The sequence below is a fragment of the Harpia harpyja genome, chromosome Z, assembly GCF_026419915.1.
Source record: "Harpia harpyja isolate bHarHar1 chromosome Z, bHarHar1 primary haplotype, whole genome shotgun sequence".
NCBI lineage: Eukaryota > Metazoa > Chordata > Aves > Accipitriformes > Accipitridae > Harpia > Harpia harpyja.
In genome coordinates this window covers 116,647,005-116,791,183 of record NC_068969.1, presented here as the reverse complement: position 1 = coordinate 116,791,183, position 144,179 = coordinate 116,647,005, and the positions used below count along the sequence as shown (strand labels likewise).

The 144,179-nt window shown below is 41.1% G+C and overlaps 4 protein-coding genes across 23 annotated transcripts in view; 2 read left to right on the top strand and 2 right to left on the bottom strand.

Moving 5' to 3' along the window:
- Window positions 1–22,183, bottom strand: part of ZNF532 (zinc finger protein 532) — a 51,555-nt gene extending 29,372 nt beyond the window's left edge. Inside the window, exons 1-4 of one of the 14 annotated variants that reach the window (XM_052778900.1) lie at window positions 21,243–21,683; window positions 20,008–20,212; window positions 19,455–19,565; window positions 4,858–7,217 (exon numbers count right to left, since the gene is read on the bottom strand). In XM_052778900.1, coding sequence (XP_052634860.1) covers window positions 4,858–7,197 — 2,340 coding nt within the window. In that variant the 5' untranslated portion in view covers window positions 7,198–7,217; window positions 19,455–19,565; window positions 20,008–20,212; window positions 21,243–21,683. Of the gene's footprint in view, window positions 1–4,857; window positions 7,218–8,567; window positions 8,846–11,662; window positions 12,120–13,395; window positions 13,524–19,454; window positions 19,566–20,007; window positions 20,213–20,374; window positions 21,684–21,773 lie in introns of those variants that run through there. The other 13 variants (XM_052778901.1, XM_052778899.1, XM_052778902.1 and 10 more) reach the window with 13 other exon arrangements.
- A 119-nt stretch (window positions 22,184–22,302) lies between these two features.
- On the top strand, window positions 22,303–25,706 carry LOC128137751 (collagen alpha-1(III) chain-like). Its single transcript, XM_052778926.1, has 2 exons — window positions 22,303–23,156; window positions 25,103–25,706. The coding sequence occupies exons 1-2, from the start codon at window positions 22,303–22,305 to the stop codon at window positions 25,122–25,124; spliced, it is 876 nt and encodes a 291-aa protein (XP_052634886.1). The 3' UTR covers window positions 25,125–25,706.
- A 24,201-nt stretch (window positions 25,707–49,907) lies between these two features.
- MALT1 (MALT1 paracaspase) lies at window positions 49,908–89,828 on the bottom strand. 7 transcript variants are annotated; one of them, XM_052778912.1, is made up of 17 exons: window positions 89,622–89,828; window positions 87,573–87,739; window positions 82,019–82,140; window positions 80,743–80,893; window positions 76,500–76,678; window positions 74,584–74,680; window positions 73,819–73,851; window positions 72,029–72,055; window positions 70,847–70,882; window positions 68,790–68,993; window positions 62,979–63,156; window positions 61,532–61,606; window positions 60,406–60,533; window positions 56,612–56,761; window positions 55,005–55,162; window positions 53,975–54,100; window positions 49,908–53,201 (listed from the first exon to the last, which is right to left on the bottom strand). In XM_052778912.1, exons 1-17 carry the CDS (start codon window positions 89,780–89,782, stop codon window positions 52,737–52,739), a joined length of 2,457 nt encoding a protein of 818 aa, XP_052634872.1. In that variant the 5' UTR covers window positions 89,783–89,828; the 3' UTR covers window positions 49,908–52,736. The 7 variants fall into 7 exon arrangements, with proteins under 7 accessions (XP_052634872.1, XP_052634873.1, XP_052634874.1 ...); XM_052778913.1 differs by having other exon boundaries at window positions 70,847–70,879; XM_052778914.1 differs by lacking the exon at window positions 73,819–73,851.
- A 2,259-nt stretch (window positions 89,829–92,087) lies between these two features.
- Window positions 92,088–143,950, top strand: ALPK2 (alpha kinase 2). The gene is made up of 11 exons (XM_052778715.1): window positions 92,088–92,155; window positions 102,965–104,678; window positions 116,103–118,938; window positions 121,560–121,707; window positions 125,228–125,355; window positions 125,457–125,492; window positions 127,662–127,936; window positions 128,060–128,148; window positions 132,555–132,772; window positions 134,651–134,699; window positions 141,860–143,950. The coding sequence occupies exons 2-11, from the start codon at window positions 103,191–103,193 to the stop codon at window positions 142,092–142,094; spliced, it is 5,502 nt and encodes a 1,833-aa protein (XP_052634675.1). The 5' UTR covers window positions 92,088–92,155; window positions 102,965–103,190; the 3' UTR covers window positions 142,095–143,950.
- Window positions 143,951–144,179: the final 229 nt, after the last annotated feature.

Below are 144,179 nucleotides of genomic sequence, written 5' to 3'. Positions count from 1 at the left end.
CCTTTAAAACTCTTTTATAAAACAGTAAGATCCAGATCATATAATAGCAGAATCAAAGCTACCATTGTAGAAGAAATAGTACAGTTATACAAATAGCTTTCATAGGAGTCTGACTTACTAGTATGAGCATCTATACCAGTAAAAAACCCCACCCTGTTCCCATTTAATCAACAGGAGACAGACACTAACTCCAAAGATGGAAGGCAAAAGCCTTTATAGTCACTGCAAAAAAGGATTACCTTTTTTTTCTAATAGAACACAGTTTAATATCAAGGTCTAAAGTAACTTAATTGCTTTAGCATTTTTACAATACTACTAATACTCTAAGAACAAGTATATTTTTGTATTACAATCTGTACACTCTATGTTTATTCTTTTTTCCAAAATAGCTTATTCTAAATGCTTTTTTTGAGGGTGCATGCAAATACTTCGATTCTTTTTTAAAAAACAGTAATTTGAAGTAGAAATGTTAGCATGAGACATCTTGTGGTCACACATACAGAAGGAAGAAGTGTATTTTCATATGGTTCACTTTTAATGTTTACTTTGTGAGCATAGTGGCCTGATATGTTTGAAAACAGTGTCCATCCAAACATAGTTCTCAAATGTCCTGACAACAGCAAGATGGCAAAATGCAAAACATTAAAATAGAGGAAGTAAAGAAAATCTACCATTACTCAAATTCAGGTTCAATATTAACACTACTACCAGCCTAAAAGATTAGTAAGTAGCATGGATACATTTACTACCCTTGCAGAAGGCTTTGCCTGAGGTTAACTACCTGCGGGGATTTTGAACTATCACCCTGATTAGAGTAAGTCTGAAATTGTGTTCAGACATACATAAATATTCACCCTGAAATGCCAAATATTTGTCCTCAACTGACCAAACAGCTATGGCCGGAACCACCGACTCATGCCCTCAAAACCGAACAGAACTGGTTTGGGATGCTAACTTTGTCTTCAGCTCAGGCTTAAAGGCAAAATCTTGACTAACCATAACTCTTATTTAAAATGTGCTTGCCACATTTACTTGGCTTCAGTACCATTCCTAGTCTATCTTTTACCATTTATGTATTAATAAGCAGCAGTGTAATACTGAAGACTCTGGAGTATTTGATTATGTACGAAAACAGCAAAACACAACTTCTTACTCGAATAATAGAAACATATGCGGTTTTCATAATCCTTCCAAAGCCTTTCATCTGCAGCACTACAAAAGGAAACCAGGATGCTACGCCACAAAAGAGCCATACAACATAAGCGTATCTCCCCGATATTGCAACAAGCAGCCTGCAAGATTCACCTGTAATGCTAGTAACTCAGACTGACACAAAATGCTAATAATGCTATTTGTCAAGGCCACTGGTTTGCTATTTTGATGAGTACAGTAAAATGTTTAATTGTAACTGATTACAGTAGAACAAAAAGAATCTACTGTGAAATTCTGAAATTCAGCATGTTTGCTTACCATTTTATTTTGGGCTTAAGGTGGCATTAACTTCCAGTTCTCTCATTCCAACCCATACCAAAATAAAACACAGTTTGTGAAAATCATCACCTGCCTGCATTTAAAGTCAAAGTTTCAGAAAAAAAAGGGTTAGAAGAAAAAATGGTGGAGGTGGAAAATAAAGATACACAAGAACTATGAGTATGAAGGGAAATGAGCTATGTAGTTTCCATGGGAGCTACACACTTATATCTGTAAATAAGATGAACATTAACATTAATTAGCCCAGGTTTGCTACTTTTTTTTTTTCTTTCCCAGTAAGTAGACGAGGGTTTCATTCAGCCAGGAAACCTGTCAGTGAGTGGTCCCATTCCCTTTAACAGGAATATTAATGGAAGTAAAATATTACAGAAAGGTAACAACTTTATAGGGTACATCTTTTAATTGCTAGGGCTGGTTTACTATTGTTTATTTCAAAAGAAATGATCTACCTTCATAACAGGAGTTTAATAACAAGAAGTAACAGCTACTTACTGCTTAGACTCATTGAAAACATAGAACAATATAAAATTTCCATTTCAAGAGCAATTAGGTGGGCACTAGAAAAAATAGTAAGCTGCAAATAATAACTTTTTTCCCACTATTTGTTTGCAAAATCCAAATGTTTGGTTTTTTCTTTCTTCCTTCCTTCCTTCCAAAGTGAAAATATCAATTTAATCTAACTTTCCTGTATTCTTCCCACCCCATAATAATGGTAGTTTTACAACAAAAAGCCAGTGCCAAGCACTAAGAAGGAAAACAGAAGTCAGAGTATTTCTCATCCAAGCTTTTCAAGGGGTAACATATAATGAAAAAGTACCAAAATGTTTATTAATAAATGCCTATACAGAGTCTTTCTTCAGCAAACACTACCCTTGCAGCAATGCTTGGGACAAAAACTGCACAAAAAGATAACTTATCAAGAAAGCAGGATGTATTGCTCTCACTGAAGCAACTGTTCAGTTAAACAGTTTCTACACTGGGCATTTCAGCATAGCTACAACACTACATTATGTAATAAAACGCATCATTAAAAAAACCAGCACAGAACTGAAAACTGCTGCTTGATAAATGAAAAGGACTAAGAAAAATATGATATTAACTTTTAAAAGGATATTTCAACATAGAACATTTAAAACTACATTTATTAAGAGTGTTCTTTTAAAATGGAACAACATGAAAATAGCTTCTTCTCCCCCAGTGCTTTGCACCAACAAGGCTTTGTTGTTTTTTTTTTTAAAAAAAAACCTGGAAATCCATGGCCTAGTAAGGAGATATTAAGGCCTTGTCCATACATCAGCTCTTAAAAGAGAGCAAGTTTCCAACAGAAGACACAAACACATTGATAGGTAGTAGGCAACACCGATTGCTTTCTGTACCTTCATGAGCTTTCCTCCCTGAACAGCATTATCTGTGTACCCATACTTATCCTTCCACCTAACTGCAGTTATATTTTGACATTCTATGAAGATCTCAGTTGCTTTCCTGTAGTAAATCACCAGGGTAAACAGTATCTAACAGGACATGCATAGAGAGCAAACTCGGCAGCAACAGGGCAAAAGCACCAGACAGAGGTAGCAGAAAAGGGCAAAAGGTGTTTCTACAAATCTGTTTAGTTTACCTGTCCATACAGAAAGTGAGTACATCACTTCTTTATCTTTGTTCTTCTCTATTTTTTTTCATTTTATCCTTACCTCATCCTCCCAACCTATTCTCAGTTTATTTGTCTGTCTCTCATCCACTTGCTTTATCTTGGCGCCTTCTTAATTGCTTGATTTTATAGTACCAAGAACAACAGGGTTTTCACAAGGACTACTGGATCTTATCACACCAAATGATACCTAATGGACCTATTATGGAAAAAAAGATAAATCTAACACCAATAAGCACCAGCAAAGCAGTTAGTTAAAGAACAACTACCAAGTATTAACTCGAGCTGGTGCTGAATATACTCATGGTCAGCCATCAGAGACTGTTCGAAACTGCAGAAAGATCTAAGGACGGAATACATACTGCTAACTTCTTTCTGATAAAAAGCTTAAACACACTCGCTTTACATAGGCATATCTGTAGTATCTTACAAATAGAAATTCATCCACATGGCATTTCACCGTGAATCCAGGCAATTTCAGCCCAAGTCCGCTAGCCAGTTAGTAAAGTAGGAGCTGAGGCGGAGCCACATAATCCATATAGTCAAGATTATTTCCACATTCAAATCTCTTGACATTACTACCTGTAGTGGTGGGTGCAGTTTAACTGCTTCATGGCCACAGAACAGGTCTTAAGTTTAGTAAACAGATTCTGACAGGAACCTGTCTGCACTTCTATGACTAATGGATTTTTTCCTAACTGCAGGACTTAAAAACCTTTATCCTGTACACTGCTGTGTAATTCCCAGGAATATTCCTGGGGTGCTTCTTCTTACCAGTCTGAGCATGTTTGCAGGTTTTCAGCTTCCCACATAGCAAGAATCTGCAACACCAAGCTCTACTGAATGCTTTGAAACACACCAGAATCCCTTTTAATTGGCACGCCCCAACAGAAATCCAACTGTATCATTTAATTAACAATCTTAACTCTTATAGGATTATAAAATACATCGCACACTGATTAATATTAACTTTTATTGAATGACGTGTTTCTTTCAGATTCGGCCACATACATTAGTAAAGAATTTTAAAATGGTTTCTAAGTTTAACTCACAAGCAATTGTAAGAGGAAAGGAAAGCCAACACAAGTAAACAAATGGTCACACAGCAAGAAATGCATGCCAGTGAACACCACTTTTCACTTCTGTTTAAACAAGACTTGAAGAAAACAGCATGCATATCCTTTTAGTAGAATCAGTGTGCCATTTATTCATTGCCTAGAGTGCCTGTAGATAAGAGGAATGCCTAGCTCACTTATGGTGCTGTAAGAAAATAATAAAAACTGACAACAAATCAGGAATGAGTCACTTAAAACTATCATTCAGATTGAATAGGTGGGCTGTTAATGAGGGTGCCAATTAAGTGGATTCCACAGGATACTCAAATTCCAAAGCACAGAAAGAATCATTAATAATTCTTAGTAAAGACCATTATTAATTTCAGTATTATACTGTTCAGCTGTAAGAAAGCTAATGCTAAATTTTAGCAAAAATATACAGTGTAAATTTCAGACTTCAGGGCCTAAAGAAATTCTAAGAAAACTCTTATTTAAAAAATGTTGACATTCACTATGTAAGTGCTTGCACGATTTTTGTGGTTTTCATTTATACTTTTAATCATGGAGGTTCAGATAATTAACAGCTAAATGAAAGTAAAAACATATCCAAAGTCTCCTAGGCTTATAGATGAAACATTGGAATTTAAACATATGATACTCTACTTGTCCACTTGTGTCTGCAGCCTGCTGGAAATGAGTTGCAAGAGATGTCTCATCTTGGAAAACTTCATTACACTCCAAACACTTTAGACTATGTCTACAGAGTTTCGATGGATCTTCATCTAGTGGCATAGCTGGAATGACAGGTGTACTTGCTGGGGCTGATATTACTGTCCCAGTTATGCCAGACTGTATCTTTGTTACAGCATGCGTGCCAACTCCCACAGGGCTTTGAAGCATAGATGTAGCAGTATTGCTTGAAGGAGATGCTATCATTTGATCTGCTGGGACTGGTTTTAAAATCAGGTGTGAACACTGCATTACAACTCCTTTTTCCTTGTGTCCACGAGCATGGGAAAGAAGACTGCATTTATTGTAGAAAACTAAATTCTTTGTACAATGATTACATGTCACTTCAATTCGCACGCTCCTCCTGTCGTAATGCTGGGTCAGGCTCTTCTCAAGAGCAAATGAGTCGCCACACTCCAAACACTTGTAACCTCGTGTTGGTAACGTTATTCCAGCATTGGCAGGGGGACTAAGGTTTGGGATGTAAACTGGTACGGGATTGACACTACTCAGCACCTTATTGAATGCTTCCACTACAGAACTTTGTAGAGATGACACCACCTGGACTCGAGACACTTTTTTAGAAGGCTGTGAGGCTGCTGCAGAAATTATTGCCTGCTTTATTTGTTGCTGAGGTTTCGTTAGCACTTGGCGGAGTTCAGAGGTGGTTTGAGCACCTTGAGGCAGAAGATTAAGGTTGGCAAGATGGACTGTCTTTGGCACAAGTTTAGCACTGGCAAGGCTTGATGCTGGCACCACAACAGTCTGCTGTTGTATAGCATTGGCAGCTTTTATAATGGCGCTACTGGCACTCTGCACTGAAGCAGCAGATATTACAGTGGCTTTCACTGTAGTATTGTTAGCAAGCTTCAAATTAATAACTTGTGAACCTGCTGTTTTAACTGCTGAAACAGGGAGAAAGGCAGTAGCCACAGGTTTGATAGTGACCTGTTTTGGTGCAAGTTCTGCAGATGCAACTGCATTGGTGACAACTGTGGACTGGAGAGGAGCTCTAGGAGGAGAGGAAAGAACAGCAGCAGAAGTTGGCGAGGACAGGAGAGATGTCATGGAAGTTACCATAGAAGCAGTCTGCTCTGGCTTTTTACCAGAGTCCAAATCAACTTCTGGCAACACTCTAGTAACAGTTCTCTTGATCTCCCCAGAAGAAGTCTTGATGGTTTTTATGCGAACTTTAGGAATTGCTGGTGTTGACCCTGCAGGAGAAGATGGAGACCCTTTGCTACTGTTTTCACTTGATATACTTCTGGGACTATCAGGTGGTTTGATAGATGGCTTTTTAGCACCATCAATGAGACTCTGAGATTCAGGTGATTTTTCAATAGCCTGGGGACTTTCACTCATGTCTTTTGGTAATGGAGAAGATTCTCCTGAATTAGACTGTAAATCTTTACCGGTATCTGTAGCTGCCTTTTTAGCACTCAGTGCTGCAATTGCAGCAATGCATGAAGAAAGCTTTGCTGATGACTTTGCTTTCAACTGTGAAATGCTGGCAAGATTTGTTTCACTTTTTTCAGTACTCAGTTTTCCATCAAGTACCCTGTTTTCAAGAAGCTTTTCAGAATTGTCTTTTAGCAATTTGTCCTCTGTTTTTCGAGCTTTAAAAGGCTCATAGACACTTAAATTCATGGAGTTTGTCTCTGTCTCTCGTTTAGCAACTTTATTTTTATCTATACTACTTGAAACTGGGATTCCAGATTTAATCAAGTTCTCCCCTCCAAGTGCCTTTAGTTTGTCATATTCCTGCTGAGATACAGATCCTGCCAAGACATTTGCTCTGAAATTTGCACGCATCTCCTCCTTATCTGGGGGGTCATCCACTTCAATTTTTTCATCATCATCAAATTCTTCAGCACTTGATATTGGGCTAAACTGGTTGAAAGCTGAATCCTTCAGTGTAGTCTCAGAAGCTGACCCATCATCTTTAAGTGACTTCCCTTCATCTTTACTGTAACTATCAAGAGCTGATGACGTTAGAAAGCCATTATGCAAGCCATTGCCTGTGGAATGGTGGCCATCCTTGTCCACTCCTTCGGAAGAATCAATAGTACGCACATTTTTCACAATGACACTCACACCAACATCAGATGATGATGGGGCATGAGAATCTTCATCTGTGTGAGCATTTTGTTTTATGTGGCTTTCATGGTCATCATGTCCAGATTCAATAGCTGCTTTTGGATCGACCATGTCTGGTATGTCAAAGGCTGCAAGAAGGTCATCGAAATCTGGGGTCTTCATATCCCCCATGGTCATGTATTTGATTGTAAGCAAATCTGTAAAATAAGCAGAAAGGCATCATCTCAGTATTTTAAGCTCTAATAGCACAGTCTTACACAAAATAAGCTATGTTCACATATGCCATGCAAAAAGGTGCTACTTCACTTCTGAAGTAATATTTTCAGAAATTACACATTCCAGAACAGTCTTCCAGTGCAAGTGTACAGACGAATTATTACACCAAGAGCTATAGTAATCCATCAACTTCACAGTCTGTGACCTAGTCATTTCATTCTAGGCATAAAATTCTCTTCAGTGACTTTCTTCCTGTCCCCTCCCCTACACGCCTCCTACCCTCTCCCACATACACTATGATTATAGCAAGATACCTTAGACTTTCACAAAAGTAACGTGAGGCACTTGCAATTCCTTCTAAGTCTAGATTTTCCTTGACATTTGCATTATCAACCTGATGAGTCATCTTGAAGATGGTAACAAATGTGTTTCTACTAACAGTTTAAGACTGTTGCACTGTTTCCTATAAATTAAATTGCTTTATAAGAATTAGGGAATAAGTGTCTCCCAGTGTTCACAACGCTTTTTTTTCAGCAACTCTAATGAAGGATCTGCTGTATCTACACTACTCCTGGCAGGCGTCTCACCTACTTTAAAGACCACCCATAACAGAGATTCTACAACCTCCAATGTAATTTGTTCCAGTCATTCACAATTTTCACTGTTACATGTTTCCTACTACATAATCTGAATCTTTCTCGATGCAATCTGAATGAACTACATGTGGTTCTATTCACCTATCCTCTTTGTAACAGCACTTTACTCCCTTCAAACTTTTCCTTTTTAGGCTAACCAACACCAGTTCTTTAGGGTTTTCTTTCCCCTCACGGATAACATTTTCCAGATCCTGTTCTTTTTGTTCACCACTGGCCTCTGTTGTTGGGGTTTTTTTTCCTTCCAATTCCCAAACCAAACAGGTAACTCAAAACTGAAACTTTACAAATGTTCTGTAAAAAGAAAAAATAACTTTGAGTATACTTTTAGATTTAAATCCCACTATGACATTTGCCTTTTTCCACCAACGTTTCAATAATATGCAGAGGTGTGCAGGGGATCACTTGTAGAGATCTACAAAAATCAGTTACAGAAGCACAGACAGACATTTTCTTCATTCTCTTTCATAACCATGCACAGGTATGATTTGTACTGTTGTGACAGAGCTGGTTTTAACATACTTTCATTGTTCAGTAATTATCAGGCCAAAGTTAGCATTCACCATGAAAAGGTACTTAACCAAGTAAGTGTTATTGTTAGAAAGTGCCCATTTAGGAAGCATCCTGTCTGTCCTCCTACCTTTGTATCAGCACTAAAGGGCTGGAAAACATTCTTACCATATAGCTCAATGTTCTGTCTCCAGTATCAATTAACATAGGCCATCAGAGAACCATGGTGTGACTAACTGCAACAGTGCTCTCCCAGCTCCTCATATGAGCTCAGATAAGCAAGAAGCTACATGCCCCATTGCAGAAGGTCTGTTGGAAGCCGCTTGCCAATGGAGATGCATCCTACAACTTCAGTAGCTCACTTCCTCCTCCTCTTAGCTCATTAGCTGGAGCTCTGGAGAGAAACTACTCGCTGACTGTTGAATTCATCTGTAACAATGCTAAGATAAACTAATCAAAATGCATATATATGTTTAAATATATATTTTTATGCGCATCATTATCAACACAGGCAGCATTCTAACTGTTCCTCAGAAAGATGCAGTTTATTAAAAGAGCATAACCCCTTTGCTTGACAAAAATCTCTAAGACTTATGTATTCATCAACACTGGCTACCAGGAAGTCATTATGGACTCTAAAAAAGGCAACTGAGGAAAATTCCTCAAGGATAGTGGAATACACACAGATATTTCATGTAATACCTTCAAAGAAATATATAATGGCTTTGACAATTGTTTACATGGTCCACTTTTTTTTTTTTTGCTTTGTCTACTTTATTAGCTCCTTTTCATTGCACTAAGTCCTTCTGCAGAGCTGAACTCAGCATGTGATTCTTTATAAAATATGAGTATACCATTGCAAATGATGAATTTACTCTCTTAATTAACTCATAATTCCTTTACTTAATGGACAATATATAGTAGCCTATCATGGTAAATGCTCATCAAGACTCCACTACTTTTGTAAAGCATATGGTTATAATCCATACTTATCACACATAAGATTGTTTCACAATGCTGGTAATTCTGGTTTTATTGTGTATTTGTTTAATTATAAAATTTTTAAAATCCATTTATTCAAAAGCAGGTTTCTAGCCTTCATGCACTTAAAACTAGTAATTGGGATAAAATGAACATAAAGATTTAAGAAAAGAGACTAGACAAGTAACCAGTACAGCTCAACTCTCTTGCAGTATAATCAGAAGTTAACTCATCATGTTCAGCACATGTGGCAGTAGACGCCTTCCTATACCAAAGCAAGATGACTACCACACTTACGCACATTGCTGCAGACCTGGACTTTAGTCTACCCTCTGCCTGAAAGATTTCAAGATCCTGTGAAACAGCCACAATTACAAAGGCAGTTATCTAATAAATACAAAAAGTACATACACACATAATATCAAAATTACGAAGAAAGTTCTTATAAGAATTAAATGGAAAAGATTCCAGAGATCAAAACATATCAAATCCATGTAAAACCACACAAACAAAGCCTTAACTGACACAGTTTTTCAGGACTCAAAATACTAATTATTTGCACTCTGATTACACATCTGTCCATAGGTGTCTTTTTACAGTTATTATATACACTCAAAACAGAAACAGAAAGTCTTCCTAGTCTAAAACTTCCTCTAATTACATATACTGGAGTTTAATTAACACTTAGCAATAGCAATGAATTAAGCAAAGGCCCACTTACACAGTATTTCATCCAAGTATGTTTAAGAGCAAAACTGTGTAGCAGAGGAGATACATTTGTCCTTTACTGAGAAACTCGGTTAGGCTAATTCCAAAATAAGAAAGTATCTCCAAAGAATTCAGGGATCTGCAGAGCTAAGATCATAAATTTATCCATAGACAGCACACTGCATAAAGTTGCAACTGTCTTTCAAGTGTATGCAGAAGTAACAACTCCCATGCTCTAGCAGAGCATGCGAATGGAATGGTTTCTTCCGCGTGGGGGACCCAGAATTACTGCTGCCCTTATGAAGAAACCCTCCCGTTCTTCAAACTTTTAAAGCAATCTTAAGTTAAACAAAAAGGGACAAAAGACATAGCCAGTCTTCATAAACAAGCAAGCAAAGTTGTAACATGGATGTTTTATTCATCTTTTCCTCACTATTCTAGTACACCATTTGAAGATTCAATATATAAACCATGTTTCCACCACAACTGCCAGGACTCTGAAGCCACATTCCTCCCTTTTTTTTTCTCCCAAAACCTTGCAGTAACTCCTTCCCTTAAGGATAAAACTCTGCCTTTTATCCAAGATCAAAATCAACTGACAATGTTGGCTGCCCGACAAGCTGTTAGTCTATTCCTTCTCTGGGCCAACATGATGCCTGTAAATACTTCAGAATGGGAAACGAGGCAAGTTCCTGGTTCCCTAGGAAATTGTTATTTTCCAGGAACTGGAATTTCTCTGAGAACTGCTTTTAAAGTGCTCAGAGCAAAGTTCAGTGTCTCCAAAGAGACATGCAAAGCTGTAAAAACCCAGCATCAGAGGGCTGCCATTAAGATGATCTTCAGAACTGATCTGAGAAACAGTCCACAAGGTGTGTAATCAAGGACGCATTCCTCAGACTAAACAAACAAAAACATATTTAAAGAAACAAAATGCAAGACTCCCACCTTCTCAAACATCTTTGTCTGAAATAGAATTTCTTTCCATTTTTAGTTTCTGAATAGTAGAAACAAAATTCACTTCAAGACAGGGGAATGCCAACTTGAAGTATGTATTATGAAGAACAATGGATAGATGATACAATAAACTAAACACCCTAATTTTGTGTGTACTCATATAAAGAGTCAGTTCTTAAGATTTATTGACTCTGTCCAAAGTACTATTTAATTTTCAGATGAGAGTCTCCCTTTGTAACATCCCTTTTCCTTCCCATGGACTAGTTCCATTTCCTGCCTCTCCACCTGGCTGGCTGCTGCTGTTTACCAGGAGAATGCCAGGAAAAGCCTATCACTTTTGTCATAAGATTTGCAACCTTTAGGGTGCTTGAATTACTTGAGAAAAGTTATTAAACAAAATCAGTTTCTTTAAAAGTTCAACCATTACTTTGCTTACTGACTATTCAATGATAAAAATAAGTAAAAAGGAAAAAATTCCGGATATGGCCAATAGGAATTACACGGAGCAGTGAGGTGCAATGCTTCTGGATTCTCCTTTTTTGATGGTGGATGATAGGACTTCAGGGAAGATACCACTGAGTCTTAAAAACTTAATGACGGCAGAGTCTGAATATACTTACTTCATGATTTCCATTAATCTCTTTGGTGACAAGATCCATCCCTATGTGTGCATTGATGTCTTACTGAAATGTAAGGTGTGAATTAAATTCTCAAGGATAAACCAAGATTGTTTTGTTTGTGTTCATGCTTTGTTCAAAGCATGTATGCATGACCTCCTGCATTCTTCATTCTTTGGAAATGCATCTCCTGACATAAGTGCTTCCTATGAACAGCATGAAGAAAATGGCACAGGTTTTAGCCAAAGGAAGATACTCCTTGACTGTTCCACTGTCTTACTTTTCCCAGTTAGCCTTTTTACTCCAGTTCATTTGATAACACAGTCCAGTGAAGCACTCACTTGGGTAATTATGTCAAAACAAGAACCAGTTCATGACAACTCTCTACTGACAGTGGAAGAAGCAAGCAGGACAAGAATTTGATGCTACACCCCTGAGAAATAGTTAAATTCTTGTAAACCTTTTGAGGCCTTTGGATCCTGGCTGTTAAGATGGAAAGTCGAAGGACGTATTCAAAGATTTTAAAAGGCTGATGTCCAGAAAAAAGGGGAAACCAACTGCAAGATGTACTGCATCCAGGAGCTTCCGCCCTATTGTCAGGGATTCCAGAGACCATTTTGAAACACTGCTTTCTTACAGCAACTATTTGTGTAGATGTGAGGAAGGCTCAAATATGCAATGACATAAATATCAACCAAAGAAATATCAGGGCTTAGAAGTAAATAGCTACATCTGAAGGATTAATAAAGGCAGTTTTGTTTTACTACATGGAATTTTTGTCACTCCTCCTCAAGCCCTGTATCTATACACGTTCCAAGTGGAGGGACTCTAGCCATATGAGAAAAAACAAACAAACCTACTCTTTCATGTATTCTGCCAAGGGCTGGGGGGGGGGGGTGGGGTGTGTGATGACAGGGCAGAGCAGAGAAACACACAGAAGAAAACATTTTTTTCTCACTTTCTAAATATGATTTATATTGTAGCTTGGGCTTTAGGACAGCTGCAGATGGGGCACAGTATTCTCTACAAGAAAGACCAAGCTGCCTATAAATTGCTGCTAAAATTAAAAGGTACTTTTTGGTGTAAAGCTAAGCAATTGTAAACACTCAAACCAGGCTCATTTTGGCGAAGTTCAACAGCCTAATGAAGACAAGGGAACAGAATCATCTGGCAGCTCCCAGACAGGTCATATCTCCAAACCGCCCAAAACTCTGATTTTTGTCTGTCAAGTACAAGAACAACTTCAAGCTTCACAGGCCTAGCAAAGTCAAATAATCCTCCTCCCTTTCCAATACTTTTCCAATTAATATTCTCTATGCGTGAAGGTTCTAACTATCATTTCTGGATCACAAGCATGGTCTTGCATGCTCAATTTTTATTCTTTTATTTCATCATTAACCTTTAAAGAACTGACCAACTTTTCCTCCTTGACACTCACCCTCCTGCTCATCCAAATCTTCATTGCTCAACACAAGTCTAGTGACTCTATGTAATTGCTTTAACTGTCTGTACTAGCCCCGTCTTTGCTACCATATTAAATTCCTACCCTTTGCCTTCAAATCCCACATAATTGTCTATACTTACAACATGTAACTCCATGCTTTTGTTCAACCAACTACTCAACTCAAGCTTCCCTCAGCAGCAAGTCTGTTTATTATTTAAGGAAATAGGAAAACCCCCAACTTTCATTTTCATCTACCTATGGAATTCATGTTCTTGTGACTACGTTCCTTTACCTTTCCTAAACTCTTCCTGAAGTTTTTACCTCCATCTGTACCATGTACAGCTGTAGACTGTTCACTCTTTAGGGCAGAGACCTTTTCTTTTGTATGTTCTTCAAAGAAAATCAGCGTTCTTTTCAGTACTGTGAAAACAAGAGCATTGAGACACCACTTTTCAGTGTCTAGCACATGGTAATGTCTTGATTCTGGAAGAATACTTCTGGTATAACCATATCTAACAATTACTCTGTTATAGTTAGACTGGTATAAATTCCCAGTTAGACACACTTTTCCAGGACAAAATTCTGATGATCTGGTATAATTACTCCACTTCCAAACACAACTGATGATACCTTAATAACATCATACTCATTCTGGAACAAAATCCCTACACAGGGAGTAATACCAGCCTAACCAGCATAAAAGCATTTTTTTTTTAATTTTTTTTTTTTAGTTTCTGTATTGTTATGCCAAGAAATTTCATCAGGTAGAGAAGACTTAAGTGATTCAATCAGCATTACAGTAATATATATCCTAACATTAGGCAAACATCAGCCTAATACACAGATTACGAGCAGTTTATTAGTTATTCACCATATATTAGTAATCATGATTGACTAACACTTCTGATCATTTACTTTGAAAGCTAAGTACCTGAAAGAAAGACAAAAGCAATATGCTAATTTAACCACCAAAGCTTCTTCAGGAAATGAGAACCACAACTCAAATCACAACTTGGTGTGGTTTGAAATACTCAGCAGGCAAGTAGGATATGCAAGAGCCCACTTTAACCACAATCAGCAACGTCTATCATATTCACATAAAACAGGTTCCTTTTCGCTTCAAAGTGTCCTTCAAAGGTCCCGTGACTTGTTACTATTGCAAAACTCAGACAGATTTCTGCTTCTAGAAATATAACTTTCATAATAGGCAGCATTTTGATTTCTTAGGATAAAGGTCTCATTTACTATCCATAGTATCAACATGGTCATGCCAGTCTTTAGGTAAACATCTTTGTGAAGTATGGGGTGGTTTACAGTTAAAATTTACACCGAGCAATCTGCTATTTCACCATTATACACTGTATCTATCTGCCTTAAAAAAAAGAAAATCCAATTTGTCTCCACGCATGAGCCTCAATGAGGAAGAGAAATCTGAATTTGCACTTCTGGTTTTCTAAAAGAACATTCTATCAATCTTATTCCTCCCTCCTCCCCCTCAGAAAAGCTTTGGAGGATAAGTGTTAGCCCAGTATTTCAAGTATTAAAATTTTTAGCTTTTTTTTTTACTCAGTGCAGCAATGCTGCTGCTAACAGTTTCAGAAGAATTTTGGGATTTATTCTTTACTAGCCCAAAAAAGTTTTCAACAGGCATTTCATCACAGAATCTCAGAACAGCTGAGGTTGAAAGGGATGTCTGGAATTCCAATTTCTCTGCTCAAAGCAGGGTCAGCTGTAGCAGGACCCACAGGATGTTGTCCAGTCAGGTTTTGAGTATTTCCAAAGATGGAGGCCCCAAAACCTCTCAAGGCAACAGGTTCCAGCAGTTCACCCCCCTCACAGTAAAAAAGATTTAAACCATTAATTAGCATTCGGACCTACTCACATTCACTTGCCTTACCACCCACTTACGACAATATCTAAATGCATTCTTAGAGTGTACCACCAAATGGAAGCAAGCTATGGAAGCTTACCAAATCACTGCCCATTCACTGCTGATCCAGAGCACAATCCCAGCTCACGCCATGGTCAGGTAGAACATTTTGGAATTGGGACAGGGTCAGAAGCTACACAAAGCTCAGCTAGTGGTTGTGATTTATACAGCTGTCTCTGCGGCCCGTTTCCACAGCAGACAGTACCAGTTCGCATTTGACTTTGATCTACTTTCATGTGAGCTATACAGTTAAGATGCTATAAACAAATCTGGATGCTGTAGGGAGGAAATAAACTTGAATGCCAACCTTTCCCAACTATTAATCCAAAATATTGTTCACTATTATACACAAAAGACATTAGAATAATTGCTAAAATATTTACAAAATGATAAAAAATTATTTAACAAACCCATTCCTCCACTCATTCTGCTTTTATTCATCTAGTTCTAGAATACCACAGAAGCCTGTTAACCACACACTGGCTGCAAGAGTTGTTTTAAACTACCAAATGCTGAAAACAAACAGGCAATAAAACCACCAAAGTCAATGCATTACCAAGTGTATTCTGTTGATTTGAATAGAAGTGCAGTTTGGTTGTAACTGTTTACAGTATTTTTAACTTTTCAATTCAGGAGTGTCTTCCATAAAAATTTTGGGAGTTCAAAATCACATACACCAGGAATGAAAGCAATGGTAGCAAATTACATTTGGGATGGCAGAAGATGGAAGTCATGGAAAAAAAATCACAAAGATACTGAATGGCACTTGCATGATGTTCATGGTGCATTGCCATAACCTGGCACAGAGACCGACCTACAGTGCAAGTGTATGCACATTGTCTTTTCCTGGTAAACAAAACAATTTGGGAGTCCCCAGAGGCCATGAAGATGATACTTATCTCCACGCACGGAATGCAGATGCAGTTGCAGCCAGACTAAAGCTTGAGAATTTATGCTGCCTTGTTTGCTGTTAATTCATACAGGCAAAACTTTTTCCAATCAGTTTGCCCATGGATTCAAGGTTAGAGCCTTAGGAATACAAGATCTCTGCAGAGGAGTCTCTTATTCAGTCTTTCATGTGAGGTATGGCGAAGTGCTCTTTGTGCTTATCGCTTAGCTGAGTTTTGCAATTATGGATTACCAAACCATGTCAAACGAACACGTAAGATATCCCCAAAAGGAACCCGAGTTGTTTTACAACTGTAAGCATGTTACCACTGTTTTTTCAAAACACACCCACCCCTGTAACTGATTATAAAAGAGCGGGTCTTTGTCCTCTTTTCTACTATATCCTGCATCTGATCATGGATCCTTCTTATCTGACCTATTAAAAGATGAGCCCTTTTCCCCTGCACTAGGTAAAATGAAGTAAAAACAGTTCTTGAGAATTTTTGTTTTCTTAAGCAAATTTCCACAGGTTTTTTTTGACAGCCAAATTAGAATTACTTGTAGTTTACGACTCCTTAGAAGACTCATCCTTTAGCCTAACTCCTCCATTTTTTAACTTTGTTATTTTTTCGCAAAATGGGTATCTCAAGTTCTCTTTGGGTCGGAGAAAACAGGAAGGGAAAGAGAAGGGGTATCTTCTGAAGTCTGTCCATTTCCTCTTCTCGCACCACCACTGAACCACCTCCAGCACAATTCAATTTAAAGAGAACCACATGCAACTGGTTCAAAGCTCACTATTATCAGCCCTTGGCTGGCAAAAAGACCAGGGATATTTCAACACGAGCAAGGTATCTCCTTTCCCACACCATGGGGAGCTGAACAGACCATCTCTACCTAAAGCTGGCCAAATGAAAACTACCTGTATTTATCAAGAGATCCAGTTAAGGTTTTGGGCCTAGCAACTTCCCGAATTTCTCCTAAAATGGAGATGAATTCATGAAAAGCAGGTAAATCCCCATACCATCCTTTTTGCACTCTACTTAAAAATTAATTACAAAAATGGCTTAATTTTGTCCTTCTATATGTAAAATGGGCTGGGACAGTAACACGGGAATAACTGGGATGTACAACAATAATGAATAGAATTTTGAGATTCCCAATTTAATGCAAATTCGAATCACATCCTAAATGGCCCTTGCTTCCTGCCTATTTCCTTTAATCTACTTTTTTTTTAAGTGGATGGCAATTCTTGCTCATAAACAGCGTGAAGCAGCTGCAGACAATCTCCGTGAGAGTACTCCAAGTCAGGGAGAGCCCTCCTGTGCAACACTAGCAACAAACAGGCCCTAAAACATTAGGGTCAAGTTTTGGGTTTTTTTAAACATACATTCCCAGCAATCTGTCTGCGTATTTATATTTTAACACACATTCATACTTCTAAGAAAACCAAAGTTAGTTAATTCATTCAAAAGAGGCTTGGAACTTGACAAATCATTACCCTTATTCTCAAGATCAAATACCTGAGACAAGCCTCAATGCAAAATGAGATCATGATTGCTGATACAGAGGACCAACCCTCCAGCATTAAGCAGCATTTTCTGCTGGAAAGCTGGCCTACGTGCAAAATCAAAATCTCCTGGTGAAGAGCATTTACAAATATTATTAGACTGAAAAAATAAAACTCACCAAGAACACTGTGGACTCCAGCATCTATTCAGGTTTCTCATCTTACAGTCTACAAAAATCCCTGCAAATTCAAAACCTCCTTTGCTAAAAAGAAAAATTCGTAGTACAGATTGTGTTCAAAAATCCAAACAAAACAGATACATTGAATTTTGTGACAATTCAAGAACTTACAATTTTAGAACTGCTTACTATTCTAGTAGAAAGGAAAAAAAAAATCTAAAAGGTGCTCTCATGTAACACGAATTTTAGCTGACACTTGGAAAAGAACATGCATCATCAGCAGCAATAGATACTATTCCTATCATGCAACAAGAATTCATGTTTGCAAGCATAATTTTGCTACAGATGTCGATAGTCAAATATAGAACCTCTGCATCCAAATGATGAAAAATATGAACAGAAGTCAGCACAGTGATCTGTTAGGCATTTTGCTCCACCACACAAGCTATTTACTGCCCTATCAAATCTGAGAAACCACACACACTGTAGCTGCATTAAACCCCATAAAACCGTAATTTCAGGTTAAACATTAGCTATTAGCATTAGCTATTAGCATGCTATTTTCACTTTTCTACAATTAATATCTAAATACCTTACGTAATATACTGCAGTCAGAAATAAAAAGGTTCCCTTGTATTGTCACTCTCTGATGCAGGCACCCTGCCTATCATCAGCCACCATACAACTTACCCAATATCCACAACCTCTCAAGGCTTTTAAGACTGTCTACTTTATTCTGCTGAGCACAGAGGAAAAGACCCTCATTTCACACTAGAACAGAACATTTTCAATGTTTTGCCTCCATATTTATCTTGATTGTAGACTACCAAACCAGCTAACACAGCCAGGACTGGTCAGATTTTTTAAAAATCATACTGGTTAAGATTCTAGAGTTGCTGATTTCCTGTTATAGGAAGTAACAGTTCTAGCAAAAGAATCCCCAAGGCAAAATGTTTAGTGTTCCAATGTGTAAGCTCCAACAGCCTTTGTTCTTCCCTTTGCTATATTCATTACTGCTTGCTTCTCTCTCGCCTCTCCCTCTCCCTGAATCCTTCAGCTTTCACTATAAGATACAAATGCCAGCTCAAATCTAAGTACACATTTATTTTTTAGATGAGAGGGAAAAAAAAAAAAATCCTATCCATTATCCATTGCTTTGAGTTAAAAGCAGTCATCCCTCAGGAGCTGATGCACTGCCCATCCGGTTTCCTATTCTTATTTCATTACTGCACAATATTATAATTCATGCCACTAATAACCCACTGGAGCTCCATCAAACCTCTAAAATACATCTTTCCACTTGGCTGCTGCAAAATCCTCCCTGGGTTACAACAGTTTAAGAAACGCCATCCATACTATTTATTTTACATGTTTTTTTCCTATGTAGGCTATATTAAGTACATGTTTAACACTGAAGACCTTAATTCAGAAGTAAGTATCGGGTTACTCAGATACAACCAAACAAGCAACCTTTAAATAATTAGACAGATAATTCTGAATGTGTAATGCTGTAATACAACACAGAACAGTTCACTGCCATGTGGTCCACAATTTATGATTGTCACTCAGAGGCCTATTCCATATCACTACATTGTGAAAACACGTATATTTGGATAGAAGATATTTCAGTGAAAATACTGTATTTAGCCAAGATATCAGTAAGTCTTTACAAATAATAGCTTTAATCCTATTAAAACTGGAGGACAATAATAGCATTTCTTTAGCAACACTTAAATAATTGTCTCCTTACTAATGTGCCAAATGTGCAATCAGGAGCCAGATTTACTTTTCACATACATGTACCTTCATGCTGTTGTTATATTCATACCCAAACCACCACATCTCACCTTGTGAACCTTGACCTTTGAAAGATTTTTTTTAGCCAATGCTCAGTTACTGCCACAGATGCATTACCTCTGCAAATATGAAAGGGTTAAAGGCAGCCCCAATCAATAGGCCTACAAGGGAAAAAAAAAAAAAAAAGGAAAACGAGTATGCCTTACAGCATCTTTGCAATGCTTTTATGCACAATTCTACAACAATATTGTTTCCTTTTGGCCTTACAGAAAGGCACAGCACCCCCCCCCTTAACATCTCCTAAAGAAGAAAACCACAAGACAGCACCCTGTAAATAAAACAGCATGCAAAGCAGCATTCTTCAGTCACAAGCATAACTACAATTACAAATCATTCAGTCAATTTTATTTAGTTTAGTTTTAAAATAGACTGCATAACCAGTGTCCCACCCTTGCAAAGCAAAAATATTTTAATAAGGGTCATAAATCTCAGCTCTTGCCCATTCCTTAAGCATAAAAAGGCACGAAAAGCCAAAGTAATCTCAGTTACTGCAAATATGTACATTTATATACAGAATCCTTTATGACTATATTTGCCACATACCAGTGCTGTGTGTCTAAAGTGTGCATTCACATACTGTTTTGGGATGGTATCTTTCTGCAAGCTCCTCTGCTTTTGGCTGCCATGAAGGGAGGAAGCTATCCCACTGTAGTAGCTCAGTGACTGCATTGTGTTCAGGAGCTGATCTGCCTCAAACCAGTTCCAGCCGGTTCTGGTCACCCTACATAAAAAGCTATGGCAACCCTCGCTGAGTTGCCAACAAGTCCCTGAAAATCGCAGGGGCTCTTTTTCCTGTGGTGGTGGGGACGGCTGCAGCCCTGTCCCCCTGCTCCCCTCGTGCCCGGCCCACGCAGCCCCCTTGCTCCCCAGTGCCGCCCCACACGCTCCCTTCCTCTCCTCCCCCACTTACCTCCCACAACCTGGCTGAAAGCTGTGAGTGTGTGCGTGCCTGTCTGTAGCTAACAAAGAGACCGCAATAAAAATCCTCATAGGATCTCTCTTGCAGCACCAGGCAGGCTCGGCCACAGCACTGGGAGACAGACTGCTAACCAAGGGCTGCTCCCCCCTCTCTGCTCCCCACAGCACAAGGGGTGGCTGCTGATCAACGTCACATCTGCCCCCTCATGCCCACGGCCGTGGGGTGGCCGATCAAGGTCTTCTCCCGTCCGCCCTCCCCACTCCTCGCTGCATCTGGGGCCGCTCGAATGGCATTTTCTCTTCCCTGCACAGCATTACTACAAAGATTACCCACACACGCACCTCCCTCCCCTCAAGAAATCCATTTCCGCAGCAGCAAGATGCCTGCAAAATAGTTCCTTTGCCCCCTCCTCACAGCACCGAGTTGGCTGCTGAGCTGATTTTTTTTTTTTTTTTTTTTTTTTTTTGCTATTCAACTATCCTTGAGGCACTGAAAAGATGAAAGCTGCAGACCCACGCCTGACCAGCCCCCCCCACCTTCCCACACCCACAGCTGCGGGGGAGGCCAGGACACAGCTCTGCGCAGCCTGCACGGCTCCCACCCTGCAAAGATGGCTGCTGATTACAGCCGTTTGCTCGGTCCCACATCTCTCTCTGGGGCGATCCCTAATCAAGGTCACGACTCCCTACGGTGCCAAAGTCCCTCCAGAGGAGGGCTCGGCACCCACCTTCGCCCATGGCAGCTTCGCTCCTAGCCCGCTCCCCCTTTATTCTCTGCCACCCGGGGCCTTCCTCCTGCGTGGCTGACAGTCACCCCAAATCGAGACGTTATGCACCCCGCTCCTGTTTTGGCTACTCACCCTTGCACTGGTAAAACCAGTAACTACCTCCGCCTACGCGCCAAGCCCCATCCTCTCCGGGATCTGCCGTGAGATGGCTCTTCAGCAAGGCTTTCCTCCAAGCCAGCTGCCACGCTAGGCTACACCAACCAGCCCCTCTGCTCTCCGGGCTGCACCTGTAACTGTTAGCAGAGGTCTCGGGCACAACCCTTCACCCCCCCCTTCCCCTGCGGAGAGAGCTGAGATCTGGCACTTTCTCCACATCCCTCATCCCCACCCCATTCTGGGGAAAACGACCATGTTCTTCCGCTGCCTCAGCCCCGTCTTCTCCGCACAGGCGGCTCCAGCCGGCCCTCCCTCAGCCCCTCAGCCCGGGTGGGCTGCTCCCGCCTCTGCGGGCCGCCGTGGCCCCGGGCACCTCGCTGACGGACCGCGGCCCCCTCCCCTCGGCGCGGCGCCCGCGCCCCCCACCACCACCCTCCCCTCCCCTCCCACCACCACCACCACCACCCCGCCGGGCCCGCTCGCTCCCCGGCCCGGGGTCGGCCCTACCGAGCCCGGCCCGGTGCCGAGCCCCGGGCGGGAGGAACGGCCCCCGCTACGCGCGGGGGAGGCCTGGGGAGGGGAGGCCGCGGCCCCTCCGGCTGCAGGGAGAGAGCGGGGGGAAGGGGGGAGGCGGCGGGAGGGCCACGTCCGAGCGATTCCCCCCCCCCCCCCCCCGCCCCGCTCCGCTCCCCCCGCGCCCAGCCGGCCCCGGTTGCTCGGGTGGCCGCGGGGGCTCCGGCAGACGCCGCCCTCGCAAGCGCCCCGGCCCGAGCCGCGGCCCGAGCAGGAGCCGAGCAGGCCCGGCAGGCCGCTCCGCCGCAGCCTGCCCCGCGGCGCGGCGGGGCCTGCGCGCAGGCGAGGCGGGAGCCGGGCCGGGAGGAAGGCGACCCCCACCGCATGCAAACTCCGCACCCCCATGCAAACACACCTGCTGCGGCCCCGCGGCCCGGCCGCGGCTGCTCCGGCCGGCGGCCTCAGGCGGGCATGGCTAAGGTCCGCGCTGCCTCGGCCGCCCGCGGAGCGGCCTGGCTAAGAGATGGTGGAACATAATGGCAGGGAGGCTCTGCCGGGACTGAGGAGAAGGTGGGGGTGGGGGTGCCTCGGCTTGCACAGATGGGGGAGACGCTCCCGTGTGATTCCGTGTGAAACGGCTCCCTGGAGTGTGCCGGGGGCGGGGAGGGCTGCCGCTGCCTCCGAGCGCTCCGCGGGCAGGCGCCGAGGCCGGGGCCGGGCAGGTCGCGGCCTCCCGCAGCCCGGGGTGGTGGCGGCGGGGGGGGGGGTTCCCCGCTCTGCCGCCGGCGCCCGCCGAGCCCAAGCGGCCAGGGAATCCCGCCCCGAAAGGGAACGAGCGGTGCCGGCGGGCGCTCGGCCCGGGCCGCGCCAGCGGGCCGGTTCCGATCCCTCCCCCGGGTCTTCCCCGCGGCCCTGCCGGCAAGGACGGGGGCAGGCCGTCTACGACGACGACGCCGGCGGCAGCCCCGGCCCCGCGGGGAGGCCTGCCGCCGGGTCCCGCGCCTCGGGGCCTGCCGGGCCGGGCCGGCAGCGCCGCCGCGCTCTCGCCGGCTGTGAAGGGGTCTCCGCTCCCCCCGAGCGCCTCGGGCCTCGCAGCGCACCCGGGGGGGGCCGAGCCCCCGCAGCTGCCAAGGCAGGGCTGCTGCCCGCCGGCGGCAAGCCAACAGAGGACAGGCGAACAGGACGCGCTGTCAGCTCAGACCTTTTACTTGCTTCGCAAGTGTGGCCCTGCGGCACGGCTCCTCGGGAAGCCGAGGGCTCGGGACGCCGTTCCTGCTGCTCGGGCAGGTGTGAGCGGGCGGCGTCGGCGAGGGAGGCGGCCGGCCGGTGCGGCCTGGTCGGGCAGTCACCATCCCTACCGCAGGCCGCAGCAGGGAGGTGAGCCGTCTCGGCGTACTGCAGCGCTTAGGACATCGCAGCCCTGGACTTTGTCCTGGGCCGATGCCATCGTACCTCACAAAAAGGGATTAATGTGAAATTTTTAGGCCCTTCCTGGAGATGGTGTGGCTGTTTTGGCCGGCGCCTCTGGTGATGAGCTGCGTGTGGTAATAGGCTTCAGTTTGCTGCGAAGCAACCTGGCGTCAATGCCGTTGTTACAAATTTTAATATGAAGTTTCCTCCCTTCCTGTCATGGGACAGCCTGTCTTTCAAGTGTGCAGCATGATTTCTAGAATTCAGAGTTTCACATGGTCCACTTTATAGGGTCATATTAATGGCTCTACTTATATAACAGCCATCTCAAGTTTATGCTATACGCTTGGTATTTTACAGACTATATACACCATAACCACATATTCTGGCTGAAATAATGACGTTTTATTAACGTCTCTTACAAGCCTGTTGGTAAGGCAGCGAAGTCACAAAGGCCTATTGCATTATTATTATTAACACAGCTCCGTATGGGAGGATGCCCCACCAGAAGCTGTGTTACAGGTATCGATCGGGCAGGCTCGTACCCTGGCAGCTCGCACCCCGGCACATGGGGTTTCAGCAGGTGCAAATTCTGACTTGTTCCACTTAACCAAAAGAATAGCAAACTGCTCCACTGCCAACTGTGGCAATCGATAAGTCTGACGAGTTTATAGAATTTGAATATAATAAATTGATTCGGTAATTTATATAAAAAATGAATGGATTTGTGTTCGCATGAGTTTTAACGTTCAAGAAGGGCCATGAAATTCGGCTCGCAGAAGCCTAGTGCTCATCCTGCAAGTGACTTGTAGAATTAGGCCGTAATATTTGTCATACCCTATTTCTTCACAATTAACTAGTAAACTGATGTGATAAAAAAAGTGAAAACTACAGTCTGTTTTCTTACATTGCATTTCTGTGGTCAGCTTGCATAATAGTATAAAGAAGAGGGCAGCTGCTACTACTGCTTTTGTATTAATATCTGAAATGTTAATTGTTTTCACAGTTTATTCATGGCATAAAGGTCCTCATGCATGCTGTCTTTCAGCCAGATTTACTTATTTTCCTTCCAGCCAGGTGTCCTTGACATCTCCATGGCAGAAAAAGTCTGTCACCCTAAGTATTTGACTTCCAAAAAATAAAATTAAGAGAATTTTAAGTATCATTTCCAAGTGGTGCCAGGGTGACAGCTCTTCTCCGATAGCTTTTTAGTTCAAACACACAAAATAACTGGCAATTGCAATGCAAGTGTCCCTACGGTGTCACTTCTGCTTTGTGAGGCTTCGGTAGGTTTTTCAGCATGTTGACTTTACACCTTAGATCTGAGATTCAGTCTTGAAGTCACCTCAAGAGTGTTGTGACTCTGCAGGTAAAGCTGTTTTGGTTAGCTGCTGGGGAGGCTATGGGTGGTTATAGGTTACTCCAGCATTTCCAGAGGTGGGAACTGGAGCCCCTCACTCTATCCTGTCTCAGCAGCTGGGGCTGTACAGGGAAGTAACTTACGTAGTGAATTAGGGGAGTTTTGGTTCTCTGCAGCTGCTGAATCCTCACCCTTGAAGTTTCCATCTGAAAGTACTTCCTTACAATGTTGCAGCCAGCTAGAAGCACCATCCCATGGCCCCTCTATGTGGGTGGGGAAGGAGAAGACCCCGAGTGTGGCTTGGAAAGGAAGATGGGCTGGAAGAGCCTGTGCTGTTGGCAGCAAGGTGCTCTGGCTGCTAGTAGTTGCTGGCAGCACACAGAGTTGGCAACCCAGATTAGACTAGAACTTCCTTTTGTGTATCAGGTGACGAGTGACCAAAATAGAGGCCCCATTCACTTCCCCACAGACACTGCCATATAATCCTTAGAACCAGTGGCAGAAGAAATTACTGGGTTTTAAGATGATTCTGTTTTCTCTATTGGTGTTGCAGAGGCCAGGAGCAAAGCCTCTGATGCTGCTGTCCTCGCGGTGGAGAGTCTCAATCAAGACAAATGAAACCGCCAGTGTATTCCTTCCACTTTGACTCCACAACAGCACTGAGATGGGATCTCCTGGTTATCTGCGCTGACGGAGCAGTGAACTTTTCTATCGGATCGCATACCATGTATTTCGTTCCCCAGGAACTGTGAGGCTTTAACCCTACATTTTCTTTTCCTGAAGAAAGACCTCCAGTACAGCCTGCTATTATATTACTTCCTAGCAGTCAGCAAGGAGTGCTGCCAATTCAAAACATTTTCTCTTTGATGCTGCAGTGAATGCTGAATTTGTGTGCAATAATAACTTCTTAATTATTTAACTTCTTAAGGATTTCAAGGCTCTTGAAATCCAGAACTCTAAAATGTGGTGTATTCATCCCACACTTTCTGTATAGGAATCAGTTTTAACTGTATCAAATATAAATAGCTACAAACATAGCTTTTACACCTTAAAAATGTGCTGGGGCCAAAGATGATTTTGCACAATAAAAGATAAGGTCAATTTATGTTTAATTTTTTGATGTCAGAATAAATGATGCCCTTTTTGTCCTCTCCCAATTTTGTTTGTTGTTTTTACTCAATAAAGAAACATTTCCCTCCTGGCTAGTGAAACATCCTTAGCTTAAGCAAGAAGGGTAAAATACAGATTCCATATTTCCAATCCTAAATTTCTATTTTAGGCTAATAGCTTTACAACTTTTGGCAAAAAACTTAATACTATCTGTTACTTCAGTTGCTTTTTTAGGTTTTCACCTTAAAGTTTCCTGTATCATATTATCCACAAGGGCAGAGCAGAAGCCTGCATTTCTTGTTTTAGAATACTTATATATTTTTTTAATCACTGTTTAGAATGCAATGGTACTTTTCTTTAACCACTATATTTAAACATTCAGTATTAAAAAAAAACAGCTTACAACTAAACTTCGCCTCTTCAGATGCTCCTATTACTATTCTCTAGATATTTTCTTGGCAAAAAAAAAAATCAATTTCCTTTCCTGGTTAGTAAAATAAGTCTCCTATTACATTTTGGACTAAAAGCTCTAGGATTGCTTTTAGAAAGACGAGATTTATTAAAAGAAAGGGATCTCATATGAGATAAGATGAAGGACTTTGGTAGGGGAAATCTATAACCAGACTCAAAATACATCTTAACAGCTATTGAGGTCAAGTAAAAATTAAAATCTAGGATGATTTTGAATGGAAAATGTCTCTCATTTTAGTAAACAGACAAATATATGACAGACATGCACAAACTTCCATCCACATCTGTAGACTCTAAATGATAAATTTCTTCTGTTAAGGTAGCTTCTGGCCCAATAGCACATTAAAACCTAAATTTGTCCTGTGACATGTTTATCAAAGTGCTGTAGCGTTGTGGCACCTGGCCATCTGGTAGACTCCAGCGCTCTGATTTATAGCCAAGACTCGACCCGCAGGTGGGCAGGGGAGTTAAAATTCACCTAATTCTCACTCTAGATGCCTGGATCTAATCTGCAATTTGCCAGACTCCACACAACCACCATCTAACCTTTGGGGGTTGCATTAAGCCCTCTCTCGTGCCTATGGCACGGCACCGCTCAGTTGTGGCACTGGTCTGCACCGGGGCTGGTCTGGCTAGCTCTCGTGCAGCAGGGGCGACAGCAGCGTCAGAAGGGACCTTCTCCCCATTGCTCGGTGGTTAGGTTATTCCTAGGATTTTGGGGAGTCAGGTTTGCTTATTTGCAATCTCCAGACTTTGATTTCTTACTTCCTACAGTGTACTCAGCTGGAAGAATATTCTGGTAGATGATGCTTTGCTTCCGTGCTTGTTGTCCTGTGTCGAGTAGAGCAAGGCAAGAAAGAAACCAGACCCCCACACCAGCAGTGCGAGCGAGGCATGGGTCTGGGTCCCTCCTGCTGAGTGGTTGAGATGCATGGTGAAACTAGTGTTAATCCAGGCGGGATATCATGAGCGAGTGACTCCCTGTGCTGGAAGGAAAGGTTTGCTGCCCCGTGGAGGATGGAGCCTGACCGGTTGTCCAAAAGTAAATAAACTGAGGACTGATGACTTGTTTTTTAGCTTTCATTTTTTAAAACCAAGATAGTTAAAATGTGTGCCAATTCTACTGGACTTTTGAAGCATAGTTTGGTAATCCTTGTCCAGAATATTCTGCAGAAGCAATGCAGTTTGCATTTTCCACTGGGATTAGCTCAGAAAAAGAGCATGGAATTGTTGTCAGTAATAGCAAAACTACAGTGACAGAAAAAGCCTGCAGACTGCGTACAGATGTGTTCTAACTCCTAAGCCTTGAAGTGAAAGCTATGGTCTGATGGGGGAGGTCTTACTATTTAATAAATGATTTACAAGTTGGTTTTAAATTTGGTGGGTAGTGAAATGACTTTTACTCCACTCATTAGAGGTTAATGAAGAACATACTTATGCAAATGTATTGATTAGCTGCTTAATTTAGGAAGCAAGAGGACTTTTAATCTGCAAATTGTCCAACTCTGTGATAATTTTGTGGCAATGCCTACGTTGCAACATAAAAGTTAGAGCCATTTTTCCATTGGAGAAGGTAAATCACACTACCCATTTTTTGTCTCTTCTAGGGTCTGGTTACACTATGAAAACTGCCAAGTGTGACTGTTCAGGATTTTCTCCTAGTTATTGAAAAGCTGTCAACTACTTTTAGGACCAGCAACCATTGGTCACTACGGACTCGGAGCGGGCGGTCACAGAGGCCAGCAGAAGAGAGGTACATGGAGTGAGAAGAGTCGCTCCTGCTGCTCCTATCTGCGGGGGACATTTCCCTCCTTGGGTGGTTACCTCTTTCAAGGGTCCCTGTTGATCCCTTTACGGGTTGGGCGTACACTCAGCAGCTAGCAACCAGTTTTATATCGCCATTGCTTCTGATACAGGCACTTACCGACCAAAATAACCAGCACCTAGCTCAGAACAATGAGCGTTTTGCACACAGTTTAAATGTAAGTGCGGACCACAACAAACTACAGTTAAAACCTGCATATGACAAATATAACCCGTGCATATATATATATATATTTTTTTTTTTTATATATATATGCCCATGTATAGCATATACGTATTTGAAAACGATGCTGAATTAAATTTATGGTCAGAAAGCGAGAAATCTGTTGAAACCCATTCTTAACTACAGATTCTTTTCTTCAACATTGAGCTATCTTCCTTGGCCTTTTCTCCCTGTTATAACTGGCTTTGAAGACCACCTGTCTTTCAGAGAAACAAGAGGAAGAAGAAAAGAAGAGCACAAAAGAAGTAGATAAAACCCAAGATAAATGGATGTAGTCTCAAGGCAGGGGAGAATGTAAGAATATAATGTTAGGGCAGCCTCTGTGGGGCAGACAGCATTCAGATCATAATTGCTGCATAACCTGTGCTTGTGCCTCCAGCAAACACTGCCCATCAACGGTCAACAGAACAACATCTCCACAACAGGCAATTTCCCCCAAATTGAAGGAATGTATTGGACAAAGGCTAATGGCTACACAGAAGTTGATAACTCGTTATCCATCTGCAGAAGAGAATCTTTAACTACAAAGTGAACATTTGCAATGCCCAAACAACATGAAGAGTGAGAAACCCTAATAACTCTCAGGATAGTTAAATGCTGGAAGAACCAGAATACGGTAATGTCTTGGAACAACAAGAGACTGAGATTTTTTCATCACCTGTAGAAGAGATGCTGAGTTCAGATATAATACAAATGCAGGAGGATTTGACAGGGCTTAATAGTTTTTTCTTTTTCTGGCTGTTAACAAGCCAGAGCAAACTAACCATTATCCAAGGAAATCATAGTTAGTTAGCAAGGATCGTGGGCTTAAAATGGTTCTGTAAGTAACGGAGTTACTGTCAATACCTCAGCTTTTCCATGCATCCTGAGAGGTACTGGCATAACACGGTGCTGGGGAGGTCACAGCTCCTATGAACGGTGCCTTTGAAGAACTGCAGCCGTGCAGGGCTTCCTACTCCCGGAGCGGCCGCAGTTTAAGCCTCCTAACGCCGCGGCTGGCTGAGACGGTGACAGCTCGAGGCCTCAGGAGAGGCAGGAGCCATGGCGGACAGGCTGGCTGGGAGGCACCGTGTCAGCAACAGCTGCTCTGTCCTCACCATGGGGAGCTGCGGCTCCGGGCCGTGGCCATCCTGCCGGGGTGGGCACCAGGGTCCCCCGCCTCTGCCCCTGCACAGACACGGAGCAGCCCTCCCTGGACATTTGCTGGAATCAAAGGCACTCTGCCGCAGAAAGGCTTCATGGCTACCCTTTATTTCCGCATCTCCAGCGCGTGGTCTGTTGGGCCCTAAATATCAGCTGGAAAGACGAGCAGAGGAGGCTGCGATGGCATAACTCGTGCTGGCACCAATGGCCCCTGCCGGCAGAGCCCCCTGTGATGGGGATGGCCCCCAGGCTGCTCCACCAGCCATATCAAATGGCTGATTTTCTGAGCACATCCCTTTTCCTGATGCGCTGCGTATAGGCTGGGGCTGCGACCACCCTGCTGGCAGACAGGCCGGCTGAGCTGTTTTAGCAGGTCTCTGCCGCAGGCCGACGCTGAAGCTGCTGTGCCCTCGGGGGGATTTCCCGGGCCGGCTGCAGACCCAGGAGCAGGCGGCTGCATGCGCAGCGCTGCTGTGGCGTCCACGGGCTGCATGCGGGGAGAGCCGCGGGCAGGACGAGGCCTGACCTTGCTGCAGCCCTGGGTGCTGGAGGGACGCTTCTGCCGCAGGGAACCCGTGCTGGTCAGCGGGAAGAGCCTGGCCGCTCTTCCAGGGAGCCAGCCCCAGGGACCGATGTCTTCCCTGTGGCGAGGCGGGCTGGGATCAGGCCTCACAGGGTGTGAATGGCCACGGCCGAGCAGGAGAGGTGCTCTCCAGAGACCGCGCATGCCTTGCTCCAACCCTGGGTTCAGCCGTACCTGCCGTCCCCAGCAGCAGCTTGGATCCCGTCCCGTCAGGAGCATCCGCTGAACAAGGGCTGAGCTGCAGCATGGCGGGAAGGGGTGCGACGGCATCCTTATGGCGGGAAGGGGTGCGACGGCGTCCTCGTGGCAGGAAGGGGTGCGATGGCGTCCTTTCTCCTTCCGTAGGAACGTGTGGGCACTGCGCTCAGGGCGGCATGCTTATGGAGGCATATAAGGCCCAGCAGCGTCCACATGGCGGGAATGCTCTTGTGCCCGAATGAGAGTAAAGAGAAGAAGCTGGTCTAGTGGAAGGTGTCCCTGCCCATGGCAGGGGGGTTGGAACGAGATGATCGTTCAGGTCCCTTCCAACCCAAACCATTCTAGGATTCTATGAGTATCTGAAAAGTGCTGAGTCCTCACAGAGGAAGGGCAGAAAATAAGGGAGAGGTATTCCTCATTGGAAAGGTACCTGATACAGGACACCCAAATCTCTGGATCCAGGCTGTGTCCCTCCAGCAACGCGGCCTGGGTGGCTGGATGCCGTACTTGGCAGCACCGGTGCCTTTACGGTGAGCTTTCAGCACAGTGCTCCAGCTTCTTGTCTGCTGCTGAGGTTTTGTGCAGCCCCCGGTTTTATCACTGCTGGACACAGACCTCTGGCCAGCAGTGATCTGGTGATGGTCAGGCCGTCTGCTTTCACGAACAGCTTATGCAACCCACTTTTGGATCTGAAGGGGACACAGATTTTGCTCAGATCAGACGAGAGCAGTTTTCCTGCCAGAGTGTCTCAACCCATGAGTTTTACTTCTTTTCCCGATTTTCTCCCCCATCCTACTGGGTGGGTGGGGAAGTGAGTGAGTGGCTGCGTGGTGCTTAGTTGCTGGCTGGGGTTAAACCACGACACAGAGGGAGAGCACATGCACCTCGGGCACTCTCACACCTACATATGCACTGTAGTGTGAGGTCCCAAGCATATTCTCAGTCGGAAAAAAAGGGTTTTGCTCAAAATATACACATGTATAAGACTCACTGTTGCACAGATACCAGACTCGGCACGCAGGCCATATGCCTGCAACACTTGCTGGCTAGTCATCCTCAGGCTGCCAAGAGGTGGAACTGGTGTTCATGGCAGACGGTTGTACCGTGCGTCTCTGGGAAGAACTGTCACAGGTTTACATCTGTTGGCAAAAGGATGCCTTTAAGCCCAAGCATTTCTAGACAGGAAGTAGCAAAAATGAAGTAGGAAAACTTGTGATGATTTGATGATTATCAAAACTTGGAAAGGCATTTCTTCTGCATTGGAGTGCCATTTTTAGAGAATCCAAGATGGATATGAGTGACGGGAAGGCACAGGCTCTGCTGAGAGCAGCCCTTGCTCCAGCTTCTCTCACACCGCTCCATGGCCCCTTGCCTAAGCCCATCACGAAGGATGTGACTTGGCTGGCATGCTGGCTTGCATTATCCATGCTTTGTGCACACCTCCAGGCTATTCTTAGAACCACAGAATCACAGAATGGTTTGGGTTGGAAGGGACCTTCAAAGGTCATCTAGTCCAACGCCTCTGCCATGGGCAGGGACATCTTCCAATGGATCAGGTTGCTCGGAGCCCCATCCAACGTGGCCTCGAACACTTCCAGGGATGGGGCATCCACAGCTTCTCTGGGCAACCTGTGCCAGTGTCTCACCACTCTCACTGTAAAACATTTCTTCCCTATGCCCAATCTAAACCTGCCCTCCTTCAGTTTAAAACCTTGTTGCCCCTTGTCCCTGTCACTGTAAGCCCTGGTAAAAAGTGTCTCTCCATTTTTCCTGTAAGCCCCCTTTATATATTGAAAGGCTGCAGGAAGGTCTCCCTGGAGCCTTCTCTTCTCCCGGCTGAACAACCCCAACTCCCTTAGCCTGCCTTCAATGGAGAGGTGTTCCAGCTCTCAGATCATTTTTGTGGCCCTCCCCTGGACCTGCTCCAACAGCTCCACATCTTTCTTGGGCTGGGGACCCCAGAGCTGGATGCCGTGCTCCAGGGGGGGTCTCACCAGAGGGGTGAATCACCTCCCTGGACCTGCTGGTCATGCTGCTGGTGATGCAGCCCAGGACATGGTTGGCTTTCTGGGCTGCGAGTGCACAGTGCTGGCTCATATATTTTTGTTTTGTTCTGCACTAAGATACCCTCAAACAAAGGAAATCGCTTATAGCATCTATACTAGCCACACAGAGGCCCCACTGAACAATTACCTGGTTGGTCAGTAGTGCGAACGCACCACACCATGTACTCCAGCAAAACAAGTAGTTTAAGGGTAAAACGCTCCAGTGGAAGGTGTGTGGGTGCGTGGGCAGGAGCTGCATGAGGGACAGCACACGCCCGATCAAAGTAATTTGCCCAGCAGCACAGAAGAGTGCTGCTGCAGAAGGCCAGACCTGGACCTGGGTTTTCCCAGCCATCAATCACCTCACAAACTCAGTCCTCCACCTGTGTCACCAGCAAGTTACACAACAGGACCACATGCATATTGCAAAATGTAAGGCTAATGGATTTTCCCATGAGCACTATGGTCTTTTCCGCTTACTAACACCTTCCAAATGCTGCGCCAGAAACCCCTCAGTCAGCGTTCTCTTCAAGCATTAGCCACCTGCGTGATTAACATCCAGTATAACAAAGCTCATCAGCCTAGGACATTGAAAAATGTCTGTTTTGTTCCTTTAACGTGCCATATGTATGGCGTTTTTTTCCTTCCTCCTCCTGATATTTATTCAAGTATACGAGGATTATTTCTGAATTATTCATCATACAATATCTGATTAGACTGTGGCTGTGCTGGCTCCCACTGCTTAATGAATGAGCCATTAGCCTTTTGCAGATGGTGCTATCAACAGCTATTTGAATGCTGTATGTTCACCTGCATTTACACAGCACTGTGAGCAAAAGGATAGAGCTGAACCTAAACACAGGGTTGGGAGATGATTTTTTTTACTGTAATATCCATTAAGTAAGTGTCATGTCATGTACAACACTCCCTGGCTCGCTCACTGTCAGAGTCCATGGAATGGCCTCATTAGGCACTCCCTATAGGAGCTATAGGTGGAGTTTCCACAGGGCACCTTCTGACGCTGAATGCACCTTCTCTCAAGGCTGGAATCCTACAAACCGGACAAGGAGAGGAAGTATTTTTGCAACACTTAAATTTTGTTTTAGACAGTATCTAATACAATTTTCTCAGAAAATCTTTGTGTAGTTGAGTATATATCCCACGAAACTATTCATTACATCGCTTCAAGCAATGAAGTAAAGCACATTAAAAAAATTGCTTGCAGTTATCATCATTTATGTATACACTGTCTTTCTACACCAATGCATCCTGCAAGGTTTGGTCGCTGCTGCCATTTCAGAGCCAAGGCTCACCTGGATGAGCAGAGGCAGACACCATCTGTGTGCTGCAGATACTTCTTTCTCCTAAAGTTAGAAACTAAGAAGTGAGAGATGGCACTGTACTAGATAACCCAAGCAGTGGACTGAGCAGAAACGTAACTGGCACAGGCGCACCCTTGCTTTGGGAAGGTCTTTGACAGATGTTGGAAGACTTTTCTGTTGAACTGGAGAACAGTGCATAGCTCATGGTGCCAATGAGCTTGAGAAATTCAACCCAGAATACACAGTGTGCTCATATGTGTCTGCTCGGCACGGTTCTTGCTGGTGCCCTTAGGGCCAGCCAGGCAGTCCGGCACCGAAACAGCTGGGCAAGGGGGCACCAGGAGGCAATGGGTGCCTGGTGACATGCGGCCACCCGCTGTCACCAGCAGAAGGGTCAACCAGGCATTCGGTACCAGCAGCGGCAGTGCTTTTACTTCTGCCTTTTCATAACCTACCCCATAAAATGGAATAAGCACATAATAGAATAAGGATAAAGGGGAATCCACAAAATCCAGAGCTGGACTCTGAGCAAGTCATCAGAAGAACTAAGCGAAAGCCGCTAGCAGCCAATTAAGAAACCTCTGCAGCTGGAAGAAGCTCAATTAGGTGCAGCATTGTTTTCAGCAAGAGCAATTTTTCTGCTCCTTTTCTTCTGTTTACCTCAGGAAACGCGTTCCTCACGGATGAGGATGTCAGCAGCAGCTTAGCCTGTCTGTGGTTGCCGATTTTGAGCTGCCCGTAATGTTCTTCCTACAATTGAAGCAAAAATAAAAATAAAAGCGGCTTGCTGATTTGCAGCCAGCACAGCCTGGGAGTCTTTCAAGCAATCTCAGACTTTTGGTGCTGGTACTTGGTATCTCCTGCTGGAGGAAGGACATCTGATTCATCACCACCAAAGGCTACAGAAGATGAGTCAGGATTATACAAATACCATTTAGTTTGTGTAACAACACTGCTTTCTGTATTGAAAACTTCCTTTTCTGCTGTCATAAAGACCTCTACTGAACAAAACCCGAAGTATGCAGCGATGAGCAAACTGTCACCCAAACTGGGGCTGGTCGCTTGTGCAACCTGTTTTTTGATATTTGTGGGGTCTCGGCTGTGACGGAGCGGCAGGGCTGCGCAGTGTGGCGGCGGGGGGGAAGGGGCTAGCAGGAGGGGGCTGACGTTGAGGAAAGAAAACTGAAACTCAAGTGTCAGAAAAGCGTCTTGGCAGAGAAGTGTATCAGGTTCTGTGAAAAGCCTTCCAAGACCAGTAATAGACACCCAAACCCTGTGATGAGTCAAATCAAAAGCAGAAATAACTTTGATCAAAACTTTTGATAAGATATGGGAGAAATGCACATACAGTTTGCATCTGAGTATTAAACTCTGTATATATTGATTTTAAACCCTGGATTAAATCCAGAATATTTAAAATATTGGCAAGCTCTTATTTATATTAAACAGTTAATAGTAATAAAAAATAATAATCCCCCAAGCCCCTTACAAGCTTTGCTCTTATACACATCATTTTTCCTAGTCATCATTTTAAGAAAATATGATTTTACACATGACTAGGTGACATCTAAATTCTTCAAAATGCTGTACTGATGGTTGAGAGCTCCGCTTAATTCACCGCCTGTGGCATGAGGGGGGAAATGATCCCTCTCTAGGAAAGACAGGTGCTATTATCGCCATTTCCATTTCTTTCAAATTGCAGATATTGCTGCCTCTATGGTGATTCTTCCACTGAACAGTATTTAATAACAACTGAGCTAGCTCCTGTGCTAACAGTTGCCCAGGATCTAAGTCAAGAACAAGTGTAAGCCGGAGAGTTTCAGCAACACCTGCCTTTGTCCTGAGAATTATTGACAGCAGATTACAGTGATGAACTGACAGTCTCTCTACACAGTTGCCACTTATGTCAATGGTGAACTCACTATTGAAAATAATTCACAGGTGTCTGTGTTACACATCATTTAGTGGTTCTGTCACAGCCTAAGTTGGGAGTTGGTGGGTGTAACTTCCCAGTTACGAAGTGCCATGGAGCAATGCTAAGCCTGGCTTGTGTAACTAAAGAGCAAAGCGTGCAAAGCTGAGGTGTGCACATTTAGCAGCACTGTACAATCGCTTGCTTGGATGATCCCCGGCTGGGGCAGACAAGGTCGGCTTTCCTTGTCGTCGGTGCATCCTCAGAGGGCATCCGCACTGGAGACCTGCCCTGCTGCGCACCTCGCCACCAGACCTGGCTGGAGGGAGGACCCGCACCCCGCTCTGCCGAAAACTGCCAGCTCAGACGTGCTGCTGAGCTCACGCAACCGACAGCTTCCGTGTGCGCAGAGGAATTCCAGTGTCAGAGAGCACGGTACCTCCGTGGCAGGTCCCCAGCGTGATGCAGCCACCAAAGCAGCCAGGTCTGCTCCACCTGGGGTCTAGTAGGTCTCACCCGCACCCTTGAATGCCGGCAGCAGGGAACCAGAGCAACCCGTTGCCTCTCCCCTACTCACAGGCTGACAGCAGCACTGGAGGATCTGGTTCAAGGACACTTGGAACTACAGATGTGCATAATCTGTATATACGCACAGATATGCACACACACATATATATATATTCACGCATATCTTCCTTATGTAGCATATTTTAGGTTGCATGCTTACAAATAGGAAGTACAGAAAAACCTACAAGCTCAGGTTTGCTAACCCTTACCTGTACACAGTACGTACCCACCGCACGCTCTCAAGCCTTTGCCTGAAGAGTTTGCTGCAACAGGAAGACAGGCAAGGGATCAGCCCCGTCCCCGCACGCAGTCCTGCAGAGGGTTTTAGAAGTCTATGTAAGAGTCAAGTGGACAATTATGAATAAAACAAGGCAAGTTTCTTTTTGTAAAAATTTCTGAGGAAAATGAAATGTCTGCAGCCATAATCCAGAGGACTTTAAAGAAGGTTGCCAGTTTGCAGACTTAAACAACAGGAACCAACAGCATTAATAGCTTGTTGGCTTGCTTCCTTCCACCACCAACTTGAACCCAAGGTCTATGGCAAACAGTCCTCTAGCTCAAGCTACACCTCCTGTCCTTACCAGTTAACTTAAATCATTACTGGGCTTTGGCATTACTCACATAGGCACACTCTATCCTAGATAATGTTGCATGTATTATCATGGTGAGATGGAGGGAAGTTGTTCTGCACTGGCAACACCTGCTCCCTGCCCGGTGAGCACTCTACTACCCTACAAAAGCCTTAAAAATACCCAACAACCTAAACCACCAAAAATGTTTTAAAGCACATCTGGTTTAGGGAAACACTTCTGCTCGCATAACACATCACCCTGTGGCATGCCACACTGCTAATCTGATGTGCCCGGCACTTGGAAACACCCCTGTCCTGTTTGACAAAGGGAGGCAGGAGATGCAGGACGATCAAGGGCTTACAGAAGGGGGAGGAGAAGAACCAGGGGAGCATCCAGCCCAAGCATGGACCAAGCCCCGAGGGTTTTAACGGTCAGCAGCAGCCCATGCTCGTAGTTTTAGAAGCCTTCTTTGAGACAGATTAGTAGTCTCTGGTGGCTTTCCCCTCTTTTGTACAAAAGGGCAGGTGGCGAGGCTCTTTTGGTTTGTTTCACATAAAAGAAACAGATATAGGATGGTTATCTTGCTGGAAGGGGTCCCCCGGTGACAGAGTATTATTCCCCATGGGACGTGAGGTGGGGCGGCAGCATGCCCCCACCCCCAGCTGCTCTGGCCTGGTTACGTCCCCATAAAATTAGTGTGTTTTTCCCATGCAGCATGATGGCTGACCATTATCCATCGGTAAGACATCCGTCGCTGTCACCGGTGACAATACTTGGGTCTGACTGCACCTGCTGTGGCCCCGATTAGATTGTGTTTAATGGCAGGCTGCTTGGGGAGATTACGAGCACATCGTGGGCATCGGCTCCTCCAGCATCTGCACACATTGTCTGCAGGGGCTAATCCGCCGTTTCAGACCTGGGATATCTTGCCTCTTTGTCCCTTCACCTCTCAGAAACCTCTGTCTCCAAAACCGCGCTCCCACGCAGCCGCTGCTCCCTCACCAGTGCCTGCCCACGCCATGGGCTTGGCATCTGCGGCTTCCTCCCACCCTGGACGTGGCCGTGCTGTTGCCATCCCTCCGCACGGCCTCCTTCTCCCCGCTGGCATGCGCCGGGGTGGCAGATGTGACCCGGGGGCAGGCGGGGGGCTGCTGGCACCCTTGGGGCGGCAAACCTGAGGAAACCCGCAGAGGTTTGGGCTGCACGGAAAGACCTCCTTCTTACAGCGTTTTAGTGGAACTGCACTTCTCAGAAATACTCCTGACGTAGCATAGCCTCAATAGTCCAGGACTGGTAGCTCACGTCGTTACCCAGGACAAGCGAACCGGCTCCCGGCCGCAGCAGCGGTGCCCGGCCTGGCGGAACGGCGGCAGCAGCAGGAGGTGGTTGACCCTCGGTGGCTGCTCAGCTGGCTGCTCCAGCGGGCAATGGAAGCCCCTGGCGAGGGTTCCCAGCCAGCCTTCCGCCGCCACGGCTCCAACGACGGAGCTGGACGGTGAGAGGAAGAGCTACAGCTTTGCTGGCATCAGCCGTGGGCTAGCCAGGGGCAGGGGGGGACATGGGACAGCAGTGGGGGACATGGGACAGCAGTGGGGGGTGTGCATGCCTGGAGGAACACCAGAACCAGAGCTTCTGTTAATGAGTCTTGCTGGAGCTGTCCCCGGCCTCAACAGGCACGATGTGTCCAACAAACACGCGTGCACATTGGAGCCTCAGTCCTAAAAGGGGCCCTCTAGGACTGAATAACTAACCACTAAAAATATTACTGTAGGCTTCCTGCATGACAAAAACTATCATTTATTCCTTCTGAGCCCCTGTGTGACATTTCTCACAAACGGTCTCACCCACGGTGTTTCTGCATCGGGAGCAGAAACAACAGTCAGACTCATGGGCCATAAACTGCCTTAGTTAACTAAAAAGGGCCAGGGCCAGCTGCTAGTCCTGAGCCCAGCTGCACAGGCTGGCCAAGTTCATGCAATTCAATCAGCTTCACTTCCAAAACCGGCGGCCTCAATGGTCTCTGGGAGGGCAAACCCATGCTCAGTTAGACAGGATCTTAGTAGCACGTTAAAAGCAAAGCAAAGTTACTAATGCGATGCCTTGGTCTTTGCTTCCAGGTATCCATCTGTATCCACATTCACCTGGGGACAACAGGAACTTTCAGGGTCCATTTGTAGAAAAAATCTCTTATATGAGAAGAGATTTGAACTTTTTTATTATTATTACTTGTACTGCACCCTGCTCTCTCAAAGGCTCCAAGATGAACTTGACTTGTTTCATCAGCAGATGCTCTGGCTAAAGGCTGATGGATTCCAAAGGAGAACACAGTACAGCCAGGATTAGAAGGTGAAGGGCCTTGCTATTATAACTATTAGAGCTTGGAGAATCTGTATAACTTGGTGGTAAAATGAAAAGAACAACCTGTTTTTTTTATGGATTGTTTCAAACCATCTTTTCACTAATGAAGAAATACATCTAAGACAATCTCAAAGCACAGACCTTAAGCCAACAACAGTCTAAAAGCAAAATATCTTGATTTTATTGAAATGTTTCATATCCTTTTTTTCCTGTCAAAGCTATTCCCTAAACATCAGTCACAGTTTTGTGTGTTGCTCGCTCCCCCCGGCTCCGAATGCATGATGGATGGGAGGAAGGAAAGAATAAACTTCTGACAACAAAACTGATGCCCGAGTTACAGCAACAGTTATAACAACGCTGAGAAAACCAGACCGAAGATCTCAGGAACTGGAGAACTGAAGCTCAGGTGTGAAAAGCAGCCCCATAGGCAAGGGCAGAAGGAGAAGCAGAGCAAGAGCTTCCTGGGGTCCCATCACTTGGGTGAGCCCTGCACCTCTGCGTTCAGTTCACACACGCACAAGAGTGCCCGCACCAAGCAACAGACCTTTGCTCGCCTCCTCCTGGATCCGATCCGCGGGGTCTGAGGGAGGAGGAGGTTTCACCACAATGTCCCCGGTGTCAGGGAGAGGGGTAAAGTGGCACCGGGCTACAGCAACCTCTCCAGAGCATCGCGGCGGAATCCGTGGCAGAGGACAGAGCTTCCTCTGGCACAGCCCTCACCTCGGGTCCCGCTCTTGCAGCTGGTAGCACATCACGATCGCTGTGAGCCTGGCGAATACTTTGAAGGAAGTATAAAGGCAAACACCCCCCCCCGCTGAAATCATACTGAAAATTAAAGAGTTGAATAAAATTTTAAATTTGATATGAAAGCACACAGTATCAGATAGTCTATTGAATTCCCACCCTAAAGGTCCAACTGTTTGTTAGGCATCCGGTGTTCACACTCACAGTAAAGCAAGGTTTTAGAAAATTCAGCAGGAGGTTTGAGAGGCAGCTGTCAGGGTGCAGCAGGGTTGGGGCTGGCCACACCAGGGGTGCGAGCCAGGGGGGACCCGGGCATGGGCAGTGCCCTCACCCCCAGGCACAGTCCCACGTCTGACCCCGGCAGACAGAGCCTGCTGGCAGCAGGGTCCACTTCAGAGCTCCTTATAATTTTGGAAGAGAAAATAACCTCACAGCCTTATTTTTAGCATTTTGTCCATTAAAGATGGCTAAAAATTATTCACTGAGTTATGGACTTGTGATAACAACAGAATGGCAAACAGCAAAACTTGATCTAAACCCTGCTTAGTCTGTCATACCTACAAGCCAGGTTCAAATGCCACGATACAATCTTTGCAGGCAGAGAAATTGGATTGACCCGTTCTGAAAGCCTTTCTCCACCGCCATTCTGCAGGGACAATACAAACAATTATACAAGCCCAACATGCAAGTAATGGCTTGGCTTCAGATACGGCAAAAATTTACATTTTGCATTGCATGCATGCAAATAATAATCTAGGTAGCAAAGTCAACTGCTGAGCATCATCTCTCTACTCACTACATTTTTTTATTACTTCTTCTTAGAGCTGTCCAAAAATGTCCATCTTACATAATTAAAACCAACTCCAGTTTGTGATACATCAAAATTCTGATGGTACCTTTTGTACCTTATATATACCATAGTTTGAACATCTTCAGATCTGGCAGGCAGATGGAGTTTAACAGGAAGTATTACATCAACAGATGCTACTACCTAGTTATCTTTGCTCAGTCTGGGAATAAATTGAGGGGTAAGGCAAGAAAACATGTTTTCTTATAGAGCCACCATCTGCTAATTTGAGAAGCTGCTGTCACTGATGACTCAGTATCACTTGTATATGCAAAAATATTACTAATATCATTCTCAAGACAAATATTATTAACATTAACTTTATTATAATTATTGACTCGCACCAAGACAATAGCAATAAGAAAATATTGTACCTAATGAGTCTAAAAGGAAAATAACTTTAAATAGAATTAGTTGAGAAAGAGCAGTTATTTCTCTTGGGAACTTTTAGATAACAAACCTGGTTTTATCCTTCTTTTCTAGCATATTCTGTTAAGAAAGGGAAATGTTTGTTGCTTGACATCAGACAGAGCTTTGCCAGCTGTGGAAACTTAGTCTTCACACACACACACAAAAAAAAAAAAAAAGTTTTGTTTATCAGAGTTTATAAAGAAAGGAACTGATTATTGGATTGCCAGCAGCAGAGATGAAGAGTTACAATTATTTGTTTTATAAAACAAGATGATGGGAGACCCCGAGGTGTAAAGGTGTCCCAGCACACGTGGGGCACCAGGGGCCTGCTGAGCACGTTGCTCATCTCATCTCATTGGGATTAGAAAAGGGAAAAGGAAGCTGATGGAAAGATGACAGCTGAGCAGAGGGTAAAACCCCTCATTCTGCACAGCCACTAAACAAGTAAAAATGACTCCACAGACCAGAAAGGTTTGCCTGATTTGAATTCTGTAGTGAATATACATGTAACTAAACTATGAGTCAAACCCCGATTTTGACCTGGCAGACAGATAATGATTCAGCTTTAAATCACCACTTTTCCTTCCCATTGCCCAGTGCATTGCACCTCTGCACACCAAGTACATGCACTGGTATTCCCATCTTACTGGCTGGATTTGACCTTGTTCCCTTGCTCCAGCAAAGTACCAGCAGACTGTCACTCCTTTACAACCAAAACCAAAGACAAATTTATGTCCCAGGGAGTTACTAGTCTACAATACACAAAGAACCAGGTACACTCAAACCAGCATGCCTGTGCACCCTTAAGCTTTCCCAGAGAATATGAATATTTTCATAGATATGAGAATTAGATGCAGCCCTTAGACCCCTCAGAAGTTGTCAGATCAGTCTCTGTTGTCAAGCTGTATCAGCTGGTATGAAGAGACAGCCAAGTCCTCTGCTCTTCGACGTTTTCAGTTCTGCAGTTTCTTTCAAGTATGCTTCATCTGGTAAGAGCACCTGCTGCCTTGCCTTCCCTCACTCTTCACTAATGGCATCTCCTGCATTTCAAGTGGTGTGCCTACAAGCAGCATTAGGCCCAGCATTTCTTTTCCACTTCTTTTCTATTTTCACCTTTTCTGTTCACATCCCACCCCATCCTGTCCCTCTTGTGCCCTTCACCCCATCCCCACAACACGTTCTCATCCTGAACCGCAGCAAGATCAGTAAGTCCAGCTTGGCTCCTAAATGTACCCTATAGAGAACAGGCAGGTTTGGGGAGAGGCTGAGTTCCCTCGCAGCCTGCTAAGGGCAATGGGTGCTGAAAAATGTGGATTTAGCGTCACAGCTGGTGAAGGGAAGCCCCTTACAGGACTGTACCCTCGATCAGCAGCTGTACACTTCTGTTCACCCACTAGAGAGCGTGTGACTGCACAAAACCAACACAGCAACGAATTCCGTCTAATAAAAGATCGTATTTTTTCAGACATACAACAACACCATGTATTAGATGAAAAGAAAGGGACTGTTACAACCTCACACACCAAAAGCATCTCTTGTTTTAGAGGACTCCACGATTACCTGGGACATCTGGTCCTGTCTGGAGTGGATGCAGGTACCCTGACTCCCAGCCCTGGGCTTTTCCACCCAGACCTTGCTGACCTTCTTAGAGACAGTGGCAGAACACACAGACCTCTGCTCCATGACACTTGAAACAGCAAACTTGGAAAAAAAAATTGCTTTCGATGTACAAGTACACTACCAGAATAATTTCACAATTGGGTCTATGAGGCAAACTTTTATTACATGACTCAATTTTGGGGATCAAACTCTGCAAGCGTAGTTTTGCAATGCAGTGAAATGGAGAGTGATATTTTAAGTTAACATGTAGTAGCATTTACTTTATATACCATGTAGGGTATCTGTTTGCATTTATTTTGTAGACATGTTTAAATGCCAAATATTCTTAAGAATGATGGACTATTAAATTATACATTCACAGACACAGCATAAAACAAGCCTTTTCAAATGCTTATTTAAAAGAAGTGTATCAGGCAAAAGGAAAAATGTTCAGGTTAATTTCTCTGCAAACTGGTTGCAGTGGCGTTAATTGCCTCATGCTGTCCACTTTCAATGTTTCTGGCCACTGACCCCCAGCATTGAGGGAGCAGGGGCAGATGCTTTATGATGCTGCTCTTTATTTCAGCCTGCCTGCTGGAATGCCGCTTGTGGACTCTGTGCTGTAGAAAGAGGTCAATTAGGATTAACAGTTAGTCACTTCAAATGACTAAGAGCACCATGAACTGGCAATGCAGAAGTGAGCAGCTCTCCAAAAAGACACCAGTTCCTGGCCTCTGCCATGCAAGCTGTGGAAGAGAGTGAGCTGTAGACTGCTGCAGACCAGAGCCCAAGAGCTTGCTTTTGTAAAGTGCTGCAGTTTCAAAATTTTTGTTAAGATGGAAACAAAAGCAGCTTTTTACTCTCTGTCTGGAGATGTAGAGAAGGATGCTACAGAACACAGTATCATTACTTAACACAGCAGTAAGTCAAGCACCCATTCAAGTCCCTTCTACAGCTCAGGTATCCTGGGCACTGAGCTAAATCCAGCACATGAACTCATTGGCAAATACAACCTCAGTGGGCAGCTCCTTAAGCTCTAGCTGCACGAGCCTCCTTGCAGGCAGCAGGTCTTCTCAGAGAACTAGAATTGGACTTTTTGTTCAACCTGAACTATTCTCTGCCTTTCCAGAAATTTGCTTTTGGGTTGAAGATATTAATGACAATTTTTCATCACAAGCAATATGGTTTTTTGGCAGAACATAGATGTAGGCAGAAATGTCTTTTTGATAGAAAAGCTTCTTGCTAAATGTTTTTTTTATACTAGCTTTTGTCTTCATCATGAATAACTTCAGAACCAGCAAAGTAACAAGTCTCAACCTCAGTAATATAGTCTGAATCTGACCAATTTATTGGTATTGCTTCAGGGAGTGTTTTAGTAGTAATCTTTCTCACATGAGAACTGAAATAAAAACCGCTGCATGCTAAGTAGAATTTGCACTCTAGAAATATCTTTTTGCATCCCAGGGAATGAGTGACCTCACAAACAGTTGTAAAGTTGAACGGAAGCCAAACCCCCAAGAAATTCAGCTTAGAAATGTTGGTCCAAAGCTAGAGGCCAAGTTTGGAGGACCACCAATGAATGGAAACTTACAGTTCCACACAAATTTCAGAGTTTAATTTATTGTAGATTATCTAGTACTAAAGATCTGAGTTGAATGTGCCCAAATCAAAAGCAACAGACATCTGATTATCTATTATTTTTATATAAAGCAGTGCTACAGTTGAGAGAGGATGCCAAAGAATAAGGTGCAGATGAGCTGCGACCTCGTCCATCCATCCATGATCCAAAGTTTTGTGAATATACCTACTTCAGTCAAGTGCTTCCTTTACACAGGAAGACTGTAAGCCAACAAACTTCTTCAGCCAAAGCTTATACAGACCAGTCTTGTGGAAAAAGGAGTGTTCTAAGTGCCATTTATTGTGAAATGAAATAGCAGAGTTTAATATTAACATTAAACACCAAACAGACTAGGAAGTTTTGTAACTATTCCTTAACTGCAGAGCAGCATAGATGAAACTGTATCTCCAGATCAGCCTTGGAACAAGGGCTTGCACTGCCAAACGTTCATGCATCCACCAGAAACAGAAGATGACATACAAACTCTCATGCAGGAATTTGGATGTAGTCCCTGCAACGTGAGCCCAGTGTGCTGGACTCAAAGAGTTATGGCTGGAGAAAGAATGTTAAAAAGAACTTGGAAACTCAGTGGATAAACAGATCACCTAAAGGTGTCCTGGGGCTTCTCAAAAGAAACGGTGCTGGTGCTTGCTAAATCAATGAATGCCTAGGCAGCAGTAACAGACTTAGGTGCACAGGTATGGATTCTGTAAAAGGATATAAATTAAAAAACAGACCATGAGGGAAAGGAGGATGAGAGTTTGGTGGTGGTTTGCAACACACTTCTTATACTCTACAACTCATATTACATCTTGCATGCTTTCATTAAGAGAAAATATTGCACTGTGTTAAGGCCCATTTAAAACAATGAAAATCATATATATATATATGTGTGCACATAAACTTATTTTTAAACAAACACAGTATGCAATAACTAGGAGTTATAATGCAAAAATATTTCTGTAATTTAAAAATTAAACTTATTAACAATCTATAGAGTTCTTCAAAAAGCATCCTTAGAATTATGGCTTTAGGTGGTACCAGGAGATTTAATTTATCACTTTGGCTCATCAGGTGAAAGAGTTCATGACTTAATTAGCTCGGTGCACTCAAATGAGTATTTATTTCAGTCATGTTTCTCTGTTAATAATGCAATTCTGCAGGCATTTTCTCCTGCTGTGTTTGACAAAAGCTAGCTCCCGGCGAGTTCTAGCACTTGCAATTTTTGTGCCCCCGAAGTCCTTTATTACATGGCAGCATTTACAGTGGTAAAGTATTCAGTACCTGTTAGTCCACCACTCTAAACTGCCTCAGGAGGGGCGCGGGGAGCTGGCTGTGACTTGCTGATCTCAGCCTAAGGTTAGAGCAGCTTCCAGAGAGGCAGCAACGGAGAGGTCACGGAGCGGCAGCCGGCACAGGTCTGCGTCCATCGCCAGTTCTATGCCAGCTGGGTGCTGCCATTGTTTCTGACGGGCTGCAGAAACACAGTTTTCTCTCTCTTTTCTATACTTCATACAGTACAAAATATAACATGGGTTTCACTGACATTTATAAACTACTTCTGTTGGGCTCACAGTTGTTTCACCTGACCCCACAAGAACAAGAAACACTCCTCAAAAAAGAGGAGCCAAAGAAAACATATGGCACACAGCTAGCAAATGGTTTGCTCCCATCTACCCCATCAGAGGAAAGTGTGTTTTAACACGAGGGGGCTGCCGTCTTACAACCAGGATTATGCCAGTGAAGACAGTATGACAGAAATGAGCAGGGAGTCTCCCACTGTAATGTGTAAGAAGTCCTACCTTTGATTTACGTGCTGCAAAACCCACTCCACCCTTAACCAGAAAATAACGTCTGTGATCACAATGCAGCGTGCAGACAGCTGCAGTTCTCTACCTGCCAGGACAGGTAAACGGCTTGGCATGACGCACAGCTATTGCTGATTAAAATGAACCCATTATTTCCACTAAAAGCAGAGCTGATAATCTAATGGGTGTTTCAAATGTTTTCTTTGCAGCTGCAACATTGAAGCAGAGTCTGCAGCAGTTTTCTGCATATCACTAAGACAGGCATAAAGCAAAACCTACAAAACTTTGAGAATCAGCAAATCAATATTTTATAGCTGCTCTGTACTTCCTTGAAAGACTGTAATGCTTCTTACAGACAAAAAAAAATGTCAAATTTGGTACATTCTGACAATCTCAAAACAGTTCTTAGAAATGTCTGGACTAATCCTCAGTTGGTCCTGTGAGGCAGGTACCATGGGTACTACTGGCATTCAACAGAAGGGAAAAGAAAGGAGAAAAGCTGACAGGTGTGACAAAGACAGGCCGTGAACAGAGAAGAATCCTGGGACCACTTTAAATACCTACAGCACTGAAAACCAGCACATTCAGAGGGGAATTAAATGTCAGCAGTTTCAGCTCTGTAGAGGCTGGACAGATAGGCTTCTCTAGGTCTCTAGGCTGGCTGATGGTAATCGATAGGAGAGAGGCGCCTGCCTTCACGGGGTAACTTGTGCTGTCCTACCATGCACGCCCAACATACACGCTCTTATAGGATGTCAGAAAGTAGAGCTGCCTCACCTTTAAAGAGGTGAAACAAATCCTATCCGCCGTGTTGAGTCATAAGTGAGCCCAGGAAAACATCTGAGAGCTGTTTGATCTTACGTGTAGAGAAGTCATTTGCATAGCAGGTTGAAGACTTTTCATACTAATTTCAATTGACTTTGAAAAATGAAAGCAGGGTGCTAGCAAATGACTGATTCTGTCTAAAGAACGGATGGGGAAGTCCTAGTCACTTCCTCTGCATCTGCTGCAGATGCAGGTGCGGAGGCTGGTCGCTGTGGTAACACCCACCCACATGGATCCTGGTCTCACGCTCACTGTGTGCGGCAACAAGGATGGGAGACAGCATTTTTTCTTATTAGCTCTTAAAATAAGCCCAGTATGACTAAATTGCAGCAGTTGTACCTTAGAAATTAAGTAACTGCTTAATTTCCACAACATGGAGGTGTTCTTACTCTACTCCTAGACTATTGCAATTACTAAACTAAAAGGATGATCAAACTTTAAAAAAAACAAAAACACCCCCAAACCACCAACCCCCCCCAAATTCCCAACCCTCCTCCCACACCTGATACCCTAAACCTATCTCCAATTCATAGCAAACACCTTAGATCTCAAAATGCCACACTCCAAAAAGATCTTACTCTGCGTGAATTAAAATTCTGTGCAAGGAAGGAGTAATACTGAAATGCTTTATACTTACAGTAGTCAGGAATATATGTCAAGGTGAACACAGCCCTGAAGCTTAATGTATGCGAAACCTGCCAAAGCTATTAATTAGCTGACAGAATGAGGAAAAGTAGTTGATGCATGAACAAAAGCAGTAACTACAGAGACAGCAAAACCAGCCTTGAAATCTCTTAGTGAAGAGTTACACAGTGCAGATGGTCTTCTGTAGCCAAAGAGACAGTTTGACTCTCAAGATAAAAGGTTGTTTTACTGAGGAGGTAGCTTGCAGATTTTTATGTAGATATAGAAGGTAAATTCACTCCTACCATTTCTGTGGAAGGTATTTCTCCAATCCAGTATGAACAATGCTTTGATTGGACTGCAAGAGGAAATGGCTTGAGCAAGTCAAAAGATGGAACTATTCAAATACCTCCTGCTGTTCAAATAGCTGCATTTTGAGAGAAATAACAAAGTCTCATCCTGGGCAACGAAAACTTGAAAAACTCCATTAGATCAATGCACTACGTGACCTAGACTGAGGATAAAACTTTACCCATGGTATTTGGCTATCGTCTTCCCACAATCTCAACATTAGGTATGAAGTTCACTGGTTTCTGTGACCTCTGGCGTTAAATACTGCAATCCAGGAACACCAGCTGATCATCTCTACCACAAGAAGGTTTCAGATCTCAGCTGTGCCAAAAATCAGGTCAGAGAATTACGTCAGTGAATACTTCTAACCAGGGTCAGCTTGAGTACCAAAATGATATTCTGGCTACTTAATGCCTTCACAATGTAACAACTGTTCTGACATTCTCACAGTGTGTGACAAATGGCTGACGGTGCACTAGAACAGACTTATGCAGAACTGTAAAATCCTTCCTACTACACCTACCAACAGCACCATGATTTTAGAGTGCTATTCAAGAAACACCTCAAGAGAGAAATCTTCTGCCCTACAGAACTCATACAAAGTGGAGAAGACAGAAAACAAAGCAGACTAGCAGAGAAAGATGCTCCTATAGGACAATACAAATGTCTTACTGCTTGTAATGGTACGGATCTCCTTTGGTGGTTTGCCACAACACAGAAATACACAAGAGGATGCTTACCCAAAGCCAGTGGCAGTTGGTGCCATGTCAAGTCCCAGCACTGTCTTCTATAGATTGGAGAAGAGCAGGGCCAGCATAGTCAGCAAATGCCAAGGACAGGAAATTCAAAATGCCAAACCAAAAGACCAAATGAATCCTAAGCCATTAATTTTGAAGACCACTTTCTTGATAAGCCTCTCACGCTCCTCTATTCCTATCGCTCACTAGAAATAGGATCACTCTCAGAAGCTTAATGCTGCATTAACAATAGCTTCTTGCATTTAAATTACCCCACCTTACTGCAGTGTGGGGAAGGGAAATGGAAGAAGCGTATTGGCCTTTCTGAACTCTTCCTTTGCCAGAGAAACCTGAGCTTATTTGGATTACTTTAAAAACTTTCTTCCAAACCTATTCAACACCCAAAACCGAATAACAAACACCTATGTTACACAAAAACCTACAGCTATGGATAAAGCAGACAGCAAAGTAACTTAGCCTAGCAGATACTTCAAGAAAAAAATAAGTATTTTCCCCAAACAATTGCACTTCAGGAAAAAAAACCACCCAAGGCTTCAGTTCAGAAAGGGCATCACAAACCAAAGAGAGCTTTAACAAATGCCTAGGTTTAGTCACATATTTTAATCCCACTGATTTCACTGGGATTTAAATGTTCACTTAATTTATGCATGCTGAACTTTTAAAGTGCTTTACTGGATATGGGCCAAAGGAAAGGGATGCCTCTTACAGCTTGCCCTTAAGAACCAGAATATTTCGCCCTTAATACCAATGATTAAAACAGTTAAAGCAGTCCCTAAAGGCAGTGATGCAATAAGAAAATGCCTTTTCATCACCATTCCCTTTTTAAGGAGAGCTTAGAACAATCAAGTTTTCCTCCACAGACCCCACTGCCACAGGTAGAGTTTTGTCAGACGATTTGCACGGGTCCCCCCCCGATCTCTACAGTTCTGTGATCTTCTCTTTACCATGTTCATATGTAGTTACATCTCAAGCATCTTAGGTATCGATCCTCAAACCTACCTAGGCTGACAAAGACTGCGTACCATTGGACCATGTACTAAACTGGAGAACTAGTCAACATATGTCAGAGCTCCCCAGTAGCAGAAAATTCACCAAGTGCTGACCAGCTATTCCACCGTAATGTACCAGCTGACTGCCCACAGTTAGTTTTACATCGTGCCAGGAGACAGCTACTCACACATCAGCACTGCTGCTCCTGGAAGCCCTTCCCATGCCATGACGGAGTGCACCTGCAAACAGACAAGCATTTGAAGTGCGTAGTTTGAGAAACCTGTACAGGCCCAGGGTGCAGATAATGTTTAACTTGAGCCAAAGCTCATGACTCTGATTTCCCCTTCTTTTTTGTTAAGGAAATTATTTTATTATATGCTTTGTTTTAATAAAGTTTTGGGCTTTTTAAACTCAGAGGAGTAGAAGAATGTAGCAACTACATATGCACAGATAGATCGTTTTGTGGACAACAATTTATTACACAGTAAGGAACAGAATAAGCTTTTATACAAATTAGGAAACTGTGACAAAGTATTAGCTAAGTATTACAGTACTAGACCATGTCTTAAGCTATAATTTTTGATTTATAAGTCAATTGCACAGGATAGTTAATGCACAGGTACATCTCATTCATCAATAAATATTTCACTATTTAATACCCTCCAAGAGAAAGGAGAAAATCAGAAACTCAAGCCATTTGCAGATTACTCAAGCGTGGCTGTCATTCTGGAAATAACTACATTAATATCCATAAACATATATCCACCTTTCAGCACAGATGAATTTGAAGATCAACAGATCTAGTTAATGATGCGTTAGCATTCCCATCTGAAACTTGTTATGGCCACATACAGCACCTCCCTCAGTGTCCAGCCAACATGTTGTAAAACTACCAGATCCCACCAGAAGGCAGCACTCTCAACTGAAGATTTAAACTGCTTTGTCCACCACATCAATGAAATTCAGCTATTTTATTTTTTGCTACCTACTTAATGAAAAGTGCTATGGTAATTTTTCTAAAGTAAAAAATTATTTCATGATGAGGATCTTAATTAAAACAATACTGCTTATCAATATTACCAGGGCAGGAGAGGCTACTACCCATATCTGAAAGCTCCCTTGAATTTTAATTACCTCACACCCTGATATTTTCATGCTTTAAAAGCATCAAGACTTTTAAAGACCTAATAAAACATCTGTGTTCTCACATTCATCCGCAGATACACATAAGCAAGTCACAGATTCTTTGGTATATTGAAACAAAATCAAACATTAAAAAAAATACTGTGTCTTTTTTGACCAAACTATTCAACCTGAATATGCAAAACAGTTTGGTGAGCAAAACTGCCCTTTCCGGAACATAGATCAATAAATTTTGCATCATGTAAAAAGCTCAGCAGCTAGCCTGAGCTAGGTGTATCTGTTCCCTTTGTTCAATGAAGCAATAAAGCATCATATGAAAGAAGCTCATTTGCCTTTCAGTAGATGATCAACTGTCTTCTGAAGATGCCTATGTCTCTACCTCTAATAGTGAGATTCTGGCGTTCAGAGGCTAAAGGACCTAGAAGACTAGCTTACTTCTGGCACCTAGTCTATGGAGAGATGAATTCCACCTTTGAGCTCTGGAGCAAACGCACACATGTAGGGCTATATACAAAGTGCCAGGTCGTGACATGAAGCACATGTCCCTCACCTTCAGCAGACTGCATTTGAAGTTGCTTTATCTTCTGTAAGTTTGTGTGTACTGGAAGCTTTATCTTGGATTTTCACAGTTTTAGGGTAGATTTTTAGCATTTTTATTTGAAGGAATACAAATTCATTTGGCCTGGAAATCAACTGAGTAGGGTTTTTTTGTTTGTTTTTTAAAATCACCACAGAAAAGCAACAGCTGGTGTCAAGGAACACCATCCCTGTAACCTCAGCCTGAAGAACCTCAAAGTTTTCACTCATCTTGCCCATTCACTTTTAGCCTTCAGCATGTGTGACTAATTATACAATACTTTGCTTGCTATGAACAGGCACTTTTTCCTCACCCTTCCATTTAGTGTTCTTCCAGAATATGAAAAGACCACCTTTCAAGATTTTGCTGATCTGATTTCTGAAGTGTTACATAAGAGAAAGATTATCATTAAAAGAACAATTTACCACAGTATGAATACCTGACAATTTGTAGTTCTCTCTCAAAAAAACCAAAACCAAAAACCCAAAAAGAAAAAAAAAAGTGATAATGTTAAGTTTAGTTTACTCAGTTCAGGTCTTGCTTTCCTTGCACAGGTCTTCATCTATCTGTCGGTTGCTGCCAGACACTGGACATGTGACCATGAGAGAGGAGAATGCAAAGCCGATTATTAGCTACAACCAAGGGACTGGAACGTCAGTGACTGATCCTAATACATACATAAGGAAAGAAACTGAGGTCTGAAGGAGACATTCTTAACACTGGAATATTAAACCACAGTATCTTCACTTCTGTAACAGCTCCCTCTTTGCTCAGTTCATTTATGTTGTGTCATCTTATATACTCAACAGGAGGCTGTTACAACATATATAAACACATAAAACCTTATTTTAATGCACTATGTAAAAAGAAATCCCTGGATATTGAACAATTGAAACTGAAATATGGAGGAGAGAAAGGTATATTTATCATTTTGGGGCTAATGGATTTTTAAAAATCATGTTAAAACACAGAGGACATGGAAATTCATTTTTCTGCTTAATTCTGTCAACATTTTTTCCTCTGACAGCTATAAATGTTTACCTTGGTTTTGTATAGGATGAGCAATTCCTCTCTGAAAACAGAAAATTTATGAAAAATGTATTTACAGTAAATATTATAACTCCAGTAGGTACCGCAGAAGCAGCTGGGAAGATCCAACGCTTTACTAACTCAAGAGAAACTTTGACACCACAGCCAGGCTTTTATGCATTCATCCCCTAACAGAGATAAGCAGCTTCCTCCCAGAAATGCATGACTGCCTCTGTTAGCTGCTTGACTGCCAGAGAATGGAATAGGAAACTTTGAGGAGTTCAGGTTTTTCCCTGTATCAAACATCAAACGGTAGGAGAAAAAAATAAAAATCAAGCCTTTTTCATTCCTAAATCTATTAGTCCAGTCTTGTCTCTGGATCTGAAAAACTTTCACGATAACCTCATTGTCAGTAGCACCTCTAGACTCTCCGATCGCTTTGCCCTGAAGCCCCCAAACTCCAGAAGATGGATAAGCAGTGTGGAAGGTCCCCTATTCAAGGATGATACTCTAGTCTATTCTGAACACATCACAGCTACTGCTGTTTAGAGAATCTGAGGTTGTCAGAGAGAAGGAATTCCAGTTCAACAGTATCATCAGTGGTTTCTACTGGTACATTACTCTTTTCCACAGGGGGTGAGTAATTCTGTACTTCATGTCTTGAAGCTAATATCCTTGAAGTCCCATTGCAAGAACATGCCTCTGGTTGTCTGACGCTGTCTGAGCAAATATGGTTTGGATGGTAAATGCCTGGACAGGAATTGGGTTGGCAATGACTAGGGACATAGTATTTAGTTGCTACTGGACTTGATTCTATTTGATTATGAAAAGGATTATTAGCCATGCAACAGGTCTGGAGACAGTTATTATTTTTGAATCCATGATGAAGGCCTAATTTAGCAATAAGGGGCTTCCCAACATTAACCTCCTTTCTTTCATCCATTGTATCTTCTATTCCTGGATACTCATAGTGCAAGCAAACAGTGAAGATCAAGTGTTCCTGCAAAAGAGGAAGGGAGGGGGGGAGAAAAAAAATGTTACCCTTCCTCCTCAAATAAACAATATAGGAAACACTTACAGAGGCACAGCCTACTAGAGGAGACTAACCTTTTCAGGAGCTAAAGACATGTATTAGGCAAGACTTGTTTACTGAGGACCTCTTTTGGTTAATACTTGCTCACCTGATAGTCTTTATTTCTAGAAGCACTTGTATTACATCAGCTACCAAAACCACTGAAGAAGAGATACCACATGATACCCAGCACAGATGTTCACGACACAAAAGATACAGAGATAAACTTAACAGTGCCACAGTATGTTGAAGTGAGAACGTTTACAAAAACTGCATGCCCAAGAGTACATGTTGAAATGGAAGGAGATGATATGTAACATTTTAATCTCCTAACTAATGACTTTGTAAGATGCAGGTCTGCTTCAGGTCACATTCTTCTTGTACTACAGGGCGCTAGAACATTCCCACAGTGTGCAATACACGATCCTCACAAAAATAATCATCTTGTCAAAGTTCAGTACAGGCCTAGAAAATAAAGTGCCTTACACTACGGTATCAGGATTGCATTTGCATTGATTCCTTGGCTTTTATTTTTCAGCTAAGAAACTGAAATCACTAAATTGTGCTATTAGCCATTTTTTCCCTCCAAAGAACATGTTACTCATTATGCAGACAATACACAGCTACCTCAACAGAACTGCAAAGCAACATGATTAATCTAAATTATCTAAACAAACTTGTGAGGAATAATATATATTAACCCTTAGTTTTTGCAGTGAACTTAGCCTGGTGTAGAGGCAGTGTTTGGGAAGGTCCTTTGATACTAAATAGCTTCCAGTTTCCTCAGGAGTTCCTTTATTGGCCTCTTTAGGATCCACATCCAGGTCCTGTTGCAAGAAAGAAATGAGAACTTAACTGAAGGTACAGAATTTGTAGATCATAAAATAGTTAGCAGTACTTCTTTTTATAAAGTCAGCATTTTCTTCTTCTTAAAAGAAAAGAAAATGCCAATCTTGGATTACTTGCAAAAGCTGCTGAAACCACTGCTAGTCACACAGGCAGATGGGGTTACATTTGAGTAGGTTACCCTCTTTTGCTGATGGTTCCTGTCAAATTTGCTGTGCTTGCTTCAGGGTTGCTTTTTTTTTACCTAACTTCTACTATGAAGTACAGTACTATAACACTAATGCTGTGGGCTAAAAATACATGTATTTATTATGCACATTAACTGAAATATTTTATTCATAAAGCATCAGTAATGTCCTGTTTGTTCTATCTAAAAAGGTTTTCTGCCCCATGTCCTCCTTCATAGACATCAAAAAAGACAGTTTTTTGCCCCAAGGAGCTTTCTGTTTTATCCTTCACCTTACTGTGATCAGCTGAGTAACATCAATGGAACTGGACAGGATCACCCAGGTGTTAAAGAACCGTAAAACTAAAGCCTAAGCAACCTTGTCCTGCAAGGTAGATGTGTCCTCAGCTCACATAGGAGCTATTGACATTTAACTTCTTTAATTAAATATAACACATACTTGATATTAGACAATGAAAAACAAAGGAAACTTTGAAAAAGATGACCCCAGGTTAATTTTAATGTATTTTTATATATATTAAAAATATGCATTTAAAAAAAAAAAAGAAGTAAATGTGTGTACAGACACACATGTAAGCACCTCATGTCAACAGTTTAGACCCTTTTTATTACAAAAGATGCAGTTCAATGTGTATAGACCAGACAATTTTCAGCTTCAGTGGAGGGAGATCACCAAGACACCAATAGGAAGCACTTACAAGTGCGAAGTCTGTAACGTAGGCTCTGCAAACTACTATTTCAGGTGGCTTCTGTACTATTCGTGTGTAGATTATCATGACATTGGAAAACTCAGCTGCGAACCCCAACTGAATCTGAACACCACATTTGAATTCAAGATACCTACTTTCTGGAAGCTCTGCAAATAAATAACACATCATTACATTCTAAATAAAACTTAGCATATGTATTTTCTTTTTTAAATTTTGTTTTAAATTCGAAAGTTTTAAAAGGTACAAACCTCTTCTTCTACCCTCCCTCTACCTATCACATATTTACACTGAAGCAAACCAGGTTAGAAGCTAACCAGACAGCAACATTATTTGCTAGTATCACACAGTAACTGGCAGACACTGCCACAGAGAGCTGACTCCACTTCTGCTTCGCAGGTTTCTTTCCAATCTCTGTGCAACTAGCAAGGCAACATTTACTGTAAATAGGATATAGCTTGCTGACCCAATAAATTGTTTACATATCTATAATCAAACTGGTAAGGTTAATATGGTCTATATCCAATATATGTGACACAGCTGTAGCATTTTAAGAACCTTTGAATTTCACAGAAAACAAGTTTCAGGTACATTCTTTTCCTTTCGCAGCCTATGCACACATTCACAAAGCCTAGCCCGCAGCATTTTTCTTCTTTATATTGTGGTTCTTTCTCAATCCATAGGAATGTATCTGAAAGTGCTCAAGGGTCAGTAACATCATTCTGTGTCTGTATGCTTTGTACCGATTTTTCTATTCCCACTGAAAGTGGATTATTTAACATTATCATAGACATACCTTTATACAAATATAAAGGTTATTCTCTTCCCAAATTCCAAACACATTCTCTTCAATACATGGCTTAAAACAAATAAACTAAGATAACGTTATGTCTTTATAGTTTTTGTTTTGCATTTCAATCATTTAACAAACAAGAATTAAGGGCTTGATTCCACAAATAAAAATCTACATCTGTGAAAGAGTCTGCCTACATGACTAGTTGTCTTAAAAATGCCACCCTTGACCTACTGCCCAATCTGTCAAAGAAATTTTAAAATGTACTCCAACACGTTTAGGTGAAAAGGTAAAAAGGTCTTAAACCCCACTGCCCTTCTTAAAAGAAGTACAGAAAGCCTGAACTGATCTCACCCTTACTCTAGTTTTCTTAGTTGTATACATTGAAAACTCCTTTTCATCATGCACTTTTACCATACAGTTCACCTGGCTGTTTTAGGTGATGACTTTAGCATGACATTAACGACGTCTTAAAAGTGTCATTGTTAGACACAAACAGACTACTGGGAGATTATCCCAGGAGGTAGACATCATGTAAGTCCCCCCTACAGTGTTTGAGTGGTCTTAAATATACTTACTTACTCAGGATGAATTCCACCTGTTCATTACAATCTCATGTAGAGGTAAACCCCAACACAAACATTTCCAAGATCTGAACATACTAATGAAAATTCAGATATGAACTTGAATTTCTTCCATTTCCATTCAATATCACAACCCACAGACTAGAGATTATTAAGGAAGTACATCTTCTTATTTTTCCCATCATGCCAGGAGGATCATCTAAAAGTAGACTGTACTATACCATGAGCTTTGGCCCACTGCAGGTTCCGTGCCAGAGACTCTGCAGAAGATACGGTTTGTTGAATGGGATCAGTTAATGCCCTTTTCTCAGACAAACTGCTGCGGATTTCCAAAGCTTGCTTGCCTTTGGTAAGGTGACACTTGCCCATATCTAAAAATAAGATGCACATAGTTTTCTTTCAAAATCAATACTGCTGAAATTCTAACTAAATTAAATACATCACTGCAATGTTGTGTGGTTGCTATGGTTATGCCAGTGTCAGCACATCCATAAAAACTTGCAGTTTTAGAAGTATTCATTGCTCAGCTATTCATTCACTTAAGGTTAAAACAGCATGCCAGATGCCTGCAGAGAGTCCTGAGGGTTTTGCATGTCTCCTAGTCAACATGCTCTCACATTTTTTCTCAAGACCAGTTCAAGCAATATCACAGCTCTGATTCAGTAAGGTCCTAATTAAAGTGACTAATTTCAAGAATGTGAATAATACCATTGGAGGGGATTTCTAAAGAATTGGAGGTAAGTGGAGTATTTTAGGGGTTGATAAAGGGGCCAATACTGTTTATTTAACATCATCACTAATGACCTGGATGACAGGACAGAGTGTAACCTCAGCAAGTCTGCAGATGATTAAAAACTGAGAGGAGTAGCTGATACACCAGAGGATTGTGCTGCCATTCAGAGGGACCTGGACAGGCTGTAGAATTGGGCAGAGAGGAATCTCATGAAGTTCAACAACAGGAAATACTGAGTCCTGCAGCTGGGCAGGAATAACCCCATGCAGCAGTACAGAAAGGGGACCGACTCACTGGAAAGCAGCTCTGCAGAGAAGGACCTTGGGACCTGCTGGACACCCAGCTGACCATGAGCCAGCTATGCATTCTTGTAGTAAAGGCATCCAACAGGAATAGTGTTGCCAGCAGGACAAGGGAGGTGATCCTTCCTCTCTTGTCAGCACTGGTGAGGCCACATCTGGAGTCTGTGTCCACTGCTGGGCTCACCAGTACAAAAATGACATGTACATACTGGAGAGAATACAATGAAGGGTCACAGAGATGAGGGGCCTGGAGCATCTTTCTTATGATGAGGTGCTGAGAGAGGTGAGACTGTTTAGACTGGAGAGAACACGGCTCAGGGGACTTCTTATCACTATGTATAAATACTTGATGAGGGAAAGTAAAATAGACAGAGCCAGACTCTTCTCAGTCAAGACCCGTGACAGTACAAGAGGAAGGAGATGCAAACTGATATAGAGAAAATTCCACTTAACCATAAGAAACAACTTCTTACTCTAAGGGTGATCAAACACCGGGACGGGATGTGCAGGGAGATTGTGGAGTCTCCATCCTTCAGGACATTCAAAACCCACATGGACAAGGTCCTGAGCAACCGGCTCTAGTTTACTGTGCTTTGAGCAGCAGGGTTGGACTTGACAATCTCCACAGGTCCTTTCCAACTTTAACCAGTTTGTGATTCAAACTTACTCCAGTTTATTAGGGTCTCCCTATATTTGTTCAATTACATTTAAAAGTGACATTTTCAGATAGTTTTGCTGCATGTAGAAGGTCAAAACCTATAGTGTGCAAAGGGAATTAAAAAAATCCTAGAAAATTTCCATTTATGAGTTCATTAAAAAAAAAAAAAGAAACAATGAAGGCTATTTACATGGAATACTTTTAACATGAACACTCCTTTGGAACATTTTCAAGTGTCATCAGTGCACCAATGTACCCATTAGCACCCAATGTCTGGTACTACTGACAACAATGGTTGTCACGTTACCTGACAAATCAATCTTTCTCTCCACTCCAAGTTCAAGAATGAGATAAGTAATAGGTCACACATCAGAACATCTACAGCATGTGACATTACCTGGCAGTACAGACGAAGCAGTAAGAGTCAGTCGTATTTTACTGGACATTTGGGGAAGCGCAAGGAAAATGGGTGCCGGCGGAATTGTCACATGTTCTTATGGGGAAGCCACGAAGATGGGGGGAAGAGGAGGGAGAAATCTTAGAGAATACTAACCCACTTAAGAATACCCAAAAGCAATGACAAAAAGGATGAGAGGAGGGAGAGGGTGAGAATATTTTTGGATATTTGTTCATTATAAAATTTGTAAACTTCTTACGCAAGTTGAAAGACTGATTGGTCTATGACCATTGCAGAATCCAAGTGGGTGTCTGTTCTGGTACTACTCCTGCTTTAAACAGGCTGACAATGGGAAAATGAGGGATAAAAACTAAAGACATAGTATATAGGTATACTACAGACATAGTATTGATGCTAGGATGAGTGGATTACAGGGTTCTCTTTTCATAAAACAGTAACAGTCAGAATGTCCCAGAAGGCAAGAAAGATGACAGAAAGGGAAGATATTGGGGCCTGCTTCAAAACAAAGAGTTTCAGGAATTTGGGCCTAAACACAGCTATAGCTAGCTCTGGTTTCTACCACTGCACATATGAGGACAGCAAGTTATCAAATTCTTCCTTTGTATTTAGGTAATGGCAAAATTGAGTAGTACTGTAAGCAAATAAGAAGTACAAATCTTAATGCAAAAAGCACTCTTGTCTGAGTGCCCCTGGCAAAAGAACAACATCGCCCTGTGCGGGGCAGGGGGGAATCTACTTCTGCCCTAGGTTTTAGAATAATCATTTTAGTTTTACCATCTGCAGATCCTATTTCTTCAGGATAATTCTGAGATCTTCTGAAATTTTATTTAACTTTTCACAGAAACTTCATGGAAAGTTTAACAGATAAGACTGAAAATACAGAATGGTAAGTTTGTTTCATGGGATCTAGTCAAGCAGCACACCAACTATAAGTAAAAAGACAGAGAATATATATGAGAATGTATACCAAACAAGCAAGCAGTAACCAAGAACCATCACATTTCAATTTACACTCTGGGGGTATGCTGGATTCCTAGTACCATCAGTTTGACATAAATTCCATGCTTATATTTCAGCTAGTCAACCAATGATCTCTTCCCTTTCCTCAGTAGAGCACTGACAGAAGCTCTGTCAGTTTGACAGCAGAACTTTACTGTGCATTTAGGATTCTCTTGGATTTTTTTTCTGCTTTTTGGATCCCTGTCAAAAGACAGACTGGCCAAAATTCTGAGACCTGCAGTTGCACCAAGAACACTGGAAACCACAGCAGAACTTGGCTGATTACATACATTACCTACAAATAACAGAATCTTATACAGACAGCTAACGGCTGTATCTATTCTTCTATGTTTTGAGCAAATGTTTGCACAGAAACAATACATTTTCCCTCAACAGTTTTCACTTTAGCACTTCTCCCATCGATTATAAAAGATAATTACTGAACCAGGCATATTAAAACAGTGGATTGCCCTTTATAGTGCACTTACACCCTTTGATAGAGAGCAAATCAATTATCATCACTATAGGACTCTTTGAGGTAGGTAGGACTCAGTTAATTGTTTAAATGAACATGGAAATGACTGGACTACCACTAGCAGCTGACACCACAAGACAGAAGAGTAATTTTTGTGGATGGACAATTCAAAGCTCCATGCAGAAAGACACTCAGAACAAGTAAGGATCACTATTAAAGCAGCTCACATCCGTTTATAATATCATGATCCTTGTTAATGCGCTGCCCAGTAGCACCTGCTTCTTGATAAAAGTTGCTATTTTAACAAAACGCAGCAAGAAAGAGCTTAAAGTAGTGTAACACATTCACCATGAAAAGAACGACATTTAAGCAAAGAAGTTTTTAGTAATGCAGGTTGAGAAGACTGTTCATGCAGCAAGCTGGAGTTCACCTTCTGCAACCTCATCAAGCAGTACAGTAATCTTCTTGTCTTCCAACAAACGGTCCTTCAAGAACTTCATGAAGATTCCATTGGCCAACCCCGACTGCTGAATTTCAAAAGCTTCTGCTCCTTGGCACCTATGAGATCACCAATATCAGAAAAGGAAAAAACACTAAAACATCTGCATGATTAAGATCAACATGAGGACAAAAGGAGTAAAGTTATGTTGGGAATGGGGGAAAGAAACCCTACAATTTGAAAACCAGGTTGTGTCTATGGCCAACCTGCTCTTCATGTTCATTTGCAAGCAACTCATCCTGGGAAGATTTCACTTTCAGTCAGGCCACAGACCAGAGCTGATGTCAAACTGTTTATATGAGGAGCTTAAATTTCTCATAGAAGACTTCATTAAAGCTCTTGACTACTTCTATTCAACAGCTTTTGCACTTCACTTGAACACTGATAGAGAGGTGTTATTTAGCTTTCTGCTTAAGCAACCTCTTCAAATAGTTTCAATTGCAGTTGTAACTTTATTCTTTACACCTAGAACAGGAAACACAGGGGCCAGTCTATATGCTACTCCTTCAATAATTTATTGATTTATATTTTCAACACATTTTTTTCTAGAAATTTATCTTGCATTAACAGAGGAGACATGTGACCAAAGAGGGTACAGCACGTATATTGTAGTTCATCAACTAGCTCCACAGTACTTGACTTTCTGTACAAGCTCACACTGCAGTAAGTACTATTACTAAGTACACAGAACATAACTCTCCCTTCCCCATCAGCACAAAGAAACAGAACATTATGGGTCTGAGGGTAAAATTTGCTTTTTTCTTCTCTGCATTTTTTTCATCTCTAATAAATAATACTTAGATGAGTAGAGCACTCCTACAATGGGAAAAGTTAAATACTGGGAATCATTATGTATGCATTTCCACAGCCAGTTAGACTGTGGAATGATTCAAAGAACAAAGTAAAAAAGACAGTATGAGGACACAGATATGGATATAAGTTACTGGTCCTTTAACATCACAGTTAGTATTTTTCTGTAAAAGATTAGCTATACAATCTCAGTGGTCATTTCTGGCTTCAAAACCTCTGTGGCACAGCAGGAGAAAAACTTCCTTACGTTGCATATCCAAAAACAATGTTGGCTGTAACCTTCAGAGCATCTAAGATAAGAATTGTGTCATCGTATTCATTTCTGCAATAAATGGAAACACAAAAAAGTAAAATAATAATTTGAGAACTAATAATAGTAACAAACTCTACAGTTGTTCAACATACTGAAACAGCATAGTTTAGAAAGGGTAATTTTTTTCTCTCCTACAATTCTGTAATGAATCCTGACTGCTAAAAGATAAAAATCAGCATCGTCAACACTCTTCATGAAGACAATCTAAAGACACAGTCAGATATCATGCATTACCCAGATGAGGGCATACTATATTAACCAATATATAGTCTGGCTACAATCTCTTAAAAAATTATTTCTGATAACTAGCCATTTTAGGTTATAACAAAAACTATATTAATTTATTTTATTTTATTTATTTATTTTCAAAACATGGTGTCTGCATAGTTGACATGAGGCTTATGTAGCTGTATTTTCTGTTTGGACAGCAGATTGTGAAGCTGAATTGGATCATTGGCATTTCATTAGCAGTGAAGTTTAGAGGCTCTATAAACACTAAAGCACTAGCAATTTTCTATTACAAAACATTCCTTAGAGACCAGTTTTCAGAAGTGCTGACTCAAGAGCTGATTTCAAGTGCAAGTTTCATCAAGCACAGTAGTCTCTTAACATGGAATGAAAATAGTACTTTGTTTAGAAAAATCTGATAAACCAGTTGATTTTTAAGCTCTAAATAAAGATACAACATCCCCAGCATAAAAGCAGTCCACGAAATCCAGGCCTCTGAAGAGTTCTAAAATAAGCACTTCACTTGAGCCCTTCTGTCAAATTAACATGCCTTTGATCATATGGATTCTCCTTCCCCCTGTAATGATGAAGATGGTTAATGATGCAAGGGGAAAGGGTCATTTTTCGTCTTTAAGATGCCTAATTTCACTTTTACCTAATAAGACTGATGCTTTATAACTTTTAAACAACAACAAAAAAAGAAGAAATAAACGTCATTCAAATCAAGAAGCAAGTATCTACCCATGGAAACAGAAAGTCTAATCACCAGCTTCACATTTCCATCCAAGGCCAAAGGCAAATTAAGTCTATGAATGAATCCTATTGACTTTAAAAGCATTCAGGTGCAGGCTGTGAATTCTCAGAACCATGAACTTTCAAGTACAGTGAATTCTCAGCCTAGACTAAAGATTTCTCCTCAGTGTGAAGTCCAGCCTTCTCTCAAGATCCCTTGCTATTCTCTCAAAGTGGCTGTTCAGTTTTATTTGTTCATTTTGAGAATAGGCTCAGTTTTAATCTGTTGCTGCAGTGAATAAACTGACCTTCACAGTTGGTTCCCAAAACTACAGTCACCCTCTCCCTCTTATCGTGAAGCAAACACGTCCCTCAAACATCTAATGTCAGTTCTCACTATTAATGAATTATGAAATTATACCTTTTTCGACACATATCCAGTAGGAATACATTAAGTCCCGTCTCTTTTTCCTGCATTAGTTTGAGGATGTTCTGCACACACAGACAGTTTGCAGATCGGTAGGGATTTGGAGCATCAACAGGAACCATGAAACTGTTTCCGTAGTTCTCGTAGCCGTGGCCAGCATAGTATAACAAACCTGAGAGTTCAAAATATATGTGACTGAAAACACAGTTCAAGAGTACATTGGAACCTTTCTATAAATTTTAGCATAGTCAAAAACTTCATGCACTATGTCCACACTATATGTCTGTGGGAGATTAAGATCATTCAAGCTACTCCAACCAGGTTTTTTTAATATCAATATGCCTTTGTTAATACAGGAAGGAAGGGGAGGCGGTGGGGGGGGAACCACATTAACATCAACTTCACAATACACAGACACAACAAATTAAAAAAAAAAATTCACTCATGCAATAGAATCAGTTAGATACTTGCATCAAACACACAAAGCTAAATACTCTTTAAAATGCTTTAAGTCAAGTTATGACCTCTAACAGAAATAATCAGTTATATATGATATATGTCACAGATATGAACAAGGAAATGTGCCAACTGTAAAACATCATCTTCACCTGTGCAATTAGGCAAAGCAAAAGCTTTGAGTAGCAGCGAGTCAGTGCAGATTTTATAGATAGAAAAAAATAATGCTGAACAGTTTGGATGGATTTTTTTTTTTTTTTTAAATGAGAGAAACTCATCTTTAAAATTATTCTTTAATTTTTTTTTTTTTACTTACCATTAATCATTAGTAATTCTTAAAAGTACTTCAGCTAGAAAAAAAATCAGAGAAAAACCTTGCTTGCGCTATGACAGCATTTTGCAAGTTTTTAATTTTGCTGTTTTCTCTGTAGAGTCAGTTTCTGCATTTGTTTTTGTCTTTTTTTATAGGGAGGGATCAGAAATATTTTTACATTTAGGAAAAAAAAAAGAAATTATTCCATGATCATGTTTGGTAGGACTCCAAAGCACATTCCCATTACCAAACTACCAACAACTCATTTTTAGCTGATTGCATCTACATCTCTTTACAGGTACAAACTCATGACTCTTGTGAGTCTGCTAAACAAACAAATTCTTTGCATGCTTACCTAGACATAAAAGATTATCCTACATTCACCTCCCTCATGTGTCAATACACAACAGTCTACAATATTTTAAGATTTAAAATCTTCAATAAAACATGCAATAGTTTTGTATAAAGAAAACATATGCAATTAAAAAAAGCTCTTCTTAACCCTGAAAAAGGGAACTGCAACAGAGGGCTTAGATTTTATTTATATGAATAAAAATGTCATATCAATTTGCAGTAAGATTAGATGATCTTAGCATTAATAACCTCTACTGCCTTACAATGAAGTTACCAGAAACTTGTATGATTAAATGGAATTTTCCTATTGTCTGTTCCCAGTGCTGGTTTTGACTATCTATGGCAAGTTCCATCTTCTAAACAGAACTTTTATTTATCTATACAAAGCAGTCTATGGGTCAGATCTTCAATTAGTATATAGTGCTGCAACCGAATAAAAGTCAACAGAGACAGGACAATTTATGCTAACTGGAGATACGGTCTTCTTACATCATTATTCTTACTAAAAATAGCTGTGAAATTTATGTCACTACAAAAATTGAATATTCCAGAAAAAACAAAATAAGCTTTACCCTGACATACTAAAATGATCTACATTTAAATCAGCTTGTGTAGGCAGGTATGCTAGATGTTTTTACCTTTTCATTACAGATAGCTACAACAAATGAAAATACTTCTCTCACACAGCCCTGCACTTTTTGTAAAGGAATATCAAGATATAACTATAGCCCTTCAAATTAAGCCTTCGGTTCTCTTTTACTTGTAAGCTCTCAAGTCATTAACAACTATGCCAAGACCTTGCAAACTGTGCCATTCAATCAACAGTGCTCAATTTCTTTTTATGGGAAACATGCATAGACAAGATAAGCAGCCAGCAAGTGCATACAAGGTAAACTCCAGGATGCAATATTTCACTTAAACAAAGAGCCTAATGGTTATTCATCTGCCAGAATCTTGGAAAATGGCAACAGCTTTATTCAATTAAAATTTAGATTTCTAAAGGGCACAGAATTTAAAGTATATGATTAAAAACCTAAAAAAATAAGGGTACTATTGGGCTATTTATAAGATTCCAATGGTTACCTGAGACAGGGCAGTTTAAAGAGAGCTAAAAATGAAGTTAAGCACCACGTGCATGACTCCATGTCAGATCCTAAGTTAAAAGGAAACTCTTAAATGTGATTTCCACAGAGTTTGGATCTGGACCTAAATCAATGTTATATTTGAGATTATATATATCCGAGTGTATGTTAAATAAGTAATTGGACTGACTGAAGGAAACAAGTCTCTAATGTAAAGCGTGATTTATCAGAGTTATTTCCTCAATGAATATAAATATATCAGAAATAACAACTACATTTCTTTTATATCCTTGGCAGATGACTGCGCTATGCTTATTTGATGAGTACCTGCAACAGTTAATATGTTGAGCTCAAGATCAGAAATAAATCTCTGCATACCCAGAGTAAGCAGAGTAAAGATGTTTGGAGGGCCTCATTAGACACTTTGACACAATTTTAAGCAGGCTCAAGTTCCTCATAGACGTCAGCATTTAAGTGATATCCGCCTCTCTCTTGGCTTCTCTCTCTCTTCTTTTTAAAAAAGAAAGCAGCCTAACTATTTTTAGCCTTAAACATATGGGTTTATGCTTTCACCCTTTGTGGAATACAATACTAATTGCACCCTACATTTAGAGCAATATAAAATAAGACAGAGAAGACAAATCATCATCACTTTGTTTACCACTCCTGCTCTTAAGGAACAGTATCTGAAATGCCACTTTCCTGGCAGTAAGAAAGAATTACACAAGGTTGTATTAGGCATCATGAATACATGTAACAAGGACTAAACAGAAGTAGCCACTATGCCTCTTCTATTTGGAGCTATGCCCACTAAAAATGCAATAAATCATTATCTATTTGTGCACTGACAGCATCTTTTATATGCTTTAAGCCATTAATAGTGACTATCCAGAAAGAACAAAGTGACCTTTTAAATTGAAGTAGTTATTGCCAAACACTACTGAAAGAATGCTCTACTTACCTTTCAGAAATATCAACTTGCTGGGAAAATGCAACTGCAAAAACATGCCTTATAAGAGCTTTCATACGGTGCTGGTGACAAACTCATTAAACCATTTTAGTACTTTATGTTCTAAATTCATGCCAACAATTATAGGAAAAAATTGAGAAGGTGCAAGAATCTAAAAGCTCACTCAAATGTATAAGCACATCTATTTCCCAGGGAACAAAAAAAGAAAACTGCTATCAGAAAGACTACTAAACTTTACTGCCATAATTAGTCTTCATGTCATGCAAGTTTTGGCTCTGACATAAATGCCCAAATGTCAGATCAGCCAGTTCTGCACAGACAGAGCATCAGGTAACACACCATTAAAAAAGCCATACTAAGAAATAATCTGACCTTGTGTTCCAAAAAAGAATCAAATAATGTTTTCTCAGGTGGGTATTACTATAGGAATTCTGCAATTTAAATAGGACAACTGGCAGAACTTTTTGCTCTCTGTTCTAAATAATTTCTGGAATTGTTTATCCAACCTTAGCTTTTAGAAAAATGACAAAAATAGTGGCAGTCAGCAGCAAACTCCTCAAAGCCCACAGAAGAACTTTTCTTACGCTCCAAGGCAGGTCACTCTAGGCCTTTTCCACGCAGAACATGAAGGTCTGCTCCGTGCATCAATTCCACCATGCCCTCCCCCAGCTAGCACAGCCACCAGTTCTGTCTTGTGTTTTGTCCCTCAAAATCAAGTTTATGCAAGACAAGGAATCCCAACATATGAGTAATTATCTAAGAATCAATGCATATCAGTAGTAGCAATGCATACCAGACCCGACTGGTTAGTCATTATCCCAGCAGAAGGCACCTCCTGTGCAGTATATGGAGGAGAGCTTAAAATTATTACTAATATTCTATTACAGGTATCTTATAAATGGATGTGTGACTCAAGTAACAAAAACATAGAGGAAAAAAAAAAGAGAAATGTGTTAAACACACATCTTTTGGTATGCATACTCTGCTTAATTTGTCCTCCTATATCTTAAACCAATACTGATGAGATGCTGCAGTACAATCATTAGAGCGATGCTGCAATTTAGAGGTGAGAGCCTTCCATTTTTGTGGGGTGTTATTTTTAAGTCTGAAGAGTTTAAGGAAAAAAAAAAAAAAGAGGGCTGCCGCCTGCTTAAGCAGCAAAACCACTATTAAGCCTTCCATCTAATGTGCAAAGACACACAGAAAGAATAAATTTTATACTCTATATTTAGACCTTCCACAGAGCTGTGAAACAATAGTTGTACCTAAGTTCTGCCCAAACAGGAATCTTAGTATTCAATTCAGTGAAAAATCCTGTATCACTGACACCTGCAGAAAGTCAGAACCTGAAGTTCATAGCTCACCAATTTCTCAGTTAATGCCTTTCCTTATGCAAGGTATATTCTGCAAAGGATAATGTGAATTCTTCTGTTTTATTTTACTTCCTTAAAGTGCATACACATAACTTGAGAACTACATTTTCATTTTACATAAACAAACTTCCTTCCAATTTGCTTTCTGAAGTAGAAATGCAGGTTTGCAGAACTCTCACTCCCTGTCAAGGACATTATGAAAAACTCTGTGCTTGCCAGATCAGTATCACAGTAACTGAAAGGAACCAGCAATTCAAATAAGGATTTCTACTTAACCTGAAAACTTGGTAAAAAAGAAGAGGGTAAAAAAGATATCCCACTCTCCCCACCTCCACCCCAACACACCTGGTATCAGAGCACAGCTCACTGTCAAGGCAAAGAAAAGCACACTTCTTCCTCTGTTCTTTACAGAGCTGGTGAGCGAGGACTAAGAGAGCAGAGCAGCCCCTCCCAAAGAGCACCAGAAGGACGGAAATCCAGAAGCAAAGAGCATTCTGCAGACATCCAGTAGAAAAGACACGATGAACGGAAGGGTCCCACCAGCAAGCTGAGAACATATTCCATGCTGTCCTTAGGGCTGTTCCCCACCTCCCCAACAGAAATGCAACCTAGCAGCCTAAGCATGTCAAGGGATTGGCCAGCCCTAAACAAATCATTAACTTGCAAGCACGGGGAAGGGAGGAGGACAACGGAATAGAAGGTTACGAAGAAAGTATGTAAGAGGTCTCCTAAAGGCAGCAAGGACTGCTGTCCAAGACTACATGTAGTCTTGTATACACAGTTTTCAACTACACTGCTACTAGCTTGTTTCCATAATACACTAATACAGGTGACACAACAGGCTAATCTTGCTCTTCCTTAAAAGACTACTACAAACTACTACTAATGACTTAGTACAAATGTGCATCTTCCGCACAGCATGCTGTCAAATATGCTACACAGATCCAGCAGCTTTTAGCAAACACATGAGTACTATCGAACAAAAAAGTGCACTGCAGTTTTAGGTGTGGTAAAAGAAAAAAGTTCAAATATGTTATCTGTTCTAAGAATAAAGAAACAGTAACATTTTAACCAAAGTCAAAGGATATGCTGGTGGGTGTTCTTAACTTACTTTTCCCATTCTGCATACATGCTATTTACCATGAAGTTTGTTTTGCTATCACATGTAGTGAGCTGGCAGAGGCAAATACCAGATGTTTGTGTACTTGATACATCACAAAATTGACCTACTTCAGAAGGGATATCACATGTTCTTACCATATACTCCTTTGTCCAGGAGAAGTAAAAATTCATCCACTGCATTTCGCATCTCGGACTCAGTAAGATCCAGCAAAGAAACAACTTTGAAATCCAGCTGTCTTAGCAAATTGGTCAATTCATAGACATCGACCATCGGAGCTTTGAGTTGGGGGTGATTCCAGTAGCTCATATTTCCTATTAACAGAGCTACCTTGTCTGTTGCTGCAAAGAAAAAGGAAAAAAAAACCACCATCACATTTATATATTCCATGGGTTCAATACCTTTAAATTTAATTTCTTCCGAAGTGAAAATAGTATACAATCTCACTTCAGGCATAATATTTTATGTGATTTTAAAAGTCATCCTACATCAATAATACAGCTCAACCCTCTTCTCATCCAAAAAAACATTTCAGCATGGTTTGACAGTCAACATATCTGAACTGTGATGCATCTCAGACTGGATAATCTGTCAAGAAATGAGTCACTTAGGCTATCTCCCATTTCTTTCATTTCTCTGAAAGCATAGACAATTACTGAATTCCCCCATGCAAGAAGAAATTTAATAAACATGAAAAGTCTTACGGCAGGTTGCCAAAGCTACAGCCAGTATACTTTCCCCGAAACCTCAAAATTTTTTATGCTTATCAAAAAGCAAACAAAAAACCACCACACACAAAAGACCACTTTCAAATCTCCATCTCCCATGTCCCGTCTCTATAAAACACGGTATGTTTAGGTGGAAACTTTTACAGGTCAGCAGCAAAAGTCTTTTTTTCTGTCTGTTAAGGTTTCTTTTTACTGTTGCTCTGGTTAAAAACAATTATACAGAGATATGATAAATTTACAAAATGCGGAGGGAAGTCTACTGATATTCTCATAGTCTGAGATATGTTCGTTTTGATTTTAATAAAGTCTGAAGTAATTCTGTCATAAGTAAACAAAGCAGCAATGAAAGGGTAAAAAAAAAAGTCACATTAACAGAAATGCTTTAGAGACCACTAGCCTGATTTTTATAAAAAATTTGCACAGTTAAGTTACAGAAAGGCATTTATTCAAATCAACGCATTTCCTCCCTGGTTTGTTACTTCTCCTCTCCAACAGGAATTATTGTCCCACAGCTCTGGTGGCAAATGAGATCACGTGAATGCCCCAAACCCGCTTCAGAGTCAGTAACCCCACACAGCTAGATCCAGAAGAGAATCTCTGTCTATAGCCTCAATGTCTAACATTTCACCTCCTTCAAACAAGATGTTTTCAACATTTTTTCAGCTGGAAAACCTCCAGGGTCTTGAACAGTGTGAACTATTTTAAACAGCACTGACTGAGTGACAGTGGCATACTGTCATTGAAAAACACTTTTAAAAGTACAAGCTTTCTAATTAATTTAGAAAATATGAACCAGGACTGGGGAGCAGATACACTCCTTCTCACACTGATGAACCTGAAAGAGTGGTAAAATTTTGACAGAGGCCAGCAGGCTTTCCACCTGGTTTAGCATCAACAAGACAACATGCATGACCACAGTCAAGTCTACCATGCAAATTTAAGAATGTGATTAAAAAACCCCAGCAACTGTTCTTCATAACACACATATGCTATCCATCTATCTTTATAAGCTTCAGCTCAGGATCAAAGTATCCACCCACTGTGCATAGGAAGAGCTGAGCTTGCAGGGACAGCATACCCTTAGCAGACAGACTACCATTCCTTTTTATCACACCATCCTAATAGCACTATCTCCAACTGTCAAAGTATTCAAAGTAATTGAGTAACACACTGGCTAAAGTCATGGCCAGAGGAATTTGAAACAGTAAACTGAAACAGATGAGAAGTTGTAGATGCTCCACCGGGTCACTAAAAATACTGGTGCCCTCACCATAGTTTACTACTGAAAGGGCATGCAAGCATTATAAAGGACTATAAAAATACACAGAAGTCTCCCTCCCTGCAGCTATTTACATGCACTACAGTTATTTCACTAGCAGTGGCAGAAGCAGCAATATTCAGAAGCAGCAAAATCTATTTCCTAGATAGGAAATATATATGTTCATTATAGCTACAAACCTACTTACCAACAGGTCTGTCATTTGATTGTTCCTGTAGGTCTGCTTGAAATAGATTAAAAGAGCAGATCATCAGTAATTACAGTCATAGTTGGCCATGTCAGAAAATGAACTGCATGTTCCATACAGCCATAGGCTATTGGTACTACTTTACCTAATATGTTACTAGTTTAAGACAAAAAAGTACTCTTTTTTTTGTTGTTTTGATGGGGTTTTGGGGTGTTGTTTTGCTGCTGTTTACCTGATTTCCTTCACCCTCTTCCAGCAAACATAGCCTAATAGGATATGAATAGCTAGTTCTATAAATTAAGAAATAATAGATACTTACAGTATAATTTTGAATCTTACAAACTGCACACCAGCATTTTCAGTAACAACAGTTTATCCCCTCCAAATGAAATGCAGATATGAAAGATGGGGGATGCTTAGCAGGGATGACCATCTGTACGTGAAAATTCTTTTATTTTGTAATTCACAGAGGGATGGTAGAGCCAATGCTGTGCCGAGAGCAACAGGTAAGTGATATGCCAAAGTGGTACACTTTGAATAACGTTACATATCGCGACAGTACCACTTCAGTGACTAAAACTAAGTGTTGGCAAAAGTAAACATATCTTTGATGTCTAACCCAGGAAATTATATGTCCTTTGTGATTTGAGATTTTGGGAACACTGTATCAGGGATAATCCCTTATGGAGCACTACTCCAGATCTACATTTCTATAATAAACATCAAACTGGCTTCAAATCACATTAGCTCACTTGAACATGAATGTAAGAAATATACCATTTCCCCATATCATTGGTGACAGCCAGACACCTTACATCTTTTTCACCTTAATCATCTGGAAAAGCATCAACATACTAAAACTTAGAATCCAAAGAAGCCACAAACAAGAAAGCAAAAGATAATTCCTTCTGTATTTGTGTAAGTATACATGCAGTATAAAAGACCAGCTTTGTGTGATTTTACAAAGATAATAACAACCCTATGATGCATTATATTCTTCAAGTTAATTTATTGGAACCAGAAAGCTGTGCTGCTCTTAACACAATATCTGCCCCTATTAAATCACCAGTTATAAAAACATCCAAATAATGTAAACTATATATTGTAACCCAGCTAGGCTTCAGTGATTTGTAATGTAAAATGAAGATGCAAAATTAAAGTTTTTCAAAACTTATCACTTACCTGGTTTTTGAAGATCACTTAGATCTTCTGTGAAGAAATACACCAATAAAATCATAGTTTAAACAAGAAGCAAAAAAATAAATTTTTATTAATAAAAATATAATTAAGTGTCATGCCATTATTAATAGAAGCCGAATATTAGAAAACAAACTACCTTTCTAAAATACTTCTGGCTTTGCATTTCTGTAAAGCTAACCTTTCATATGTTTATTCCACACACAGAGAAGAGAAAATCCTACATCAATATACTAAGCTATGCTAGACACAGCATTATAATATAGTCGATCTCAAAACAAAGGGAGAAACACATACTATGTCTCAATCCCACAGGCATGCAAGCAGCTTAAATGAATAAGGAACAAGGTATTAGAGTCACCCATTTGAAAAATAGATGTTTGAAGGACTGCTGAAAAAGCAATATCCTGAGCGAGAAGTATTACTTTGTAAAGCCATGTGTATTCAGAAAGATTTCAGATACAATTTTCAAACATTCTAAGCTACCACAGGTTTCACCTATTTATTCTGAGAACACTGGAAACCATGGAAAAGAAAAATAGTTTATCTGAAGCATAAGAGGTCTCTTGGAGCAGGCCTGCTCCATGCAGTGGAGCCCTAGGCAGACCTCTTAAGCCACAAAAGCAGGCTCATATATCCGCATGGGAGACTGCAGTGACCTGAGGTGATACTACTGTACATGTTAATGTAGCTTCACAGCAGAATGATGTTGCATCCAAGCAAACTGTACTTTGGGTGTAGACCCCCACAGACAATACAGTGGTTACCTTCTGCTTCAAAGGATAGTTGACTTACAGGTAACTAGGAGGCTTCTGCATAGCACTCTGTCACGTAACGCAGACACCCCCAAGCCAGAAAAGATGTGAAGGCTCAAACTGATGATTGGCCTCAGAAGCTATGCCATGGAAGTGGCTGACGCCAAAATGTCTGTCACTTGTATGTTCCAGTGAGTGACAGTACACAATCCCCTCACAGCGTTAAACCTTTAACAAAAGGGCTAAAGGGGAACATCAGCTCTGGTTAAACTTCGAACAAGAAATGCTGCAGAGTGGTTTAATTCCAGGAAAATTTTACGATTCTGTGAAAAAGCAGGGTAGAGAACCATTTACTGTACTTCGCAAATGCATTTGTTTTTTTCATTACTGGTAGGTAAGCTGGCGGGGGTGGTGGCTGCTGTAAGCAGCCTTACATCTTTATATGTGACCCCCTGCAATGTAAATATTACAGACTTTGAGATGCTCAGTAATCAAGGGATGGCATCAACATTAAAGGTCACAATACACTTCTTCCTCCCCATTGCAGCAATGCAAAGGGGAACAGAAATCATCCTAATAAGGTTGCTGGAAACACCGCTTGCAGACACAGAGCTGACAGTGGAGCTAGCTTTATCCAGCTCTGTAAGGTCACGCAGGTTCCTAAACATCTTCAGCTTTTCTTGCAAGTATGTTGCCTCCCAAGCCCAGCCAAAGAAATCTCAAGATCTTCACATTTCACTAGAAACTCTAAGCACAACAAGACACAAACATAGTGCAAAAATCAAACGACTTTGAATACTACAGAAGAAGAAAGTAGCTTGCTTTTTCTCCCATGTGCTCTAGATCACAGTATCAAGGCAAAGAAGAAGCACATGCAAAAGGAACATTGCATCACACATCAGCATTTTAAAACAGACTGAAGCTGTTAACCCACACATGCTTTTCAGCAACACACTCAACAGTCTGTCATCCCCATCATTAATTTTTAAAAATTGATTCACAGCTAAAGATTTACTTTACCTTCTGCGCACTCCACTGCCATAGCTTTCCTTCCTTGTGTTTTAAGGGGGCAGGGGAGAAAATTGGAAGAGAATTGCTCTCAGTGATGAGAGTTAGCACACAAAGTGGAAGACAAAGGTCACTTCCAAGCTTCTCTGCAATCTGGCTCATTTTATAGCAGTATAAATCAGCATTGACCACAACACTATACAGTAATTATTACTAGAACTCAGAAGTACTAAACTAGAATATTTCTTAGGATAGGAAAGAACTTTCCATATGAATTATGCAATAGTATTCCCACATAGATCTGGAAGCTACACAAACAGATCTTCTCTTTAGTTTACTGCAAACACATGCACACACACTAAACCACGTTACATTAATTTATTCTGCTTGCTATGAATAATCTCACCTGTCCTGATTGCTGAAGGGCTCAGTGTAACACAGTTCATATCACCAACAAGGGTTAAACTGGTTTTCAGTTGTCAAAAAACATAAAGAAATGAGCTTGCAATCTGCTGACAAGCCGTGTACATGCTAGCAATGCCAAAGAGTGGTAGCACTTCTATGCTAGTTACCATAAAAACCCAAAGCACTTTCTAGCTTATAAAGCTCTAAAATTCCATTTGTTGCAAACAAGCACAGCTATTTTAACAAATGGATACACTAAAAATACAGAAGGCATGTGCTTGGCTTTATACTGAAAGCTTCAAAAATAAATTCTAATGACAGGGAAGAAATTGATAAATCAGTTGATCTATATCAAACAGAAAAACTCCTTACCTATAACAACTTCTATCTTCTTGCTGTCTTGATCTTCCCGGTCATTGAATACGTGACACCAATATGTCCCTTGATGCTCCACATCCACATAAGTTACCTATGCAAGCATCATCACAGTCATTCCACCAGACCCCAGAAGAGTAGCTGTACCAGTTTCATTTAAGCCCACATGCAAGAAAGAATAAAAACAAAAAGCAAAGCCTAACCAAATCCAAAAGCTGCTGATACCCTCATTCTTCAGTAAGCTGGACAGCATGTATGTTTGTGGAATGATTGCTGGAGGTGACTTATTGATACGTTTCCCCACCCCCACCCCCCTTAACGGGAGGTAAACCTCCAAGGTGGAATGCAGTGGATATGGAAGGAATCTGTTCCATAATAATTCCCTAAGCAACATAACCTGCAACCTTAGATGTTAGCAACACCAAGGGAGCTTGGCGTGCTGACCCTAAGAGAAGCAACATGGAGGGTGGAGCAGAGTGGAGACACCGCAGCCAGCCTCTGTGATATCATCGCAGGGACAGGGAGCTGCAACGATAGGAACAAGAACGGTAGGTCCCTGCATTGAAGCCACTGAAGCAAGGAGGTGAAATAATGAGGGTTCTGTCGACCTGCTGCCCTACTTCTGATTTATATCATAAGTGCCCCGTTCTGGAGTACTGACACAAAAAATCATGTCCTCTGGGTGAATTTTGTTCATTATAATCTCATTATCATACCAAAACACACCTCCATCCCAAAAGCTACCTGCCTCCAAGGTGCAACCACCCCTCACGGAGCATGCGCTCTGAATTTTCTCTAGCATGTACCTTTAAAAGTAAAGTGAGGAGATTTTACACCAATCATAATAACGGTATGTATGACTAGAGTCACTCAAGCTCCACCTAAAAATAAGAAAATAGTATAAAAGGGCTTAAGAGAGGAGGAATGCTAGGGAAGATACCATCATAGACAAGTCAGGAGGACATCGCTGGCTTCTGGGATCAGTCGACAGGCTGAACCTCTCTTTCCCCCCATAGGGACACCTACTGGGTAAGATTCGAACCCTCGGTTATATCGAGTGCTTCCCCAGGAAACTTAGAAACCTCTATAGAGTTTTTCCATAATTTAGTGTGCTTGTAGTCGACTGTATTATTATTTGCACATGCTTTGCAGACAGTGTATTTATCACTGGCAATCCACAAGAACCTGTACTCCTGTTGCTTTAATAAACTGTACTGTTCATTAATCTATCCGTGATAGTTCGTTGAACGCAACCAAACTCCATAAGTCTGTCCATTCTAGTTTGTTGAACGCAACTAAATGGAAAGTACAGTGTGCTATTAGTGCATCCGTAATTGTGGCAGTTCAATATATTGAACATGAGGGGACTTACAGTGCTGCATTGGGCATCACTCAGAATCTAAGCCTAGCGGCCCCCAACCCCTCTGATATCTGAGAATAAGCTGGAATGCAAGGGGGTTTATTTTCTGCCAAACCTCTTCACTCTTTAACACGACAATGTTCTAGAAATGCTTTCAAGAACTGAAGAATACAAATCCACCTCACAGGCTTGAGATGCATTAAGCACTGAATGCAACAGCTCGTACAAATCAGAGTGCTTTGCAGTGCAAGATAGAAAGAGAAGCTTTCACTTTTACTGATATTTAATCTTTGTTACGTCAATACGTCACACCAATCCAAAATACGCTATAGCCTTACATCCCACCACCTGAAACGTGTTCAGGATCAAAATTATGTACCCCAGAGCCTCAGAACAGTATAGGCAAGTGAGTAACAGAAGAGGAGAACAACTTCTAGTGAGCGCTTCCATAAGAGGTTATCAAGGCTATGAAGAAGTTATTTTCTTCAAGGAAGCTCTATGTGATAAGTGAAACACATCAGTCCCCCAAGGCTGGCACTTTGCAGTAACTTACCATGTAGACATTTTTGCTCCCATTTGCCAAGGGAAATCCATTTCTGAACCACTGGTAATGAGGAATCGGGTTTCCAACAGCTCCGCATTCTAGTACCAAAGCATCCCCCACCGTCAGATTTTGTGGCTGAGGCTGAATACAAATGCGCAACTTGTTTTCAGGCGAACCAATTAAGCTCCCTTAAAAAAAAAAGGAATAAAAAAGAAAAGAAAGGATGAGACAATCTAACTGCGTATAGATAATAAGAATTGACGACACATGGCTGCATCTTCGTGTAACTATAACAGACTTTTAATAGCAATGAAGTTACCTGTCCTTTAAGAGTATGCTAAAAATGAGTAACAACGGCTTTCCAGTTCTTCAGTTGAAAAGTAAAAAGGAATGCACATTAAATATACCTCAGAAGTAAAAAAAAACCCAAACGACTCTTTGCATTATTTACTCCTGCCTGTAGGATTATAAAGGCTGCAGAGAAAGGAGCAAGTACAAAGAAGACTGGCTACCGAAGGACAGACTGAGGATCCAACTTGCATGCAAGTGTGTACACAGGAATAAGAATTTAAAACTTAAAATCTGTTAGTTTTAGCATATCCCTGTTCTTCTCATTCTAAACTGAGCATCAAACCTTATGGTAAATATACCAAAAAAGCTCAAAGCTAAAAATGCTTAACAAACACCAGCTGCTGACATGTCCCCATATAGAAATGTCTTTGGCAAAGACCTTTTCAGAAAACCCTAAATGCATTAAATACTTGTCCAGCTGATGTAAGTTTCTATATATGATAAAATTTATTGAAACAAAACGTTGAAATTAATTTTTAAAACATCCACTACACATACCAGAGTCCTCCACTGAAAAGGTTTCTGATCTCTGCGTACTGAACAGTTCGATTAACTGACACATACTACAGCAAGCCCAGACCTACTTGTAAAGGTCACACCAGTGATCTTTTATCTCAGCTGCAAGGTCACTCATCTTTACTTTTAGGCTACGTATGTAGACACGTGTTTTGTCATCAGAGCTATTCATGACTGACAATTAGGGGGTGAAGACATTTTCTTTTACATAGTAAAATAAAGGGAGACAATGATATATATATCTCTGTTCTACTAGTGTCTGAGCTTCTTGGCGCATTATAAACTTGTACTTCAGAGATTTTACAAACAGGTGTTTCATATTTATGATCAATGTTGACTAGCATTTTTAAAAGAAAGCTGTATTTCCTAATGCAGACTTGATACTGGTAAAAAGACTGACAGATGCCTGAGCAAATATTCTGTTCTATGACCACTGCTGTATGCCATTTCAAATACAGAGACCCTGGCTTACTGTGTTCTCTGTCAACTTCTATAATGGTGTTGGTTTGTTGGTTTTTATTTTTTCTTACAAAAAGCTTTGTTTTCTGTAAGTTTTATCATAGAAAAGATTTTTATGTGTCAAAATAAACTTTACTCCATTTCACTCAGCTGTTTACAGAACCTTCTCTCCCCCTCCCTCCCTCTCAATGTCCCAGTTTGATATCAGGATCTTTCAACAAAATGTAAAGAACTGAATTCCCTTTAGGGCAGGAAGACAGAAGCAAGATAAGAAGGAAAGGAACTGCTGTTGTAGCCAAATTAGACAGGATTAGCTTTTAAGACAAGGACCACAGAAGTTACAGATAGTGAAAGAGAACATAAGATTGAAAGATAACATGGTTTCTGTCTCCAGTGGGACCCCTTACCTGCCATCTCATTTACATGCCCTTGTTGGTACAGCCTGTTGTACCATTCACAAAATACACTAATTAGCCTGTACCAGTATCTTTCAGAATTGTGTCTGGCTGCCTCACTCATCACAAGTTCACAAGACAGCTGTGAAAGACAGCTTTTACAGAATGGAGAATGGTCGAGCTCTCATCAAACAGAAAGCAATGAAAAGAGAGGAGGAAAAAAGTATCTGAAAAAAGAAAGCAACAAAGGGAAAAAGGAAAAGGAAAAAAAGACAGTCAGCAACTGAAATAGAAGATTTCATACCTAGTCAACATTTGCAGAAATGGTACTGTCAGTGTCATGTAGTTCAACTGAAACACCAGTAATCCCAGGCCAAATGTTACAGAAGATGGAGAGCATTTATTCAGTGCAAGCACTACATAGCCCTTTAAGGTTTCTTTGTAAGGACCCTAAGAGGGAAAGTCACAGGAAAGAGCAATCCATCCTGCCCCTCATCCTTCTACCCATCACCAAGATCTAAACATGCTAAAATTCACTTCCATTATGGTTCCTGTTTGGCCAAGAGTCATGGAACATAAAGCAAGGCTCTAGGCTGTGGATACCTGCTGCCCTTTAGTCACCAAAACTTTTGCCACAAGTGTAAAACAATATACTGCTGTTTTTCTCAATTTTTTCTTAAAAGTAGTCATTACAAGGTGATTAATCTTGGCTTCCTGGTGCAATCAGCAAGATCTAAAACTGCAGGTTTCTAACTGAATAGAACCTGAAATAGGAGCAAAGGAAAAGCAGAAGAAATAATTGCTTAGATAAGCAACCAAGAGTATGTTCGAGATCAAGATGTAAAAAGGTCATCTCAAATGACATCGCAATAGCTTTTGATCTTTTACTGGAAGGTCGGTTCTCTCTATCTCTTTTCCTGACATGAATAATTTTTATATGTGGGATGCAAGTGGAAAACACCTTTGACTTGTGACATAAGACAAAATAAGTACTCTTCGCAGTCTGAAGGCAGTGCAGTTGATTTCTATCTCACTCATCTTTGGGCCAATAGCAAGCAAGTCCAAGCTATTTAATTAGAAAGTTTATAAATGGTAGACTTAGTGCATGAGTCAATGCCTATTTAATGCAACTGACTATTCTGTAAAAAAAAAAAAAACAAAACCAAAACACAACAACAAAACCAAAATGAAAAAACCTACACACACCAGAAAACAAAAAGACACCACTCCAGCAACCTCAGGAAACTGGAAATAAATGCATAGTAATAATATACTAGATCCAAGAAATAAATTTGCAAGATTTTCTTTATGTTCTAGTAACAAATTCCAGTACTAGCTGGATACTGTTGAGAAGACAGCTATTTAATCTTACTTGCTTTCTGCTATCATTCCATTCTTCTCACGCTTCTGCCACTTCCATACTTTCATCATGTATGCAGCAGATGGAGATTAACCCATCACTGAAGCAGAGGTATCTTCAAGCCAGTGCCATACATTCATATGGGCTTACATTGGTACAGTTGAATTACTATGGCTTTTCTTACGCAGGTAACACACATTTGACTGTTAGCTGGTCATTTATAAAATCCATGAAGATGCAATTCACACCAAAAAGACTCAGTTTAACTCATGTGTTTCTTCCTCTCATAGGTTTATTTCAGTAAATTATTGGCATGTCGTCTTCACTGCTATGTGAGTTGATTATATGAAGTTGAAAAGATTGCATTAGCAAACATATTCTGCAACATACATATCCATGGAGCACCAGCTTGTCTTTTCCCCAGATGTTCTGGCAAAGAATGAACGTGCTGGGCTTTGACCAATTTATCTTTCCTGGTACATGTCTAAGATTGTGATAGCGTATTATGATCTGAAAAAGTGACTGGAAGGGAGATCTATCACTTCGCTCCCTGCCAAACCTTATTCCAGACCTCAGTCCTGTTTCCTCAGAGTGCAGTTAACCCTCTTTCCATTCCACAGGTTTTCTAACGTGTCCAGGCCTCCTGCATGCATGTGCTCTTCTGTAGTTTACTGTTCTGACCTTCTAGGTAAGGTAGGACTTCTTTCTAGGAAGGCAGAGAACCTCATTAGATTCTCCTTTACCCAAGTACCTCTCTTCTCAGACTGCCAGCACACAGATAAAGGGGAAACAAACAGTCCTGACTATTAGGCCAGAGCCCATGGGGCAGACATTCAGAATAGACTTTGCGTGTCCAGTCACTAGCAAGTTACAAGAGATAAACAGGTAAACAACAAGAGAGTTAAAGAACTGCTTTTTTGGTCCAAGAACCCTCTAAGAATTAAAAGGATCTGAGACTGTGTATGTCCTCCATCTATCTATTCTTAACCACCACTGTGGAACTTCATTTCTCCTCTGTTTTTGTGACCAGCACAAGAGCCCAATGACTGGATACCACATTTTTCATCAGCCCTCTTTCATATCTGTGCAAGACAAAGACAACAACAGGGACCCAAGTTCCTCTAACAAGTGGGAAGACAGACTTTCAGAAGACAATGTTTTTGCCACTCACCATGAGATGTACCCTGGAGATCACAAACTTCAAGTCGTGCCCACCGACTGAACACAAAGGAAGATTCACTGTTCACTCGACAGATGTAAAAGCCAGAATCGTTTACATTCACCGGATTCAAAACCAGCTCTGGAGAATTACCATGGGGAACCTGAATTACAGGTGAACCAAGAAATATTTAAATTTAGATTGATTTAATCTAAGCCAGGATCAAACATTAGAATATTTATTTCAATGTGCATAACACCAGCCTCAACTCCCTCATTTACTTGAAACTTTCGGATTAAAAAGTCTTGTTCTATGTATTTAGTAGCTCAGAGACAGGCTTTCTTCCAAGAATAATTCATATGCCTCTATTTACGACAATTCTGAGCTTTTAAGCCAGTTGAAAAGCTCTTCCTGAAATTAATAATTTTTACCTTTTTCCACAAATAACTTGGAATAATTTCTTAAGCACTACTCCAACCAGCATGTGTATTACATTCAGCTCTAGTCTTAAGATATATTCAACTATGACCAGGAAATTGTAGTATTCTTTCACAGAAAAATAATTTTTTGCTGCATCTATATTTTAACTGCAATGAACAGGAAATTACTGTAATCATATTTTTTAAGCCACGTTTTGGATGATCTAGATAAACTTTTAGAAAGGTATAGGAAATGAGTTAAAAATTTCAGTCCTAACAGCAATTAAAATACCATAAACTTACTGCATTTTTAAAAATAGTACTTACAATAAAATAACATTAAGAAAAAAGTGCATTCATCTTCTAGAAACATAACCAGGACCAGAAATATGGGTGTTAAGTGCTGCCATTCAAATTCCAGAGATACCAGCTCACATGCATTCCAGTATTTTACTGGAGAAGCCTATGGCACCACTGAATTCAGGCCTTCAACTGTTCATTCTCAGGAAACCAGTTTCCATCTGTCCAACCCGACAGTGATTGGCATTTGTTCCACTGTGGCAGTTTCTCAGTGGCCTGTGTTAAACTTCTTGGTAGGATGAGAGACAACTAAACTTACAGTTTCCTTACTGTTACATTCCAAGATTAGCCTCCAAGGATTAAGTCATCTGAATATAAGGAACCACCTTATTGTTTTAGCACATTGATAGGGTCACCATGCAGCATTTCTTAAACCCCTATTTTTATTAGTATACATAGCAAGCTTCTCTCACTGTAAATAAGAGTAACAGTCTTAAAAAAAAATCATCCAAAATCATTACCTATTATTTTCAGCATTTAAAACACCTATATTCTGTATCAACTACTACCTCTTTTTCCTGCTTGAACCACTGGTAATGCACAAATGGGTGTCCTGTTGCCCAACAACATAGCTTGACGACCTGACCAGAGAGCACTGCTTGAGAATCTGGCTGTACAACAATCTTTATACCTTTAAAAAAGAATTTACACATAGGAAAGTTATTAAGAAATACAACCACAATTTAAATTTGCATTTAAATTGTCCTTTGAGCAAAGAAAGTTTCTGTCATTAAATGTACTTGAAAATAATTTGTTTGTACTGTATATACGCACAGTTCCAATTAGTTATATGACTTTAAGACATTCAAAATTGTCTTCCATTACACAAAATCCATGCTCAAATTGATCAGTACTCTACAGAGTTTATCGAAGATTCAAGGTAGATCATTCAGACATTTTAATTTTTGGATACTTCAATCCCTCTTGCTCTCTTCTCACTAAAGCAAATAATACTTCCAATGGCATCACAGAACCCTTCTAGGAAAGGTATTCCCAGTTTTAAGTGTTTGCTCATTCCCAACAATTTCTTTGAGCTGTTAATCTTCAGCTTAAGATCAGGCACAGCCTGAGGGATGGATCAAAACACTAAGAGTCAACTACAACATAGCGCGTTTTTCTACTATTCCTCATGCAACCTTATTAGCTGAAACATTGGTTTCAGCTTTATGCCTTCGACTCCTGTAGAACGCAGGGCCAGGGTTTTCTTTTCCCAATATGCAAGGTAAAACTTTCCATGTCAAATTTTAACTGCCAGGAAATAGCACGTGTGAAATTCTGACACCAGTCTGATATGATCCAGTTATTTTCTTAACCTAGACCATTCCAGAGATCTTGTTACAGCATGACCCCAAAAACAGATCCACTGGTATAACCAAGGTCATCAGAAGAAGAGCAGGGGGAGAAGTCAACTGCAAAACAGAAAGTTTAACCTCACATTGCTGTCAAAAAATACATGGACCTATGACCAAGGTGTTCAGCAACACTGAGCTGATAAGCCATCAAAAAAATCATTAGTTTAAAGCATTATTTGCTATGGATGGTAAAATGCATTTAACCACCCCGTGGGACCACAAGCAATACTACACATTAATGACTAGTTGTTACAATACTAGTGTTGTGGGTTAACCCCAGTGGGCAGATAAGCACCACACAGTCCCTTACCCCAGTGAGATGGGGGAAGAGGGAAAGTAAGAATAAAAACAAGAAAACTTGGAGGTCAAAATAAAACTAACAAACAATAATAATAATTGTTTAATAAGTGAAGGATAAGTGGAAGAATAGGGAAGAAAACAAAACAAGTGATGCAAAGGCAATCACTCACCACGTCCTGTCAGTAGACTGATCGATGTCCAGCCAGTTCCTAAGCAAAAGATGACTAGGCCCTCCAAAACTCCTTCTCTTCCCTTTCATTGCTGAGCATGATGTTACATGGTAGGGAATATCTCTTTGGTTAGTTTGGGTCATCTGTCCAATTGTGACCCCTCCCAGCCTATTGCACACTCCTAATTATTCACTGGGGTGGCAGAGTGAGAAACAGAGAAGGCTTTGATGCTGTGCAAACACCGTTCAGCAAAAGCTAGAACATTGGTGTGTTATCAATACTGATTTGGTCAAAAATCTAAAACACAGCACCATATGAGCTGCTATGGAGAAAATTAATTCTATCCTAGCTATGGCCAGTACAACTAGTTACAGAAAAAGCACAGAAATAGTGAACGGTACAGAGGCACTTCATCACCTTTTCAATACTCTCAGAAATGAACAATCAGATTCAGAACAGTCATACATACTAAAAATTTTTTTTTTTTTTTTTTTTTAGAGTCAGTCTAATTTCCCTGTTTTGGGAGAACGTAGTTTCTTCTTTACAGCTTAATGAAAACACATTGCAGAAGCTGAAAGTGTAGTCTGGTACAGAAGCAGTAGTCCAGATTGCTGGGGGAATAATCTTACAGAACAGTATCGAGTAAACCAGACACTGTGTAAAAAAAGTAGCTGCAAAGAGATCACAAATATCCCGGTACAAGAATCAAGATTATCATTTGCTACAAGCTACCTTATTACACTCTGCCAGGAGTTTTCTTTTTGTCTGCTTTCCCCCCCGCCTCATGAATAACAGTTTAGCCGCACATCAGAACTTTTTGCTAACAGAGAATGTTTGAGGAAAGAAACCATAAGAATTTGATCAATGGGCTGGAACCTGAGCAGAAACCCATGTGGCCAACAGACTGAAACAGAGATACACGACATTTGGAAATCACATAATCTTTGTCTAGCAGGGAAGTGAGCTATATTAACTTCCTCCACACACAGTCTTATTCTGAAATAGTTGATCACACAGGCAGCTACTCCAAACGAGCTACAGGACTTGAAAATTCCCTACCTTTCTTTCTCTAAAATAACTTCCCTTTATACCCTAGCCCTGAATATCACTACCTCAGTTCCTCATTTAAGACTTCCTCTGCTGTTTTTCATAGTTAAGGGGAGTGTGTTAAGTACAGTTTTCGAGCATCACAATCACCTAACATTAACCAAGACAAACATGAATTATATTATTTCAATTTAAAGGACAGAAAAATTAAAAAGACTTGCTCTTTCCAAAGACTTCCACTTTTTTTTTTTTTAAATCTCTCCTGATTTGCATCACTAACATCTCTTAAGACAGTAGTTGAGAAAAACAAATTCTCTGAAGATTAGTATTTTGCACTCCTTGGAAACATTACAAACAAGTTCTAAGAAATCTGATTCATAATTTCTTCACAGTTCCATTTATTTTCCTGCGATTCATTCAACACTACACAGCTACTTCCTGCAAGCATCACAGAATTTAATGGTTCAAAAAGAAAACCTTCTAGCTCAATTTTCTGAATGATTACAAAAATACACAAATACTTCTTCAATTTTCCTTCCAAAAAGGAAAGTTTTACCACTGAGGATGGCAAACTGACATTTATGGTTACCAGACTTTGAAACACGCAGTGCAAATAAAGTACTTATAATCTTAACTATAATCCAACTGTCACGTTCTTAGCTTACACACTGGTAAACATTTTCAGTCATTTCTGGAAACTCGGCCTCAATTACTCACATTCAGATTGAAGTGCCTAAACTGCTGCAGTAAGAGACCTGCCTGGAGAGGCAAAACACCTCTTTGCTCTTGTTTCAATCGCCACAAGTCAGTGAGGTTGCACAAGGACTAGACTGTAATACCACAAATTGCTTATTAAGCCTTTTTTCCTTCTTAGCCTGGGAGAAAGCTCTTTGCATTTCATTCATTTCCAGCAAGTTCACAACATGACAAAATAAAAAAAGGGAAGAAAAGAGATAGAGAGATGACGCAAGGAACAAGATGCCTAGGCTTTCTCACGACCAAAAAGGAGAAGTTTTAAAGTCATTATTACTATTATTATTACTACTATTTTGTGTCTTTATAGGAAGATGATCTTTCATGGAGTTAATCCAATGTGACAGGCAAGTCTCTAAACTCTGAGATACAAACAAGGTCTGGAACTTGATTCTCGGAGTCCATGATTCTCCGAGAGATCCTTTATATTGCTGCAAACAAAGCAACGTCCCAACTTGTAACAATAGATCTCTGCCATAAAGGTCCTGAAGTAGTATCACTGCCAAAACAGACCACTAAGCAGCATCAGAACCGTACACCCATTAACCAGTACACTCACAGGCTCACAAAGGTTTGTGTCTTTTTAACTACATCAACTAAGCTGATAGAAAACAGTCTAACAAACCAGGATGACAGCTATAGAGGTCTTACATTAAACAATCCAATTCCTAAAGGAACTTGAGCAACACTTAAGCTCTTTTTGGTGTATGAGAACAAATGGGCAGTTAGGAATTTGTACTTTGACTTCAAGTATCAACCACCCCTGAACATTTAAATAAACTCACTGCAAATATCAAGGCCTACCACTTCTTTTTAAATAGTTTAAAATTCTTTTTGACTTAAACTTTCTTCAAATACTCTTCACTTTGGTTTCTCTTGGTTCCAGTTTCTCAGTCTCTATGAAGCTACCCAGTCCTCCTTAGAGGATGCTGAAACCTTTCTATCACAGATCATACTGTTCTGCAAGAGACTCATTTATAACAAGACCACCTCTGCAGTTCCAAGGGGTCTTGACAAAAGTCTACTTATTGGCTTGTTCTGCTCAATACAAGGATATATAAGCTATCTATCCAGTTCCCTAATCGATACCACTATCTCACAATTCTGCTATGTAGCAAGCTCCTGTTTTACCCAGGATTTAGTCTTCATTACATATTTCAAAATGTAACCTGACTGACAGCCAGCCACACACAAATGCTCAATTCAACAGTGGTGATACTCGAGATGATCGGAGATCAAGCAAGCACAACACTTTGGCTCAGTGCAGGCACTCTGCAGCACAAATGTGAACCAGGACCATTCTTGTTTTCAATACTCCCCAAGTAACCACCATATGGAGAACAATAAAAAGGAACAAGCATTCATAGTGCAGGACAGCATACTACTGCCTATGCCTCCACCTCAACTCTTGCTCCTATAAGCGCAATCCACTCACACTGATATAACACCAATTCCCCTCTCCTCGCCAAGCCTACAGTGGTATACTTCAGCTATCGCATAACTCAATCACACGTCATTCAACACAACGTGGTCCTCCTAGTACAGTAAGAAGCAGCAGCCTTAACTAGATGAAACGGCTGCAAAGCATTACTGCAGTTTACTTGAAAAATTCCAAGGTTGTCCTAACAATGGTTCTCAGCCCATGGTTTCTTTTTTCACACTGTCCAAACAATAGGTATGGACAATGAAACAATAGTTTCCACAGTATGGAAAGAAGCTTGCTAGTCTCATTTCCACTTCCCGCTCTGAAGAGAAGCTTTTGTAACTTCCTAGTAGGCTGAATTTCACATCCTGAAGGAGGAGAACATAAAAAAGGGCCCTGGTTTTGTACTATAGCAAGAAGCACTTGGTCTACATGGTCTTACGCATGCATTCCCTTTGCACTGCCCCACTTCCTAGACTTTTCGTGAAGCAGCAAGCTGAACGTGTTGGTAGAAAATCATCTAGTTCTATCCTAAGTCAGTCTGTTTTTCTGTCCAGTTAGCAAGTTGGACTGCATCCAATATGGACCACAACTGGCACTAATTGGACCCTTCCCCTTCAATTAGGGTAAGCTATGAAATGTAGTTAATGAAACCTGTAGCCTGAACAGGTGGCTGGCAACACTACTTGTCTTTCTAACTCAACCATTTCAGTTCTATAAGCATCTCCCAAAGGCATAGCTTGATAGAGAATCCAAATCAGCAGAGGGAATGACAGCACCTGTCATATCCATGCAGCCAAGTCCAAGTCTACAACAATACTGCATTAAGCCTGCTTATCTACTGGGCTTACTTTGAATCTCCAAATCACATGAGCCAATTACTATGGTAATCATCATATGAATACCAATTACTAGAATTCAAACACTAAAGATGTTTTTACTTATTGAAGAAAATGAATACTTCAGTGTTCCCAGTGTAAAACACACAGGTGCAGTGAAAGCACAAACCAGAACTGACCTGAATGGCTGAGACACTGGAGAGCCTCTGTATGCTCCAGGGCCTGCAAGAACTCCACAAGCTCCACCACAGTGCAACCGCGATCTCCCAGTAGTTTCAGGAGACTCCAGCTGGGACTTCCTTCTGGCTCCAGCACTTTGAGGGAACACTGTTCTAAATCCAGAGGGCTACAAAATAATATAAGACATGGCATAGACCTTAGTACTCTTTCCTCAGAAAGGAGCAGAGTTAAAAATCACTTGTCAGCAAACAGATCAAAACAAAAAAAATAGAGATGGGAAATTCCTAGCTGATTTGGACATATTTGCAGTATTTTCTTCAAGTTTCAAGATTTCTGAGGTTATACAGTGACACCTCCACAGAAAGAAAGTGGTAAGAGTGACTTGCATGCTAGAAAACAAGAGATGCTTGTACCTAACAATTCTGACCAAATGTATTAAGAAATCCTCTAATTTTTACTTTTTAAAGTGTCAGCAGAAAAACAAGTACAGCATCTTTCATTTTCGTGTTCCTAATTCAGAAGCAGTAAAGAGTGAGTCAGAATCTAACTTGAAAGTCCAGGAAGACTTTGATTTTCAGAGTAGTTGTTAAAACAAGTGACTGCTGCAGCTTAACTGATACACACACCTACTGCTACAGTGCAGTTAACTGCTCCAGTAAGTTCATCTCAAGGTATAAACATGCATAGTTTTAAATTTTGGTGTTAAGTCTTCATGCACTTTCAATCACAGCAGATTAAAATAACACAGATAATAAGGAAATGAATACAGCTATGGAAAGGGAACACAAGTTGATGTATTCCCACTAAAAAGATTCATCGGTGTTTCTTTCATTAAATCACAGTGCCATGCAAACCTGGAGGCAAGATATTTTCGCTTATCATGTAGACTTTCGTAGTATTTTACTGGGTGATACAGAGAGACAAACGTAGCAATAGGCCCTACAGAGGGGTCACACTGTAGCCCTCAGGTTCTGTTTCCCTATATTAATACAGTCATAATAGAGAAAAGACACATCTTCATAACATACATTCAGCGCTGCACTTGAAATGCCTCATTTTTTTGAGATATTACCCTCTAAACAAAATCTTGAAAAGCCACAGGAAGTAAAATGATCAGGAAGCGATCTAGAGAATGTGACCTAGGAAGAAAGAGTTGAAGAAAATGAATGTGTTTACCCTAATATAGGCAAGAGGAGCTACAGGGAATAGCCAACAAACATTTTCTGTGTTCCCTGTCTAGGGCAAGCAGTTGGTTGCATCCACACTGAGGAGAGTCAGGTGAGGTACAAGGGGATGCTTTCCAATCACAAAGGTGGCAGAGCAAAAAACCACACTGCTTGCACCCTGTTACTTCTCCGCTGGAAGCCCTCATGCGAGACTAAGCAAACATCTCCTAGAGGTGGGCTACACGTCCTCAATCCTACCTGCCCCAGCTTCGGTTAGGGGATGCTCCCTTCCTTTGTATGAATGAGGTATGGGTTCGCGGAAAGGGACGGTACAGCCACCACAGGCTGGGCAACTCAGGCAGAGGCAACAACGAAACAACTGCAGCATTCAGCTGCTGTTCTTCGCTCGAGTACAAACTTATAGAGGAGCTGGCAAGCAAAGACGAACCCACACCTGCTTCACCCTCGCTGCCCCTCCGCTGACTTCGAGACCGATACCACTCGTCGGCCGCGTCGCTCACGATCCCGTGTGCTCTCAGCAACGGGCGCGCTAGAGCGCGGCCTCACAGGGAAGAAGGCTCCGGGAGGGACCCTGGGGCCGGCGCCTCCCCAGCCCCCGACCCCGCGGCGGCACCACGGCCTTAGCCTTCGCTCTGCTGAGACGCCCCGCCGCTCCGCCCGGGGCTGCGCCACCTGAGCCCCGCGGCTTCCCCGCCGCAGCAGCCGGCCCCCACCAGCCCCCCCACCCCGGCCGAGGCTCCCGCCGAAGCCCCCTCTCGCCGCCCCCCCCCCCCGCTCCGCGCAGCCCAGGGCCGCGGGCCGCCCCCCAGCCTCCCGTGCCGGCTGCCGCGCTCCCCGCCCGCTCCTGCAGGCCGCCCTCACCTCAGCCGGACCCTGCCCCGGCTCCCCGCTCGCTGCGCCAGGTCCCGCCAGCCCTTGCCGGGCGCTGCCCGGTCCAGCAGCTCGCTGAGCCTCCGGAGCAGCGGCTCCGCCAGGCGGCTGAGGGGCAGGGACCCCAGCGTGCTCCGCACCGGCTCCGACATAGCCACCCTCCTGCCGCCCCAGCGACTGGGAGCCACGGCCCGCCCGGGGCGGTGCTCCGGCCCGGAAGGACGCGCCAAGCGCAGCCGCACAGGGCGGCGCGGAACGGTGCGGCGGGCCTCGCCTCAGGCGCGGCGGAGCTGCTGCCCTCGCGCGCGGGCGCGACTTCGCGCCCTTCCCTGAGGGGACCCGCGGCCATGTCCGTGCCTGGGAGGCCTATGGCCCTTCGGAAGGGGAAGGTCTTCCCCCGGCTCGGGAGTGCGCGCTCTGGCGCTGCTGACCGCGTGAGGGAACCGGTCGGGGTTTTGTTTTACCCGTTTTGAAATGGGAGAGTTTGAGCGTCTGACTTTTTGAGGCAGAGACCTGCTGCCAGCGCGGGCGTCTGGCGCTGAGAAGGCCAGACGTGGCTGGAGAGCGGGGAGCAGCTCTCCTGTGAGAGGGAGAGTAGTCTGGCAGGCGGTTAAACCGGGCAAAAATCGCACAACGCTGGGGACAGGGGTCTCGCTTTGAGGAGAAGCAGCTTTAGCTAACTGCAGCTGACACAGCCATGGACTCTTCTCTGTGACACATATTTTCCCCACAGTCTCATGTCAGTTCCCAGGCAAGCAGGTGCCCAGCTTAAGGGGTCAGGCATCTTATGTGTCTTTTAGCAAGGCAGAGGAGGTACTGCTCGGGAAGAGTCTCCAAGGAGAGATGTTTCTTTGAATGCTCTCCATCACTGTTAATGTACAGAAGAGCATGGCCATGATCTAAGGGGAATTCCCATCTCTCTGGAATTACAGCTCGCTCAAAGTGGACTGAAAGTGCCTTAGAAAGTAATTTTACTAACATTTTTAATCACTGATCCAATCATTCAAATGTGGCTGCCTGTATTTCTGAAGTATTTTTTCATGTGACTGCAAACTTGCCACCCCTTCCCAGCAAGCAAGCTGGAAGTCAGGTGGCTGCAGTAGCACAGCATTGAGACCAAACTATGAGCATTGCTGTTCAGTAGAGTGTTGTCTCATGTGTTGTATTGCAATAGTCAAAACAGGCTTTACACATCTGCCTGCAGAGCAGATGACAGCACAGTATCTCTCCGGACATCTGTGGGTCCAGAATCTCTGAAAAACAAGCCATTTAGTTAGACTTAACTTGAAGAAATTGCATTGAGTGGCTTTTTCCTGTATCATTAACCAATAGGTTATTTCTCCTAATTTAGGTGCAAAACCAATCTGCATGGCAAAATGGATACAGGTAAGACAGTGACTTTGACTTCCTGATGATATGTAGTTATCCACAGCTGTGTATGATTTAACTTAGAGAATCAGGCAGGTGCCTTTCACTCACCTCAGCCTATGGTCTGTGCTTGTTGGGTGTCTTCCTACAATGTCAAGCAGTTAAATTACCTGAGGTTGAGTAAGGTTTTAAATCCTGGTCTCTCATTTCTTTGGGGATTATTTTGACTATTAGGCTATTATATAAAACGTAGACATCCCTGCTGCTATTCCTGAATGAGGGTGGTTGTATATTTATTGCTGGACACACCAGTTTCCTATTTGGGTCTAGATAATGCTGGGAGCAAGAAGTATTTAGCACGGTAGTATCTCATAACCATTTTTAGCTGTGCTTTCAGCAAAATGCTCAAGAAAAAAATTGGCACAAAACCTGCTTTTCAGCCTTTTCTAGATCCCTTGAGCTCAGAGCAGTTTGTGCAATTCATTCAAGTTCCTCCTGTGTGAGACTTGGCTTCTTGGGTAATAGGAGTGGGAATACTTTCTTACTTCAGGATTCACTTATTGGCCTTTGAGGAATGTGAATTGTTAGGTGAATTTTTTATGTATTGATTGTTAAAAGTTCACTATCCACCTTTGGTGTCCTCAGCCTACTTTTTAGGGATTGCAGATTTTCTCATGTTCAGCAGAACTTTTGTGTGCTTAACTTCAAGCAAGTAAGAAATTCCCAATGCGCCTAGCAAAGCAGTTAAGCATGCTTAAGCATGTGCTTTAAAAAAACAACCCAGTGCTTTATTATGAAAAGCTAAGGCCAACACTTCCTCTCTCAAGGCCATGAGGAAATTCCCTTGGACTTCTATGGAAGTAGGATGTACCCTGTCATCACTGCCAACGCTCGCGCTCTCTCCCACTCGCTCTGGCTGAGGTGTTCCCAGGAAGAGCCATCTGCTGCATGTAACGAAATAGTCTCTCTTAAAAGTCAAACTGTTCTGTGATCAGACTTGCTATGCTAAGGTCACACTAGCAAAACAACACTGAAGCTTTCAGCTAGCTTCTCAGCTCTGAAACAACATGCGTAAATTAAATGTCTTTTGTCTTGTAACACAGAGTAAAACCACAGGCCTGGCCCACTTCTAGAAGTTAAGGAAAGAGCACGCAAGGGTAAGTGCACGTTTATGATTTGAGAAGTCAAATTGTTTATACTTTTTAAACTACTTCTGCACTTTTTTCTCCTGTGTGCAAATAGAATGTGTATCATAAAAGATAAATACACAAAGAAGAGCAAGTTATTTTATTCTTAAGGCACTACATGGAGTGATTTATACTGTTATTGAACAGGAAATATGATTTGTTATTTGCTTCTGCTGAAGTATAGTCATTTTTGCTCATCTTGATTTTTTTTTTTTTTAAACATGTAGCATTTAGAATTCTGCTAAATGTTTCTGAAATTACACTCTGGTACTCTTTCCACCGAGTTTCAGCAAGACAAACAAAATTACAAAAATCATACGAAAGCTAGCTTTCTTCTCTAAAGAATGTGTAAGTGATACTAGGTATCCTGAAATATGCATTTTATTCTTTCTAAATATATATTGCATGGCCTAATACTCATTAGGTAAAAATTTCCTCCGTTCCTGACAAAAAATCTGGTCACTTGGTAGCATGTAGATGATTATCAGGCTGCATGAATTGCTCACGCCAACAGTGTCAGATGCTTGACAAATGTTAAAAATAGATTAAGACAGATCAGTGTTAAGAGTTGCGCTGTGATTGTTTAATTACTCTATATTCATGTCTTTGTTAGAGATACAGAGAACCAGTCATTTATTCTTCTTACATTTAGCCAATGAATTATGTGGTGTTTTCTTTATACCATGGTGCTGCTTACAATGAGTAGTACACTAATAATAAAAGTTGTCAAAAAGCCTCAGATGTCAGAAGTTGAAGAAACACAATATATCACAGAATATTTGGCAAGGACATATTTTCCAGACATCTGCTTTTTGAACAGCCAAAACTTCACTGATGTTTTGCTTGTCCAAACTTTGTTAATACAATAGATATATGATAATTGGTTTAGATAACACAGTATTTTGCTAGTTTGATTTCTGACATTACACGCTCTTTGACAGGAATGCTGCTCTAAATGTTTGATTTGGTTGCAGTGTCTTGAAGGATTTATAGAAGAATAATATGGTTATAGTTATTGTTTGTGTTCCAGCATTAGGGATTCCAGACAGAGCTGAGTCAGGCAGAACTACTGAGAGATACAGAAAAAAATAGCAAATGCAGTCTTTATAAATCCTTGCGTGCATGGGTTCTCACTACTCTTACCCCATCAAACGTTAGACTCTATAGTAATCAAACTGCTGTATAAATACTTACTATAGCCCTATCATGAATAGAGTTCACAAAGTTATAATTGAATTCTAGAATTCCAGTTTCTGTTGTCTTGGAGGTTTTAACTTTTACAAGGTAACAACATTTAAGAATGTAGGCATGGTCACAACACTTTTAGAAAATGTTTTTATGTCTGTCTGGCACAATCGTTTTGGAAAGCTTGTATAGGCTAGGAGTGGAGGAAAGCAGATTGGAAATTTCATGTGGCATTTGATTCCGTCAGTATTTATGGATGCACGGGAGAAAAAATATTCACAGAAGCATGCCAATATTGATGAAACTTTTAAAGGAAAATTTTTAGTAAAAGCTTTGATTTCTGTTAAAGGAAAAAAGAACATGAAAAGAAGCATTTAAATATGGCAAAACATGGACGGCAACCTTTTTGCAAAAAACAGTTGTATGTTTCCAATTGTAATTATAAATATATTGTTTGTATTTCCATACAGGGAATATAATAGCTCTTTTAAGAAGTCTACATTGCTATGTAATGTTTGTGTTTATTGCATAACAGGAAAAGTCTATGTTTTGTTTTGTTTTGGAAGAATAAAATTGCTAAACTTACGGAATTTGCTACAAAATAGAAAATCTGTGTTGAGAGATGCCCTGGGTGAGGAAGTGAAAAAATGTGTGTATTCCCAAACGCAAAACAGTTGGGAGGCTGGGAACAGGGAGTGGATGGAATTACGGCTATTGATTTCTTAGAGGAATGTTGCAGCTGTACAAATCAATGTGCAAAACCTTTGCAAGAAAGTTAAGACGTATTTGAGAAATATTTCCAGGAAGAATGGAAAGGGAATTAGTATTAACCTTGGAACATAACTGCATTTAAGTGGGACACTAAGATTTCACAGGTAACGGGATGACAGGATCTGTATTATACATACAGTGCCATAGTTGGTCACTCTGGAAAGGATCTGTAAGGTTATTTGAGTGATTAGGCCAGTGATGTCTTTGTATCTCTGGAAACCAAGAATCTGAGTCATAAAAACGCAAGCAACCCAAGAGTCAGGGTCATAAAAACACAAGCTTTGTTAGCAATAATATTTCATGTTAAGCTACCCCTCACTACAGGAAAGACATTGAGCTGCTAGAGCGTGTCCAGAGGAGAGCAACCAAGTTGGTGAGGGGCCTTGAGCACAAGTCTTATGAGGAGCGGCTGAGGGATCTGGGGTTGTTCAGTCTAGAAAAGAGGAGGCTGAGGGGAGACCTTATCGCTCTCTACAACTACCTGAAAGGGGGTTGTAGTGAGGAGGGTGTTGGTCTCTTCTGTCAGGTGGCTGGAGATAGGACAAGAGGAAATGGCCTCAAGTTGAGGCAAGGGAGATTTAGGTTAGATATTAGGAAAAATTTTTTTACTGAGAGGGTTGTCAAACATTGGAATGGGCTGCCCAGGGAAGTGGTTGAGTCACCATCCCTGGAGGTATTCAAAAAGCGAGTGGACAGGGTACTCCAGGGCATGGTTTAGGGGGCATGGTTAATGGTTGGACTCGATGATCTTGAAGGTCTTTTCCAACCGAAATGATTCTATGATTCTATGATTCTACATTTGCTACTGCAAGTTGTTTGCTATGCAAATCTATTGCAGTGAGTGTTACTCTTTCACTTCTTACTCTTTCACTTCTCATATCCATATGGTAGGAATCACTGTGACTGTGGTATGTGGCTTTTCATGCCTAATCGTAAACAGTACAGTCATATTTATTGACAGAGATGCATATAAAGTCCTGTTTCCCTGAGCACTGTAGAAATCAATAATCACATATACAAGCCTTCTTGTGGCCAGCACTTCGCTTTATGTCTGGAGTAAAGCACCTTTGCGTTCCTCAGTACTGCCTCAGTACTTGATCATGCAGAGCGAGAACCGGGCCAGGCTGCGGCAGGACTCCGTTATATCCCACGTGTTGTGTTTTCTGTCTGTGCCAGATACAGAGTAAGGGAGGAATAGTGTGTATGCAGCACTCATTCCACCACGATGCCAGCGTGAGGCAGGGGCATGGATACAGACCCAGGTGCGGGAAGTTCTGCGTAGTCCTACCTTTTAGACACTGCCCCTTTTAGATTTTTCTTGGGATTGTGTGGTTAGTGGAGATTCCTTTCTGCTTTTTTTGTTGTTTCTGTTCTGCTTTTGCTGCTTTCTCTCCCTTCAATCAATATAATAACATCCTGCTGTCCGTACCAGCTAGCTTTCTGGTTGGATCTGCGTTGTATATGACCATCTCTGTTCATCATAAAGAAAGGTTTTGTGGTTATTAGTGTTTTGGTTTTGAGATTTTTCATGTTTATCTTAAATGAAGTCTAATTATATCCACCAGCTTTCTTTGTGGTTATGCTACCTACTGATACAAGATCTCTATAAAGGGATGTATGAAAAGGTATATAGTATACACTGGCAAGTGGAGAAGGAGCTATTGATAAATCTAAAGTTTAGTAGGATAGTCTAGGGGTGTCCTGGTTTCAGCTGGGATAGAGTTAATTGTCTTCCTAGTAGCTGGTACAGTGCTATGTTTTGAGTTCAGTATGAGAAGAATGTTGATAACACTGATGTTTTCAGTTGTTGCTCAGTAGTGTTTAGTCTGAAGTCAAGGATTTTTCAGCTTCTCAAGCCCAGCCAGCGAGAAAGCTGTAGGGGGGCACAAGAAGTTGGCACAGGACACAGCCAGGGCAGCTGACCCAAACGGGGTATTCCATACCACATGACACCACATCTAGTGTATAAACTGGGGGGAGTGGGGGCGGGGGGAATCGCCGCTCGGGGACTAGCTGGGTGTCGATCAGCGGGTGGTGAGCAATTGCACTGTGCATCATTTGTACATTCCAATCCTTTTATTATTGCCCTTGTCATTTTATTAGTGTTATCATTATCATTATTTGTTTCTTCTTTTCTGTTCTATTAAACCGTTCTTGTCTCAACCCATGAGTTTTACTTCTTTTCCCGATTTTCTTCCCCATCCTACTGGGTGGGTGGGGAAGTGAGTGAGTGGCTGCGTGGTGCTTAGTTGCTGGCTGGGGTTAAACCACGACAAGGGGATAATAATTGTTTTTCCAAAGGGCAAATCCAGATCCCAAAGTTTAGCCTATGGAGTGGAGGTGATAGTAGGAAACTCTGCTGGCATTTGGGGAGTTTGTTGTCTCAGACCAAGTATCTCAGAATAAACAATGAAGCACATAAGCAAATGCTCCACTGACTGTCTAAGCAAGACGAGTCTGATGGAGAAGTGTTAGAAGAATAGGTGAGCAGACTGTATTATGCATGCATCTACATCCTCCTCATATATGCATATGTACAAAGGAGAAAGATTGTGCTTTTTGTACATAGGTTTAAATGTAGAAGTTCAATGAAAGTTAATCCTTGACCAGTTAAGCAAAAGGGATCTGCCAGATTTTGTGTGGCCCCGCAAGTGTGGAGAATGGCAGATAAGTTACTGAAGACATGGTCTGATCTAAGGCTATTACAAACACCCATTATTTATGTAGCTATCATTTTTCTTGTGTTTTCAGGTATCCCAGACCCAGTGTCAACTTGGTATAAAGAGACCAAAATATTAGTTGATGGAAGGATATTTCTTAATATGAAACATAGGGGGATTATCAGTTTCATTCCTCCTGTGTGTTTAGCTAAGATAACCCTTGGTGTAGGCTAATGCAGGTTCTTCTTTCCCACTCTTTTACACTGATGTGGGTGTAAAGTGGGTCATTTTCAGAACAGGTACAGCCATACAGGGGTATTTATGCACTGATGTGGAGCTTTTAACGTACCTAGACAATGCTTTGGTTGTCAAAACGTGTTTACATATGTTAATTGTACTGCAGTATTATACAAGGTTTAGGCATAGATCAGGTGCCCATTGTGCCAGGCAGCATGTGAATACACAGAATGGTCCCTGTCCCAACAGGCTTGTGTGGTAATGATAAGGAGAGAGACAATACATGGGTATAGACTGACAGGTCCTGTGAAAGGGGAGGAGGAGCAAGTGCATCTGAAAGATAGGAATAAATCCTATTGAATAAGGGTGTGGGCTGAGTAGGACTGTACAGAGAACAGAGATTACATGATGAATAGATAGTAAATAAGAGAAAAAAAACTTCAGAGAGGTAGTAAAGGGAATTTTTTCCACTGACTCCAGAGGACGTGAACCCCACAGAAAGACACAAATTCTCTCCTGGACTTGTAAAATGCATAAGCTTTCTGTCGAAATAACTTCTGTGAATTTAAAGTTGCTTACAGAGGAAGATTTCTATTTATAACCAAATAAAGTGGAAAAAAACGTGATGCAAGAGAGGAAAATTAATGGCCACTTTTTAAGTTTAATCAAATTTGTATATTTTTGTAAGTTAAAAAACTTTTTGCTGACATTAGGATTAAGCCCACAGCTCCTTTTGAAATCATTAGAAGTGGTTTCCGGTCCAAAACCACCTGCAAAATGGCTATTACTAAAAATTAAACTCATTTAAACATTGTTCTTTCCATGATAAAGTGTAATTTTTCAAAAATATTTCCATTCAAAAAATGGAATAAATGATCAAATATTGAACATTTTTTATATTAAAAATAAGTTTCAAATTGGGAAAAATGTTGGCATTTTAATGAAAATTTAAGTTTGAACAATAAAAATTTTATTTTAGAATTGGAATTTCAGACAACGTTTTCACTATGAGTAAGTTTTTCAAACTGGTATGGAATTATGACAAAGTATGAATTTTAAATAGAAAAGCATTTTTTTTCCTGAAAATTTACTCGAATTTGTTTTATTGTATATTTTCCTTAGAGAAATATTGAGTGATTGTTTTAGCCATTTTGATGCTTTTTCCAGCCATTCTTTTGCATAATATTATTTGAAACTGATCATTTTTCACGAACACTTTGATTATTTCCTGCCATAAAAGGATTTTGATGACGCATCTACAAATGTCTTTACTGCCTATTGCTGCCTTGTTAATCTGACTATTCCAGGTTTTCATCAATTCTATATTTCTCCTAAATCATATGCAACCACAGTTCTCAGGTTACTGTTTTCACGCTGCTGCCAGCTTTGTTTTCCCTTGTCCGTAGCTCCCAGGGCATTGAGCTTAGGCAACATCAGACCCTGGTGATACACGTGCGGTTTTCTTTGTGGGAGTGGAGGCAGACCTGGGAGATGGGTGGAGGAAAGGGAAAAGGGAAGCCATCATGTCCAGGGATAGTGAAGGGGAAATTCAAATTGTAGCTGCTCAGCAGTGGTAATTTGTGACCGAGGAATGATCTGTCATGGAGGGCGAGAAGGCCCAACTGTGGGAGGGGTTAAACTGGCTGGAAGCCAGAATGCCAGAGACCAACTACTCCCTGTAAGGGAGTGAAGTTTCCCTTGGTGGTGAGATAAGAAACAGCCACAGTTTTGTCTTGTAGCCATCCTGCAATGTGAGCGCTCGGGAGCCACCTTTGGGCACCAGAGCTGGGCTGAGGGATGGACCCATGGCTGGGCTGAGGCGCCCATGCAGCCGCTCACAGGATTGGTGCTGGTGCCAGTGTATGTCAGGAATGGGCTCGTGACGATCTTTGCAGATTGCTTGTAGAACCACTTACAGCGGTAGGACTCTGCCTAATGCATTGTTCAAGAAATTTTTCTTTTTTTTTTTTTTTATTTAAGCACAAATGCATGTTTAATTCGCCTCAAGGGGTATCTAAAAATTCCCCAACAATTGCCACAGTTCTGATCAGTAAGAGATGGAAAATATGTTCACAGATCATTAGAGAACCAAAATAGGCATCTTTCTTACCATTACCTGCTAAAACCTGGTGGTGTTAATTTCTCCTACATGGCTCTGCTTCACTGTCCTCCTGTCATTAGATAGTACCTGATTCAACAAGTAGCATCATTGGTTTCCAGAGCAAGACTTGAGACAAGCAGCCAGAATACTCTAATATGTTTAAATGTTCTCTTGTCTTCTTTTCACCAAATGTTCAAAACTCAGTTTATTAGGAATTTAGCATATTTTCAGGTTACTAGTCAATAGCTGATGGTAAATTATCACAATCTCCCTCCCATTCATCTTTCCTCAGTGAATTTCATTATGCATCTTCTGTCACAAGTTTTCTTAAGGAGCTGAGAGAGTATTATGCTAACAATTCTCTTTACAATTTCTATCTAAATTCAATAATTGAAATTATGGTTTTATCTAATATCTTCTACTTTCTCCCCAGGTTTAAAAAAAAATAATGGCTCTTTATCTTGGGTAGAAAACCAGCGTTTATTGCCGTTTTCCTCATGGAACATTATTTTGCTTTAATTCTCATTGTCAGATCTGACAGAATGCACAGCAATCTAATCTAATTTTCATATCGAGAAATCTGACAGCTCTTTTCCCCTTGATGTCAAAATGCAGCTGAACTAAGATAATAATAACTGTATAGTACAATTGCTTTAGTAAAGAGTATTCATGAGTCAATCTCCATTAAAAAAATGTTGCCAAGGCTCTTTTCAGCTGGGAAAATTGCCATGCTTTTAAAATATCTTATACCCTCCAAAAAAGAGGAAACGGGCATCTGGTCTTCTGAAAAGCAAAGATGAAGGCAGATTTGAAAGAATGCAACTGGGAATATTAGGCAAATACATATTTAAGAGGAGATGGGTGAATGCTGGGGGGGTACTTCCATGGCACTGTACTAAAATGGATGAGGGAAAGATTACTCTCTACTGCTCCATTATTTTTTTTCTGTTAAATATTTATATTTCTTAGAGTTGAAATGGAAAGCAAAACGTGATCAGAGATCTGAAAGGCTGAAGATAATGGGATCCAATGCCTTTTTTCTCCAGGCTCTTGTTGCACGCATGGTCTAGATTGTAGTTCAAAGGCCTGCATGAAGCAAATGTAGAGTATTGGCCCAAGGCCAGTCAACAGGTGTCCACATTATTTAAAACCACTACAATATGTACTAATTGTCCTCTTCTTGTCCTCTTCAGCAGGGAAGCCCATATTACGATGGAGTTCGAACTAGACTGCTTCTCAGGCTTAAAGGTGGTAGTCTGAGGAAGCCTGCACACCAGCTTCCTGCCCTGTACCTCCTGTGTAGATAATCATAGAATCATTGAATCACCAAATGGTTTGGGTTGGAGGGGACCTTTAAAGGTCATGTAGTCCAGCCCCTCTGCCATGAGCAGGGACATCTTCAACTAGATCAGGTTGCTCAGAGCCCAATCAAACCTGCCCTTGAATGTTTCCAGGGATGGGGCATCTACCACCTCTCTGGGCAACCCATTCCCATGCCTCACAACCCTCATCGTAAAACATTTCTTCCGTATATCTAGTCTGAATCTACCTTCTTTTAGTTTAAAATCATTACCCCTTGTCCCACCACAACAGGCCCCCCTAAAAAGTAACCAGAAACCTTCTGTACGTCAGCAACACTGTATACAGCAGTGCATGTTTCCCACTCTTAGTTTCATGCTGCAAAGCATCTTTAGCCAAGCCACTGTGACCAGGCTGGCTTGCACTACTGTAAAGCTGGTTTGTCATCTTCTGTGTCTTCTGGCAACTTCCCGGCTACACCTCCAAGCTGACAATATACCTTTGTGGCACATCAGGCTTGCTCTTCAAACCATCCTTTCCTGTTGGCCTGCACTTCCTTGTATGCTGGACCTTTGCCAGTTTATTCCAGGACTAAATTGACAAAACATATTGCCTCTCTACTGCCTTTTGACTACCTCCTCCTCCTACCCGTTCTTACTTCTCATATCAAAAATACTGAACTCCTCTCCCCCCTCTCCCTTCTCTCCTCATACACTCCAGAGGTCTTGTGCTGAGCCACGTTGCCTGTTACGAGGTGCCAAAGCCAGCAGCCTTACAGGAAGGCTGCTGCAGCTCCATACCCACAAGTCCAACCAGTGAGGCTGAGCACGTGTACTCCATAGGCACATACACACCTGTATACAACACACATATATGTTGTATGCTGGGAGAGGGTGCTGGTCTGGTTGCCCCATCTGCTGTTGTTCGTCTGCGCTCCTTTGTGTGCATGGAGTCAAACTGTTTGTCACACAACTTAGCATAGTCCCTTCTAGTATCCTTCCTGTTAACCACCTTCTCTTCCTGCTTTTCACCTTCTAGGTAACTCTGTGGAAAAGGTGTCCGTGGCAGGGTTTGCCTGAAGGAAATGAAAATATACCTAGCTGCTTTGTGCTCTTTACATGAGAGGCACATTCCAGGCAAGCCATGCAAGCCCCTTGCTATGTAGCCATTAAGCTCTAATCTAGCTCCCACATATTTTCTTACTAACTGACTTTGATCAGTGTCTGCAGTGGATTGTGACATGAAGCTGGGTGCTGACAGGTCCAATGATGGCTCTGCTTGTGGCCCTGCAGAGAGCAGATAAAGTGCTATAGGGTTCTTGAAAGGGCATCGGGAAAGGTTGCTGTCCTAGGGAGCTAGTGGCTGGTGATTTTGCAGCCAGGAGAGAGACATAAGCTAAAAAGGTCACAATGGGAGAAGAGAGAGAAGGAAAAGGAGAATGAATAGAGGTGTCTTTAAATTGCTTCATCAGATTAGCAGGATGGCAAGAAAGTTTTTCCTGCTGTTGTCCTTCATGTCATACCAGTTCTGTGAATAAAAATAGGTAGTTATTTTTCAGAGCTTTTAGTCTGGCATCCTTCATGAGATCAAATTTACTTGAAACTCAGTTCTGCTACACTGCTTTCCCTGATGAGTGCATCTCTGGATGGTGCAAGAGTCCTGCTGGGATTAGTGTGGGTACCCTATGGTGAAGAATGACCCAGAGTCCCTCTAGTAGTATACAAAAACGTCTCAAGTATCTAAAATCCTAAGATTTGGGAATGCTTAGGAAACAAGGCTTTTTTACAAGAAGGGAGAGATGATTCCATATTTCTTTGGATTCAGCTAATGGAAGCCTTTTGGTGTATTTCACTTTGTTTTTATGTAAATTCTGCATTGCCATGCCATTTTGCTACTGCACAGCTGTTTGAAAGTAAGACTCAATATGAATAGGAAGTTGAAGCTAACCAGCCTCATTTCATTGTTCTGTCACCGCAGAAATTACAAACATCAAGCCAAAGTACAATAGAATTGCTTTAAACAATAATAGCCTTATAAAATGTAACCATACTGATTGTTCCAGGTATTTCTAAAAACAGATTTTGGAATTTATGTCCCTATGATGCCAATTCAAGGAATAGCCTACTGTTGTGCCAATGTGACTACCAAAATAGCAGGTACTTGGTACCTGTAGAAGTCATGCACACGTGAAAATTTACATCATCTGCAGATTACTATTTGCATTTAGAAATGTCTAAACAACGTGTGCTAAAGCCTGTTTTGTGCTGCTGCGTGTATGTGCAGGCATCCTTAAGAATTTGTTTTCCTAGCACGAATTACTCTGGACAGTTATAATGTGTTGCCATTAAGTGTCATTGCATGGATAGCTGGGTTATAGTTACTGCTTTAAAGTTTGATCTTGATTTTTAAATAATGATTTCTTTTTTTTGAAAATGCTTGCAACTATGTGTCAATGGACCACCTTTGAGAAAATAGGTATACCCATTTTAGAAGTAATTTTAAACTTCAGGTTTCTTTTATTTGCAGGTGCGCAGAGCAAGATCTGCACTTTATTGAACAGTACCTGGAAACAGTTTGACAGCTAGAATGACCTGCTGTTCTACTTTTGTTGAACTGGAATCAGACACAAAACCCCAAACTTCCCCAGAATTCGTTGTTGACCTAAATAACGGTGTGGGAGACTTCAGGGTAAAATGAGCGGAAAGAGAAACATTTTGCGCAACACCAGAGTTACACCTGTGAGGGTGACCCCATGTTGATTTCACCAGATTCTGACTCTTCCAAAATCAGTGGTTTACTGCTTGAGAAGCTCAGAAAAGCAGAAGTATTGTCCCCATTTGACAAATCCCACAGACACTTGCCTAACATGGAAGACAACATGGATGTAAAAAATGTATTTAAAACCCAGGACAATATTTCCTGCCTAAGGGATTTGTCGGAGAATGGTGATGACCTACTTCATTTTAACAGTATGGTCAGTGTCACTGCTGGAAAAGCAGAGAAATACTGCAGCAGACAGGTGCATTCCCACCCTACAAATGTAATCACTTATCACACAGACAACTGTTGCCTTAACGCGGAAGACTCTGTATCTGCTCAGTCTCTGGCAGATATCCAGGCATGTAAAAAAACTGGGCTCGGTAGACCTCTAACTGTGAACACCCTGTTCAGTGAGCAGGCGGATACTCCCATAGTAAATCAAAATTATTTTCTAAAAGATGATTCTGAAAATTCTGCCACTCTTCTGGAGATTTATGCAGAGAAAGTTCCAAGTGTAAGTGATGACTTTTCTGATGATGACCTAGAGTATTTTGAATGTTCTGATGTGCTGACATTGCATGAAAATGAAATCTGGAAAAAGAAATTACAATTTTTATTAGAAAGTGATGATGAAGATGATTTAAAACTGAGTAAGGATTGTGATGGGTGTGCTTACTTCCTCAGTGAAATGCCTTGTCTGTTCCAAGTGTCAGATAACACTATGCCTATGGATACCACCATTGGCTTCTGTGGTCATCACTCAAAATTCAAAGGAGTAAATGTAAGGAGAGACCCCTCTATATACAGCCAGTCAACTTTGCAGACAGAGATGACTCTCACTGTTGGACACCGAGATAAAAGCACCAGTTTGAAAGACAAAGAAAAGTATAAAGTGCCTGTTGCATCTGCAGCCATTGAAAATGACCATCCTGGAACTGAAGAAGAAAATAATGGAAGTGGCCACTCAGCTGCAGGTTTCTCAGCTGACAAATCAAAGAACAAGGATAATACACATGCCAAGGCAGACTCCTCTACTAGTGGCATAGGTGCTTCTTTGACAAATCAGGCTTCAGAGACAATGACAGAAAACAGTACGGACAAGGACTTGCTGGGGGAAAGCTCATTGCTGCTAGAGGAGGGGAGAAGAAATTTGCCAGAGGAAAATGCAAGGCATGCTGTCTGTACCTTAACAGAAAGTCTAAGAAGAAACCTTTTAAAGTTGTTAAACCCTAAAGAGCTTTGCAGATATGTAAGTAATATAGGACAATCTTTTCAGACTACAGCAGAGGTTAGGGAATTCAGTGCTTCCAGTCAGGAAGGTGTCATTTCAACACAAATCCCTGAGGAGACAGAAAACTTGCAAATGCAGGCTGGTTTGTGTCATACAGAAGAGGCAGATAAAGACTGTCACTGGGAAAGGAAAAGGACTTGGGGCCTGTCTGAGCAAAATCAGATGCCAAATGAAAACGTCTCACCCAGGGTAAGTAAAATGTTTATCATTTAATAGAAAGAGCTGCTCTACTGATTTAAATGCATTTTATTCCTGTTTGTCACAAAATAATGTAAAATGTAAATTACTTTGAAAGATACTATTCATGTACTTCTGAATGACAGCTACGGCTGGAAAGGAAATCTAGTTTTGAAAAAGGCCCAAATAAACCATAAGCTGTTCTAATTATAGAGTAAGATTGATAATAGTAAGAGGCACTAATGGGACTCTGGACAGCTGGATAGGGAAATCTGATATGTAGGCTATTGCACAGGTCTTCTCAAAGCAATGTTTCTTTCAACGCAGAAAGTTTCTCAAATACCTATTGTGAGCAGAGAATGTTTTGACTTACTTTCTTTTCAGTTTATACTCAGTGAACAAAATTGTCATCCACTTATGGTGCTGGAAATCTGAAACAAATCAACAGGGATTTGCGCTGAATTTATAACAAGGAGGGGAATTTAATCCAGAGAGTTCATGTTACAGAGGTGAATGGAGCTTTGCTTTTTAAAAATAAAACAATGAAAGAGTCAGATATTTCAGCTGAAATGTAAAAAACCAGCTAAAAATTAAAAACTGAAAGTGGTACTTTCCATGTACTTGCATATTTTATGCTGTTGGTAGGAAATCATCTGGGGAAATCAGTATAGTTGTACAGACTGATATGATGTTCCACCAGTTTTCGTAAGTGGGAGAATTGGATCATACTTTTTATTTCACATAGTAAAGACTCAAGATATAGAAATACATATGTATGAGTATTAAATCATGAATAATCTGATCACTGACTTTACTGATTTGAAGGTGTGTAGCTAATTGCACAGAAAAAAAACCCCATTTATGACAAATAAACACAAGTTTTTTCCAGTTCCACATGCTTTTCCTCATCTGTATTATTTAGGCAAAAATGTCTCCCAGTTCTGGGTAGTAGACTGACTTTAATCTAGCCACTGGGGTGTCTTAAGCAGTCAGAAATCACTGAATTCTTCTGCCTGATAAACATCCATAGGTTTCTCCATTTTTATAGCAGATAAAATTCCAATCACATTTTAGCAGCCCATAATGTTCTTATGATCGGGAACACCCCCTTACTGAAATTAACCTACTGAGAATTTCTTGACAGTAGGTATTACCGTGGTTTGCAAGAGGCATTGTTTCATTTTTTTCCCAGTGCAGTACAATAATTTAAATCGCAGAAGCCTCTTAGCAAAGAGCAGCTGTTATGTTACTGTAAGTGCCATGGTCAAATTTCAGATTGGCTAGTTAGACTCTTGCTACCTGGAGTCAGTATGTATTTCTTCTATTTGTGTGTCCATGACCAAAACTTTACATTAGATAAAAATAAGGGGGAAGGAAGTATCGGTGTACACAAAAGGGCTAGAGATTAGCACAAACCAAACCCCTGGTTTTAAACACACATGAATGAAGATGAAATTTAGGTGTATGTTCAAAATTATGTGGTCTTGAAAATGAGTCAAACAAAAGCATCCCATTTGGAAACTACTCTTTATAGCACAAGGAAAATGTGGACAGCTTCTCACAGCTCCCATATAGTAAGCCAGAAACTCCTCAGCAATCTGCTTGTGTAATCTAAGCGAGGCAAGAAAGAATCAACCTCCTATTGCTGCACACAGGTTTACATAAAAGTGCATTGTGGTATTAGCTGGAGCCCAGCATTTGAGACAGCTTTGCTGGGAGCAATGTGAGGGACTTGTAGCAAAAACCACAGCCATCCACTTTTGACGAGTGTTGTATTTTCCCTCTCCATGTGGTGAATCAGGTCTGCTGAGAGGTACATAGCAGCCACAGAACCACAGCATTAATTACCCAAGGATTTACACTTCCCCTCAGTGCCAAGTTGCCTCTAACTGGAACAACCTTTGCAGTCTGTCTTGTGCAGCAACTGCTGCTCTGCCTGGGTGACTTCTCCTTCCGTTGGATGGTCAAGGTGGGAGGCTCCCGACTCCTCTCATGACCTCATGGTTTAGCCCCAGATAAAATTCTTTGTTTATCTAATACTTCAAAGCAGCTTAATTAGTAATAGGTCCTAAAAGCCAACTGTGCCAGCTGTATGATACTACATACTGTACAGAGAGCCAGGAGGCTTCAGTTTTGCATTATGTCATTCAAGAGCCAGTCCCTGTTTAGTGTTCAGCCAGCACCCTCAGCACAAGGTACTGGTGTCACTCCTGAATTACAGAGCCCATGTCTGTGGCCTGCCAAATGCCAGCAATGTTGGTGAAGTCCTGCTGGAACTGGCAGGTTCAGAGAGATTCCAGGGCATAAGCGAAATACTTAACGTTTACACTGATACCCCAGGAAGAATGGCATGCGGTGTTTGTATATTTCTAGAGCATTTTTCTTCCTGCTGATTAGATCTACTGTTCATCCTGCCATTATTTTGGTTTTGCTCATGTTAGAACAGCCAGTTCGCATACAATTTGAGAGGTACTCGGTTTGACCTTCCTGACATAAATTTACGTCACTTCTAGATAATTTTAAATGTTATTGTACAAAAAGGAGAGAAGCAGAAATGACACAGAACTTCCAAGTAATCGGGTGATCTGGTTGTGCACAAAAAGTATTTTGTCTAGCGCGTTATACCTCTGCTTTGTTAGATTCCAGGGTAGCCAAAATTGCAAGGACTGCATAGGCCAATGAAGCTGTTCATCTGTTGGGTTACTGGCCCTGTTCAATATGTTAACATGGTAGCTATCTGCTGTTATGTGTGATGTCCTAGAAGCTGCCATGTGTAATGAAGAAGTGTGATTTAGTGTTTCGTTGCTGGGGCACCCTTAAGTTTAGAGTTTCCTGCTCTGCAGTTAGTAAACAAATGCAGATGCTGGTCATGTGCACTGCACTCCAACACTGTCATAAAGGAGGGAGTGTGTGTATTCGGAGCAACGTGCAGAAAGATGTGGGAAAAGGGTGGAGAGGTATGAGGGGAAGGAGCTGGGTTGCACAACAAAGGAAGAGCCAAAGGACACTGTTTGAAAGGGTGTCAGAACAGTTATGACAGGTTAACTCTGCCCATCAGAAGTTAGATTGAAACCCAGCAAATGGTTTCACTTAGGCCAGTAAACAGCTGTTGGATGGGAACTGGTTTAATGGCTGGCTTTGAATACAAAATAGGTGAGAACTTCTGTTCCAAAATATTAATGAGAGTAATGAGTAAGAATTACTGTGCATGCCCAACACATCATTTTCAATCAGGTTACAGTTGTTTCATTTTTCATTCAAATGTTTTTAAAGTACATCTCTGCCTCTTGTCTCATTTGAGTGAACAGTTGCTGGAAAAAAGGGAAGATTTTCTGGTTATCTGAGCTCAAAACCTAGTCAGGTATAATGTTTTATGAGACATGTATTCTTGCTCCCTCTTGGTGCAACTTGTCACCACTCACAGTTCTTTTACTGGAATTTTGAAAAAACTGCCTAAATCGGTTTCCTATGAGGAAGCTGGGATCCAAATCTCCTCCAACTTTGAATCTTAGCAGAAATTAGGTCTCTTATTTCTCAAAGTTTTTCACTTCATTGGTGAGTTTTGCACTCTATAAAATACTTCAATAGTCCTTGGGTGCAGAATAACTCTCCATCAAGTAGTTAGCATGCTTTGTTTCTCAATATTATATTCATACCATGTGCCACAGATCCAACAGGAGAGTTTGAGAGGCTACACCTCATCCTTTCTAATGGGCTAGAGTGGTTGGTACATTCACTTGAAAAGGTAGTCTTGTCTCAGGCTTTTGCTCTGAGTCTGGCTGAGATGGGGGCTGAACGTTCCCAGGGAATGGTCTGAACCTGAGCAGCGTGTTAAGGGGCAGGAGCTCTGCATCACAGCAAACAGAGGAGTCCTAGTCTGAGTAACTAGAGCTTATGCAGGCTGTGATACCAATCCTGCTTGTTCAATGGGATCCACCCTAGGGCTGGCAGGTAACGACCCATTTTGTCACCTCTGTTATAGTTGGCTGCAATCTTTCCTGGGAGACAAACAAAAAAAACATCAGTTGGAAAATCCTTACCACTTCAGAGTGTGGACCCATGACGGCTGTGCATGGTCACCCTATTGCTCTATGTTGTCAAAGGCAGAGAACTTGCTTTTTGTCCTTTGAAATACTATAGTTCTTACTTAACTTCCTCTTTTTCTGCCTCTTCAGCAGGAATAGCAGGATGCTAGCAGGATGTGCCTGTCAGTAAGCATCTGCAGGATAAAATATAGTTCATGTCTTTTGTTTCATCTGTCTAAAGCAGTTGAAATAACTACAGGTATTGAGTTATTTAAGCTAATCCAAGGCAGGTGTGGCATTTAAAGCAGAGTGTTAGTTTAGAAAAAAGGAATTTGAGTGGCATTGCATGAAACAGGGAAATAGAAAGACCCACTCAACTACTGCTGGAGAACAGTGTAAACTAAAAGCAGTTCCAAACATGGTGGATTTGAGGGAGTTCTGATCCAGAGGCAGTGATATACTTACTGTCTGTATATCAGGGATTGTTTGTTTCATTCCATTTGTACAAACTGAGGGATATAAGTGTAACATGGAGACTTTATTTACAGGGAGAATTACCTTGCTAAACTATTTCCTCTTAAAAAGCAGTGAGAAACCATGAGGTAAAATTAACCATCTCATTTCAGAGATGAACTTCTTGCTTTCATTAACAGAAATGGTTCAGCTGATGAAGTGAGAGACTCATGTATAACTTATCCCTACATTTTGTAGGGAAAGAGAACTAGAATAGCCTTAACTCTTGTCTACTGGGTTTGTTTGCACGTGAATGTGACAATTTGTCACTCAGTTCTGAAACAAACTTTGTCACATTGGGTGAAGATGGTCCATTTCTCAGGTATGGCAAAGGGAGCAGAGAACAGCAGCTAACTCAGATTATACTGTGAAGATTCTTGTGGCGCTCTGAGGTGCATTTATAAAAATCATGTGCAAAAGGGTCATATTAACTCCAACTTTACTCATACCTTTTTATCAGACAGCAGTAAGGTGATTTATCTGCCTTTTTGTTCTTTGCTTTATCACAACCTAACGTATTTGGCTTTCTTTAATGTTTTGTTATATTCTGAAGATCCCAGCTTTATATATTTATTTAGGAGATAATTATGATGTGCCTGTCAGTTTTGTTATCAAGAAATACTGATAAGTAAAGATAGTGCCAATTTCACTATTGACTCTAGCTAACAACATAGAGTTTCTGCAGAGCAGAAGTATATTTTTTTAATTTTGCCTTAATTCCGAATCAAAGCACTTGCACTGGTGTTTCTGTTTAACCTTCACTCTATCAAAATATTTTATCTGGAATTATGTAATTTATTCTTTTAATAAGTCTCTGAACATTATTTGTTGTGACATTTGAGACATGAAGAGAGGAAATTGTAGCTCTGCTCCTGTATCATACCACAACCTCCATTGACCTTATTATTACCTGCCATATTTAATTTTTTCCCTCTGTTACCTATATGTCTTGGTCAGCAGTGTAGTTTACCTCTGATACCTTTCCCCTTGGCATGTTATGTAGTGTGTTCCCAAGTGCATTACTTTGCTTTTTTCCAAATCTAATTTTGTTTTATTTCCTGCTCAGATTCATAGGGTTTTTTTGTTTGTCTGTATATGAGGTATGTGTGGATCACCAGTTGAGATGCAATGGCTCCTTTGAATGGAAACCAGGGTGAAAAAGGGACCAGCAAGAGCCCAGACCTTGTCTTGAAATGGGACTGGAATGTGGCTGCAGGGTGTACTGGGTCCCAGGAACTGGAAGCACTCCCAGGCCGCCTGGGTTTGTGTAGTCTTCGAGTTCCTTTTTGCTGTTCCAGAAGTTAGCACTTGCTGTTTTCACATGTGTGCTGACTCTTTCTTCTTCCAGATCAGTAATGAAATTAAATAACACAGCTTGCTAAAGTGCTATATTCCCATGCCTCATACATTGAAAACTCTCCTTAAGAATCAAGTATTTATTTAAAGAAACCCTCCCAGATATGATACTAATTGTATTTTGTTCAGGTTCTTGAACTGCCCAAGTCTCCTTAGTATCTGATATTGTTTGGCCTCTCTGCAGATGGTTTTATTAGATGGCCTGAACAATGACTGATGGAGGTAATTACCTAAACTTCCCTCTGAACACCAACAACAATCCTTCCCAGTCAGGCTTCCTGTGCTGTTTTTCCTGTTTTGTAAATATGGATCTCAGAGTATCAATTCACCATGTTCCACAGGCTGAATTATTTTCTCTTAAAAATCATAAAACAAGCTAAAAATTAAAAACGGCCACACTACAGGCTGCACCAGATTGAAGTTTACTTTTATTCTTTTATATAACAAGTAACTGCTGTCTTTGACTTGGGGTCAGTTTCAACCGAGGCACAAGTCTGGAACCAGAGCACCTGTAGGATTGCATTCTGTTGATGCAGTTATATGTGTTGAAGCACAGCCAATCTATACACCATTTCTTAGAATGCACCCCAGGTATTTGCTATTGCTTGTTAATTCAGTGTTAAAGCCAATCACTGAACAGCACACAGCCTGCCAAGCTTAAGAGCCAGTCAGATCCAGAAAGGATCTCTTTTAACTTCAGAGAAGCTGTCATTCCCACCAAAATGGGATCCACTGCAACTCCTAAAAACAGGAGTGATGTGGGATATTGAGTGCAAATACCAAAACAAGAGGTAGGGTGCAAGGCAACTAGACAATATAAAGGGATCTCTCTTTATTGCCACAAGAGAGTCAATGGCTTTCAGAGCCAGAGCTTTGTTTTTAGAAAATTAAATTTTTTTATCTAGTCCTGATTTAAACTTATGCATAGCTTGCATAGTTACTCAGCACTCTACAAGCATAGCATGGCAGTAAAACCATTAAAAGAAACTGTAAAAATTTTAACTTGTTGGCCACTAAGTTGGATGGTATAGTGGATTGAATAGAAGATCTCCAGACCTGAAAATGAACCAGCCCAGCTTGGTCTGAAAGGGCAGATCAGTTTTACCATAACATTTGAGGCCACAGATCAGGTGCTGTTACTTGGTTCCTGGTGACTTGAAGAGGTGACTTGAAACATTCAAGACGTGTTTCAAGAAGTGACTTGAAACATTGTGGGGGAAGCTCACTTCACCTGTAAAACATTTTGCAGGTCTGTAGGTCATCAGTTTGGTCATCTGTGTCTTCTAGACCTCCACAGGGACTGTCAGATGAAAATGTTCTTGATATCAGATTGCCATGAAGAAGTAGAATGCTTTTAAATGTTGTCTTCTTTTCTCCATGCTCTCCCCTATTTACTTCCATAACTCAGAGGTGACAAAAGTGCTCACTTACTTAACTCCCTATGGTCCTTCTTTGCTTTTCATTTAATTGTTCCTGTCAGGCTTTGGAACACAATGGGTCTTGTCAGCAGAGCTAAAAAACCAAGGGTCCTCCTTACATTGTGATACATTTTACAATAGATTAAAAAAAAAAGCTCTGGTTTTGAAGTGGATGCTTCCATTTTCCTTTTACATAGCCATTATGTAACTGACTTACCTGCTTATCCCTCCTTTATTCACAGTAACCATGGCTTTATAATGAAAGTACATGGACTGTATATTTCATGTATGAGTTTAAATACAGAACTGTGATTTCATCTTTCTGTCATCACGCACTAGGCAGTTTGTAACACATGCACAAATTAAAATTGCTTGTTCCACTGCGTTCACATAATTAAATTCCCTAGTTTGTTACCATTCATCACCCCTGGAGTCGAGCAGACTGTCCAGTAAGTGAAGCAATTGTTAAACTGTATGGCATTAAACCCTAGAAATCTTCTGTGAGAACAGGGAACAAAAAACCAAATCAAGATGAATAGTTCTAGGACTGTGTTAGCTGACTGTCGTGGTTTAACCCCAGCTGGCAACTAAGCACCACGCAGCCACTTGCCCACTCCCTCCCAGTGGGATGGGGGAGAGAATCGGAAGAGTAGAAGTGAGAAAACTCGTGGGTTGAGATAAACACAGTTTAATAGGTAGAGCAAAAGCTATGCACGCAAGCAAAGCAAAACAAGGAATTAATTCACCACTTCCCATCATCAGGCAGGTGTTCAGCCATCTCCAGGAAAGCAGGGCTCCATCATGCGTAACGGTTACTTGGGAAGACAAATGCCGTAACCCTGCACGTCCCCCACCTTCCTTCTTCCCAAAGCTTTATATGCTGAGCATGATGTCATATGGTCTGGAATATCCCTTTGGTCAGTTGGGGTCAGCTGTCCCACCTGTGTTCCCTCCCAACTTTGTGTGCACCCCCAGCCTACTTGTTGGCAGGGTGGTGTGAGAAGAAGAAAAGGCCTTGACTCTGTGTAAACGCTGCTCAGCAGTGACTAAAACATCCCTGTGTTATCAACACTGTTTTCAGCACAAATCCAAAACATAGCCTCATACTAGCTACTATGAAAAAAGTTAACTCTATCCCAGCCAAAACCAGCACACTGAAATAAATCTAATCTAAGAAAAAACCAAAGTTAAAGCCAGCAAGGTTTCCTAAACCATGTTTAAAGGATTTGGATGTAAGTACTTTCAAACAAAAATAACATGGAGCTGATTACCACATACCCTAGGAGCACATATCCCTGGTAAATATAAATTTAAAATTAATAAACGTGTCACTACGAGGCTTCAAATTGCATTCTGCTTTCAGACCTACTTTTGCCAAATGCAAGGCAAGGCACTCCATTACAAGCCCTCTTTTGTCATTGTATTTATTTTCCAGCCATCAAAATCTGTGTCTAGACTCTACAGTGCTGCATGTCTATAAATGATTGAGACAGTTGCCTACATGGACAGACACACAGATTAGATAGATAAAAGGGTTCTTGAAATAATCAGCTCACTTTCCAGTGGGCATGAGAGCGCTGTCTATTTTCAGTTTCATTCCAACAGCAGGTAGGGACTGACTGATCATATGTCTAACATGCTTAGCAAGAATTCCACAGGTTTTAGTAAAAGCTGTGGTTGAGGCTGTAGTGGACAGGAATGAACAAATAAACTCTGCTTTCCAGAGGTTTGAGAGGGAGGTGGAAGTGGCAGAAAGAGCACTAGGCTCAGACAAAATGCTCAGAACCGACTGAGAAGCAAACTGGAACTGACTGTTGAGACACATCCAGGCTCACATCCCCCTTGACTGAGAGAAGCTGTGTGTCTAAACTCAAAGACCTAGAGTCTGGCATCTTCTCCTGCAGAGCAGACTTGAGCGGGAGACCAAGGCATTTGGAATCAGAGGGTACTGCAGTTGTGGAGCTGAGGTTTCTAGGCTCAGCGTTTCTAGGTAAGTATGCACTGGCCAAGAAGTTTTGAAGACAGTGTGGTGGCAACTGCATGGTGCTTGGGGTGGGAACAGCAGTTAAAGGCATTGACAAAAATTTTCTGTATCTCTTCCTTCCCCATTGTCCACAGCATGTAGTCAGCTCCACATCCTACTCAAGCTGAATGGAGAAACAGAAAGGATGAAAGGAGTTGCAGCTGAAGTGGGTGGCTTTTGCAGCAAAGGAAAGCAATATTTACTACAGCCGGTAATCCTTTTACCATGAACTTATGGAAACTAAGAACCTAGTGTCTGAGCAGCCCCTGCCTCTACCTGAGCACACAGCAACTTATGGGAAATCCTTCATTATATATCCTTCACTAAGTAACAACACTTGCTTCTTTTCAGAATCGCTTCTCTGAATTATGTGTCTGCCAGCACTCATTACACATTTACATCTCTGCTTTAACCCAGAGGACTCACCCATTATGTATCATAGTTGTTCATTTCAGCCATCCAGTGGATCAAGTTAACAAATAACTATGGATGGAACTGGGACTCAGGAGGAAAAAAACCAACCCAAAATAATTACAAAGTTGAGTTTGTGGCTGGATAAAAGCTAAAAAATGAAAAATGTCTACAAATATTGGTGTTTTTTAAACTCATTCTGATGTTTTTAAATATTTCTTCATTTCTGCTGGGAGTAGGTGCAAAGCTTCAGACAGCCACTAGAAAGATACACGGTCAAATGTGCAAACTACTTAATGAAGTCCATGTTGTTACATCCTGTTAATGGCTATTTGAAAGTAAATATATTTTTTCAAAGGTTGACTGCTAAATTGCTCTCTACTTTTACAGATTGTTCTGGCAAATTAATGGTAACCAAAAGCATAAAGTATAATTCATTTAGGAAACAATGTATTTTTGTCTAGTAAAAAATCCTAGGCTTCTCCATCTATGATTTGCTCTGGGTGAAACATGCTCACCACCTCCATGGAATTTATTTAGTGCTGAAGAGGACAAGAGAAAATCCTGGAGAACAAAAGCTTGGCAGGGACTCCAGAACAAGAACTGAAGAATGAAAGCTCAGTTCTGAGGGGAATGGTGAACAGTTTAACAGATTTCGTATGCCAGGCAGATGGCAGCACTTTCTTCATCCCTTGTAAGCCCAAGTATCAGCCAGTTGTTCTATTTAATAAGGTCTGCACTCCTTGCATAAATTAAGTTCAGTTTGGCTTAGTTGAATTGAGGAATAGATTGTTTCTACATAAAGTGACAATTTGGAGTATTTTGATATAGAAGAATAAAGGAGATGCAGGAGGAATATGGATTGTTATTTCCTGCCCCAATTTTCCCAGCAGTACCAGTAAGGTTGCAATGCATGTCTCATTGCTAGAGGACGGCTGAACATGTCTTATATTGAGCAATTCATTACCACTTGGACAGAGGCAAGATCTGGAATGATCTCTGGCACTCCCTTTTGAAGCAGGACTTGTCACTTCAAGGGGTCAGAGGTGACCAAAGACAAATTTCAAAGACAGCTTAAAACTGACGTAGAGGTGTTCATTTCTTGGTAGGAGTCTTGTTCTGAAGTATGTAGCATGGCAGATGTGGGGTGCATTCTCTGAAACTTTTCAAGACTGATACATATTAAGAAAGCATCTGTGCGAAACTTAAGGTAACAATGCCCGTGATGGAAGCAAAGGGGAAGGCAAGCTCCCCAAAACTAGTCTGGGTAGTTCCAGAAACTCATCAGTTTGGATTATGTAATAATTACATAAGTATGGTGGGACACTCGGACTGTTAGCAAAAGGCATAGATATGACTGTTTTATTTTATTTTGGTTTGGTTTGGTTTATTTTAACTGTTCTTATCTAGCTGGACTATATCAGTCATTGATCTTCATCTTGATTGAATTTTATCTTTCTCAGCATTTGGATCCAGATCTGAAACTCACCAGGATTCAAGGCTGTTAATACCCAGAAGTTTGATTTCAATCCATTAGGCTGATAGCTACAAGTCAGAAACTTGACTGTTGATGAATATTTAAAAAAAAAATTAAAAAAATTAGGTACATTTCAAGCCAGGACTCTAGTTCACCTCTGTCAAGCAGCAATTCTAATTTTTAATTGAATTTCTCTTTTTTTCTTCTTTGTAGAATCAAGGTGCTAATCTTAAAATCTTCACCCAGAATTGTGAGAGACTATGTATGGAGCCCAAAATAGAAAAGGAAGGCATCTTCATGACTTGTGAGAATGCAGGAACCATCCATCCAGCTCCAGAAATGTTCTGTACTGAAAATACATTACAAGCAAAAAATGCAAATTTACAGACCTATTCTCAACACCATGCCCCTTGTGATAAGAGAGAAAGTTGTCACCAAGTCTTCTGTGAACAAGGAATTAATATTATTAGTAACGGCAACAAATCAAAGAATGATGTTTTGCCTTTTCCTTTATGGGATACAGACTCTGTTCCTGATAAACAAGAACGTTTATGTGCTGTTCTGTCTTCTGCAAAGCTATGTGATGAGCCAAGGGAGGGAGAGCAAAGGTATAGTTTTGACTCACATGATAGCAACGACACAGATATTCTCTGCAGTCTGTCATGTGATGAATCTGTGTTTGAAGCTAATCCCAAGTCAGTCCTGGAATCTGGAGAACCTGGGTGCAAAGGAGATGCTGATATATCTGCAGTGCATGACAAGCTCTGGAAACTTCTTCATGAAGATGACTCAGACTATCAAATCACTTTTGAAAACCAGGGGATCACAAGCTTAGAAATTAGGCCAACAGATACCAAAATCACAGAACTGAACTTTGTACAGAAGACCTGTTCTGATCATCCTTTGCCAATAAATGTGATAGAAGAGCGGGAACCTATTACACAACGAGCTAGTAGACAAAGAACAGAGAAAGATGACTGCAATGTTTCTAATATCCTACTTAAAACAGATGAAGTATGTAACAGTGCATCCATAGGAAACATTTGTCTTGCACAAGTGGTACAAACAGATGGTATATGTCTAGATTCTAGCACTGGAAATAAAACGGAAACACCATCCATTTGTGTTTCAGCAAAGAGTATCATCTTAAATACAGGGGAGTGCTTGGAGCAGAAGCCAAATCAAATGTTAACTGGCAGTAATGGATCCATTCAAATGACTGTTGCTCAGGAAGGAAAGCTTACCATTACTAATGCTTCCCAAACATGTGATGCAGATTCTCCTCAAAGATTAAAAAATGCTCACAGTGGTAACTTAGCATGTGACAAAGAAAACCCAGCTTACATGTCAGATAACTCTCATGGGACAATTGGACAATTACTTCATACTGAGCACAACATATCCTTGATAAATGAGTCTGTAACTGGTAAAGGGTGTCATTTTAGAGGCTGTTATCCAGCAAAAAAAGAATTAGCTTATTTCCCTGAAGAGAAAGACTCTTCTGTTAACACCATACATAAAAGTTACGAAGAGAATTTGCAAGAAAAAGGAAATCACTCAGACTTGAATGCACAAAATGACACTAATTCTGACAGTTATCATCTTTCAAAAAATAATGACTGTCAAGATTTTCAGGTTGTTGCTAATGCACAGCAATACAGTTCTATAATGCCATTGCCTAATTTAATTAAGACTCCTGAAACCATAACACGCAAGAATCTACCCCAAAATATAGACCAACAGACAGAAATAGGAAAACGAGAAGTGGCATTCACTCCGTCTTCTGGGGATCCACTTTTAAGAGATTTTTATGTAGAAGTGCCCAGATATGAACCATGTAAACCAGGAGAAGAACAGAGAGAGATTTGCATAGGTGATGAACAAAGGGCTGAAACTTCCTGTGACTCAAGAGTTAGTCATGTTTCAAAGAGTCAGACTGCAGTTTCCTCTCATAATACATCAGAACAACATGTATTTTTTGTTGACAGCACCTTCAAGCCTGATGAAGAGTTAAAAACAGATTCTTCAAAAAATCACACATATGCTTCTGCAAGTGTAACATCTGTTAGTACCCTGCTACCTAGAAAGGGTCAAAATGAGTACCACAGCATAGCAAATGAGGATTTTAGAGATATCAGTAATCAGTTAGGTACCCAACAACTGACTGTGAAAGAAACATTACCATTCTTCACACCTGTGAGCCAGTCAGAGAGCCTTCTTACCAGTATATCAGCAATGGGGTGTCCTGGCACAGGAAGTCACGTAAAAACTGAATCCACACAAACTGCAGTCAAAGTATATGAAAATTTGAGCACGCTGGAAACTTTCTGCAAAGCATTGCAGGATCAGTTCCATAGGGTACCTGAAGAAAACAAGAAGAAAGCAGCCTTGTGTGAAAATAAACGAGAGATGCAAAGAGCTAACGAATATAACCCAGATGAAGCTGAAATGAAGTCTCCTTTGCACACTTTAATTAGCTCCGAGGCTCAGAGACGGTTTATGAACATTAGCACTAAGCAGTCCTGTCCTGGCTTGATCTCTTCCAGGAAGCTAACTGAGGTTGATAATTCAATTAAGTCTACTGAGTATGATAAAGATGAAGAAGTCATGACATCAGAGAGTGTAGTAAGTGGTTTAGTTAATTTGCCATCAGTTGATTCAGGGAACAACCAGTATTTTCAAGAGCAACCACCCTGCAGCAGAGCTCAGCCGTTCTCCTTAGCATTGAGCACATATGATCCATTCCCAGTCAATGTGGAAAGGCTAAGAAATCAAGAAGGGTCAAAATCCTACCAGACATCACCAACTGTTGCTAAGCCTGAGCCCATCAAATGTAAACAAGATACAGCAAAGAGTGGGCATTTAGCTGCTGGAGCCAAGAAGAAATTGCCACCAGCAACACTGTCAAAAAAACCCCGACTGGAGGAAAGAGGAAATGTCAGCAAGGATCCTAGCTGTGTTAAAAAGTCTGTGAAGAGTGAGGCAGGCATGATTCATAAAGAAGATAGAAAAGAGCAGAGGAAACTAATTTTGAAAAAGGATAGCAAAGGTAAGAGAAAACCGAGTTTCATTTCTGTCCTTTCCCATCATTCTGGCTACAGTACAAAATTCAGATTTGTTAAACACACTGCAAGCCTCCTTTAGTCTAAATCATGTCAGCTAAAGGTGTCCTGCCCCCACTGATTTTAATTTCCAGTTCTGTGAACTCCGTAACTAGTGCTGTGCCCATGCCACAGAGCAGAACCCTCCCTAACATCCTTTTCCTAACTGGCAAATACATTAAATTTATGAACTTTTAAACCTGTTTGAAATAGTTAGTTCTTCATTTGTCTCTTTGAGTAACTTTTCAGGGATGTATAGCATAATGGTACCATGTAACTACACACAATATAGCAACTGCAAGCCCAGTACTTGCATATTTTTATGTTCCTTCAGGCTGTGTTCCCAGTTATGCTTATACACTGTGGCTCTGAAATGCAGTTACCCTCTCTTCGTTACCAAATGGTTTTATTACTAGCAAAGTATTATTGTTATTAGTAGGGCGCCACTGACAAATATAATGTTTTGCACTCCTATCTGATGACTGATGGCTGGTTCTGCATTCCTTTTCACCACTGTTGGTCATAAATGACACTGATGAAATTAGCAATATTAAACTGACATAGAAAACATATAATTAAAATGAGATGCAGGTTGCTTGTCAGAGTCTCTAGGAAGTTGCTAGCAGCTAAAACAAAATGCAGACAGGAGTAGCAATAGTCTAACAGCTAGACAGATGAGGTATTTGTGGTTTCTGTGGATACTTTGCAAGGACCTAGGTCTTATTTTTACCTTTTGACATTACATTTCATGTTCACATCATAAAATAATTTAATAGATCAGAGCAAGACTGAACAGTGACTAAAGGTAAGCTACACAACTATGAAGCTCTTTAGACATTCTAATTACAGTGCAGTCTGGTGAGAGTTCTACTTTTCCAATCACATTTAATAAAACCTCAAACTTTTCTCTGTTTGAAGATGTGTCCTTTGCCAGAGAACCAAATGTGTGGGAGGAGAGTCACATTCCTTCAAAGCAGAGCAAGCAAACTGCAATTACTGAGAAATGCCTGATCTTTTTCCATGTACCTGAGGCTATGCTTGAAAAATGTTTTAAACATTCAGGCTTGCATCAGATAAGACTGAATTTTCTTAACCTGCTTCTGATCTGCTTCAGTCTAGACTGAAATGAATGTATGTTTGTACTTTAGAGAATTGTGTGGACCTTTGCCCAGCATTATGGGAAGGTTGGTATGGTTAGTCTGGTATATACTCAGTGTTCTTTTTTGTATTATTTTCAGCTGTAGAAGGGATGACTTTGTGGTTAGGGCAGGGCATCTGGAGCTGTTAGTTCTATTTACAGTTCTGTCACATACTGTCAGTGTCATTTTAGCCCTGATTCAGCAAGATTCTTAGGCCTAAGGACTTAAGTGACTACAAGTTAAACATAGCAGTGAATTCCAGGTGCTTGACCCTTCCAGTTGGATCCAGCATTCCTTCAGCATTAGATGGGGAAAGTTAGATTGCAGGAATGGGATCCCCAAGGGAGATGTGTCATGCCAGCTCATTCAGAGTGCAGCAGCTCAGAATTAACACAGTAGGAAACATAAACTTGCATTTTACATCCCTTACATCTAGCAGGGATGTCTCACTTAGCACAGGGGTGTGCCATGATCCCAAAACCTTTCCCTAAGTATATGCTGATTCCCTTTCTTTCCAAGTACCCTCCATCCTCCTGCTCACGCCATGCCCACGTGCAAAGATGTTGGAGCATTCTGTGAGCCAGTAAACAAGTCTTAGCAGAGAACCAGGTTATCAGTACCTTCCCCAGACTGGGCAGAGTGCTTTCTTTCTGTAACCTAAGCGATTCTCGGATTTGTTCTGCGTGATGGTCAATGTTTAGCAAAAGAACTGTGCCCTATGGCTGGAAAGGTAGGGACTTTCTTTAGAGGTGGGAAGTTAATCCTTTGAAACTGAAGAGGGAAGCAGAGGCTGCTAACATTACCAAATGCAAATATCTAACTAAATGTGGGTGCCCCCCTCCAGCTGGGTTTTAAAGGAAATGGTGCCATCACTGCATCTTGCAGAGAATCTCATCCTGGCAGTTCCTGTTAGGTATGTTCCAAGAACACCTTGGAGACTGAGCATCTCCTGGGACTTAAAAGTCTTTTCTCTCAAAGGCTGTGATCAGTTAAAAAAATCTACTAGTTACAAGTATTCAGTTAATAAGAATTCTCATTATGTAACCATATGGTATGCTCTACCTTTGTGGTGTCTTTTTTTACTGATAAAACCAGCTCGTCCTTTAGTCAGAGAGAATGTGTTTTGATTAAGAAATTATTTTATGTTGATGCCTTTTCAGGCTAGAACTTCCCTTGGGTCCTATTCCATACATACAAAATGTCTTTGCATTGAAAATATTTCCATTGACTGTGTGGGGCACTGACTGAATCAGTCTTTTCAAAACTCCATATTATGTAGCCTTGGTTTCTGCATCAGAAGAAATCATAATTATTTACCAGTGTTGTCAGATTTGTATTCTTAACATCTGCAAATCATTCTGGAATTCCTTTGAAATGCCAAAACAATATCATTATCTTCTAGTCTTAAACTGTGGCTCTTCTGTTTCAAGCTCCCAAGCTGCTGAAGAAAATCCAAGCAGAGTTGTTCCCTGACTGCTCTGGAAATATTAAGCTATGCTGTCAATTTGGTGACATTCATGGTGACTCCACTATTACATGGACTAAAGATTCCAAGTTACTAGCTCGACTGCAGAGAAGGTGAGTGAATGTTTCTGAAGGACTGGTAGTTTCTGAATAGCTTTTGGGAAAATATGCCAGTGATTCACTCTTGTACCTGTTAAGAGGATTATTATGATAGGTGCAAAAAATAAGTTTAAACAGGGTAATTAAGAAGCATATCTTCACATGGTGCATTAATATTGGTCATAGTTTGCATTCCATCACCAGTAATTCCTCTCAGCCTGTTCATAACCAGTCTCATCCAACTTTCAAGTACAGTAAAAGATCAAATGAAGTTTGAACCTCAGCACCCAGCCAAGCAACATAAACATGCTTGGTTAGTATGTGGGAGGCTGTCTGTCCTTATGTGGTGGAGGCGAATTGCTGAAACAACTAACATGCAATGTAGAGCTTGACCTGATTATTCCACAGTATCAATATAGACTAGGGGATAAATGGATTGAGAGCAGCCCTGCAGAGAAGGACTTGGGATACTGGTGGACAAAAAATTGGACATGAGCCAGCAATGTGCACTTGCAGCCCAGAAAGCCGATCATATCCTGGGCTGCATCAGAAGAAGTGTGGCCAGCAAGTCAAGGGAAGTGATTCTGCTCCTCTACTCTGCTCTCATGAGACCCCACCTGGAGCACTGCGTCCAGCTCTGGGGTCCCCAGTACAGGAAAGACATGGGCCTGTTAGAGCAGGTCCAGAGGAGGCCACAGAAATGATCCCGAGGTCTGGAACACCTCTCCTATGAGGAAAGGCTGAGAGAGTTGGGCTTGTTCAGCCTGGAGAAGAGACAGCTCCAGGGAGACCTTCTTGCAGCCTTTCAATATGTAAAGGGGGGTTCCAGAAAAGATGGAGAGAGACTTTTTACCAGGGCCTGTAGTGACAGGGACAAGGGGCAATGGTTTTAAACTGAAAGAGGGCAGGTTTGGATTGGACATAAGGAAGAAGTGTTTTACGATGAGGGTGGTGAGGCACAGAACAGGTTGCCCAGAGAAGCTGTGGATGCCCCATCCCTGGAAGAGCTCAAGGCCAGGTTGGATGGGTCTTTGAGCAACCTGATCTAGTGGAAGGTGTCCCTGCCCATGGCAGGGGGGTTGGAACTAGATGATCTTTAAGGTCCCTTCCAACCCGACCCATTCTGTGAGTCTATGGTTCTACTTTGAAATTCTTATTTGGTATTGAATGGAACTTGAAGCTGATCGGATTAAACAATGGGAGTTGTATTTAAGGAAGCATGATCTCTCCCCTCAACCCAACCAGTTAACCTGACTCTGAGTGACTAGAGGCAGTGCATGAGAAGGGTGGAAATGAAAGCTTCTTAAGGCCTTTATCAGGATCTTTTCCAGCTTTTCTTAAAACTCCATTTTTATGAAATGAGTTATTTTCTTCTGTAGCAGTAATGACATTCCTATCACATAGCTGTTACAATCTGTTTATAATGTTTCAAAAATACAAAATTAACATTACCCAAAGCAAAAAAAGAAAAGATGTTTCCATCAGAATGCACAATTCTGTGAAAACGAAAAAGTTTTATAGGCAGGCATCTTCTCATATGTTCTTTTAAGTGGAGAGAAAAAGTTGCATGAATTGGTTAAACTTCCCATGTCATTCTGATTCTTGTTGTTTTAACTATACTGATTTTGACTATTGTATTACAATATCCATTGTAATATTAATATGTATCATTATCTGCTAAATAATTTTGCAGTGTTTTAACAAATAAACAGTGCAGAGACATCAAATTTATCAGTTTTTGCAGTGATAGCAAATAAAATGTGTGATAAAAAAATATTTGAGTTTTAACTTCGTAGGTTAAATATATTTCAAAGTGTTGGAAATAAAGTAAAATATATGAGAGATTTAGAGTAAGAGAGATTCCTAGTTACAATTTTTACTTCAAAAATGTTCAACAGAGTTCAGTGGAAATCTCCCTTCCATCACAATCAAAATCTAACTGGTTGTTTTGTGTGCACCCAAGTACTGTTTCTTCTTTTGGAAATATACATCAATCTAAAGAAATACATAATCTGGACTGTTTGGTGCATTTTAGCTTTTACTTTCAATAGGGGGTGATTACAGGAAATTAGGCAACAAATCTTTGAATTTTTATTACCTGTCAACTCATGGAAACGTGTATTGAAAAAAAACCGCATCGCTAGTAATACGAATATATGATAAGTAATTTAATTTAAAAATGATTGTTGGAAAACATCAGTTCTCCAGTGTGCCAAAATATCATGAAACTTCATGTCGCCAATGAAACTGTGCACACCTTCACTAATTCACTTCAAAAATGTGAACGTCTTCAAAATGCAATAGCCAGGTCTCCATAATCCCTCCATAGATTATCTGGTTTGCTGATAATACTTCCATGGACATCCACTGTGGTACAGGTGAAAACCTTCATAGTCTAAGAGGATTTTTCACTCAGGCATAGCACTGTTTCAGTGTGGTTTTATTACTTCCAGAGCCAGCTTGGGTCTGCAAGTACTGTAACTGGATTCGCATATCATTACACCCCTGTTAATAACATCTACCTTTGATCCATTTGTGAAGTTGCATACACAGACATCAGAGAGCAAATACCTATCTTGAAAAAAGCAAAGGAACAGAGAAACCTGTGAGGAGTTGTCGTGGTTCAACCCCAGCCAGCAATTAAGCACCACGCAGCCGCTCACTCACTTCCCCACCCACCCAGAGGGATAGGGGAGAAAATCAGGAAAAGAAGTAAAACTCGTGGGTTGAGATAAGAACGGTTTAATAGAACAGAAAAGAAGAAACATATAATGATAATGATAACACTAATAAAATGACAGCAGTAATGATAAAAGGGTAGGAATATACAAATGATGCGCAGTGCAGTTGCTCACCACCCGCTGATTGACGCCCAGTTAATCCACGAGCGGCGATTCCCCCCGCCCCCACTCCCCCCAGTTTATACACTAGATGTGGTGTCACGTGGTTTGGGTCAGCTGCCCTGGCTGTGTCCTGTGCCAACTTCTTGTGCCCCTCCAGCTTTCTCGCTGGTTGGGCATGAGAAGCTGAAAAATCCTTGACTTTGGACTAAACATTACTTAGCAACAACTGAAAACATCAGTGTTATCAGCTTTCTTCTCATACTGAACTCAAAACATAGCACTGTACCAGCTACTAGGAAGACAATTAACTCTATCCCAGCTCAAAACAGGACAGGAGTCAATATTGAGGAACAGCATACCACATTTTTGGCTTTTATATGTTCATACTTTATATATTTGACCATGATATTGATAGGAATATTAGAATGCCTTTTGGTGTGATTTAATTATTTTTTGATTTGATTGAGGTACTTTTCTCTCAGAATTTAGTAGGATCATCTGTTGTGAAACATGTAATAAGCTGAATGCTTCTAAGTAGGGCGAAATAAAATATTTTGTCTACCTGCATCGTATTTGCATCAGTCTTTTAAGTGAGGGACAGAAATTCCAGGAACAGGAGGAGAGATATGTGGAATAATCATGAAAGACCTTTTCAAAGTATTAATGTGGAAAATTAACATATTCTGTTCCAGTGCCCAGGATGACTCTCCCGTCTCTTTGGCAATAGCTAAAGCCAGTAACAAAGACCAGGGAATGTATTATTGCTGCTTGAATAATATATATGGAAAGGTGACCGCTGAGTTTAATCTGACTTCTGAAGGTAAATTCCAGTTTATAATTTTGATTAATAATAATGACAATGGCAGTTTCCATTTTTTTTTTTTTTTTACTACAAAATCTTGTTTCTTTGTTTCCTTGTAGTGTTGAAACATCTCTCAAGTTTTCAGAATTGTGAAGGTAAGTACACACATCTGCTTGAATGTGTGCTCAAATCATTGTTCCTTCTGATTTCCAAGTAGAACAAAGGATGGACAAATACAACCAGACTGAGACATTTTGGCAGTTATCCCGTGGGAAACTATGGGAATCCCTTGAAGCCATTGAATCAGTATTGTGTTTTTGCTAGCTGTCTTTCCCCTTTTTTCACTCACCTTTTCTGTGCCATCAAGGATAGAATTCACTTTAATTCATGGGAGTTTTGTAGGTGAAATACCCTCGTGTAGGATGGAATGGTTTGTGCAGGGTGATGGAGTACCCGCCATGACAAACTATTGATTTGAACTTGACTGTGTAACTTCTTGTTAGCTTGATTCACTAGCACTTCACATACAGTAAATGGTGAAATAGCATTGCATCGCATCATACAGAGACACAGACACACACAGAGTACTGAAAGCTCTTTTGGCAAAAAAACTTGCCAGTGATGTTTGAACACATGGTCTTTGCAAGTCACCTGCTATGTAACTTTACTCCCAAGAGAAAGACAGGCATGAAGATTTGGAATGCTTTCCCCATATGTTAACTTGTGTTTAATCATACTCGGCATATGTCTTGCTGTGCTGTAGCTAAAGATAGACAGTGCATTGCAAATTGGTTTATCATTTCTGAACACACTGTACTAATCGAGTACTTCATTCAGCCAATTGATTTTTCTTTCTTTTTCTAGAAGAATAAAATTAAACATTTAGTTCCTTGTTAAAATAAACCCAGGACTTTTCATGTAACAGCACTGTATAACTTTTGATCAACAGAGAATTTTAGGTGGAGTTAAGGAGCCTTTTAATTCTAGCTTTATATGTGCACTGTTTCCTCTGTGCTTCAAAGAGGGGCAATAGTGTACAGAATCTAAACCAGAGATAACTACAAAGGGGAGCAGGAAGGACTTCATTGCTGCATAGTATACACCTTTTGTTCTCCTATTTATCTTTTCACTGATGTTCCTTGAAATGTTATGATTAGAGGGACTTGAAGTGCAGTTAGAATTTTTTAGTTTCTTTCAGTGCTTAACCTTAACCACTTCTTTTTTCCCCTTCGATTTTTGTTTTCCATTTGTATTCCAGTGATCATTTAAAAGGGTGAAATCCATAATCCTGCTTGATTTCAGCTATAACAAACGTAGGCACACATTCTTATGCTACTGGTACCTTCAAAATCCACAGGTGGAGGGATAAGAGAAATATTATTGTACCAATTTCTCCTGAATATAAAGATCACTAAAATTGATGTATTTACTTTTTGATTGAAACTGACATGGTCATTTATAGGAATGTGGTTCTTATTCAAAATCACTTATGAAATAAAAATCTTGGGTTTTTTTCCTACCTTTGCTAATGAACCTGTTTTTAAGCTGGTGCTTGCCAGACTGAAAAGAAACACTTTAACATGCTGGTCTACAGCAGTGGAGCTGATGTAGTGATTGTGGTTGGTACGAGGAAAGGCATGTTTCCGTCATGGCCATATTAGATAAGGACTGAGACCTCTTTCAGCTGAGTGTTTCTACGAGTGTTTCTACACTGGCAGAATCTTTCCCTGAAAACATTCCAAGTTGAAAGCTAAAACAAGCTCTGGTTGTACTAGCAACTTCTGGCTTTTCTGAAAAGACAGGCTAGCTTCAGAAGAATGTGCTCTGAGCACACTGGGCACAGAACTGTGTTCTACTTTTAAATTTGTATCTACATACACTGCTGCACATTAGCTTTATTACTTTCTGTCTTCCCAAAAAAGCAGAGTTGGCAGGATCTCTGTATTCCCTCAATGCCTCTTTAGTTCTCAGTCAGCTTGACTTCACGTACATTTGAAGCTCCTGTTTACAACTGCCCTAATAGTTTTAAAAACAGCTTTTGTTATCTTTACCCCCATTTTTTGTTTGCTACACTCTGTATTCTCTCCTTATGAACTTGAACTGCCACCTTTCTCCATGCTGGCTTTAGATGGTAGAGGCAACAAGCTACATTCAGAGGAGCAGTGTCCCAACCCCATACTAACACAAGTTAGGCCACGTATTCAGTTTCCATGGAGCATTTTCTTTAATACTCTATGGAGAGATGCATTTGTTCTCCCATGTCCACCCTTTTCCCTGTGACTGCAGAAGGATGTTGTGCAGAAAAAAGTGGCATTGTGTTTTAGGTGTGGAAGAAATTGAATTCATGCAGCTCATGTTCAGAGAAGATTTCATCAGTGACAGCTATTTTGGTGGGAACCTGCATGGAATAATAGCTACAGAAGAGCTTCACTTTGGTGAAGGCATGCACCGGAAAGCCTTCCGAAGTAGAGTGATGCAAGGCCTCGTTCCAGTGTTCAGTCCTGGCCACCCCTGTGTTCTCAAAGTGCACAATGCTATCACATATGGGACCAAGAGTAAGGATGATCTAGTTCAAAAGAACTACAAACTAGCACTGCAGGTAAGCTTCTCCTGTCCTTTGTAAGAAAGAATTGTAGGGAAAAGCTATTTAGTGAATATTCAAACAGATGATCTGTTAAATGTTTTGAGTAATATTCCATAGGCATATCTGTTTGTAATACAGGAGTGCTATGTCCAAAATACTGCAAGAGAGTATGCGAAGATATATGCAGCTGAAGCTGAACCCTTGGAAGGCTTTGGGGAAGTACCAGAGTGAGTATATATATATTTTTTTTTTATATAAATATACATGTATGCATATATATATATTGTCCTGTGCCACAGCTGCCGACTGACTGCTAGGAGTAATTACTGAAGAAGAAGAAAGAGGAATCCTGAGAACAGTGTTACAGCTGGAGTAATGACCTAAATAATACTGAGTATCAAGGTGGTGAGAGAGATTCCATTGCCATTAGAGAAGGATAATAAGGAGTAAAGACAGTAAATAGCAGGGAAGAGGCATGATTTTCATATAAATTTAGAGGAAATTATTCATGCTAGTGAAGTAACACCAGTAGGAGATACTACTAGTATGACCTAGTAACAGCAGTAGAGGATAAGTCAGGCCTTCCAACTTGCCATTAAAAATGAAATCTTAAGAGGAATCATGATCATTCTGAAGCTGGTATGAAGTCACTCCTTAGGAAGTTTTCTGTGTATAGAGAGTCTGAAGCCAGAAAGCTCAACTCTGATTCTAGGTTTTCCCAAAGACTGGTTTATTTCATTTCAGAAGTTTTCCCATTTCCCAAATACATGTACATCAGACCAATAGCTTAATACAGGTTCACCTCTGCCTCTGAGGCTGGGAAGTGGCACCTTGAAGATTTGGTAATAGATCTTTCTCAAAGGATTTGCTGTTCCAGTGTCAGGCTACTGTGTAGAGTTGAATTTGCAATGGATGGTTGAAATTCCATCTGCCTTGCTTCAAGGATAAGACCTACATGCTTGACAGGCAGGCTAAATCTCCATCTCCGTTTAGATGACACAAGATCTGCTCAGCTGCACTGGTTCCCTGAAAAAAAGGAACACTTAAAACACAGCCTCTGGAATGATTCCTTAAAGCCACCTTTTCAGGATTAGAAATAGTGATGGAGATGGCAGTGAAATCTTTTATGGAAAATATCTGTGCAAGTCAGCTTCTTTTCTGGAAATATATTGCTCTTGGTAAAATTTGTGTTTGAAAGATTTCTCTAGGCACAGGATATAACCTCTAGTTTCGATATGAAAGACAGAGAGCATGTACCTGTGGTGGGTTGACGCTGGCTGGGGGCCAGGTGCCCACCAAAGCCGCTCTATCACTCCCCCCCTCAGCTGGACAGGGGAGAGAAAATGTAACAGATAGATAAGGACAGGGAGAGATCACTCAACCAATTACCGTCACGGACAAAACAGGCTCGACTTAGGGAAAATTAACTTAATTTATTGCCAATCAACCAGAGTAGGGTAATGAGAAATAAAACCAAATCTTAAAACACTTTCCCCCCACCCCTCCCTTCTTCCCGGGCACAGCTTCACTCCTGGATTCTCTACCTACCCCCCCCAGCGGTGCAGGGGGACGGGGAATGGGGGTTACGGTCAGTTCATCACACATTATCTCTGCCGCTTCATCCTCTTCAGGGACAGGACTCATCCCACTCTTCCCCTGCTCCAGCATGGGGTCCCTCCCACAGGAGACAGTCCTTCAGGAACTTCTTCAGTGTGGGTCCTTCCCATGGGCTGCAGTTCTTCATGAACTGCTCCAGCATGGGTCACTTCCATGGCATGCAGTCCTTCAGGAGCACACTGCTCCAGTGTGGGTCCCCCATGGGGTCACAAGTCCTGCCAGAAAACCTGCTCTGTGGGCTTCTCTCTCCATGGATCCACAGGTCCTGCCAGGAACCTGCTCCAGCGTAGGCTTCCCACAGGGTCACAGCCTCCTTCGGGCATCCACCTGCTCCGGTGTGGGGTCCTGCATGGGCTGCAGGGGGACAGCCTGCCTCACCATGGTCTTCCCCATGGGCTGCAGGGGAATCTCTGCTCCAGCGCCTGGAGCATCTCCTCCCCCTCCTTCTTCACTGACCTTGGTGTCTGCAGGGTTGTTTCTCTTACATGTTCTCACTCCTCTCTCTGGCTGCAGTTTCTGTGCCCACTGCAACTTTTTTTCCCTTCTTCAATATACTGTCACAGAGGCGCTACCACTATTGCTGATTGGCTCAGCCTTGGCCAGCAGCGGGTCTGTCTTGGGGCCAGCTGGCATTGGCTCCATGGGACATATGGGAAGATTCTAGCAGCTTCTCACAGGAGCCACCCCTGTAGTCCCCCTGCTACCAAAACTTTGCCACACAAACCCAGTACAGTACCCTACGAAAACTAGAAGTGTTGTGCAAATAACAGGCACATGGAAGGTTCAGATCTGGTGCTTTATTCTAAACAATTGGCTGGAAGACGGCAGATAGGAGCAAAAAGAGATTATGTGTGTATGCTTTTGGTTTGCTTTTTAATTTCAAAATTTTAAGGCTAGATTCCTTTCTTCTAGCCAGCACTTGTCAGACCAAACTTGTATTTAAAAGAAGGTATATTCCTTGGAACATTTTATAAGATAAATAGAGCAAGAGAAAAGTTGTCTGCGTTCTCCAGAGTTAGCTTTAAAGCTACAGCCTTAGCCTATCTGTGCACGTTTGACTGTAAGAGAAAGCTGAGGAAACAACAGAGAAGGCACTACCCTATAATAGTCAGTGGACTGGCAGCTAGACATTTATAAAACCGCAGAAGGGGGAGAGAGAGACATATTCTGTGGTCTTGTTACTTACGATAATTCCACCATGGAGTAGTACTAACATTTCTATTAACCAGTGACCCATTTATTTTCCTTTCAGTGTGCAGTAATATGAAACTATATGGAGCCTTATACACTAAGAAAAGCTGTTCACTTTAATGATACTGGTAGAGTTAAGCTGATACCATACCTTGAGTGAGTAGGTTAAAACTAGACTAGTGCCTACAGTTGCAGTGATTGTTCCTTGGAAAAAGAATAACTACTGGTATAAAGGCCATTTGTACCAGTTTAACTGCATGTGCTATAATAATAAGGGTAAAATATCACAACAACAAATAAATTAATGGTGTCAATAAAACTTGATTGTGGACTAGGACTGGAAGACTTATACAGAAGTGCTCTGGTTATATGTAGTTCGCTGTCTCATGACTAATTTTTCTAGACCTCCTTTCAGTGTATTTAGAGCACCTACGTACATTCACGATTCTGCCATTTCCAGAATCCAGCACAGGTATGTCTGGAAGCAGCTATGCCACCCCTTTGGCTGTGTTGCTCTAAGAGATAGGACTCTTTGTAAGAAAGCAAGTAACTAGAAACCCGTTTCGTGGTGACAGTCATTTTTCCCATTTGTTCTGAGGTACGGCTAGGAGCTTTTGTGAGCTAGCTGATAAAATACAGTTATGTTCTGTTACCAGCTCCAGCTGAATGGCTTTCCAAAATAAGCAATATTAAATCTCAGAGCAGTATTAAATTCCATTCTAATATACACTGATGTCACTTTTTTGCTTACTCTAAGGTTTTAATTTTGGAGACTTATACTGTAGAGTGCTGCCTAACAAGTAACGAGTTTTTCTGGTGTAAGTACAAACAGAAGACGACTATCTGTGAGGTAGAACACTGCTTTCCAGACAGCAGGAACTTTGGTAACCACGAAGTTCATGTTCCTAGTGAGACAGATACTTCCTTCCAGACTATTGTCATTATCACTTCACATTCAGTCTTTCTCTCTGGGAAGACCATGAAACCCCAAGCGAAATTTTATTTGATATTGGACATGAGTTTTTGGCATGGTGCATCTTTAGACATAAGTGGACCTAGCCTGGATTCCTGCAAAACTTTGTAAGTCTTTCTGGCTAAACTAGCTCAATTTCTAAATGACTAAAATAAGACAATTTTCAAGTTTGCAGTTTCCTGAAAACTTCATACAGAACTAGCTGAAGTTTTCTGACCTGGATCCAAACTTTGCCAAGGTCCAAGAATCTTGAGATTCTAGATTTTCACTTGAGCCAACTTGTCTTTTGAATCTGATGATATTCCCAGAGACTTTTTTGTTTCCTCTTACTTTTTGGTAAAGTAGTTGCTTTGTACTTTCATTACCAAAAGTGTTTGCTAATTTTGGATGTGTTAGGTTTTAGAAGTCTAGTCTGAGAAATCCTCCACTTGCACTGGTCTTGGGCAAAGCTCTTTCTGGAGTGGATCAAATTTGCAGGTGCTTAACACCTCACAAAGTCTGAATCATCTATCAGTCAGCCTGAGCAGCTAAAGCAGTGATACTCCAAAATAAGCAAGCACCTTTATTGTGCAGAGTTTAGGTTTTGGGATGTAGTAGGACAACATTAGAAAGCATGCTTTGAAAAAGTTTACATCTGAGTAAATAATACAAAGAAATAAGCACATGGAGGATAATGCGATTATGTTCTAGAGCTACCTAGAAGATCTGAATCTTATCCAGATGTCTCCTGGCTTGGTTTAAACTTGGTAGCTCTTTATTCACTCTCTGAGATCACTGGCCACTTTGTCTGTTTCTTACTCCTTCATTGACAGAACTCTCTGGATTTTATTAGTTTTTATCCCTTGATTTCAGGATCATTCCTATTTTTCTTGTTCATCGCCCTGCTAATAACATCCCCTATGCAACAGTGGAGGAGGAGCTAGTTGGGGAATTTGTGAAATACTCTGTCAGGGATGGCAAGGAAGTAAATTTCCTGAGAAGAGACTCAGAGGCTGGCCAGAAGTGTTGCACCTTCCAGCACTGGGTGTATGAGAAGACCAATGGGAACTTGCTTGTCACTGACCTGCAAGGTAAGTTGTCTGAGTGGGGGCACTTAAATGGCTTTCCTACGATACAGGCTGGTGCCCACTCACAGTCAATCCCCATAACTGCAGAACTTCCAGACCTTTATTTCTGAGCAATGTTATTCTTGGCTTTCTGTGTCCTGTTGGCAATGCTGAATGTGCTCCTTCCATGACCTTATAATGGACAGTCTTCTCCAGATGCAGACAGTACCCTGGCCCTGTGCCTGTTTTATACAGCATGTCATGCAGATCAGAATAAAAGATAGGAGAGAGAGTTAGGGTATTTTATTTTCTAGCCCGTTTTAAGTGCACTGTGCTTATTTGTGTGTGTGTTACCCTAGGGAACAGAAAGACATTAATTAATTGCCTACTGCGGCAGCAGGAGCTAACATGTTAACCTATGCAGTATTACAATGTTTATCTAATCAGCAGAGAAAGGGAATTTTTACCTAGTTTATGTTCTTGTAAGAAGGCAGTTTGGAAAAGAAAAAACAAATCTTACACTCTTAACAGGAGAGTTGTTCTTCCACATGTCCCCTTAGTAAATCAGGACACTCAATATGAGTCAAGTCTGGCTTATTGTCTCGCTTCCCAGAAGTTAATGAGATGTCTTGTGAATTGAAGACTTCAGTTGTTAATAACATCCTAGTCCTTCGCTTTTTCTTGTATTTAAATACTTAACAACAATCTCTCCACAGTGGAATGCTCCACATTCAGGTCCTGGCTAGGTTTGAAGAAACATGTTCCTTCAAAAAAAGAAGAACGGTGAAGAAATGCCCTACTCGCATTTACTAAATGCTGCCCTTATGCTCCTATAGGTGTGACTCCTCCTAACTGCTGAAATGCTGGGCCTGTACGCAGCACAGTATGCATAGATGTATTTGAAACAGAGAAACACAGACCCTTTTTAAAGAAAACCAAAAAAGGTGGAATCTTAGAAAATATCCCATATTCTTTAACAAGAGAAGGCAGGAAAATTAGCAACAAGACATTTAAACAAGACCCTTGAAGTAATTTAAAGGGAGAAGAAGGAACAAAATCCTAGCCTGAGCTAAGCACAACAGCAGAAATAGTATCTGAGCCTCTATAATGACTGCTGCCAGAAAGGACAATATACCTGCTGCTGTTCAAGAGAAACATTCTTCCTCCCTAATCATCTTCTCATTTGACTATTTAGGCTGCATTTTTCAGGCATACCAGTTGAGATTTCTGAGGGTATTCTCCAAGGAAAATGGTCTTGAGACCATCATTTTCCTGTACAGAAAAAATTGCACACTGCAGGACTGGATTTTGCCTATAAACAAGTCAACAAAGGGACAAGTTAAAAACCCCAAGTTTTTTGAAATACTGAATGAGAAAGGGTTTTTGGATCTCTCACCCAAAAAGTAAAAATAAGGATGACTGACCTATTGATATTTGATTAGCAAAGCAAATATGCAATTCCTACTGATAAACGTCGTAGTCCAAGTTTGCAAAGCATCAAAACCACAAAACACATAAATAAATATACACATCTTGGGGCAGGTGCATAAGCAAAGATTTTGTATGTTTCTTAAAATGCAGCCATCAAAGTGTAACCCCTCCTTCCCCCCCACTGACTGTCTAGCACAGGAAACAAGTTATGCTCTATTTATCAACTTGCTATCTGTAAACTACTGGTATGAGACTGACTTCTAGAAATTGCTAGTGATACAGATGACAAACATCCTATTTTTAATTGGGGTACTTTAAAATGTTTTGAAAAAATGGTGACAAATAATTAAAATTTAAAAAGTGAATCAATAAATAATATTTAATGTCTCTATATGTGGTGCTCTTGAATCTGAAGATACTCCTAGAAATTCTAGTGTAACTTAAGCTCTCTGTTTCCGTCATGCCTTGTAGGTGTAGGAATGAAGTTAACTGACGTTGGCATAGCAACACTGGCCAAAGGGTGAGTGAAAAATTATTTCTCAACGGCATGGTTTTGCTTTACACATCAGTCTCTTCACAGTGTAAATATGTTGGGGGAGGGTGCACTGGCAAGTTATTCTTGCTTTAACTTTGGAAGAAAACAATCCTCATCTGACTCTTCTAACTTCTTTTTGTTCATATTTATGGGAACCCACCTATAAGGGAAACACATTTATTTTGTTCTAAAAGGATGGGGCTACACTGTAGATTGGGCTTTGCTTTTCCTTCATGCTTCCCTTAAAATAGGCTTATTCAAAGGGCATTTCATGAGTGAAATCAAGGTCTCTAGTGACTTACAAGCAAGTAAGGCACTTGGTGGTGGATCAGCTGGAGGAAGGTAGGGCTGAAAATGCACGGCCAACACTGGCTCCAGCCTGGGGTACAACGAAAGACCTGGTGTTTGTGCTGTCCAGAGCTTCTGACCATGGAGGAAATATCTCAAACCCAGCATGCTGTTGGAGCCAAAGCTCCAGCTGGGCTTGCACTCACTAGCACCTGTCCCAGCAAATGCAAATACAAGCATTTAGACCTGTCTAGCCCTACTAGATCCTGCTACCAGTAGCCAAGGTGACCCTCCTCCCCTCCTACTCTTCCTCTGGAAGAAGAGAGGATATCTACCACAGTACTGTGGGAATTAGGGAAGGAGATGCCCTGAAAGGGCCCAAAGTTTGTGTTGCCCTTTTTGCAAGGAATTTAAAGGGATGGTGCAAAGACTGCATCAGAGAACACAACTGAAATCCCTCTTGCAGCCAGCAAAAGTGCCAAAGCTTTAGAATATGTTTTTATGACACAAGCTTCTATAAAGAGTCTTTTCTCAGTTTAGAACTCTTTGAGTTAGTTCTTCTTCCTATTGCAGGCAGTGACCGCAAGCTTTTCTTGAGCCTGTGTTCTTGTCAGCTGCATGGGTGGAGGGAAGATGTCTGTTTAGCTTTGTGTAGGCCACTTACCTGATAAAAAAGGAAATGTGTTAAGGGATTTGATGGTATCTCTTTCCCTTCTCTCTCAAAAGCAGTAATTCTGAGCTATAACAAAAGATCTATTCATAATATTTAGAGAGGCCTGTTTCCTAGTAGTTTTGCAATGGCTTCAGGTCTTTTTTCGAGACTTAAGCATGTGTGTAAAGATATATGTAATAATGTTCTAACTTTAATGGCCTTTAATGTTCTAACTTTCTTCCCCTTCTCTTAAGTTTTTGTTAATTAAAGCTTTTAGTGTTAGGACAGGCCAAAAGAGCCATTGATAGGAATAGGCAGTGCAGGCAGTGATTCAAATCAGCTGGCTGTTCGAAAAGGAAAGGGGATGGGGGTAGATGCCTGTGATTAATGCTTTAAATTCATATTCTCCATTGATAAACTGACAGGAAAAGCAAATCTGATCACATGTATTCAGTCTTTATACTAAACTGGAGCGTGTGTATATACCCATGGTACAGGAAAAAACCCTTACAATATGTTTTAAATTATTAGAGTTTGACCCCAGAATATTCTGGGAAAATCCTTAATATTTGCAGGCTGGCATCCATTCAAAACTTACATTGATTTACTCTTTTAGCTGTGGATCCAAGGTGAAATCAGTTGAAATGAAGTTGCATCATCCTGTTATAAAACAAAGTAATAAAAATTTTATTTAGGCAACACTGTTCTCTCGAATCAGAAGTTCTATAGAAATGCTTTAATGGATGCTGTTGTCCAGCTCACTATGGGGAATTACTCCTATAAAAACACATATTGGACTAGGGAAGAGGAAGGTGAAGTGAGAAAACGAATATACAATGCAAGCTGTAGTAAGGATCACCTCAGTCATGTGTGAGGGAATATAATTTCCTGTCATGAACAACCTCTTAAAAATGTTGAGTATCATTTTATTTGTCATTTAGCTTATGATACTGCTACAAGACAACAGATTTTTCCTGGTCCTGTGTTTTTCTTTTATGCTTCTTTCCCAGAAAGGACAACTCTGCAGTTTGATATTTTAATTCCGTGAGCCTAGATGGGGAAAACAAAAAAGTACACAGAATTCATCTGTGTTACTGGCTATTGCTGCTTTTGGTAGTGTGCAGCCATGCTGATGAGAGGTTGTCTATCTCACATGTTGGGGAGAACATACATAGTCCTACTTAACTAAAAAATATAGTATGATAGTGTTATGATTTTAACTATATTGTTAGAGAAGATACAAAGCTGATTTTTTGGTGTAATAGCCTATAGAAATTCTGAGGGTTTCCTCAACCACTCTTGGCAGAGCTAATGACCTCACTGATCACAGACAGGTCCTCTGCCTCCAATTCTTCTAAGCCTGGGCCAATCACATCAAGGCAAACCAAAAATATCCTTGGGAAATGCTTCTGTGGTCCTTGATGAGTGGAAGAACATTCATATTGTTCCTGGGTGGAACGTAAATTAGATACAATTCTAATTTTACTCTAAGATTGAACCTGTGTTCCAGGGGAAAAAAAACCTGAAAAAAAATATCCATCTCCCCCACCCCACCCCACCCCCACCCCCACCATGCTCATAGTATAATCAAGCTTTCAAATAATCTAGTGTCATAGTACAAACTGTTACTGATGAATTTGTAAAAGCCGATATAGCAACTGTCATGAATTATTCATGAACATTATTTATCCCCCAGTGTTTCTTGTAAACGAAGTACAATAAACAGCATATATTAAAATTTTGTACCTCTATTCAGCATTGCTCATTGCTGTGAATGATTTTTTGGGGGGTCCAGACTCATATTCCAAGCCTGAACAAACATTTCTGGATGAGCATTTATGTATCCTTTGTCCTCATCTTTCCCCTCATTCCTGTAGAGGCTGTGGAAAGACTGATGTTTTCAACAATTAACACTCTTCAAAGTAATTCTGATCTTTTATCCTTTCTCTGTCTGTTTTACCAGTGAATTGGAAACCAAATGAACCCAAACAAGGGTCATTTATTCAATACGCTGAAGTAGCTGCAATACAGTTTCTGTCAGTAGAGGGCGAAGCCTAACTAGAAACCGAAAAGCCTGGGAAGTACTTCCAAAGTAGCCACTGGGGCGCACCAGAGTCGGGCAATCAATCCTTTAAATAAGCTATTTAGTAGATTCTTTGGCAAACGTAAACAAAAATAATACAACACAGTGACTGGTTTCTAAGTGCAAACAGTGAGCCAGTTTAGAAGCTGTGCACAAGCGCCCAGGTATTTACCCAAGAATGGTAAACACAAAGATGAAGGAATCAGGAACACAGTGACCCATGGTCATGATGATTAACTGGGGTGCTGTTTGCCAAATGCGGATCTGAACGTCTGTCTGGTTTCAGGGCACGGACAAATTTAGTTTTACTCAACATGGCAACAAGAGGCATTGGGGAGTATAAACCTGGGGACAAATCCAACATTCCCCCTTCAGATTTAAGGAAGATTTGGTTTGGGCTGACTCCCAACTGTCAAGTTTAGGAGATGGAATTCTGTCTGGGTTTTATTTGTCAGTCATCTAGTCAGTGAATTAATAGTGCCTGCTGTGCAAAAAACAGACTCAAGTTTTTCAAGGCTTGGAATGGTCAATAGTTTGGTGTTACTGAACACAAAACATATGAGAGCGATACAGACTGTACAATTTAGAAGCCATTCACTAATGGACACCTTCCCACAATTACACTTACCACAAGCTATAACAGCACAGAATGGTTTGCGTTAAGCTCACAAATCCTGCCAAATTACAACAGACCTATGGTCGTTAGGTTTGTCTGGAACAGATGATACAGTCTGGAAGCACACAAGGGGGTCTATGTGGAAGCAGTGACTAACAAACAGCAAACAGCTGGGAGAACTCTGATGCAAAACTTTGGTCTCACATCTGTAGATTAGTTTTTCTATGGCCCGCTATAAGACTTGGGGCTGTCTGCACACTGCAGAGCCAAACTAGGCTCATTCATGCCTCTCAAATTCCAAAGTGGACTAGGAGTGTTACCTAGGCCACATCTGTAGTCACAAGATAAATGCAAACCTATTATTTTAAGAGAAGGGAAATGAGAATGGCTTGATTTAGGAGCAAAGCTAGTAAAATAAAGATAATCACGTGTTTTTAATATAAGTGTTCTGTCTCTTGTTCACAAGATATTTATGCTCTTACTTTTACTGGCATTTGTTGAATTCTAAAGCTAAAGTTAATTAGCAGAGCATTCAATTGTACCTTTGAAGTGTCTCTTACTCATAGTATCATCTGAGCAAATGCTACTGTTTCTGCTCATTGTTTAGACGTTCCTTCAAAAGACATACAGGAAATGGTAAATACCAAATACAGATAGGAAAGCCATTTAGACAGACTATTACTTACTTCATGAGAAAAGTGGATTTTTTTTAGCTCAACTTTTTCATTCCGAGATTTTTTGCACAACGAACTGAGTATTACCAGAATTTTACAGCATGAGAAAAACACATGAAGAAATTTTCTTTAGCTGCAACAAAATGGCTACCTAGGAAAAAAAAGAGAGTGAGAGCAAGAGAAAGAGTTCGCAGTCATTTTGCAGCCACAAATTAAAATAGTCAGCACTCAGTGCAGTGAAACTTCTCACCTAATTGATAGCCCTGGAGGTTACTTATCATTAATATTTCTGCCAGAACACACCTACACAAAGTGCAGGAGAAATGAAGCCTCTCAATCAGCCTTGCAGTAGAAATGGAGAATTTCAGATACCAGAGTAAGCAGATGCTACCCAAAGGCTGTCTGCACAGAGCCTCATTATCTCCTCAGACATTGGTGGCTGCATCTGTGTTACACATACTGCTGCAGCATCCAGCAGTGACACACCATGGCGGTGGAAGGTGCTGTAACAACTGTTGTTGCCACTGGCACTCACTGGAAAGACCCAATGGTTAATTGAATATTCATGATAAATTAATAAAAATATTTTGGTTTAAGTTATCGCTTTTTGCTTGCAGTGCATTGCTGTGCTTTAACTAGTTTCTGGAGTCAGGATCAATGCTTGATATAAAGAGATTTTCTTGCTGAGCACAGGCATGTTTGCCTGTGGAACTTAAGTTCTGCTGATGTGTCTGGAGCATACACCTGTTGGCTCTAGTAACAGAGCTCAAGTATAAAGTCTCAAGTGTATTATTTCTCCAAAGGAGTGAGAGAACAGTTCATTATCTTGCAGAGCTCCAGGTTATAGTCCTGAAGTAACGAGCACTCCTCTTAAACTTCTTTTGGCTAAACAAGCACATAACTAGCTTGGGGAGGAGAGGAAAAAAAAATTCTTAACCCTTTGAGGTTCATCTGGCTGTTCATAGCAAGCTAGCTGAGTGGTTTCTCTTGAGTAGGGCAGGCTTATTACCTGTTTAACTTAGAGGGTAACCTTGTCTGGTATGAACAGCTTCAAATGACAAATTATAGTAAAATACATTTGGAGCTTTATTTCACTGAAATACATATTTAACATTCAAAAACTCTGACTTCAAAGAAGAATCTGAAAATAAAATATTGGTGGTATGAGAAGACAAAGACTCCTAAATACTTATGATGAGAAAGTTGAACTCCGAAGTAGTTTTTCTTTTTGAAGTTAACCACCAGCAATAATTTAATTCCTTAGAAGATCAAGGTCTGCTGTTCACCTTACAATTATCTGCAAAGTCTTCATCATCATGGCTGCAATAGTTTGTGTGAAATAATTTGGGATCCGTCCTCCATGGGTAGGCAATTGTGACTGTTTAAAAGCAGCAGCAAAATGTATAGATGACTTTTTTTTGCTGTAAGGGGGATTGCCAATATACATTACCATTTTGGTATGTGCCTGAATAAGCAATAAATATTACCTTCTAGACATACTAGAGAAACTTTCAGATTTGCATTATCCACCAAAGAGATTTCTTTCTTCCTAGGGTGGAATTTCTGATGCTAGGAAAGCAGTCAGCCTGAGGTTTCAACTTTTCTATTTCTTCTCTGTAGAGGAACACTAGACATGCAAAATAGGACAGTTAGATATAAATGGAGGCAGATATCGTCCCCTGTTGTTGCAAGGTATTTTATTATATTTTCACAACTGGTACCATTTATTTGTAGAAGAAAATTTGGCAAACTACGTTGCAATAAAGATGCTTATCTGTCAGAAAGAGTTTGACCTTCTCAGAGCAACAGTGTTTTCTTTAGCACTATGCGGTCTGCAGGAGGAAAGAAGTTCTCTGGAATGCTGTGCAATGAGCATGTTGTGTTAATTTCAGTGCTAAATTGTGTTTGTTTTTCGTGCAGTGATAACTCACAGTTCACATCTGAGGACATTGTATGTCCAGTGAACCAAGAGAATAGGGTAGAACATGCACTTACTAAGGTTACCGAAAAAGGAGAGGAGCACCCTGGCCTTTCTTCTCCTTTCTCCATCCTGGTAATTTGACCAAAAATTACTCCTTTAAAAAGTAGGTGCAGCTTTTAAAAAAAGGTGATGCAGCTTAAAAAGCAGGCACTAGAAGGAATGTCATCAACCAGTGGCAGGGTGAGGAGAAGAGGGGTGTACATGCTTTGCCTAATCCCTGGCTTTGCTAGCCCACTGAAGAAGTGAGAGGTAGCAGTGGGAGATACGGTGGTGGCTTGGGAATTGTAAAGGCTGGATGAGACTGCCTTCCTCAGGGATGCTCCTTGCATCCTTCTTCCCCAAGAGGCTTGGCTTCTTGAGATCTTGTAGTCAAGCCTGGGGCAGGGAGGAGCATAGCACAGAAGTTATTTACATGTTTGGATGAAAACAGCTTCTGGTTCTGACAACACCTTGTGCAGCAACCTTGTCTCTTCATCGTAGTCAAAAGAACTGTTTATAGAGAATGATGTAGAATGGATTTCATTTATATATTACTGAGAGAAAGTTAGCCAGCAGACAATTATATTCCCAACTAAATGAAATGAAAAATAGTAGCCAGGCCACAGGCCACAGAACTATATCTCCTTAACCCTCTTCCCTCTTCTGTCACTACTTATTACCTGGTTTCCTTCACCTCTCAATGGCTCAGTTTGATTTTCTGTGACAGTTAGTGCTTCTCTAAACAGCATGGGTGGAAGAGACTTGCTTAATATTTTCAAGTTGCTTATGAGTCAACAGTCATACTCTGCCTCCCTGTGCTGAAAATGAATCTTGAAATCCCATGTGGCTTTTTTTTTTCTTTGTTGCTACAGATACAAAGGTTTTAAAGGCAACTGCTCAATTTCCTTCATTGAGCAGTTCAGAGCCCTCCACCAGTGTAATAAGTACTGTGAGATGCTGGGGCTGAAATCTCTCCGAACCACTCATCAAAAACAGAGGAAAGCAACATCCATGAAAAGCAAAAATCTACCAAACTCATCAACTATAAAGAAAACAGTGCCCAAGAAAGCAAGAGAACCTAGAGACTTCATTTCTTCAGAGCACTGAGTTGCACTGTCCCATCCTGTGAAAACTCCTCTTGAGCATATGTAGTAGTGATAGGCACCAATGACCTCATGGGGGGATAACTTTAGTCTTTTGCCTTATGACATTATTTTGAAGTCATCCTGATGCTGATGCCAGCAACAAAGAAAGGAACTGATTCTATGGTCTTGGTACCTGAGATTTAACACTGGGACAAGGTTTTGAAGACAAACTAAGCCATCTGCCTGGATTATCTTACAACCGTTCTATGTATTGGTATCTGCACATTTTGAGTCTTGGACATTGAGTGCACCGCAGGTCACTGGAGAACATCTTCCCTTCTATGTGTCTGTGCCTGTGACCCTGTGGGTTCAGCTGCTGCATAAACATCAGTATATTTAAGATGCCATGCAGTAAAAGTTTTGCACAGTGTTGTTGCTCAGGCTGCTATAGAAAAATTGTTTTCTTTCCCAGATTTTTGCATATTGTAATCCTACTGTAATCCTATTCTTGTAATTTTTTTCTCCCACTTACATGTCTTTTAATACAAGACAAAGCCATTCATGATAGGACACGTCTGTCTTCTGCCCCCCACAAAATTAGCTAGCATCTTTAAGGGCCTCACAAAGTGATGTCATCAGCTTAAATATGGGCAACTTGTGTGATTCTGCATAGAATTCCTGGCTTTCCATGCAAGCTTCCTTGAACTACAGTTAACCCCATGGCACAGTACTGCTGTGCTTGCACTGATCCTCTTGTAGGATGAAGGTTTGGAGTCTGCATGTTGCCAAGCAGCTACCATCTGAAATAAACCGTTACATATAGAGGGTATTTTAGTACCTTGCAGCATTTTCAACTTGAATAAGTACAATGACTTTGCTGTGTAGCATAGAGTTGTTTTTTGAAGGAACATGACAGGTGCGCTGGGCCAGTACCTGTCTGCTAAAGAGTCATAATTTGTCCAAAATACGTAGGCAGGGCCAAAACTGAAAAAAGATACTGTGCTCCATTAAAATTAAGTGTAGCTTGTGTGGAGATTTGCAGCCAGAGGAGGGAACTATGCATGTCAGAGGACTGCAAGAAGTTTACTGGAGGTGGCAGTTGAAAAGCCTAACAGGCAATACAAACGCTGAACATTGTCAGACTTCTTATCCCTGTGTGATTACTAAATAACAGGTGGTGCCAGAAACCAATACCTGTGTGTAAGAGTCCCATCAGAGCTGAGGAAAAAAAAAAGCGATTTCAGACTAGGTTCTGCTTTGTGTTGATAAGCAGTGGGTGCCAAATATGAGATAAACTGTTGGGGACTAGCTGATGCTAGGGACAGAAACTCATCTGACTGCAATGTAGGTATAACATCTAGACTTGTCATCCTGGGCTCCCTTTATGGTTAATGGAGGTCTTTCCAATGCAATTGGAATTTAGAGCAAAGTGCAGGTCATCTGAAAAACAAACATTTGAAATAGGTTAGATTAACTGTGCCAAAAAAGTGCTTATGTCTCTACATTGAGGGAGGAGGAAGCAGTGTCAGACAGACATCTGCATTTTGAATTCCTACTGTTACACGGGATGAACTTCTCCAGAGTTGTTCTGAAGCATTTGAGTTTTTAATATTTTTCTGCTAACTTATGAGGAGGAGACCAAGTACAAAATGGTATTGCAGAAATTAGGATTTGTAGTCCATGTAAAATTAAATGTATGAAAGACTATGTGAAAGATGAGTTTTTAAATAGAAAATGCCAAGGAAAGGTGAAAAGTTTGAGTGTGACTGAAATCTGGGTGAAAACATTGAGAGTGAAACCTTGACAAAACAATTACAATCTATCGAGGATGGGAAGCCATTCATATCAAAATAAAGGTGAATGACGATGCTGTGCTACTGCAGAGAATCTGAAGTATCACAAGAGAATGGAGGTAGAAAAGTATACAGAGGAGAAGTTTTGAAGGATTTATCAAACACAGCAGGCAGAGGGAGATGCGGCACAGATGAGGCAGATGGTCTTACTGATACTGGCTGTGCTGTAGGGAAGAGGTTTTCCCAGGGAAGTCCCACTGTTCTGGTGTCTCAGTTGTTCAAACCAGGAACCAGTCTGAGTTTACCCACATCTC

What these genes read in the sequence shown, in the direction of transcription:
- LOC128137751 (XM_052778926.1), top strand. Translation starts at nt 22,303, where the DNA reads ATGGTGGAACATAATGGCAGGGAGGCTCTGCCGGGACTGAGGAGAAGG. An exon ending in CCGCAGGCCGCAGCAGGGAG is followed by an intron (nt 23,157 to 25,102) that starts GTGAGCCGTCTC and finishes TTGGTGTTGCAG; the next exon opens with AGGCCAGGAGCAAAGCCTCT.
- MALT1 (XM_052778912.1), bottom strand. Translation starts at nt 89,782, where the DNA reads ATGTCGGAGCCGGTGCGGAGCACGCTGGGGTCCCTGCCCCTCAGCCGC. An exon ending in CCTGGACAAAGGAGTATATG is followed by an intron (nt 63,157 to 68,789) that starts GTAAGAACATGT and finishes TTGAACTCTCAG; the next exon opens with GTTTGTTATACTATGCTGGC. An exon ending in ATTGTTTTTGGATATGCAAC is followed by an intron (nt 60,534 to 61,531) that starts GTAAGGAAGTTT and finishes GTGATCTCATAG; the next exon opens with GTGCCAAGGAGCAGAAGCTT.
- ALPK2 (XM_052778715.1), top strand. Translation starts at nt 103,191, where the DNA reads ATGTTGATTTCACCAGATTCTGACTCTTCCAAAATCAGTGGTTTACTG. An exon ending in TTTGAAAAAGGATAGCAAAG is followed by an intron (nt 118,939 to 121,559) that starts GTAAGAGAAAAC and finishes TTCTGTTTCAAG; the next exon opens with CTCCCAAGCTGCTGAAGAAA. An exon ending in CTAGCTCGACTGCAGAGAAG is followed by an intron (nt 121,708 to 125,227) that starts GTGAGTGAATGT and finishes ATTCTGTTCCAG; the next exon opens with TGCCCAGGATGACTCTCCCG.